The following is a 125871-nucleotide window of genomic DNA, read 5'->3' as shown; positions in this document are numbered from 1 at the left end:
AGACGTAGCACTTGCGAAATTTCCACGCTTTTAACGTTCATTTTAAATTTTCATAGTTGAGGCTTTCACAACCATAGGCGCGTGCATCGTTTTTCTATGCGTTTGACTAGAAATCCTCTATATAGAGATGAGCGGAAGTTTTATATGACGAATCGGCAACGCTGTTTGTTTTATTTACATCTGCTTCCAACACTTACCACAAAGCTAGATGTTCAAACTTTGTGCGTGACTTTGTGTGGTGCAAGTTGTTTTGTTTACGATTGCTAATTGATGGTCGAGCTTTATTTTACAAAGTTTTGGAAAAAAAGCAGCGCAATCGAAAAAATATGAAATGCATTGCAAAGAGCAGCGCTAATCATATCAGTAGAAGTGAATCAAGCAGCAGCAATGGAAATTTACGAGAAGAGAAGACACAAAAGTTTCTACACGAACATGAGTACTTGAAAGCATAATTAATTAGTTATTATCTTTTTTACTGCAATTTAATATGCCATCAATTCATCGATATCAAAAGTAAATAATTATAATTTGTTTAGTTCTGATTCCAATACCGTTCGAACGACGCATTCCTACAAACAATAAACATGTTCGTTTGGCTCAAAGTATCTAAATACCAAGGTAAGAGATTCCCGCAAATGTCAAAATCAAGACTCACCAACACATCTGCGTTAGTTATGAAAAGTTGGCGTTTTTACACTAAAATGTCATTAAGTTTGTGAAGTTTTATTAGTTTGGATGTTTCTAAATGCTGAAAAAATATGATTAGTACCAATAAAAAATATTCTGTCACCGATTTTCAAATGGCGATATTTCCTGTTTTATTGCATGGAGGCCACTTTTAATCCAGTGAGATGCAATTAAATAATTGCTTCTAAGATGGGAGTGCTTAATTTCTTAAGAAAGTTTGCTAAATAGTGATGTGCCCATACAAATCAGCGCAAACTTCATAACTATTTTTTGCTTTTTTCCTTTTCTCACAAATCCATGAATATTAGAGGGAATCTCTTACCTTGGTATTTAGATACTTTGCGTTTGGTTCACACTTTGACATTTCTCTCTGCACGATTGGCTCACAATGGCCGCTTCCGCAGATCTCTATAATGTAGGATTACTACGTTTGACGTTTCACACTAACGCCTTCTGTTGACGATATTGCACAACACAGTGATTCGTGCAACTTTTCCACATTCACTAACGCTGTCATCAAAAGCACGTGTTTGGAATGATGCTGAACACTGGAGCACGTTGTAGACACAGGTTGCTTTAGAACGGTAGAAGCTACTTCACTGCTACCGTTTTCACCTCTGACTTCTCGAACGTTACGCTGGAATTTTGCTTTTTCGCTTCTGGTTAAGTTAATTTCTCAAAATGCAACATCGAGTGGAACCTCTTGGAACGCATTGGGCACGACTACTCCGAAGTACTAGCTCTGATTTGGTGATATTTCCGCAGGCAGTTGAATAACCAAGTTTGTTATTCAATGAGAACATTCGCGATGATACGATTTGCATTCGCCAAAGAATACGTTTTCATCTTATCACTCTCTTTCCTTTCGCCAAACCAACCTCCCGTATGAACTGCACACGAATAGACTCGACGATGAGCAGCCTTATGGGTCATTCCATTTCTCCGTTGAGCAATTGATTTTCAGCTAAGCCTTTCTTTTTATCGCTTTCGATGATGTCGATGAGCTTAAAGCGAAGCATCATCGACTGGAAACTTTAATTGGTACAATAGTGTCGGTATATGTGAAGGTGGCATCTGTGTGCGTGTCGAGCAACCCATTCCGTGTCGAGGCTCGGCTGTTCGGGCGCACGAGTGGTGGTACTGTCAGTTGTGTACAAAATCGTTTGCGAGTTACATCATGCACGCTTTACCTCCTCATTGCATCTGGCCATCGATTAGTTGTGCACAGTTCAATCGCAAGCGATTAAAGTACAATTGATAAGTTGTGATGAGCACTCGTGAGGTGAAAATTTGCAGCATTGGTTGAAACACAGTCCGGATTGCTCCACCTTGGTTACACACTGATCTACACTCAACAAGGAAGGACAATCGTGATTGCTATGCTGACCTGCACAGATCTCTTACTTATTCTCGGTTGAACTGGTTGTTGCTGGGTGAGATACCGTGATTTCGGGTGAAATTGATCAGTGGGGTAAAATTGATCGACGTGAGGGCAATTTTTATTTGTCAAAAATAAAGTTTTGAACTTAAAACAGTTTGTAGAAAATGGCTATCATCTGGCTCAAGGGTTATTGAATGATGAGTATATATGTCTTACAACTAATTAGTCACGAAACTGCCTGTTTGGTGAAGCACTTTTTTGACGAAAATAGAACAGCAGAACTATTTCGGTAGCTTTGGTAATCGATTTTACTGAAGCTCAGTACACCAACTGTCAAAACCTAGTGCAAAAGGTAAACAATGCAGTATAGCTGTATACAGCTGTTCTATTTTCGTCAAAAAATTACCGGACACGGTATTCCAAATTAAGTGTGTGTATAAGTTTTACAAAGCATTTTGCATTCTGGGTGGTTAATTCAGATGGAAAATTTATTTTCAGCACTTACAAAGACATTTCACTGACTGATCAATTTCACCCCGAAACTAAAATTTCTATTTTTTTTATTTTAAATGATATTTATTGCAATAAAATGATTTGTGGTATAAGTTTCAACCTCATTGACTGATGAAACCCGTGGTCGTACTTGTTTTAATGCATTGAGTTTGACCACTCGATGATTCGGGATTCTCGGTGGCATAGATCTGTACGATCGTTGTTACTCGTACGTGTCCGTGTTCACGCTAGTGGATCATCTGCTTCAAGCTCTCCATGGTTCTCACACCAATTACAATTCGCTACACTGGGCTAACGCTAAACTATAGTTCGGCGTTATGGTAAGTGCGGTACAGTGGGAAGTTTTTCATACAGAGATTTTGCCCAAAATACACAAATTCATACAGGAAAGTTGTGGCTCCAAAGTGGTTTATCTTTGGTAATGTAATAAAAAAACTGCATCATCCATAAAATTCCTGAGATTGTTGGTTGCACAGCTTTCTGCTACAGGTGTTAACCTGCTGTTTGAATTTATTGTTAAATAGGAAAAGATATCTTGGAAGAGGGCACTAACGCATAAGAAAAGACGCGGACAAAGTCTTCAGCCAGAGGCTGTAAAGACTGAATGAAACCTAACACTAGACAAGGGACACACGGAGCATGCACCAGTGGATACGGAGAAGAAACCATTCTCACGAAAAGTTTCATCGCCCGGAGCGGGAATCGAACTCTTGCCTCATAACATGGTGCGATCAGAAGCTTGGTGACTAGGCCGTCCCTTATTTTGCAAAAATTGGAAATGTTATAAGTTCGTTAGTGGAAAATGATCGTTTTAGCTAAGAAATGATCGTGTCAAAATTTGAAGTCCATATCTCAAAACTAAGTGGTCCCTCAAGGGGCCTAAAGTTGTCAAAAATGGTATGGGACCAAAAAGACATGATTTTTTTTTGACAAAGAAATACGGTATTCTACTAAAACCGGTTATTTTAGGACCCCATAGGGCCGAAAATGTGCTTAGATTTGCGATATCTCTACTCGTTTCTGAGTTATTGACAAAAAACAACCGAGAAATCAGCATTTTTGGCCATATTTTTTAGATCCCGAAGGAAACCTACCCTATTTTAAAAACGAGTAGAGATATCGCAATTCTAAGCACATTTTCGGTCCTCTAGGGTCCTAAAATCACCGGTTTTAGTAGAATAGCGTATTTTTTTTGTCGAAAAAAAAAATCATGTTTTTTTGGTCCCATACCATTTTTGACAACTTTAGGCCCCTTGAGGGACCACTTAGCCTTGAGATATGGACTTCAAATTTTGACACGATCATTTTTTAGCTAAAACGATCATTTTCCACTAACGAACTTATAACATTTCCAATTTTTCCAAAATAAGGGACGGCCTATTAGTGACCCTTACCGAACGGCTACGAGGCTCAACTAAAGCGTACATAAGGAGAGTTTATAGCTCCTTACCACAGCAAATTAAGAACAACAGAACATCCTGAAAATTCAAGTTTCTGAAATCAGTTTCATTTAATAAATGTTTACCGAGTACTCCGAAGCAACAGCTTTATTGATTCTGAATTCAATGTGGTATGTCCAGGAAAGCGTGGAATCAAGAATAACTCCAACGTACTTTACCTGTTCAGTCACATCGATGTCAAAATCAAAGGGACGCATAGGTCGAATGCCATTAGTTTCCGTGAAAAGAAAAATGGGTGTTTTATTCGGGTTAACAGAACAGACACCATTCCTCAGCGATGATCAGATAAAAATTCTTCATCTGACACATGTCGATCAGTCAGCTCGGGACTAGTTCTACTAGAGCAAAGCGTTATGTCTAACACTTCCTCTATGGCAGATACCGTGAATGTTGGGCGGTTGCCTATGTTATTCAAGATCTGTACTATTTAAGTACTCCATCAAACTAAAGCCTCTCAAGTTAATGTAAGGGCTATCCCAGTTGATATAGTGAGCATTAGCATCACTGCCAACAATCAGCGGAAGGCCTTTTGAAGTACAGTATGCGATGTCTTGCTTGAAAGCATCCGTAGGAGATGGTTAATCATACGGTAAATAAACCGAATAATAGAATAATCGGTTTCTAATAGATACATCAATTGTGACATCACATGTACATTAGGGTGGGTCAAGGGTTATATGGAAAAACGTGAATTTGATCGTATCTAGCCAGATCAAGGTTTTTTCGATTCCATTTGGGGTCCTTAACAACTGGCCAAAATTTGAGAGGAATCGGTTACGCCTACGTTTTGCGCATCGCGATTGAAATTTGTATGGAAATTCGTATGGGAAAACGTGTTTTTTTGTATTTTTCCTAGTTCATCTACTAATTTAACTCAAGTCATAATAATAAACCCGTTAAAGTATAATTCATGATATACCTTACAACTTTGCCGAAGACAGCAGGGTGCTAAAATGCTCACAAAAAAAGTTATTATGCTCCAAAGTGAGGTATGTCGAAATATATGCTGAAAATGACTTTTTCTGCCATCACTGCCCGCTGGGTCAATAATAAATTGCTATAGAACTTTGTGGATGCATTCTATCAATTTGGTGTCTTCAGCAAAGTTGTTTGGATTTACATGCTCTTTGAATTGCATTTGGACATTAGTTCGAAATCTCCCCGCATAGGTGGCGCTGCGATACAAACTTTTTTATTTCGCATCCTAGAGCTTTGGCGTTTTCGGCAATGTTGTAGAACATGAAAAATTATGAAAATTTGTCGAAGACACCAAAGCTCTAGCACTCAACCCAGCGAAGTTATAGCGAAAATAGTAAATCATATCTCAAAGTTTACGTTTTTGTACTACGTGTGACATATGTATGTACTACATTGCAGCTACCTTGAAAGTAGGTAATTGTACATATTAAAATATATATTTGATAAGATTGTACATATTAAAATATATATTTGACTCCCAAGGTTGCAACCATTCATTTGCAAAAATTTACAATCATTTGCTATTATCTCAGTTCAGAAGCATGCTATCGAAAAACAATGTATGGATGAATTTAACCTTGCAGTTTTATCTGAAAGTTTGCCGAATAACATTGGGGTCGCAAACGTATACCAAAGTCGTGAGCGAGCTGTGAAGGCAACTCTCCACGCGGTTAATGTAAATTTCATTCACGCTGTGGAAAGTTGCCTTCACAGCTCGCTCACGATTTTGGAATGCGTGTGCGACCCCAATGTTATTCGGCAAACTTTCAGATAAAACTACAAGGTTAAATTCATCCATACATTGTTTTTCGATAGCATGCTTCTGAACTGAGATAATAGCAAATGAATGTAAATCTTTGCAAATGAATGGTTGCAACCTTGAATACTCCTTCCTTATCTGCCAATATAACTAATATATTACGAATGATATTTTTTTTAATCATTATAGTGCGAGGTAGATGTATGTTCAAGTAGTAAACTCTCAGCGTAACCGAACTACCAACGCTATTGAGGATGTCGCCCCTTTGATTTTTTTTTTGATTCACTTCCTGTATAGTGACATACTAAAACATTTTTATGTGCACTATACTCAATAATAAATCTTTCAATTCCTATTGTACTAGTGATAGGGTGGATGTACCAATTATGGCACTATCTAAGGAAAACTATTTGTACAAAAATAACGAGAAGATCTACGAATGTCATCAATATGTTAAAAGATAACTAAGTTTCCACACTTTACAGGAAAAATATAGAAACGGAGCCAAAACTACTTTTAGAATTTAATACAGCGTGTGCCAATGATAGGAACCCTGTACCAATTATGGTTACATTTTTTTAACTTCGGTTCCTTTTCGCACTATTTGCATGCATTCCTTATGGGATTAACCATAACTGGTACACTATGGCGAAAAAGGGTGCAAGGAAGCCGAAATTTTAAGGAAAATGATTTATTTCTACCATAATTTGAGCAAAATGTGGAATTTAAATGAGTGCAATTGTCTTTTGTGAACGTGATCTGTTGTTCATATTTTTTTCTGCTGGTTTACGCCGTTAAAGGGTGAAAATTAACTATGGCGAATGATTGGTACTATAACCACAATTGGAACGCTTACCCTATCACATTTTCCGAAATAACACTTCGTGAAATGTCATTTCCTGGACTGTTGTCCTTAAAGTCATTTCACGGAAAGAAGGCAATGTTTCGTACTATGTTAATATAAACATCCTATCCATCCTATCCTATTCAAAGAGATCGATCATTCCGGCAAGTGTGTCATTCCAGGAAATGGTATTTTGGGAGATAAAAGAGTTATATTTGGTATAAAATACAAATATCTATGTATCTATGTATATAAACATGAATTTCTGTCTGTCTGTCTGTCTGACCCTTATGCATTCGGAAACTACTGAACCGATCGGTGTGAAATTTTGTATGTGAATTTTTCTGGGGCCGGGGAAGGTTCTCAGCTTGGTGTGAGACGTCTCCGGTCTCTGGAACGGGGGGCTCCCGCACAGATAACTTTGCGGGAAACGTCCCTATGGAGCTGTATGTCAAAAACACAGTAGGCAGGCAGTACGACGTTTACCGGGATAGCTAGTATAAGATAAACGATTCATGGCATTAAAAGAAGTATATAAAAAAGTGCAAAAACGTAAATTTTTGAATATGATTAACTACTTCTGCTATAACTTCACTGTGTTAAGTGCTAGAGCTTTGGTGTCTTCGACAAACTTTCATAATTTTTCGTGTTCTACAACATTGCCGAAAACGCCAAAGCTCTAGGATGCGAAATAAAAAAGTTTGTATCGCAGCGCCACCTATGCGGTGAAATTTCGAACTAATGTCCAAATGCAATTCAAAGAGCATGTAAATCCAAACAACTTTGCTGAAGACACCAAATTGATAGAATGCATCCACAAAGTGCTATAGCAGTTTATAGTTGACCCAGTGGGCAGTGATGGCAGAAAAAGTCATTTTCAGCATATATTTCGATATACCTCACTTTGGAGCATAATAACTTTTTTTGTGAGCATTTTAGCACCCTGGTGTCTTCGGCATATCATGAATTATACTTTAACGGGTTTAGTATTATGACTTGAGTTAAATTAGTAGATGAAATAGGAAAAATACAAAAAAGCACGTTTTCCCATATGAATTTCCATACAAATTTCAATCGCGATGCGCAAAACGTAAGCGTAACCGATCCCTCTCAAATTTTAGCCAGTTGTTAGGGACCCCAAATGGAGTCGAAAAAACCTTGATTCGACAAAAATGTTCCGATAACCCACCCTAATGTACATATCTGGAGCCTAATTACACAGCGGAGCAAAAATTAACTATTGGTCTGTCTCAAGAGCAAACTTATGTGTCTCCGACAGATTTTGAGCTTTACCTCTACTGCTGTTCTACGCAACATTGTCCCATGTTGTATAGGATTCCCATATAACATGGGACAATTATGCGTAGAATGGCAGTCTATTTATAGAGTAAAATATAAGCACACGCTATGTCTGAACCAGCAGATTATAAAAATTGAATGTACATCGGGTTTCTTTCCACCAAACATTAGCATTCAAGCTATATTTTCATTTGCAGAAGGTTTTAAAATATTCTATCGGTGAAAATTTTTCCATACATTTTGTATGGGGGAGAAATTGGCCGAAAATGAGAATTTCATGTAAATTTGTATGAAAAACAGCTAAAAAGATGAAAATATCAAAAATTCCCCGATGAAATATTTTAAAACCTTCTGCAAATGAAAATATAACTTGAATACTGATGTTTAATGGAAAGAAACTCGATGTACATTCAATTTTTATAATCTGCTGGTTCAGACATGGCGTGAAGCAATCAAAAGGTAAATTAGTCAATTACATTAACGACTTATGCACATGTACATTAACGACTTATACAAAATATTTCGTTTTACAAAATCGATTCTGATAGCTTTAAGCGATTTATGTTGGGTACGATATTTCCCATACAAGTTACCTTCCAAAAAATGCATTACTAACATAAAATGCTTAAGTCTATTAAATTTGATTTGGTAAAACGAAATGTTATGCATGAGTAGTTAATTTAGAGGGTAATTGACCAATTTACCCTTTCATTGCTTAAAACAATATTTCCATGCTTAATGGCTTGCAATCAAAAGAGCCAAAAATCGCATATTTTGTCCTATAAATTGAGGTATAGCTCAAAATTTTGACGTGCTTGAGTAAATCTGAGCCAGGATTCGGATTCAGCGGCCCATAATCTGTCAGAGAAACATAAGTTTGCTCTTGAGACAAAATCATGTTGCGAGTGTAGCAATGATTGCGTTGTTGACAAGCACACACTCTCGAGGCATGATACGTGAGTGTGCCATTTCATTTTTACTGAAAGTAGCAAACACCGGGTTCACAAGATAGAAATTGTTCTACAATTATGGATCATACGTCAACACAAAATCCAGATTTATTTTGCGAGCTGTTTCTATTTAGACAAAGCAGATAAAGATTAACAAATGGTGATTACTGAAAACAAGTAATCCGCTCATTCGGCCTTTGCGTGCAGGACACTGATAACGCATAATATTTATGCCACATTTAATTAAAATGTATGACTACAAAATAATCTTACACCAGCACTTGCTTCTTTATAAACCAGATTCAACGTCTTTAGGCATGAAGTTCATCTAGGATATATTGGAAAATATTTTCGTTTTGCTCTAGATGTGTTTTTTAGATAGTATCAAATATAACTACATGTGGGGACGAGCCACATTTCTTATTGGTGTAACGTCTCACGGTCATAGTCAATTACTGCGCGTTTAGCGACTGAACTATCCTCCTCTCCTCTTGTTGGCGTAACGTCCTCACTGGGACAAAGCCTGCTTCTCAGCTTAGTGTTCTATGAGCACTTCCACAGTTATTAACTGAGAGCTTCCTCTGCCAATGACCATTTTGCATGCGTATATCGTGTGGCAGGCACGAAGATACTCTATGCCCAAGGAAGTCAAGGAAATTTCCTTTACGAAAAGATCCTGGACCGACCGGGAATCGAACCCGTCACCCTCAGCATGGTCATGCTGAATACCCGTGCGTTTACCGCCTCGGCTATATGGGCCCAGAGACTGAACTATATGGACTGTATTTCACCGACATTTGCTATGTACAAATGTACCACATTTTTTCAAGAAATGTGCGTAACGAAATATTCTTAAAAAGCTCTTTTTATTTTGTTCAATCACTAATAGATTTATTCAATATATTGATCGTTATCCATCAGTATCAGTTGCATAACTGTTGATATCTTTTGCACTCACTTCCGTTCAACACTACACTCCTGGTGTTTTGTTCTCACTAATTCCTCGTTGTTGATTCACTGTTTCTCAGAATATAACATATATTTTATTATTTTCTTTCAACGTTTGTGATTGATTGGTGTTTTCCTTGCGTACATGTTTTGTATAGCTAATTAAACAGCAATACTGAAGTGTTACTACAGTTCAGTTTATGATCCGCAATCTAATAAAATTCATACTAACCATGTGCCATATCGGTGCTACTGCTTAAATACCCGCCAACGTTCGACACCTTCAAATTTTCGCACGTGTCCGTTGTGTTATCAGTGTTCTGTTCTGTAGAAATCGGTAGCTCTCGGGCCACAACCCGAAGTCGACGTCCGACGTCCGCGGAAAATCGATATTGTATCTAGCTGACGCCTGCTGATTCCGAAACTGACCATCTGATTTTCGTGTGTTGCACGCTTTTAAGATATAGAAAGGGATTAACGATGTATTCATTGAATTGAATAGATATGGAGCTAGACACGGGCACTTTATGTACCGAGTTCGATAAAAAAGCCAGATAATGACTGATCCAAAAACTGGCATCGTAAACATATGACAGCGCGTGTTTGTCCATTTCCACGTCAGAGGCACTCATTAGCAAGGAATTTCTCCAGACGACGACGTCAGTTTGCCCTCAGAAAACAACAAAATTAGTCTGTTTCGACCGTTTTTTTTATTTTGCACCATAAACAAATCGTTCGAAAATAGTGGACGCACTTCCGGATCAGCAGCTCACCGGCGGCGTGTCTCGTCGGATAAATATTTTGCCTCCTGATAGAGTAGCTTATCGCGCAGATTATCGCATGCCGGGCTGGTATCTTGTCTCTCGGTCGGGCAGCTTAGGATCGTTCTGCGCCACATACAGTACCCGAATCGGGCTGACGACGGGTTGCACTTGGCATTGGTCGGGGTCGTTTCGGCGCCGTCGGTTTTCTGTTCCCCCAGACAGGTGTCGACGAATTCCTTGATTTGGTCGTCGCTGAACACTTCCGGTGCGTAGTATTGGGAAACGAATTGAACCAGGACGTCCGACCCGAGCAGGCTTCCGCTGGCGTCGGTGATGTTCTCCTTACGAGCGACGCAATCCGCAGCGCAGATGTATTGCTCTTTGAGTTTGGACAGCCTATCGCAGGAGAACATGTCGACTGGCGTTACGGCTGGAATTAATGGAAAAAGGTATGAGACTTGAATCGATTATACAGTCGTTACTATTAAAATGGAAATTTCCTGTCTACGATTGTAGCTAACAGGAGTTCCATTATCGCAAAGATATGTAATGACAGTCATAGAACTCCAGGACTGACTTCAATTACGTCATCCTGTATACTATTTAGTATACTAGTATTGGCTTCATTAGCTTCTAAAAGTTACCGCCAGTAAAAAACTGTATTTTTTGTCGATCTACGGTTCCCTCTGTAGTCACGACCTGTTTTCAGTTAGAACATCACATATTCTGAAGAATATTTGAGAGTGATTTATTGGCTTTACGTAACTAACAGGAGTTTTTTTTCACAACAAACCCGCAACGTGAGTGATCACCTTAGTGTGGTGTGTTACGGCGTAAGATCTACCATACCATACCAAATTTTGATCTTGTTATTTTCCAGTCTAGTTAACTTAAATGAAAAATTTGGATTACTTTTTTACTGTTTTTTGTTAGTTGATTGTTCTTTACTCTATTTTTGTAATTTATTTTTTATTGCTAAAATAGCGTTTGTTTCAGAGGGATACAGGTAAATTTGTCCTATGTATAACACAATTTACAAAAAAAATATATATAATTGTTGAGAACGTATCACCAGGAATAGAGTAAAGTGGGGCAAAAGTTCGAGTGGGGCAAGAGTTTCTTTTGAAGTTTTTGAGCTCAATTCAAATTATTTCTTTCGGGTGTCAAGGTTGTTCGAAGTCTTTATGAAAAAGAGTCTTTCACTCCAAAAATTTTGAAAATGATCAATATTTCGAAAAGTTATGACAAAATGTTGGTTTTTGATCAAAAAATTGTAATATGCGATGGTCCTTCCAACGCATGGAATGGAATTGTAATGAAATCGAATTCGATATTTTATTTTGGGGCGTAACTAGGTATATTTTGAATATGCTTTAGCATGTATAACTTTTTGCATAAAAGATTTGGAAATCGTATTTTACACATAGTGGGGCAAAAGTTCGAATTGTGGGGCAAGAGTTCGAGTCATGTAGCAACTCTAGGTAAAAATCTAAAATTCTGCAAAATGTACATATTATCCCCAAAGATGATGGAATTAGTGAGAAAATTCGATTAACGTTGAAAAAAAAATGTTGTTTCATCTGAATTTGGCGGAAAAGTACTAATTTTTGGTGTAGTAAATTTAACCCTGAGTTGGGTAAAATCAAGATCGAACTTTAAAGTGTATTTCAGTTACAACATAAAATATTCATTGGTTTCAGGTATTCAGATTACCAAAGTGTCGAAATAGTGTACTACGGTTAGTGAAATCCCACAAACAATAGATTCGAACTTTTGCCCCAGTGGTGGGGCAAGAGTTCGAATTAGACACACACATACAAAAAGTGTTGTAACTCAAAATTGAAAAGACATTTGGCGTAACTTTGTTCAGCAAATTTTTAGCTCATGGATGGTAGAATTACCACACGGTATTCATTTATTTTTATCTGCTTCGATTTCTTGAAAAAAAGTTGAATTTCCAACCAAGGTCAAACTTTTGCCCCACCTTACTCTACTATTTAAAGCAAACACTCCATGCACATCTAAGTCTCTCTAATAAAGACAAATCAATCAAAATCCATGCACATCTTGATCAGTATCCTACGATTCTTTGTCGTTTTTTTTTCGAGTATCGCGACGGAATAAATCACGTTCAGCAAGAGCATTTAATGCGGTTAGAAATCTTTGTCGCGAATGAGTTGGAAACACCGAAGTTCTCTTTGGTCGTTGATCGCGTTCAGTTCATTTCTGTATGGAGTGAGCTGAAGGTTTTTGGTAGTGGAGTGAAAACACGCAATATTTTATTTCTCGCGTAATTGTTGTGCGTCGCGGTTAAGTTCGATTGATCGATCCATTGTCAGATTGCATCACCAACCATAGGTGACTTCTAGACTGACAATGTACCCTGCCGAAGACGGCTAATAACAAACAAGACAGACAACTCCCACCCTGTTGCAGGTGACATGGTTGAAACGCCTTCAACGATTCACAGGAACATTAAAACTGCGTGTACTGTACATGCAAATACGTACACATGCACACTCATTCATGATGTTGTTCACTGAAGTCGTTCATGGCGCTAGTGTGCTTGTAGCTCCCAAGGTATATGGAGCAAGAGGGTAGATGTCTGTCTTGTTATCAGCCGTCTTCGACCCTACCTTACTAACACTGAGATTTTCGGTCTTCATAACAACGGTTGTCTTACTAGCACTCTCTCTCCTCCTTGATGACCGCAAGGACGTGGCCAGCGCCGTTGTTGACCTTAATAAAGTTGGAAGTTCTCGAACTGTGCACATTGAGAATAGTAAGCAAATCCCAAGCCCTATTCATTGGTTCTCTGTGCTATTTCGATTGCTCCGGTCAATCATGAAGTGTGCGGTCATCTATGCTCATGCTAACAGGATTATTTTTCACAACACAACAACCTGTAATAATAGCTCGTCTACTCAGATACTCAGAAAAATTAACCGCAAGCTTACTTCATCTGGTTCAACGTTAATACAGAGTTAGTACAGGACGGACTCGGTTATACGGGGACTTGAAATCATTTTTTAAATTTATTTTTAGCTTTCAACTTCACTGATCAACTTTCTGAAATATCATCCAGAAATTTCATCTGTCGTCAATGTTATCTTGGAATTTCATCAGGAATCACTGCAGTGGATTCTTCCAATAACTCCTGCTAGTGATTTCTTCCAGGAATTCATCCGGGGCATTCAACCAGGAATTTATTCTGTAGATTACTCCAAGAATACCTTTGTGATTTTCTACGGGGAATTTCTCCACGAATTCCTTCAGAAATTCGAATAAGAGTTTGGCCTAGGATTCCTCTGAAAATTTCCTCCGTGCATCAATCCAGGAATTCAACCTAGCAATTTCTCCAGGAACTCCAGGAACCCAGAAGGAAATGCTGGAGGATTTGCTGAAGAAACTCCTAATGAATTCCCGTAGCGAACATCTTATATAGACATATAAGATAAAATTCGTAGAGATTTTTCATAAGGAACTCTAGAAGGAACCTCTGCAGGAATCTCAAATAGAACTTCTGTAGAATTCCTGCAGGGGACTCCAGAAGGAAACATAGAAAGATCCCCTGATAGTTTTCAAAATAATTTAACTGGAGGATTCCCAGAAATAATCCCTGGAAGATTTCCAGAATCAACTCCAGGAGGGCTTCCAGGAAAAACTTCTGGAGAATTTTCAGAAGGATTTTCTGGAGGACTTCCAGAAAGAACTTTTCAAAGGATGGAGGATTTTTAATAGAAAACCTGGAGATTTCCTAAAAGAAGGTTATGAAGGTTTCCCAAAAGGAACTACTGAAGGATCTCCAAGACAAATTCCTAGAGGGGGTTTCCACATGTAATTCGTAAGAAATTCCTAAAATATTAAAAAAAATCCTAGAGGATTTGCAGGAACTATCTCTTGGATGATTCCCTTAAGGCAGTGTTTCTCAAACTATGGGTCGCGACCCACTGGTGGGTCGCGGGCTGATTCTTAGTGGGTCGCAAAAGCTTGGGCGACATTGTAATAAATGTCTTAATTATCTTATGCCAGCTAGCCGATACCGATGCTCCCATGGAAAATCGACAGAGTTATTTGTAGAAGTGCAGTGCCTCCTTAATTTTATTCAATTTTTTGCAATAAGTCTTTGTGTATTACAGGCTGTACTGCCGGTGTTCTGGAATCGATTCAGAAACTATGTGTTTTCAATTTAAAGGAATTTTGTTGTTGTATTTACACACCTTAGAGACGAATGCCCCTTCAGGGTAAAGTCTCTATAAACAAAAAAAAAAAAAAAAAAATTTACACACCAAGTTCAGCAGTTAAAATATATAAAAAATATCAAAAAATCAGTAAAAAAAAAATACAAGTAAACTTACTTCTACCGAATTTAAGTAAAGCTTAACTTTGGTAAAATTCTGCCGAATTTCGATAATCTGAACTTTTACAGATATCAGAACAACTGAAAAGTGATTTAAAAAAAACATATAAATAAAATAAGTGTGTTTGAAGGATATGACTGAAAATTTCAGAAGCAGAAGCAGTACTATACATTCTAAAAATTCTACTTGATATTTACCCACTTGCTGTTAATACTGATTAAGTTCTGCAGAAGTACAAAATTGCTACTACATCTTCACAATATTTTTTTTTGTTTATTTCTAGAAAAGAAAACCTTAAACCTGTTCTGTAGTGCTGCTTGGTGTCAGACTTGATTAGAAATTTGGAAACTTATCTCAAACTCTTGAAACTAAGAGTTTGCCGAAACTGGGCACTTGGATACCTTAACGTTATTTAAACTTAAAAAAAAAGTACATAAATGAAAAAAAACAATATCTTGACACCATCGTAATTTGAAAACTATGCAACGTTAGTTGGAAGTGATAAAATGTATTCATTAGAAAGTCAATCTCTTAGAGAAAAAGTTTGAGAATCCCTGCCTTAAGGAACTCTTAGAGCATACCCAGTAGGAAACTGAACTTGATGATTTCCAGCAGGGAATCCAGCAGAAGATGTTGGTGTGGAAAGAATTAGCAGTAGTTGAAATTCACAAATAAAAATAAAAAAAAAAACAAGGAAGCTGTTGGTACAAATCAAGAACGAATTTATGGATGAATTTCGGAAGGAACTACTACAGAAATCCAGAAATCTTCAGTGCACAATCCAGTAAGAATCTGAGAAGGAACTCTTGATGCAATCCCTTGTTTAGGAATACTAGGAGAAAGCAACTCCTGAAGGAACTTCGGTAGGATTATCTCGGACACAAGAAGCTCCTGGGGAAGTTTCAAAAAGATCTAATAGGTAAAACCCAGAATAAGTTTCTGAAGGAATTACAATTTCTGGTGGATCTCCTGAAGGAATCCTCGCAGTAACTCCAAGAGGAAAAAAGGAACATTTGATTGATTCCTAGAAAAAAGCTCCTGAAGAAATCTCAGGGATCAGCAACTCTTAGGTATCCAAACGAAAGCTTGTCATGCAATTCCAAGAGATAAGAAGAATGCCTGAAATAGTTTTGGAGGATTCCCAAAAGGAGCCCCTGGACTGAGAAAACCTAAAAGTAGTTCTGGAGTAAGTCAAAGAGGTTACATAGAACATCTTATGGGACTAGTTGGAACAGTAGACGGGCTTGGTGGTCTAGTAGCTAATAGCGTTTCTTATTCATATGCAGAAGGTTTTATCCAACTCTAGATCCAACTTCATTCAGTGACCCGCTGGCCACACTACGCATCTGAATTCACTTTGATCTCAGACAGAAAAAAATATGTAATTAAAATTCAGCGAGAAATCATGCACATAAAGGGAATGCACATAAAGGGAATGCTAGAGTTGCACTTTTACATGAGATATAATGTAAAATTACATTAACATCGTGTAAATGTCCGGCAACCATCGCGTAAATCATCATGGACACCAACCACGGCTTCTAGTAGCAACGGTTATCGAACTAACATTCCTTACCCTTTCCCGATGACCGTAAGAACGTGGCCGGCGCCGTTATTGACTTTAAAATATTGAAATCTCGAATTGTGCACATTGAGAGTGTGTAGCTAGTCCCAAGCACCATACATTGGATCTCTGTGAAACTTCGATTGTTCTGGTCAATCACGGAGTAGCAAGTACGATGTGTACGGTTATCTTTGTTTTGCTTTGCTTTGCTAAAAAGAGCATACTGATACCTTGTAAAAATATTGGTATGGGCTTGTCTCAAAATCTTGCTAAAAGAAGAGTTGAATAATTTCTCAAGTCGAGATAAGTAATCCTTGGAAATATTTCAGACTCTATAGCTATGTCACATTTTTTGATCAATTCAATGTAGAATAAAACCATAGGTAAGACATCTCTTATGTAACTCTTAGAGTTAAAGTAGACAGTTGTTGTTGTTGTTGTTTATTATTTATATAGAATGAACAGGGTTGACAATCGTCGTCGTCCGAGAAGGCGACTTGATCGAAAACTACACACTAAGATTAGCTCGGTATGTTTCGCATCTTTTTACTGAGTTCTCAACAGCAGATTTAACTCGGTACGCTCGGTTGTTTATTTTGCGGATATTCTGTAAATGAGTTACCGAGCTCAGCTAATAAACTGTCAAAAGTTGCAATGCACGGTAAATATCGTTACTGGTGAACGGTAAATACGATTACTGAGTGTACCGAGATAAATCTGCTGTTGAAAACTCAGTAAAAAGATGGAAAAAATACTGAACTCTGTGAAAAAATTACTGAGCTGGAACATCTGAATGTTAGTGTGTAGGCAGTTATCGTGGCTCAATTCATATTGGATGATTCACTTCTGTAGCTAATCGTTATGAACGGCTTGCGTCGTTATAACACTCAAAATTAAATTTTATTAAAAAAAAATAGTTGCATATATTGTTAACCAAGCACTCATATCAACAGAGCTAATGCGGCACAACAGTAACACATGGACTGAAACGTCAATAAAAACTAATCCCTGCTGGCGTTGGCTTGACCCGTCGTCGTACGTTCCCAAGGAACAAAGAGGACGACGAATAAGTTGGTGGTCCACCCACACATAGAAGAAAGTTATGAAATTCTCATTTTTTACCCAAACCGTACGCAACGTCAGCGAGCTGTTCCTAACGTGTAGTAATAGCTATTTACCACTACATAAGCAATGGAAGATCTAAAATACCAGAAAACAACGGTCCTTATGCTTAGGTCAAAGTTATTCTTTTGAACGAAGATGATTTTTTTCTTCGCGCAGCGATGACGAGAAAGACGATTGTCAGCTCTGATAAGGACTGTATCGGAAATTAACTATAAACGTTCACAATTGCCTGAAAAATAATCTGTTCAAAATTAACATAACTTTATTTTTGGAGAGACTATAGAAATCTCTTAAATAAAGAATAGCAGTTCTGATTTTAAAAAATAATCATTTAACTTGGACTTTTATCGCAAAGATTGCACATATGTTTTTAAAATTTTGGACACTTCCTAAAAAATTAAAATTGCGAAAACAATTTTTTCTCTTATTTTTGCGAAAATATATTCTTTTTCAGAATGCTCATGATATAGGAATATTATTTTTATCAAGATAAATTCCCTCCGCAGTTTAGGGCAATTCTTAAAAATGAATAAAAGGCCATTTTTCGAGGAACTCTTTTTTTATGCGTCTTCAAAGAACGATTGCGCAAATAAAAAATACAAAAAGTTGAAAATTTGCATTTTGTTCGATTGGGTATGTATTGAAATCTATTGAAGAGGTAGTTTTACCAGAGAACGGAATTTTATAACCTCTAAAGATATTTAAAACAAAGTGTCGAAGTTCGACCAAAAAGTAGGTGTTGTTTTGGGATAGACCATATTCTTAATGTTGGAGGTTTTTTTTATCCAAAATAAGAATTTTAAAAGTCGGTTTTGAGTGATATGCTATGTGTACATAACTGCTTGTAATAATCATTATTTTCTAGATTTTTCTCCGTACAAATTTTTTTCGAAACAAATGTTTAAAACGTTAAAAAAATTCAGTTTGTACAGATTGTTCTTTTGTGTGGTATACTCATAGAACCATATTTCCAATAATACTAAACATTTTCCAAATTTCTTCAAGCTGTTCTAAAATTTACTATATTGTGAAGATTTCACAGAAGAACCGGAATGAAAAGACAAATCGTGCGTCCAGATAGAGCATTTTGAATGTTTATAATTAATTTCCGATACAGTCCTTAGAAACTACAAGAAATTCTTGAAGGATTTGCTACTGGTACTTATTCTCAAAACAGATTTTTGGTGCAATCTCTAGTGGTACTTTTTGAAATGCTTCCAGCACAAAAAAAAAAAATCTGCAAAATAAATTGCTGACTTTCAGCAACATTTTTATTGAATTTCAGCACAACGTTGCTGATCAACTGCTTGTGTTGCGTCTCTTTTGTCTGACAATTCTCTTCTTTGTGCATCTAGTGTACATATTTTACAGTGCATAAGCTCGCTCATAATGTGTTCCTCGTTCTCCCTGCTCACCAAGCATAAGAAAATTCATGCTAGATTGCTCCAGTCATTTGTGCTCGTATTTTTCCAACAATTGCTTGGGGAATATCCCAGAACTTTTTTTCTGGAATTCCTCCAAGAATTTCTCCAGGAATTTTATCTGGAAACCCAATTGAGACTTCTTCAGAAATTTCAACGATTATTTTGGGAATTACTTCAGGAATTCCTTTAGAGATGCCTCTAAGGATTTCTTCGGAGATTGCAAAAAGCATTCCTTGAGAAATTACTCGAGGGATTTACACGGAACTCCTCCAGTGGATTATACAGAAATTACTTATGGAATTCTTTCAGGAATTGAAGTAGGGTTTAGTTTGGTAATTTCTCAAAAAATCTTCTGGGGGATTCCTCCAGAAATTTTACCTGGAATTTCACCAAGGATTTTTTTTGTTGGTTCATTCTTGTTTTTGAATGCAGATCAGAAAAAAGATGGTCCTTCTTCTTTGCTTCTCAAATTAGTTTTTATATCGTCAGTTTTAAGTTATAACCTGACAGCTTTCATTGTGAATTGACCATTTTCAAATTTATACATCGTATGACTGGCTCGAAATAACCTAAGGAAATATCCGAAATATTACGAAAAGTGCCTAGACCGACCGGGAATCGGACCCTGATGCTCAGCCGGATCTTAATTCTTGATCAATACGCGCGTTTTTTTCCGCTCTGCTATGAGGGTCTCCAATCTATGAACGTGGTTAGATTTGGTTTCACTATCACAGTATAACTTTTAGAAAATATTAAAATCTTGTCACACTCACTAAACTCAATAAAAGCTGATTCGATTAAATCATATTAAGAATCCTCGGAGGCGAATGACTTTTTGTTAAAACCTCTTTAATAAATAAAAAAAAATAAGAATCCTCTTTCTCATTAATAACTCACCTCGGCCGGACTTCGTTTTGGTGGCACTGAGCAGCGTATGCTCCACATAGCACACGATCTGTGTTTGTTGCAATTTGCTGAAATTTTCCTCGTTCAAGTAATTGCAGCAGGTGTACTGTAACTGACTTTCTTCCGAATCCGATGCCCTGGTGGTCAATGCAGGACGGCCCTGCAAAACCATTAGGTCTTCCAGCAGGAGGTCATCTGTAAGAGAAGATAAATGCACATAATTAGAACTGAAGAATATCAAATTATTTCAAATTAATTAATCGTACTGAAGTATGGATCTTGGAAATCGTAAGAAACTGCATTTCCAACAAACAACGCCAACAGCAAAAAAACTAGAATCATGATTCCTTCCAGAGTGGTGTTCTTGAGGGGAATACCCGTTGGAACGGGATTGCATTGCAATATATAGCCGCAGCATTTGCAAGATGCAACATAAGCTTCCAGTCAGTGGGAAAGAAAGTTCTGTTCTGTACGTTTCTGAATAGAACCGGTTCTGCGGATTGTGCGGAATATTTTCCGATTTGTGCAATTGAAAAAAGGCAAACTTTATGGCGTCGTTAGAGTTGGAGTCATCTCCTTCAATCGAATCTAATTTTGATAATAATTGCATAAATAACGAAATCTTAGTTAAATACGCGGGAAAAGAAATAGTCACCTTACGGTTTACCTAGGCAATTTTGGGGTTTGTAATTATAAGCATGAGCCTTTACTTATTCTTCTTCTTGGGGTGTCGTCCCAACTGGGACAATGCCTGCTTCTTAGCTTGTGTACTATGAGCACAGCACCATTTTGCATGTGTATTTATATCGTGTGGCAGACACAATGAAACTTTATACCCAAGGAAGTCCAGGAGATTTCTTTTATAAAAGGATCCGGGAATCAAACTCGCCACCCTCAGCATAGTCTTGCTGATCATAGTGCGCTTACCACATCGGATATATGGCGGCCTTTAGCAGTTCAAATGAGGTCATAAGCCTCTAGAAAAATACTCTATATAATGGTGTATTGGTAGCAAGTTCAAAAAATACAGCCGCTCTCCGGTGAAATAAACATAACATTTTGCATATCGCTACACGGCTCCATTCCCACGCAAAACGCTTAATTGGAGATAAAAAATACTACAGTCACAGTCACATATTAGTTGAGGTAAATGGTCGATGAATGAACAACAGTGACTTCTATTTTTGGCAAATTATCGTCCATCACTTTCAGTGGCTATTATTTGCTTACTATTTATTTGGGGAACCCCTTTCGCGTTTTGCTTTCAATATTCATCGTGTTATATAATTTGAATGATTCATTTCAATATTTCATAATTTTCCTTACATAGTAGAGTGATATATGGCTATGGCAAGCAAAGTAGGGAATATATGGCTTTTCTTCAGCAAGATGTTAGTTTCTCACAAACAAAGAAATACTGCTCCGTGCACCTGACATCGTACCAATTGTAGATCCTATTTGCCGCCGGTTCATGGTGAATTGCCGCGCAGTGCTCGACGCCTAGTCCATCCGGTTCGCCGGGATACCAGTTGCTGTAGCCGTCAGCCAACGCTTTTCCGGTGCCATGCCAAGTAAATCGGCCCTCTTGGGCCAAATCGCTAGCTCCCAGCCAGAGTAGCGTTCTGACCGGGTTGAAGACCAAATAGGATACCTGCAGCAGAGCGAGGACTTCATTTTTCTTTGCCAGCGTATCGATTACTGCCAGCCGCATGCCTCTGCCTTCACAATACTCGACGGCGCCGAACCAGTTGAGCTGAATTTTAGAAAATGTCCTGAATTTTAGTACAGGAAACTCAAAGTTTTCGGTGATGTTACAATACCTTTTCGTTGGTCACGAAGAAGTTTTCCGACTCGTATATTCGTTTGACTTTTTGTGCGTCCACGAATATCCCAAACGCCACTAAAAGGAAGCAAATTAGCCTCAATGATCGTCCCATTTTAGTTACCGGTAGAAGATACTTTGAAAGTATTTCATCGCTACCGTTTCACTTTTATAATTGGAATCAGCACAACGCACAACCATAAAAGCGTATTGATAAGAGATAAATAATCACCAACTTTTTTTTGAATGGTCATCATCAATAAATTGTATCATTAGCCATTGGCAACACTCTAAGCAAAGTCTCTTTGGTAGAAGATAATAAACTTCTAGTATCGAGCTGCGTAGTATACACTCCAGATTATAAGTTTGAGGTCACCCCCTCAAAAACATGTAATATGTTATCCCTATATGTCCGCCATGTTACGTCCGATTTCAAAAACCTAGGTCTCATTCAAAAGATAATAAGTCAAAAAAAAATGTACACCTATGATTTAGGTGAAAGTTTTTCAAAAATATTTGTATGTAAACCTCACATAAAGCTGCCAAATTTTCAAAAAAAAAAAAAAATTAAACTAACGGCAATGTCGCTGGAACTGGGTCAACCAAATTTTAAAATGAGACCGGTAATATGACATATTTTCTTTTTTGTTTTCAACTGCTTTTTGAAGAACTAAGCAAAATTGAAACGATCGTTACCAGTGCTGTGAAATTCAAACAAAAATATTAAAAAAAAATTCAAAAACAACAGACAAGAAAAGGCAGGCCAAACACAAATGGTCAGGCAACAATCTACACGGGAGACGATAGACACTATGATCCTTGAGAAAGGTCAAAATCCTTTAACCGAAACGTCGGGAGAGTAGAAAACAATTTGTTCTCGACTTGAATACTGAGAAAGCCACCCGAAACATCGATGTAAATATGGCGTTTCCCAGGATTCTTCCTGGGATCCCTTCAAGTATTTTTTTTACAGATTCCTTTCTCTCTAAATACTTTCTGAGGCTCCTCCAAACAATTCTAAAACTACTCCTCTCCTCTCGAGATGCTTTCAAGGATTTCTCCAGAATTCTTTTAGTAATTTCTTTCGAGATCCCTATCGGTTTCTTTGATTTATCCTCGCAGCAGATTTTCAAAGAATCCTCCTAAGATTTCTTCAATTGTTTCCTCCGGGATTTTTTCAACATTTTTTTTCCGATATTTTTCCCGGAATTTCGTCAGCGATTTCCCCTGGATTCCCTTAGGGATTCTCTCCAATGGTTTATCCAGGATTTTTTTTCCCGGAATTGCACTAGGCATCCCTCCGGGATTTTTTTCATTGATTGCTCCCGGGATTTCGTTAGGGATTTTTTCCGAGCTTCCTTCCGGGATATTTCACGGATTCTTTCATTGATTCTTCCCGGGATTCCTCTAGGATTTTTTATTGCTGTTCGGGTCTGTCACTGCCACCAGTTATTAGATCTATTGTGACATTACCCGTATCCTTAATGTAGTGCATGTCGCATTACTCAATTGCCATTAAAGGGCATTAAAGTATCGATTTTGATACAGTTTTTGTTTTGTTTTCTTAAAAATTTCTTTCTTTTAGAAAACATAACAAGAGCACTGATAATTGGTCATGCATCGGAAACCTAGGATGACCCATGTTTACCGCTAAATTCTCCCCAGTAAGAAATTTAGAACCCGGGTTTAACATTAGCAGCAATACCATTCCAATAATGGAACGTGTGTTCAGTAATAAGGATTCTAGTATGTTCCTTACGTACTAGCACTTTCCAGTCTTCGAAGAGTTAGTACATACATGGATCCCCAACCCAATTTGATTTCCTTTGCATTTGAGTTTAGCCTTAGATGGTAAGGTTATTGACTATATGCAAAGTAAAGTTGATAAACTTAGTTTTATTCATAAGTGGAAGTGATCAAAACACCAGTATCAAGGACTAAATATTATAATATCTTGAATTACCAGAACACATATTCCAAAATTGATAAATAAGACGACACTTGATTTCGGTTTGGTAGATCTTTCAAGGCAACCCAAAAAGATGATCTACCCACGCTACGGGCTCCTTTTAAACTCCCTCAACCATTCATCCCTCTGCACGGGTCGCCTGACACCTCCATGGATTGGGGTTACCTGTTTGGTGGGCTTTTACCCCCGGAACAGGTTGTCCGTAATGCTATTCTAAGCCGGAAGCTACACGGGCATTTCTTGTTACATATTGGTTTTGTAATATTCTTCACCTAACTTTGAAATGGTCGAAGATGTTTGAGTAAGTATATTAGAAGGATCGTTGAAAAATACACTAAGAGTAATATTCATTGCGGTTCTATGTTAGATGTCATATAATATCATTTTTTTAAAGCCCCATCCGTAGATTTTTTTAAAATTATTTTTCTATAGAAAGCTGACTTCTAGCCTCAAAATTTGAAAGTAGCCCAAGATAGTCAAATGCTTCATCTTTTTTTCTTGAATTTGTTTTTTATCGATTTTTAAAACAATCGAAAATATAAAGGATCGATTTTTCATTCAAAAGTAGATTCTTCGTATAAGTTTCAATGAAAAAGCTATGTATATTTTTTGCCTACATCCAACTATATTTAGGTTACAGCAAATTTAATTCATGTTTTAATAAGAAAATAAGAAAAAAATTGACCTTGTAAAATGTTATCCGAGACGGTCTGAAAATTCACATATGTATCTGAGAAATTATTAATCTTTATTTTTTTACCGTACGACAGTAAAAAAAATCTCAAATAACGATTGTATTTATTTTTCTTAGGTTTTGTTTTTGGATTTTTTGGTTTCGCTTCAACTTAAGTATGGTTAAAAAACATTATGTACTTAAAGTTTTTTCATTGAAATTTGTGCACTCATTGCACAATTTTTGGTCACACACAAATATTATTTTCATGTATAAGCTAATTTGTTTTTTGTCCTTTTAAGTAGTTTTATACGTAAAAATACGAATTTTCAATTATTTTTTGGTCGGCGCATAACTATCTGTTACAGTAGCTCTTGAATTGTGAACATTGGGAAGTACGTGCGCTGCTTTCGTAATCTCTGTAACGGCGAACAGTGGTATCGCCAACAAAACCAAGGTATAAAAATTATTTACGTTCTACATGTAGAAAATCATGTGACTCCATCAATTGAAGCTATCATTTCCCGAGCAGAAGGGAATAGCAACAGCATAATAAAATGTGTTATTTTGGAAAAATAACTGAGTAGCGGAAAGAGTTATTTTCATGTTATTTACATAACACATCCTGTTATAAACTTGTATGTCATAAGCGGCAAAATAACAAAAATTATAACAAAAAAATGTTCCTGGAAGACCTGTGTAATAACATGTTATGTTAGTTTCAATAACAACTTAATAAGAGCGAATTTTTAAAATATTTCAATAACAAATTTTGATATGAATGCGTTATTGATAACAATCCGAAAACAAAATTTGCTTTTTTTCTGATTCTGATAGGAACTCCTCCAAAGTCCCATATGTATTCAATGGGATACGCAACAATAGGATCTATTGTTAATTTTTTCATTCATAATTGGGACGAAAACAGAGAGAAACAATAGTTTTCGTTTATTTTCCAAACAACTTACGATGAAAAACTACCGTCGTTTTGAAACCCTTTATTAGGTGGTTCATTGTTTATAAGATTTATTTACATTATTACCTCATTTATTGACACATTTATCCAAGTGAATCTAAGTGGGCTCGATGCAGTGAAATCAATAAAAATAAAATGTCTAAAAATAATCAATGGAGTTCTTGATGACTTATTTTTTTACATTTTTGTCGAAAATGTGTTGTTCGTCGTTGAATTCCACCAGTTGATCCAAAATGTTTCATAAAATGCCTAACACTCTATTACACTTTCTATTTTCGTATTCATATCTTACTGAAACTGGGACAAAAAAACAGGTATACTTTTCAAAGTGCTTATAAAACAAAAAGGCTGAAAAGTTGGCACTGTCACAGTTAAAACGTAATGTCAATAAGAAGAGGAACTGATGACAAAATAATATTTTCTCTTACAGTTCCTCACGGAATTCTGTGTACAACGAAAATCTCGAATGGTGTAGTCAGGCCCGGATTAAGGATTGTGGGGGCCCGGGGCCCGAGCGGATGTGGAGGCCCCTCGGAGAGATAACCAAAAATATTCTTCCTTTTTTTCGAACAGTACTTGAGCAATATGAAAAATAAAGCTAGTGTTAGCAACCAAAAAATGTTTTTGTGGGGGCCCCTAAAATGTGGGGGCCCGGGGCCCGGGCCCCCCCGGCCCCCCCTTAGATCCGGCCCTGGGTGTAGTTTTGATTGCAAAGCTAGTTATGTTGTAATATTAATGATCAAATATTTGTACAGTCTCAATGACACAATAATAACTGAACTTGTGCTACAACAAAACATGTTATTGAAATGTAATTTAAAGAAAATATACCAAGAGCACGATCATAACAAAATAAGATTGCCCAACAGAACATGTTATGGAACGGTGATGACTTAATAAGTTAATAATAACAAACCGAGATATAAAAACAGGCTTTGTGATTCCGTTGTTATTATTTTGATATTTTCCTCTGCTCGGGTTCAGTCAAAACATAAGCGGCTCATTTTTGTACCAAGGAACGCAGAAAATCAGCTAAAGTACCGTAATCCGGGGTCAAATTGATCACTTCAAAACAACTTTTGCAGATAAATTTAACAGGGTGATGTTAAAATATTTCTGCGTATTTTAGAAATTGCGTTCTACGTCATAACGATCAAAGTAGGGTCAAGTTTTGCCCAATGTTGGACCACTGTTCGACCTTGTGTTGGACCCACATCAGATAACTGTTAGGTCTTAGTATGGTTGATTCGGTGGTTAATTATGGCTAATGTCTGAAATATGAGAGGTAGTCCATATCGATTAACGCTTCAAATGTTAGTTGATATTGAGACCCTGCAATACTGCTGTTAAGGATGTTTTCAGATGCATCTCAAATGGATTACGGGGATTTCAAGGGTGTTTCAAAGGGATTATGAAGGTCCCAGGAACCTTTCAAGCGGTTTAACGGGGGTTTCCGGAGGGGGTAAAAGGCTCTCGAGATCCTTTTAAACTCTCTGAAATGTACCTGAGACTCCTTAACATGCCCCTGAGATCACCTGGAAGGCTCTTCAACCTCATTGAAGCTCCACTGAGACCGCATGGAACCCTCTGTGACCCATGATAAACCCCAGAAAACCCCGTTAAAGCCTCTGAGACGTCCTGAAGCGTCCCTGAGCCCTTCTGGTACCCCCCTGAAACGATCTTAAATGCCTCTGAGACCCCATGTAGCGCTCGTGAGAACCCTTGAATCCTCTGAGACTCTCTGAAACGCCTCTGAGACGTCTGAAACGCACCTGATACCTGCGGGCCTGGCCTCTTGGAACCTCCCTAAGACCCGTGAACCCATTTGACACTTACTAGTGACAAACACAATCCCAAGCACTGTGCATTACTCTCTGCCCTCTCTGCGTCGTAGAGTAGAGCCAGTCCTACGATTTGTTTCTCGCACAGGCACTCATAGCCTCCAACTCTCGACAAAAAAGCACTTGAGATTGCTTGCTCATGCACTAGCTTTTTTCGAAACCGCAATGTACATGCCGACAATCCCTGCCTGGAGCCCCTTGGAACTCACTGAGACTCCCTTAAACGCACATGAGACCTCTCAGTACCCTCAGTACGCCGCTTGGACCCCTTGAAATGCTTCTGACATCTTCTGGTACTTCCTACAACCCCTTGAAACGCCCTTAAGACTCTCTGGAATTTCCCTGGAACCGCCTGAGATCCCTTGAAGCACTCCTGAGGCCAAGTGTGAACCCCCTGAGACCCCGTGAAACGTCCCTAAGACCTTCTGAAGCGCTCTGAATCCCTTGGAGCACCATGAAAAAAAAAATCCCTAAGGCGACCCTGAGACCCATTTGAACGCATACGGGACTGCTTGGTAGCCCTTAAAATGCCTCTGGGATCCCCTTTACTCTCCCCTATAACGCCCCTTGGCCACCGTTTCCGTAATTATTACATTTTCTTATTCTTATTTTTTTTCTTCTTTTCATTGCCCAATATTGGCTCTAAGTAGCTGCCCTAAAAAGGTGCAGCTGGGCATAAAAAAGTGCAGAAATTAAAAGTACACAAAAAAACTGCACAAAAAAAGGTTTAGCATCGAGAATTGATGCTTTTAGTTACCCTTGAGTGTGTTTTCTTAGTATAATTCATAGAAAAAGCTTGCAACTCTGAGATTAATTTTCTGCTCAGAGTGTAATGGAGTAGAGATCGAAGCGGATTAAGAAATGACCTCCCTTTGATTGAATGGGCGTATTAATCCTTCAAGAAAATTCTCATGACTGCTCAGACAATTTTCCGGAGATAACTCAAACAATTTCTGAAAAAGTTTTGTTCAAAACATATCTGGAATCAGCAAATGTAAATTTTGCCAGGATTACTATACAAACTTTCTGTACAAACATATGATTTTTTGCAAAAAAATCTAAATTTGTGTAGAAGCTCTACGAAAAATTTCTTTTTCTTCATACTTGTTATTGTGAAGAACTCCCATTTGAGTAAAAAATCACAAAATCAAAAATATTAAAAAAATCTTGATTTTTGTCAAATTTCAAATTTTTGAAAAAAAAACTATCGGTTCTATTAAAAAAGATTTCAAATCCTTTAAAAATTCATCTGGTAAACTATCTTTGGATAGTTTTTTTTTATTGAAAACCTCTTCAGGCCTCAAGTATGCTCACACAAATTTATTCTGAAACTGTGTACAGAAAAATGAGACAAAAACTCCTTGAGCTCTGATACATTTTTCTATCTTTGCCAAAAAGCCTTTTTTAATTTCAGGTAGTTTGTCGAAGAATAACCTTAACGTTGTTTTCAAAGTTTTCCAATGAATTCTGTTGAAAAAAAAATCGCCAATTATTTTCTCACTAACTCAGGGAATTTTGTCAATAGAGTTTGTGCAACAGTGTCACATTGCTTTGGCAATGGATAGTTCTTAATAAATTCTTTCAGAATTTCCCCAGGCCTTTTGCTAAAACTATCATTTTTTTTCGTAAAAATATTCAAGCGATCGGATAAACATTCTCATCTGGGATCCTTCAAATACTCTTTCTTTCGAGAAGTCAAAGAGTTCATTCGAAGATATCTTCCTCTCTCCTTATTCTTGGTGTAGCACAGTCTTTGACAACTTCCACAGTTTTCACCTGAGAGCTTTCAATGACAGTTTTTGCATATATCTTGTGGCAGATACGATGATACTCTATGCACTAGGTTTCCATAACGAAACTTTGGGCGGAGAATCTCATCAATAACAATAATAATAATAATAATAATAATAATCTACTACGAAAAGTTTCTGGACCGACTGGGAAATGAATTCAGTAACCTTAGCATAGTTCTATAAAGCCTTCGCGCGCTTACCGCTTCAACATATAATGACACTGCAGATCTGTCAGCTATTTTGTTCTTATTTTTTTAATTATGGAAAAACAGGAAAAATGTTTAGTTGGACAGTTTTGTTTGCAGCTTTCTGTTGTGTTGTGAATATAACTAGGGTATTGGATCCCTTATTAAGCATTTGGTCTCATGTTCATTTTTTACGAAAATAAAGAATTGAAGCGCTGTTTGTTTTATTCAGGGATCCGCAAGCGGCAAGGCAGGCGTAATGCTCATCTTTTGCGAGTGTGTTAGTGCTGATTGGCAACGCGAACTGGGGCCTGGTCGAATCCTGCTTGGAAATCGGTTTGTGTAGCCGATGGGGATGGCCCGCGAAATCGCATCGCCGATGGGGAAGGTCCGCTCGATCCATGTTAGGTAGGCGTAGTTTGTTCGAGTTTGACGTGCCTACACCCTCCCTGGTTTTATTTCGTTTTTTTTTGTATTTTTGTTAGAAGTGAGCACGCATGAAAACAGAAAGAACGGAACTAATCGGTGCCGTAATCGCTTGTTTTTGAATAGGATGAATTTGGGCGAATGCGATTACCCCTCGTAGCATACTTTCCCATACCTAATACAGGGGATAGACAAAATGATCGGGACAGGCAAAGTTTTCGCTTCTCAAAAAAATTTCAAATAGCTGTAACTTTTTGAAAAGTGCATCAAATATTCTCAATTTTTTACTGTAAGTTGATCAACTAGTTGTGCATCAGTGGACAAAATTTGGAAAATATCGGACTATTCTGCATGAAGTTATAAAGATTCTAGAAAAAGGTATATTTATTCGATAGCCAACTTTGAGCTGTTATATCTCGGGATTCAATAAACCGAATGTAATGAAATTTTGACCATTTATAACTTATATAATGAGCTTTGAAAATTTTTTGACTTAACTTGAAATTCTTAACGTGGAAGAAAATTATAACGATTACATTATTTTTCTAATAAAACACCAATTTTTTTTAAATTTCAACATCGTTTTTAAATTCAAGATGTTTATTGTAGTTCATTCAAATTCCCTCTAATTGTCTTGAATACAGATATGTTTTGTAAGAAAGTATCAATATGGCCGGCAATTCATTGAAAAAGTAATGGAATGCATACTAAAAGTATACCAATTTACTCAAAAACCATAATAACGATTTATTTACGTTATAACTTTGTCTCTTGTTAATAATTTTAAGTTGCGTCAAACGTTTTTCAGAGCTCATTATATAAGTCATAAATGGACAAAATTTCATTGCATTCGGTTCATTGAATCCGGAGATATAACAGCTCAAAGTTGGCTATCGGATAAATATACCTTTTTCTCGAATCTTTATAACTTCGTGCAGAATAGTCCGATATTTCCCAAATTTTGTCCACTGATGCACAACTAGTTAATCAACTTACAGTAATATTTGATATTTGATGCACTTTTCAAAAAGTTACAGCTATTTGAAATTTTTTGAGAAGCGAAAATTGTGCCTGTCCCGATCATTTTGTCTATCCCCTGTACATGGCTCGTTACATAATTCCCCTCCCCCCTAATAAACATGTCATTTATGAACGCTCCCTTATGGGACACATACCCTATGTGATATAAAAATGGACTGTCATCTGTAACGTTTAATTACTTCTTAGAAAATTCACTCAATCACTTTGTTTTCCAATTTCAAATTGTTTTCACTCATAAAATATCAAGTCATCAATCTAATCGTAATCTCCTAATCATCGAAATCGTGCTTGTGGTCCATGGAGAAAGGCTCGTTGTTGGCAAACCGTTCACGCATCCTCTCACACTTTTTGGACGTATCCTGTTTGTCCTTCGGGCAGGCCAAAGTCATCTGACGCCACATGCAGTATCCAAAGTTGGACGAGGACGGATTGCATGTCGTATGATCTCCGGTAGCCTTCATCTTCTCGTTCTTCTCGGCGACCTCCTTCAGACAGGATGCAACCAATTCATCAACCACGGCGTCCTGCCATGGATCGGCAGCGAAGTTGTCCTTGGTGAACTTGACCAGTTTGTCCGCGCTCATCAGGTTGCCCTCCTTGTCGATGATGTCGAACTTGCGTCCGACGCATTCCACGGCACAGATGTACTCCTGCTTGGTTTTGTTCATCTTCTCGCAATCGAACATGTCGACCGGGTTCATCATACCACGGGCCGAACGTTCCTTGGAGCGGACCTCCGTGAAGCACTGCTTCTTCGTTTCACGGTACTTGTCCATGTTGTCACCGTTGGCATCGTTGCAGCACTTGTGCCTGTGGTGGCGCTTGCATTTGTCGTCCATCTCCGGGTTGGATCGCTTGAAACGGTCCATCAGCGTCGGGGTGTCCTCGCTGTCCAGAATATCCTCCAGGACCAGTTCATCTGTAATGGGAAATATCGAATCACATTATGCTTAAACATATCAACTCATTAAAAGTATCAATCAAACTCACTGTAGAACGAGTCTTTGAAGTCGTAACAGGCCACCAGGCCCAACACCGAGAGGCACACCACCAATTTGAACATTCTGCACAACAGTTTTTCACTTTCGCCGTGGGTGTGATGCTCTTCCGACAATTACCACCACCGGAATGAATGATTAGCGAGTTTCGCTTGTCATTTTTATAGGTGCCCAATTTCACCTGGACCTCCCGATCCGGTCAACTGGTTTGCAAACAGCTGATCAGCATCGTCATCGTCGTCGTTGGGTTGAGTTGGGAGTCGTTAGCGTCCAAACCGTTCGCGTGCTGAAGGTGTGATTGGTTCTCGGAACTGGTCGGGGGTTTACATTTTGTAGCTTTTTTTTTTGCTCTTGGATTTTCACTCCATAAACCCAATTACCTACAGGGGATCTTTTGGGATGCTCTGGAGTGGCTTGCGGCGGGATGTCGTTCGAATATATTATTGCACCATCCATCAGTCAGTGGGCGGTTTCGAGATGGGCTCCGTAGAGTGAAATGTGCGTATTATGGCATGTGTGTATCGTGATCGTTAAGATTCGATCTGAACCGGTGTAGAAAGAATCGCCTGTTGGGTCATTTCAGAAGTATGAGAGCAAAACAGAAGATCAGAAGAGGCTTGAAGAACCAATCAACAGTTAGACGTTTCGCTGATTGCTGGAGCCGAGATTAGTGCTAGTTAAATGGTCACCTTGATGGTCACTGAAAAGTTACGTTTCGTTTATATGTTCAATGGCAACAGTCATACTCTCTATCCTAATTATGATGACTGTGACATGTATTTTATGTTTCTTCATTTGATAAGACAATAAGATCTAAAAGTCATCAAGATTTAGCACTTACCTTTTGTCTAGTATAAGAAATTAGAAAAGCGAAGACAGCTTTCAAATTCAAACGATATTTTTGCATAACCCCCACGAGCTGCGCTTTTTCTTCCAGAAGAATGATTTCTCACCTCTCAAGCGGTACCGACTGCACGCTGTTTGTCGAGAGATGCTAAAGAGAGAAGTGCGTTTCCAGCGAATCGTTTGACTTGTTGAACACGCGGATAAGTGCGCCCCAGCAGGTGGTACTGACTTGGTGAAGTATTCTTGGTTGGCGTTTTAAGTTTCGCGTATCTACAGCTAATGGCGCTGAAAGGGAATGCAGTCAGCTCAGGACCGTTGCTTGTAACCAGAAAGCCGTAGGATCTTTTAAATTAACTTATATGCGCCCAGCTTCCAATTTATAGGACAGTACTTTTGAAGTGCACATCTTGAGAATTTCATTGTCTTCGGAGAAGTTGTTCAGAAGATCCATAGATCCAAGAACGAGGGAGGCTCTTGTTGAAAACTTAACTTCAGGATCAGCTCACCAGGTACCGCAACCGTTGCTGCAAAGTTTATAGCTGTGGTTTATAATTCTAATTTCAAGTGTAAAGAATTTCTTACTAGATGGTGCTGTAGTACAATTTATTTGATATGATAATATCTCAAAACGATACAATTTTGATGTTTCTAAAAACATGTTTATCTAGTAGGGTGGGTCAACGGTGTATGGGACAATTAAAAATTGATCAGATTTAATCAGATCAAAGTTTTTAAGATGGTCTTTGAGGTCCCAAACAATTGTGCAAAATTTGAGCATGATTGGTTTAGCCTACATTTTGCGCATCACGATTGAAATTCGTGTGAAATTTACATGGGGAAACATACTTTTTTCGTATTTTTCATGAAAGTTGCTCAAAATTGTTATATATCATATAACCGTCGTTCGGGGTGACATTGGGCCTAGAGGGTAACATTGGTCCTTCGATCCCACGGATTCAATACCCGACCAGAAGCTCCTAACAAGATTATAACAAAATTATTACAACTGTTGTTAGAAATAACACAATTTGATATAATTTTGTTGGAAGGATTCGTATATGTAAATAACCATAACAAAATTGTAACAAAATTTGTTATTATTTTAAAAACAAAACTTGTATCGTTTATTAAAACAAATATAAAACAGCATTTGTTACATTATACATATCAAAGTAATCGCCTAAAACAAAATATCGTTACACATTTATTGTAGTATTTGCTACATTTTTTGTAACAAAATAATTTCAAAATGTGTTAGGTTTTTTATATTGACGCGAAAAAGTTTTATCATTTTTGTAATACTGGTCACTCGAGTCAAAAGCCATAAAATAAAACTTATAGCATTCATTTAAAACGCAACGCTAGAATCATGTTTTAACAACTCCCCCTCTTCCGTTACGCTTTTTTGTATGAAAGTCCTAAAATTTTTGTATGGACCGTAACGTTCGGTTGTACTTTTCCCTCTCCCTTGAGCAACGCGTAATTTGGGGACTGCGTCATATTTGTTTAAAAAATCTGCAACAGAGTTATCATTTAGTTATAATCTGCCAAATTCTTCCCAAACCAGCAGTGTTTTGAAGCGTTTTAAAGAACACACTTTCTGCTGGAAGCTGTGGCGAAGAACCTGTTGGCGCAACAGCACAGTGTTTTCTAGAATCTAGATGATGTTAGGTTAGTGTTGTAGCATGATTGTTAAGTCTTGTCTGGTGTGAAACAAAACAAGTAAACATTGACAATCTTCCCCTTCATCAGATCATTAGCTTTTCTTTCTTCTCTGTTAACCTTAGTTTTGTATTCTTACGCGATAGGTAGTCGGGCAAACAACGTGAAAAAAGGTTTGGAACTTTTTATCAGACCGTTTTCAAATTTCAGTAGGATATCAAAGATACAGTAGACGTTCGATAACTGCAACAGGTTTACGTTTCATTTAGAGAACAAAAATCCGATAACTGGAACGCCTGACAGTATCAACAAACCATCAACTGACATTAAATGAACGTGAACTTCATCCATCTGTTCATTTGGGCTAACATGGCGCACCATTTTGACACTTGGAGGTGCTTGCAGTTAAAAAGCATTGCAGTTAAACCGCTTGCACTGACCGAACGTCTATTGTGATAACCTTTCTGAAAGTAACCGTTTCCGAGATATTCGGAATTTAACTTCATGAGTCTCTCAATATGTAAGAAGATGCGCTATTTTCATAAGTTATTCGATGCTTCATCAACAACATTGTGTTATTTCCAACACATTTGTATACCCCAAAAACAACCACTCACTTGATTGGACAAACAGTTCGAAAGTTATATTAAGGCGAAACTGGAAGCATTTCCTCACTTTTTGGTTTTTGATTTTTTATAAATTAACTAAGCAATATTTTCAAAATCGGCTTTCGTACACATGTAGAGTATGGATCAAGGTATCTCCTGATTTTTTTTCGTGGTGGAAAATGTTTTTCGTTTTTGCTGAAACCATTTTTGAATAAAATTTTACAAAAAAAATTGTTTCTGCAAAAAATGGAAAACTTTTTCCACCACAAAAAAAATCAGAAAATACCTTGATCCATGCTCTACATTTGCACGAAAACCGATTTTGAAAATATTGCTTCGTTATTTAATGAAAAATCAAAAACCAAAAAATGAGAAAAAGCTTCCAGTTTCGCCTTAAGATTGTGAACTTCATTTTGTAGAAACGACTGAAGTTTCTAACGTGAAATGATGATAATGCGTTGTTTTTATTGATAAACTCTAAGTAAGAACAAACATATACAGTTTTAGAATAAGTGAATTCTCAGTTTGTAAATCAATCATGCGTTTTATTGTTTTGTCATTTCTGCGTGAGCATCCCTATCAACCAGATTCGAATTTCCTTTATAGTGCTTTATCTGACGATAGTGTTCGCCATCGATTCAATACAAATCGATATCCATCGATATCGAAAATCTCTCACTGGTTGACCGGGATGTTTCAGGCAATTTGGCCGATAAAACCCTCAAGACGAATAGAACAATCCTGTAAAATCATCCTATCTAAAACGACGGATATTGCATGTGCTGCAATTTGCGACCGGACGAACAATGTTTCCGGTACATGGAACTACGTTTTGTATGCCTTCGAATACTTTTGAGTTGAATTTTACACAAATGACGTATCTTGACACTCGAAAACATTGGTTCGATTACAATAAATACCAAAACAGTACTGCTGTTCTAATTTCGCCAAAAAGTATACCAAGTATTATTGAACATGGAGAAATCAAAAGTGGAACTAAATAATTATAACATGGAATTTGTTTATTCTACATATTTTGCTTCGACCTTGGGGAGCATTTGTTAAGTACGTCGCGCTAAACTTGGAAATTTTCAACCCTCCCTGCCTCCTCCAAACGTGACGATAAAGTTAATGGATGACCCCTTATGTGATAGATTCCATTTCATTGCTTAAAATGAAAAAAGTGGAATATAACTAATTTATATTTACAGCTGGTATCATATCTGCATATGATATAATTGTGATAGATTAAAACAAAATCACTAACGACAAATCAAGTCTATTATACTTCAACGATCTCAATGTGACGGCATACTACCCCGCTCGTGTGCGTCTGACAAACAAGGATTTGAATGAAGAAACTGTAGAAACGTATAACCAGTATAGCATCTATCACCGCCCTCTTCAAGTGTTGTGATGGCCTCATTGGCAAAGGCGTCAGATTGCTACCGTAGTAGGTGTCTTGGTTCAAATCCCGTTCGGATCGGGAAATTTTATAACGTGCTGCAAACTATTTTTTTATGTTACCTATTTTTTCTAAAAATAGAATAACACACTTAAAAATATTTACCCAAAAAATGAGTATAAAAATTTAGTTTTTACCCTAAAAGGTTGTCAAGGAATTATAACACAATTTGTTATAATTTTGTTAAATTCTATCATATTTCATGGAACAAGTTTTGTAATATTTTTGTTATGATCATAACAAAAGTTATAACATTTTTGTTCTTTTCTTGTGGGATCTTTGTTAGAATTTTTGTTATTTTAACTACTAACGGTACATGTTTTATAACAACCTTTGTTATAAAAAAATATTGTAACAAAATAACACAGCTTGTTATAATTTTGTAATGTCCATCTAGTCGGGTATAAGTCATAGATTCCGACGGTGGATGCAAACTGTCTTAGAATTATGTATTCTAGTAGTCTAGCACACAATATGCATTCGCGTCGTATTCTAAACGTGCGGAATTGTGGCCCAATGTCACCCCACTTTGGCCCAATGACAGCCCGCACGACGGTATCTTTAATGTTAAAATATAGCTCAGGATGTGTCGAAAAACTTTGGCGAAGACCGCAAAGCGATCCGCCCAACTATCAATCGCAAGCCGCAAGCAAGCGTGCATACTTAATTGTTGCTTTATAATAGTAATGATAGTTGAACTAAAATTATGCTGAACACTTTACTGTACAAATGCTTTTTCAATTGAAAACATAGCCAATGTTCAACCTTTCATATCGGCATTAACAATGATAATTTAAAACACTTTTCAAGCGTTTAATTTTATTATTCAATTTGCAGTAATTCCTTTACAAAATAGTTTAACAAGACTTTTTATTGCTTCTTGTTAAGTTCATGTAAACATTAGCACATGTATCTATGTAATGTGTTTTTCACAAGTCAAATAAGCGCTTTCGTTTCATCATACTTCGACTCAGAGCACAGGATGATAAACACGTTTTTTACTGAACAGCAACTGAGTTAATATGTTGGTCAGTTGTTAACCATAATGCTCTGTGCTAATTCACTACTGCTGAATAGTAGTCAAAGTGTGATCATTATTAAACCACGAGAAGTTTATGTTGATTTAGTTTAATTTATGTGTAGTTATTATTTTACAATAGTTGTTCACAGCGTAAGTGCCAATCATAAACTAATGTGGAAATTGAAAAAAATTGCATCTTATTTATTTTTGATCATTTTTGCTTAAACTGAATAACAGTTTTACTATATAGTTGTTTAACGCTTTTACAACAAACAGTTCAGTTGATACACAACCATATGCTTTAAAATTTCTCCAAATTTGTGTGAACAAAACCCGAACAAAGGTTGTACCTGAAAATTATCCAAATGCTATTCAGCATCATGCTGAATTAATTCGTCGTAAAGGTGCTTATAAAATGAGTGATTGTTAGTTGGACGATGCATGTGGAAAAAGATGTAGGGTATGTGTGCCATCAGTAATCTCATGCTCCCATTTTCATCCTATTCGAAAACAAGCGATTACGGCACCGATTGACTCCGTTCTTTTTGCTTTCATGGGTGCTCACTTCTAACAAAAAATACAAAAATAAGAAACAAAACAAACAGCGCTTCAATCCTTTGTTTTTCGTGGGATGAAAATGGGAGCCACATGCTTAATAAGGGAACCAATACCCTACTTTTGGCAATTCTGGCTAAAAAATGAGATTTTATTATTGATGTTATTTCTTCACATGTTAAATTAAGCACACTCAGACAGTCAACAGGTTATAACTTTTGTCACAAGACTGCGGTCTTCGGCAAAGTTTTACAGGACATCTGAGGTTATATTTTTACATACACAGCGTAACAAAAATTAACTTTTGGTCTGTCTCAAGAGCAAACTTATGTGTCTCTGACAGATTTTGGGGCACTGAATCCGAATCCGGGCTCAGATTTGCTCTAACACGTCACAATTTTGAGCTATACCTCAATTTATAGGGCAAAATATGCGATTTTGAGATTTATTGACCGCAAGCCATTAAGCATGGAAATATTTTTTTTAAGCAATCAAAAGGTTAATTGGTCAATATACATCCAAATTAACGACTCATGCAAAATATTTTGTTTTACCAAATCGAATTTGATACTTTTAAGCGATTTATGTTAGGTACGATATTTCCCATACAAGTCACCCTTCAAAAGTTGCATGCGAGTTTTCATACTAACATAAAATGCTTAAATCTATCTAATTTGATTAAGTAAAACGAAATATTTTGCATGAGTCGTTAATTTTGGATGTTTATTGACCAATTGATCTTTTGATTGCTTAAAAAAAATATTTCCATGCTTAATGGCTTGCGGTCAAAAAAGCCCAAAATCACTTATTTTGCCCTATAAATTGAGGTATAGCTTCAAGTTGTGACGTGTTGGAGCAAATCTGAGCCCAGATTCGGATTTAGCGGCCCAAAATCTGTCAGAGACACATAAGTTTGCTCTTGAGACAAAAAAATGTTGCACTGTGTAATCGGTTACATACTTTCAGAATAATTTCATTCTTTTATAAGGAAAATGCAAAAAAGTAAGTTTTTCCCCATAAAATCCCATACAATTTTCAATCGCGATAACTGATAACTGATCGCGCTCAGTACAGTCACTTAGAACCCGAAATGGAATTAACCGTTATGTGGCCGGCAAACTTTTTGCCTTTTTCTACACCGTGTATTTTAAATGGGTGCTGGGTACCCGGGTACCCTGCCGGCCACATAAGGGTTAAAAAAATCTTGATCTGCAAAAACGACCTCTATGACCCACGCTATTATCTAGCCATACTTAGACTAAGCCCACTCATGGGCTTCATACTACACACGCAACAGCACGTCGTTAACGATTTTTAATTTCGTTATCCACCCATTTTCGCACCGGTCGTTCGTTTCCATGTGAGTAAAATAATGAACGGTCGCCTTTGAGCACCAGTGGTCTCTATTCTAGCCGTACCATAAGATTGGATAAGATTGAAAACTGTTAGAAAAAATTGAACTCAAATAAATAATTTCCTTGGAGATTTATACCAGTTTTGGTGCGTTTAAAGATATTTTCTCAAGCATGTGTAATTATATTTCATCCTGGAATTCAAGCATTTTTTTATCTCATTGGAATTTTATCTAAAATAATGTCCATCTTTTCGATATCCATGTTGCCATTATCACAAGAAATTTATCTGAATTTAAGATTTTGAGCATCTTTTTTAATAATTAGTTTTATTGAATAATTACATCCCTTGCATTTTCCTTATAATATTCTAGATATGTGTGTAAAATACATTTATAACGTAGTTGTCTCCTTTACAACTTCGCGTAGGTCAACATTCTTGAATCCTGGTCATAGTAGAAGCTGTCTTCCAAAAGTCTGCGATAAGTTTGATGCAACCTTTTTTCATTAACGTGTATTTTAACATCAGCTAATTCTAAACTCAATCGCAACCTTTTGGTTACAAACCACCGATCGGAAATCTTAATAGATATTGCAATCTTTTGGATGCTGGTATATGAATATTTTGTTGGAAGCAGATTAGGGTAAACAGGTATACTATGCCCCCCCTAAGCAGAAATGGCAATATATCTGAAATTGGCGCCTTATTGCATCTATTGTCCACTGCAAATCGTTGTTTCTAAAGTCAGTGAAGTGTTGCATGAGAACTTTACCTCTGGAGGGGCGGCTATGGAAGCTTTGAAACGTATTCCGGAAACGTTCCAAAATTTACCTTATCAAAACAAACGGGGCAATACGCCCCATCAAAAGAAAAACGTCCAGCCCCGTGATAAAACTGTACCAGGGGATAATTCTACCACATGCTTATCCTAGGAGGGGCTTTTAACAAGTGTTTAACTGCATAAAAGTTGCAAAATAACATAAGCGAACAGAACTGGCTTCGTTTACAATAAAGCGAGCTTGCAAGAGGTAACATATTACGCCAAAAGCCTCGATTTCAGACTTTTTGATATTGTTGACACATTCTACCGTGACGTTACAACGTTTTGACGCATTCGTAGACAGATTTTTCACTATAACTCATGAAAACGATTGTAAACCTCAAAATATTTTTTCATATTCGGATTTATTGTAAAATTTCTGATATTTTTGACCTATGGAACATTTAGTTTGCATTAGAAAAACGTGTTTAAAATGCGTATTTGTAGCGTGACGTTACAACACGCTAGAATCCGACCCTCTCTACCGCGAAACCAACATCTTAAAAAATCTGCTCGGATTTTTATGATATTCTATTTTTTTTTCTACCATTGAAATTTATTGGTTGGTTCTTCAATTCAATGAAATAAAACATATAAATTTTGGATTTGTTTTTGGATAATCGACTTTTACATTTCGTGACGTTACAACGCCCGTTCAGCTTCAAACAGGGTTCTGCTCGCGTTGTAACGTCACGAAAATGCCCATCATGTTAGAACCAGAATAATCAGCCAAATTTGCCCGAATTTGTAATTATATTATTGCATTATCTTCACTGCTTCACGGAGAACTTTATTCTATTGAAAATCCGGTTTGTGATAAATGGCTCGGAGGGCCAAGTTATTGCTATCAGTAGTATGAATATTCCTACATGAAGGTTAATGACACCGGCACCCATCTTCGGTTTAGTACCACCCATATTCTTCTAGTTTTGTCCCAAAGACTAGCGCACTGAGATCCATTACTTCACACCGCCAGATATTTAGATTTTTCAGCATATAACTCATCACGCCGACGAGATAAACATTTTTTCAATAATCTATGCAATGTCGTCTATTCAAGTGAAAATGCTATAATTTGTTTGAGAGAATTTATTGAATCAAAAGCATACCAGAGTGTTGCTTTTTTGGAAGTTTGAAATGGATTTAGTGAAAGAAAGACGTACCTACTTGAATTGTTCGGGAAGTGTAAAAAAAAATGAAAAATACAATAATCAATAATGAAAATTATTTGTGTCGTGTGTGCATTTATTGTTTTATTAAGAATCCTACACAGAGGATCTGCATACCACTTAGGACCCTAAGAACAACTTCTGTGATCTCAGAGACAAATAGACCTAACAGTGATAAAAAATCTTAATTAAGGTACACCGGGGCAAGATGAAACAGCTGGTTAACATGATGTTATCCAATGATGATGAACAGCTTGAATGCCATAACACATAGTTTTTGATTCAAACAATCTTATGGCGAAAAAAAAGTTTCTAAAATGTATTGAAAACTATTTCAAAACTTCGCGTTTCATTTTGCCCCACCTATTTCAACTTGCCCCGGTGTACCTTACTTAGAGAGTTGGTGTCTTCGGAAAAGTTGTTTGATAAATCAAAGACTTACAGCTAATTTACCATATGACGTGAGATTTCGCCACTGGTTGATGCTAAATAAAAGTTTGTAATAGTTTGCAAATCATTTCTCAAAAAGTTTCCTATAAGTTTTGACTAATTGAGAAACTAGCAGTCAAAATTTGTAAATTTTTGGGCACTTTTTAAAAAGTTTCAACTTTTCTTTTATAAATAAATATAATGTGCATGGTTTTCCAAAATTTCAACTACCACTAGGCAAGTATAACCTTAAACCAAACGACTTTTAAACTGAAGATACTTAAAAATAACTCTCTAAGTAATCAGGGTCCTGAGATATATGAGTCGGTGATTCTTGTGATATCAAAGACAGACGTAACCTTATTATTTAGACAGTTGGTGTCCTCGACAAAGTTGTTTGGCTGGTCAAGAACTTTAAATTGATGGGCCGTATGATTTCAAATCCTTCCACTAGGAGGCGGTAGAAGGTATACACATTTTTAGTTTCGTTTATCTCAGGATCCTGAATAATTAGAAATATTGTTGCTTCGGTAGAGTTGTTTGGTAGATCAAGAACTTTCAGTTTAATATTACATTTACATTTACAAAAGCATACCAATTTTATTATTTATCTTGAAACAATCAACTAGCCGTAACTCTTAAAATTTTCAAATTTTGACTGATAGTTCCTGATCTTGTTATCTGTAAATGCAACAAATTTAGACTTCATTGGCTAGCTCTACACGAAGATGCAGTACTTCAAGCAGAATACATCTTTTTGACTGTCGTTTTATTGACTTTTGTATCTTGGGACCAAGTGAAACAAATCAAATCAATTTTTGAACATTTATGAAAAATATGTTGGTCTTTAATTACCGTTTGATTCGAATACAATATGTACAAAGTGAAAAAAATTCCAGCTTGTAAAACACTTTTTGAGAAATTCTAATAGTTTGCCAGCTTTTGCAAAATGGAAACTAGCGTCTTCTAGTGGCGAAATCTCGCATCAAATGGTAAATCCACTGCAAGTCCTTGACTCACTAAATTTTGCTGAAGAAACCATCTTTCCAAGTAATGGGGGCCTGAGATGCATGAAATTTGAAATTTGTAAGTTGTCTAGCGCACTTTTTTGTGGAACTTTAAACCATACTATTCATCAACTGTAAGTCTTTGACCAACCTAACAACTTTGCTGAAAACACCAACTCTCGAAGTTATCAATACCCTGAGATATACGAGATGGTAATTTTGTCAGTGTTTCGTCTGTTTGGCTCTGATATCATATAAATGATCCGTTTGAGTGTCATTTTTACAAGATCGCAGTACAATTACAATTTAAACCATTTTTGGAATTTATATAGAGCGTAGATGTTGGCCAAACATCAAATCCCTCGGGTCTCAAGAGTCTTCGTAGTTTATGAAAGGGACTTAGTGGTACGAAATTTATTAATGATACCTTGAAAAAGGGCTCATACACAACGAGAAAGAAATTGGTTTGGAACTACCTTTGTCCACTGCAGGAGTCGTCCAAGCCAGAGAAATTTGTTTTTTTCCACAGAACTTTTTTCGTGACGTTACAACGCAAACTTCATCCAGGTGAAACTAAGGCGTCAGTGAACCGATTTCCTTTGTTTTAATCTCATTTGAAAGATATTCTGGAGTACAAAGACCATACAAAATTTCAAATTTGAAACTTGTTCCGGATTTGAATAAATTTCATAAAGGTTGATTTTCCGTGACGTTACAACGCTTTAAAAACCCATACTTTGACCAACCATACCTCATAGTTGTAAAGTATTACAATTAAAATTCTTTGTATGCTGAACAATCTACATACATTTATCTGTTAATCATGGGAGATTTTTGAAAAATCAGTGCGTTGGTGTTTAAAATACGGCAGCTTTGATGAATAGTGTGTCTTAATGCCTTAGAATCACGATTTTATTGTTAATCTTAACCGTCGTTCAATAAATATGTTTTGTCACATTAATATCATGTAGAATACATTTTTGGACGACAAGAGTAGTGTAGAGTATTATAAAAATGTGAAATATGCCAAATTTAAACTTTGAAAATTGAGTATTGATGATACGGGGCCCGTAGAATGTGTCTGTTATTGCTTTTCTATACCAATCAACTAACGGATCAGCTTGATGGCAATTAATCATCAATATTTAAGATTTCCAATCGATCCCGCATGCAAAAAGCGCTTAAATCGCTAGAAAATGAAGGGGGGTGTTTTGCCCCGGTGGGGCGTATTATACCCTTTTACCCTATATGCGCTTGAAGTAGACTGCGTATTTGTCAAAGTACATAATGAGCCCGCTCTCCTTTTTGGCACTTTATCCAACAACTGTTGTATTTTAACATCCAACACCTTGCTTTTTCTATTACGGAGAACCGTACAATATGGCAGTCCTGCACTTGTGGAGGCTTTAAATCACATAACATCACACCACCTAAGTATTTTGATTGATAAAACTGCATGATTAAGGTTTTTTTACAAAAAAAAAAAATATCAGTAGTGTTTCTGTGATTTCTGAATTGAGTGACATGTCAAAGCATCTTTGAAAAAGTGTAACTACTCTTATCTACTCTCATATAGACGCAGCCAGTACGAGGAATCACCCTGAAAAGCTATCGTGTTACTTTTCTTGTAAATATTGATGCTTGCAGCATATCAGAGATATGACACATGCATCAAAGCGGCCAGGTCTACTGCGTTGTATTTACAAAGAATGAAATACTTGGAGTACAAAATATATTTTTTCAGCAAGATACTTCTCGAATTTACAGGGGAGGAAGGATGCGTGGACATATTGTACCAAACGATCCAGATTACATGTTGATATATATGTTTGAAATTTATGAAAATGTGTATGATATAGCTATGATTAAATGTGTAATGTTAGAAAGATGTTGGGTTGTTTTTATAGATCTAATGTCGGTCCTTCTATTATGGACGATCGGTGTTATTCACATGGGGTCTTCGCAGATTTTTTTTCTGTTTTGCCTTATTGTTTCTACGAGGGTGAAGTTACCCCTGTCGCACATTTTCATCCTAATGTCTCGGATATTTAATTTAAGTAGACCCACAGGTGACTTAAGTAGCTTGGTTGTTTAAACCACCCACTGACGACTACCATTTTCGAAAACAGCAATCAAACCAAAACTCCTTTGCCTTTTTTCGCAATATAACACGACAAAACGAAACGCGAGGCACAGCTCTTTCGAAGCGGGGGATCTCAGCCCGGAAAGTGAAGAAAAAAAAAACCTTGTGGTCACTTATTATCGTCAAATGGTATTTTTTCGGGTTTGAAATATGCACATCTTCCCACCTAAATCCACGACGGATGACGATAATTTTGACACTTGTCGGAACGAACTTCGCGAGTTATTTATTTGGAAATTTTTCTGAATGTCTGGAATCAAACTTTACTTGCTGTGCAGAAATTGAGGGGTTTTTGCACGTGTTAAAATAGCTAAACTCACTGAATCACTATGCATTTCTTCAAATATTTGTTTCAAAACGATCGGCGGGATCAAAAACTGAAGGTGCGATTATGAACAATCGTAACTACTTTTAAAAGAGAATCAATACATTTTCGATATGCTTGATCCTAAAATCGGCGAAGAAAGGAAAACTTTATTCATAACATACTAAAGCAAAACTTGTCAATCCCAATCTATTATTTTTCTGCGTTTGTACTGTTACTCTATCACAATTGTATTTCTGACACTTTGTTGTGTTATTCATGTAACGATCTATGATATTATTTGGTTGAAAATTTCAAAACAATTACAAATATCAATTTTAAATATTCGATACAAACTTACTCATTCCCACCTATACTAAACAAGAAAACCATTCTCTAGAAACTAGGCTTCATAGGGAATCGCGACACTTGGGCGGTGGCTTCTATATTCGTCTGTTTTCCACTATAACTCTGTCAAATTTTAACCAATTGACACAATTTTTGGAATGTGGTGAGATAGGTATAGTATCTACCCGTGTACAACATTTCAAGTCAATTGGTTCAAAATTGACTGAGTTATAGTGGAAAACAGACGAATATAGAAGCCACCGCCCAAGTGGCGCGATACCCTATCTACCTATAACAAAGTGAAACGATTGGCAACAGATCCATGTTCACGTACTTTCGTCTCCCTTTTACGCTACCCAGAGAGCTAAACGCGAGAGAGCGCACGAGCCTACGGATAGAGATCGTAGTTTCCGTGTCTCTGTATTCTAAGCCCTGCTACGAACCGTACGTAAACTTTTCGCTTTCAAGCCCTACTTAGCAGCGACCGGTGCGGTTCGTTTCTTTGTTCGGGGCTCTACTTAACGTTAAAATGCTTGATGGAGCCTATGCGTGGGCTTGGTCTTAGATCGGTAATGTAATCATTAGTCAGAAATCATTCGAATAGAGTGACTTTATGCTAAGAAGGTAAATGTCACTCCTTGGTCCTCAGATTCCATGCCTATGCCTTATCCTGAGCTCATTTGGTAAAAAATTGATACTGCACAAGCCTTTTATGGAAATTTGTATGGAAATAACTATGGACAAACGTTGTTTTTTCATTCAATCGACTGTATCACTTCCCCTAGTCCCCTACAGGGTTAGTTGACCTTCGATCAACGGTCAGCTACTCCTGCAGCTACAACTTTGCCGAAGATCGCATTCAGATCGCATGCCGAATACATTAGCTACCTATTTTTACCCATAATGAAAATCGTCATGATGGTTAAAATGCTGCGGTCGATTGAATGAAAAACATTATCGAGAATAATAAACTAGCACCAATTTATGATCAATTAAGGGTGACTTTGAAAAAATCGGATGAAAATTGATGAAATGCCAGTATTTTGAAAATAAGTGGTCGGGGGGAGGATACTTGAAGGTTAATGCAATGCACTACCGTCCCAAAGTCTGTGATTTAAGAATGTTAGTCGTTTAGTCTTCAAAAGTTCTAGTTCAAAGTGCGTCGTTGTAACCGGGAACTCATAATCCCATGCTTTGTTCAACCCTTTTCTTCCCACGATTTTGGACGACTGTTTCCTTGTTGAAAAAGCTATACCGAAAAGAGCGCTCAAAATCCATGACAAATATTTAATTGTGGTTTCAAATCTCGTTAATACAGATAGAAAAAAAATGTGGATCAATAGTTTATTTCAAGAGTACTCAAGTTTATTCGAAACACAGTTTAAGTGGAAAAAATTACATGGTTTTGTGTGAAGAATTATAGGAATGGTAATATTTGGGTGACTTAGTCTGGTACTGTAATTTTAGTGTGATAATTTTTGATAATTCTGAAATATGTATTCCTGTAATAGTGGGAGAGAATAGTATTTTCTTTTCGTTTCAGAGAGCGAGTAAAGGCGTCCCATCCCAGAATTCCAAGGACCAATGAGTGACATTAACTTTATTAGCAACGTCACTCCCCCGTAATATTTCATATTCATGCTTCGTATACGGAACGGTTGGTACGAGATGTTCCTGTTCTTGGATTTCAATAACAATAACTACGCTGTAATGCTGTGCTGAGCTGTGCTGCAAGGATTAATATTGACGAGAAAAATGGAATTGGTAGATTCTATAATTTTCCAGGATTCTTTGAATGAATGGCTGTGTATGTGTAGACTAGACTAGACTATACTAGAACTTGCGTTTTACCAAACAGCGTTCAAGAATCTTGAAATTTTGTTACAGAATTTTCAATAAATAGGGTATTGGTTCCTTTATTAAGCATGTGGCTTCCATTTTCGTCCTCTGAAAAGGAAAGTTTGGAAGCACTGTTTGTTTCGATTCTTATTTTCGTATTTTTGTTAGAAATGAGCACGCGTGAAAACAAGAAGTACAGAATCAATCGGTGCCGTAATCGCTGGTTTACAGGAATAGAATGAATTTGGGAGCATGAGATTACTTATGGCATGGCACTCATACCCTATCACTCTCTGGAAGAGGCAGAACGGAGAGCATCGGTATTTCGGTTTTGTGATTCTGGTCGATATCAATTATAAAGTATCATATTTAGAGCTGAGTAGAACAGAAGTTGATTTGTAGCGTGTTGCCAGAAATCTCAACACTCTACTAAGGTAGATTACTCAAGAGGTTTGTTTGTTCGCAAACCCACGGGAAAGGGTCGGGTGGCGCAGCGCGAAGACCTGCGCGGAGCTGATCTTCTCACAATAATTACAATGATGGGACTTCGTTCGGAACATCGGATCGGATTCGGAAGCAGCATGATGCCTCCAACTTTGTGCTTATTCTCGGTGCGTTGCGTTGCGCGTGTACCTATGCCTAATGAATGGTGTTCTTTCAGGGGTCCTGCTGTTTGCCTTCATCCAACCAACCGGTTCCGTCCGTGTCATGTAGATATCTGCGGGTCGAGTTTTTAAGCCGGAGAAAGGTTATCGAACGAAGCGTGATGGATCTTTCTTTCGCCGATTTGTTGCGGTGAAGCTCAAATTACAATATCAAATAAACAAAATTTTATTTTTATGGCCTGCGATAGTACGAAGCGAATGGTTTCGCAAGGATGAAACTGTGATCTGCGATGGCTAGATAGACTAACGGTTTGTGCGATTTTTTTTGGTGGATGGTGTGGGGATTTTTATTTTTTAGTATGAGGAAACTTGAAATGTTGACCATGGTTAAGGTTTCTCTTTCGAAGTTAATTTATACTAAAGGGAACCAAAAACAGATTTAAAATTAAGTTTTTTGTTTAAGATTTGGAAGCGATGCCCGAGAGATTGGGCTTTGCACAGAGAGCAATACTAGGGTATTGATTCCCTTTATAAGCATGTGTTTCGTATTTTCATCCTACTGAAAACAAAAGATTGAAGCGCTGTTTGTTTCGTTTATTTTTGTATTTTTTATTAGAAGTGAGCACTAATGAACACAAAAAGAACGGAATTAATGGGTGCCGTAATCGCTTGCTTTAGAATAGGATGAATTTGGGAGTGTAGATTATTATTTATTATATATTTATATATTATATATTTATTACATAGGGAATCGCGCCACTTGGGCGGTGGCTTCTATATTCGTCTGTTTTCCACTAGAACTCAGTCAAATTTGAACCAATCGACACAACTTTTGAAATGTGGTGAGATAGGTATAGTATCTACCCGTGTACAATATTTCAAGCCAATTGGTTCAAAATTGGCTGAGTTATAGTGAAAAACAGACGAATATAGAAGCCACCGCCCAAGTGGCGCGATACCCTATATGAATCTGAATGAGAAACTGCACTTACAACAAGCGGGGAACTTCCGCTATACTGCTGATTCATGCAAACTTTAAGATGATTTAAGTTACTAATTAATGAATTAATTTTGGGTTTCCTTCTCGCGTACCCTCCGTCCTCACTTGGGGAAAGCCTGCTTATAAGCTTTAGTTTTCTATGAGCATTTCCACAGTTTTTAACTGAGAGCTTCCTTGGCCGATGACCATTTTACATGCATATATTGTGGGGCAGGCATAAAGATACTCTACGCCTAAAGAAGTCAGGGAAATTTCCATTGCAAACAAACCTTGGACCGATTGGGAATTTTATGGTTGACTTTTGACACTCCCTCCCCCCCTCATAGCCATACATGATGCGTTAAATGCTATTTCATTTATGGATGGTCCCTTGCGACTAGTCAATTGCGAAAAATTGACTATGATTTGATTTGGGTGAAGATAATGCTTTTGAAGAATTCTTCAACGAAATATAAATCTAATTGCTCTGTATAACTACATCAATCCAGCCAAAAGTCCGTCATAAGACTAAAGAGACCCAATCAACGATAGTCTTAGAGAGTTGATTTCCAAATTCTCTTAAAACCTGTTGTATTCCACAAGATATCTTTAAGGCAAAGTAGTCTCTGCGTGCAAAGCTCTACAAGGGCAGGATAAAATGAGAATTAAATTGTCTGTTTCTACTGCTATAGCTTTTTTGTTGGAGGATAAGTTTAATTGGCTTAAGCGGTGTTGAGATCAGTCTTGTAAACATTCGACACTTTTCACTACCTTCATTTCGTTGCCGCAGTCGGGTGTCAGTTTGCTTTGTTACGTTCGTGCGCTACCGTTACCTCTTACACAAAACACGAGCGGTAAAACGAAGTTCAATAAACATATTGTCTATCCGGTTGGAATCAGGACAGACATTCAATCAAAAATTGCCATTTACTTGGACCACAAGTGTCACATCTGTTTCGCATCTAGTGCGCTGTGTTGCTGACAACAACGGGAAGGATGCGCACTACTTTTAACATGATTCAAAAACGTCGCGAGTTGGGTCGCGTCGCGACTTGATTGTGCGAAGTCCGGTTTGGTGGCGGCCCGACAATAAGAAAGCGTCAAATCAATATCGTCTGACACGATGACATTCGTCTAATTCTAGCTTTTCGCATAGATTTACAGCCAATTCCGATTATGAATGATTGTATAAGTTTATTCTTGCATGTTGCATTGAATACGTCACATATTTGGTAAACACAGCTCTGATTATGGAAGAAGACAGGAATAATAAAAGCCGAACCGTCTCCCGAAGACGCTATCGTGGTGAAGTGCATTCGTTTGACATTTTTGTTTCGTACAGTAGTTTGATTGCTTGTGTGGCGAATGTCGGAGACAAAGGAGGCCGATTATCGACGAAAAAATTCAAATGACTGTGATCTATAACAAGACTGGTTGAGATAACTCCATATTCTAAATCTGCACGCTAAACTGGGCCGAAATACAAGTTTTAATGAATTTTGATGACCGAGAACCTATTCAAAATCAATATAATGTTTATATGGGAGCAATTTGATGAATTACTCCTCGTCGGATTTTATACTGGGCGGAGCTTTCAATGAGGCTATTTATAATTGAAAACGATGAAAGTTTGAAAAAATCGTATCGATACCATGGATATGTGAAAATTTGTATAAAAATCACCAATTTGAAATTGGGGTAATGTACATCCGTGATCCACATTAATAGATCGCCAATAAATAGGGGAACTTACGTCATGGGGTTTTTCTTCTCTTCGTCATGGGACTTTTTGAAACCTGTTAAAATCAAAGTTGGCCTCAAATCTTCCTCAATAAAGTTGAATTATAGGGAACTGCACTTCTTTGATTTTGTATGGGATTATAACGTGTCGTGGCCTTGTTTCTGTAAGAGTAAAAATGAAGGAGAGAAGATGACTGCGCGTTGGCACCCCTCCAGAAGGTCTTTCTGGGATTCCTCAGGAGTTCAAACCGAGATTTCTTCAATAAATCCTTTGAGGTCTTTCTACAAATTTATTCCAACATTTTTTTTGTGGGACTCCCAGGGAGCTCTTGATGAGATTCTGCCGGAGGTTTATTGAGGATTCCTTGAGAAGTTCCCTGTGGGGTTCTTCCAGAAGTTTCACCCAAGATTCCCAAAGAGGTTCTGTCTGGGATTCCTTCAAGAGCTCTTGCCAGGATTCCTCCAGGATGTACTCTCGAGATTCTTCCAGAGATTTTTTTTTCTGGGATTTTTCAAGAAATACCTACTGAGATTACTTCGGGAGTACCTAAATACCTTTAAAATTCTTCCGGAATATCTCTAGAAATTAATTCTGAGATTTACGTAGAAATTACTTCTAGCTAGATTACCTAGGACTACCCCAGCAATTTTTCCTGAGATTCATCCGGAAATGGCTTCCGGTGTTTCTTCAAAAATTTATTCTAGGATTCCTCTAGATTTTCCTTCTGTGATTCCTCGGGGAGCTCCATCTGAGATCGTTTTTGTGGTTCCTGCAGAAGTTTCCTCTGGGATCCTTTCTGAGATTCCTAAAAGGTTACTCCAGGAACACATTTCAGGATTACTTCAGACATTCCTTCTGGGACTTCAAGGGATTTTTTCCGGGATTTCTACAGAAGTTCCGGGAATACTTCAGGAATTCCATTTAAGATTCTCAATATTTTTTTTCTTTGGAATGTCTTCAGTAGTTTATTTATGACTTCCAGAAGGTATTCCTGGGAGTTCCAGCAATTTCACCCGAGAATTCTTCCAGGATTCCTCCAGGAGTTCTCTCGAGGATTTCGTCAGAAATTCCTTTCAAGATTCCTACAGAAACTCCTTCTAAAACTCCATCTGGGATTCCTTCCAGGAGAATGCGAGATTCCTCCTGGAGCTCCTTCTAGGATTTCTTCATGATTTATTTCTATTATTCTCTTCAGGAATTCTAGTAGATATTCTTTCAGCATTCCTCTAACTTCTCCGCCATTCTTCCAAAGAGCTCCATTATTTCAGTAATTACTTCTGGAACTGCTTCAAGAATTCTGAGGATTTTTTTTTCTGGAATTTCTTCAGGATTTTTTTGGGAAATTCTTCATGGATTTTTCGGGAGCTTCTTCCGGGATTCCTTTGCAAACTCTTGTCGGGATTTTTCCGGGAAGTTATTTTGAAATTATTTCAGAAACTGCTTGGGGCGGACCTGGTGTGTTGGTTAGAACACTTGACTATCACGCCGAGGACCTGGGATCGAATCACACTCCCGACAAACTCGCAAAAACGTGAGTTCTTCCTTCGGAAAGGAAGTAAAGCTTGGGTCCCGAGATGAACTAGCCTAGGGCTAAAAATCTCGTTAATACAGATAAAAAAGCTGCTTCCGGAATTTCTTCATGAACTCTTTCCACGATTCATCTGAGAACTCTTTCTTGGTTTACTCCAAGAGTTTCGTTTGGAGTTCCTGCAGATTCTTTTGGAATTCCTCCAGAAGTTCATTCTTTTTTTTTACGAATGTTTCTAATGGACATCTTCCAAGAGTTGATTAGAGAATATTTTGAGAAATTCTTCCAGCAGTTTTTATTTATGGCAGTCCACATTAAGTTAACCGCGAAGAATTTTTTAGAGGAAACCGGGATGGTATTACCGTGGAATCTCAGAAGGACCTCCTGAGAAGGTTCCACCGTGCCGTCATCAAGTCATAAATAAGCATACTTTCCCAAGCACGCGAAAACCATATGTTGAATTAAATCAAACCACCCATGAAAAGCTGACCAATTTTTTCTCCGAATCGTAAACAACAAAGCCACGAAACGTCAAACTAAGAAAAAAATATCTTACACGCTAGTTTGCAAATACCCATTAAATGGGTCCTTAGCACCCATTTTTTGCATCAGTACTGAGCTGTCAAATAATGTGTGTTTTACAAGCTTCAAATAATGGGTATTTTTTCCACATTTTGAAGTAAGGACTGTATCGTCAATTATGAGTACACCTGAAAATTGCTTAATTGAAAATGATTTTTTTTATTGCTGACTTCACCCCAAATTGGACTGACACAATAGTGTGCACATACCTTCAAAGTGTGATTCCGGCGCAGGACCACGTCGGATCGAGTTGAAGTCTTTGGTGCACTTATTCCTTGTAAATTAATGAATAAGTGCACCGAAGACGTCGAGACGATCCGATGTAACTGTGTACTTTTATCACACTTTTAAGGGGTACCAAAAATAGAGTGATGGTCCAATTTGGGGCGAAATCTGCAATATTTTGTAAATTAAATTCAATTACATTGTTTATTGACCATCAGAAAAGCCCATGACATCATTATAAATTTTAATTTTTCATGGATCTTGCCACCTCTCGCACTTTCTTCTTGGTGTTCTTCATAAGGTTTTGGACAACCGTTCCGACGATGGTTTTGCTTGGGTTGACCCAGTTTTCATTGAATTTGGTGACGTCCTCTGCTCCTCTATCCTTTTTCCGTTATGTCCCTTTCATCCAAGTTACTATTTCTCAACGGGCCTTATTTGCGGGCAATTTAGAGGATTCATTGCCTTTTCCACAAATTGAACATTGTTTTCTTCATACCAGTCAAAGGTATCACGCGCATTGGGACAAGATGCAAAATCCGGCCAAAATAATGTAGGACCTTTGTGCTTTCAGATTGCCCAAAATAAGTCTACACAGTTTATGGACAACGCCATACGGTGACGAGTGTAGAGATGTTTCCATTATTCCTTAAGGGGGCATATTATACCTGTTTACCCTAACACTAGGGCACAAAATATTCAGTCATTGACTGAAAACAGCACGAATTTGATTATTTCTGCACTCAATATTCAAAACAAACATTTTCATTTTCGCTCTTTCTCTTCACACAGTCAGTCATTTCGCAATAATTACCTACATTTATGGCTACGATTCCCACCAAAAACACTCTACGACAATCAAATGGGACAAGTTCTGTGTAAAGCACCATCAAATGTAATCGAACCGTTAATATTTTATCAGCAATTTAACACTTTGTAACTTGTTTATAAATATTCATTGACTTTCATTCAGTTGACAAACGAGTATCGAGCAGCTGACTATGAATATGCAGGCAGGTGAATGAAAATTGCCGCTCGGTGAACTTCAGCGTGTCTGCTTGAAAATTTTGCGCACTGATTAACACTGTCCAATTTTATTGAGAACCGCAGCAGTTTCATAGTCAAAATAGTGCAAAAGACCTTAAAATTGTCAAGAAGTGCCAGAAATTCATTCTGAAGCAGTTTGAGTTTTGAATTATATAAAAATAAGAACCCAACCGATTTCGATGAGAATTTTACCACTTGATATTTATTATGTTGAAAACTTATAGTCAAATTTTCAGACGTTTTGATACACTAAAAGTAAAGTTATAGCATAACCATTTTCAGAACGAGTGTACATGATTCCAAGAATCTAATATTCTTGCGTCAGAGATATTTCCATCAATACTAAACCGATTCTGATGAAATTTTGATGGCATCATATACACATAATAAACTGTTGTTGGTTAAAAAAATCAGTTATTTTGATGCATGCAATCAAAAGTTGTGCACTGTTTTCCGTAGGGCAATTTGCTCCGGGACACCCTTTACCCTATTCAGCCGACAAAAACTCTTCATGACGAAGAGAACAAATCTGTCGATAAAACCTACCCAAAGTCACCCTTTAACAATTTCCCGTAAAAGGTTTTGTTTCTAATTTTTGAGGTTATAAGTTGACTAAGACAATCATAAACATATAGTACTGAAAGTTTTTCTAAGGTATATGCAGCATGTAGGGAATTGCATACGATTTCCGTGTGCAAAGATGTCGCACGCTTTCCCCAAGCGTTGCGCCCTAATCAACGCTTTGAGTACGCGGTTAGGTATAATTGCACCGTAAACGATGCATTGTGACAAACAATTGCTCACCGATTATCTGCCGTAGTGTAATTTAAGAATTTCCTCCGATTGATATCTCTGTTACCTGAGGGAAATCTTACGAGTGCTACTCCCCGTATAAAAGCTTCCAGAGGAACATCTCATGGGATTAGTTGTCTAGCAAATATCTCAAAATGAACAAACTTTTTCTGGTGGCCGTAGTGGCTGCGGTTGCCATCGGTACCAGCCAGGCATTCGTCCCGGTTTTCCATCGCTTCCGACGTAGTCCTTCGGTTCGGTGTTGCAACGACGGATTCGAGGATTCCATCAACCACGAGAAGGTGGTCGCCGTGAGACGCACCTGCGCCGAAGAGCTGGGACTGAACGAGATGTCCGGTAGGTTTTGGTGTTGATCTGTGTTCGATGTTTCGTGATTTCAAATAATTTCAAATTACGTACAGAAGAGGAGCTGGTGAAGAACCGTGAAAATCTGGTTTGCCTGGTGGAGTGCATTGCCAAAAAGCACGAACTGGCAGACGAAACCGGTGATCTGTTGCACGAAGATCTGGCGAAGGCAGTGAAGGACCATTTCAGTGTTGCCGAGTGGAAGGTACCGCTGTTAGATGACTTCATAAAGCAATGCTTCGATCATGCCGAAGAGGAACACGAGAAGCACCCCACCGAGGAGGGCAAATGCAACCCGGAGGGATTCGAATTTTCCTACTGCCTGTGGAGACACTTTACGCTGGCATGTCCGGAGGAGCTGCAAGATGATTCGGAACGGTGCGAGGCGATTCGGGGAAAGCTAAAAAGCGACGAAGATGTGGGCTTTTGGAATAACGACCTCGATGAAACCAAGTGATGCGATATGACGGGGGGAGAGCTTTTTAGCGGTTGAGCTGCTCTGGATGTGCTTGTGTAACGGACCATAACGCTGATGTACTTTATAGCTAGACGGCATTATAAAATGTGATTGATTGCTGCTTTATCAATATAAAGATATGTTTTGATCAACACATGTTTTAGATCAGAACTTATTTATGAAAAGACAACAACTGGGAGGTTTTATTAGTACCATTGAAGATTTTCGTGTGTCTTGAAATTAAGTTCTGTGGACTCAAACATATAATTTAACCCTTTGGAGCCTTACCTTACCTTACCGGTCAGGCTAAGGCCGGGGTGGCCTCTGCTGTACATAGTAGCCGCCTCCATTCCACTCGATCCATGACTGTTTGTCTCCAGTTCCGCACTCTGCGTAGGGTCCGCTGATCGTCCTCCACTTGGTCGATCCACCTAGCTCGCTGCGCTCCACGTCTTCTTGTACCGGTCGGATGACTCTCGAGAACCATTTTAGTCGGGTTGCTATCCGACATCCTGATGACGTGACCCGCCCACCGTAGCCTCCCGATTTTCGCGGTATGGACGATCGATGGTTCTCTCAGCAGCTGATGCAGCTCGTGGTTCATTCGCCTTCTCCAAGTCCCGTCTTCCATCTGCATTCCGCCGTAGATGGTACGCAACACCTTCCGTTCGAAAACTCCAAGGGCGCGTTGGTCCTCTGCACGTAGGGTCCATGTTTCGTGCCCATAGAGGACGACCGGTCTAATCAACGTTTTGTAGATGGTTAACTTCGTGTTACGGCGAACTTTATTCGATCGTAGAGTTCTGCGGAGTCCAAAGTAGGCACGATTTCCTGCCACAATGCGCCTGAATTTCTCTGCTGGTGTCGTTGTCGTCGGTCACCAGTGAGCCCAAGTACACGAATTCTTCAACCGCCTCGATTTCATCACCGTCGATATGAATTCGGGGTGGCGGGCGCGCTGATTCCTTCCTGGAGCCCTTTGCCATCATGTACTTTGTCTTCGACACATTAATGACTAATCCGATTCGCCTGGCTTCACTCTTTAGTCGGATGTACGTTTCCGCCATCGTCTCAAATTTACGAGCAATAATATCAATATCATCGGCGAAACCAAGCAGCTGAACGGACTTCGTGAAAATCGTCCCACTCGTGTTCATCCCCGCTCTTCTTATTACACCCTCCAAAGCAATGTTGAACAGCAAACACGAAAGACCATCACCTTGCCGTAACCCTCTGCGAGATTCGAAGGGACTCGAGAGTGTCCCTGATACTCGAACTACGCACATCACTCGATCCATGGTCGCCTTGATCAACCGTATCAGTTTTTCCGGGAATCCGTATTCGTGCATAATCTGCCATAGCTGTTCTGGAGCCGGAGGGGTCATATATGACTCCGGCGATGAAACCGAGCATAACAAACGTGTTCGACACCAGCGAGGTTGTGTCGACAGTGGCGAAAAAAATCGGCTCCAAAAGGTTAAATAATGATCGTCCTAACTACTAGTTCTATTTCGTTGTGCTTATTGCCCTACAATTCGTTACGTTGAATCTATCTTCCTTCATGTCGCCACGAATTCGCTGGCCTGGCCTAAAGCTGGCAATGTAGGAAAACTATTAGTGGTATCAATGCCGATCCTACGAGGAATCTATGGTAAATCACCTTAAGGTGAAGATATTCCGAAGCCACAACTCGATTTTTCAAGAGCACAAATCTGATGAACCATATGTCAGATTGTGCTGCAAATTTGAACCATTAGTCATCACCAGCGGGTTACTAATCGATCAACTTTTAAGCGCAAACCGACATTCGGTTCTTCAGATATGTGCTCTTGAAAGTTCGGAGCGTGGCTTCGTCATATCTTCACCATTCTTGCAAAACAATACCTGGTAAAATTTACAGTAGAACTTGTTTAGAGGTATATGATGAAAATTCCAACGAATTACCAGGACAATTTTAGGAATCATTCAAACAATCAGAATAAAATAGTCACGTCCAAGGAACTATCAATTGAAAACCTTATAAAAACTTATCGTGGAAAATCTAGCTATCAGGGCGTCAAATCAAATGTCACGGTAGAATGTGTATAACATTTTTAAGGTGTCTACACAGAGCCTGATTGACAGAAGATTGCCAAAATGTTTGGGAGATAGACAACTTTTTTTTCTCTCTCGAAAAGTTCAACAAGCTGTAATTTTTCAAAGAGTGTATAAAAAAAATCTCAAATTTTAACTGATTGTCTACCTATTATATGTGCATCATTGATACAAATTTGGGCTCGATTAATTAATCTTTCGCGAAGCTAGAACCGTTCTCGTAAAACGCCATTTTTTGGAAAACTAATTTTCGAACTGTCATATCTCCGAAACCAATGAATCGAACTTGATGAAATTTTGAGAATTAATCAACAATGTGTTGATACTTGATTCGACGTTATTAAATATAATATTTTCTCACAACGAATAAACTTATATCGGTTTGACATTTTTGTACATATAGAAGAAAATAATATAATAGCTTGACAAACAGCCAAAACTTGAGAATTGTTGATGCATTCAATGAAAAGTTACAGTTTGTTGAACTTTGTTGTGAGAGAAAAAAAAGTTGCCTATTTCATACGATTGGATCACTCCCTGTACATATGTGGGCGCCCAGGGCCACAGCACAGACAAACAGACGTCTCGCTCTACCCCAAGCGGCTGTCACCTGAACACTACCCAACAGGAAAAAAGTGAGCCAACATCTCTGAACCCCACTGCGTGCTGAATCTCACTGACAGCTAAAAGTTGGTAAACAAATAATTGTTTCAGGACCAACAATTGAAAAAGGCAAAATATTTTTTCCCACAAAAACTATCATTTTTCAAAATACTAGGACAATTGTAACAAAAAGTTATTTTGTTAGTTGATATACGTTACTCTAAATGAATACGTGTGTGAATTCGCTCGTAATTGGGGTCCTGAAGAAGAGGTAAAAAATGTTATTCGTAAATCACGCCTAAGTCAAATGTTTGCCCTGAAACTGTTGATGACTTCAAAACCATGGACGAATCGCCACCGGCTGCTCTACCCACTTTCCATCGTTTCCCTTTTTAACGGGCTATTCAAATATTATGTAGTTCTAATATGGCTGTGGAATAAATTGAGTCTTGGAAAATTAGAGTAGCTAGAAAAAAAATTGGTGCCCGCTAAAATTTATTCATAACAGAGATTCAGGTTCGAAATTTTAATGTGAAAACAATGATAAAACGAATGGCAAAAAAAAAAACGCTTAGCGCTGTTAATAAATTACGTCGACTCAGTTTTGGTCATCTCAGACCACTCCCCCGAATGACTTGCTCATACAATCTTTTGAAATTTTGTGTGGAGCATAGACTTTGGTCAGGCTCCACAATCATTCCTAGGAGTCTACGTAGTTTAAGGACAGGCCCTATTCACAAGTGAGCTCCTGGATTCCATTGGTTTAGTTGGAATCCATGACAGAGTCTCTGAGAAATTTTATAAAGCTTTTTAATCGAAAAAAAAATGAATGCGAAATTTAAAAAAAGCACTATTCCAAAAGAATATACGACAAAATTTTGAAATCAACTTCTGCCGAAACATATGGTAATGGGATTCCTAAAAAAACTATTGTCTGCGGAAGTTCCAATAGAAACTATTGAAGTAGTATTCTTTGACATGTTTTATGTCGAGTGTTATGCCAAACTTTTTTTGATGCTCTCAATATATTTGGAGATTTTTCACAAATTACTTCTGCCAAATTAAAACTATTTTGCTTACTTGATTATCGAAGTTAAGGAATTGGAGTGCAACTAAATTGTGTTATGCTTAGAAAAGTGTACCATTTCGATTCTGTTACAGAAAACAGCAACATTTAATAAAATCATTTGGAGGTTCCGCCTGGGCGATTTTTGAAAAATAATTTTGAAAATTTTGGAAAAAGTTTATTTATCGCAATATGTATGTATTTTCGTATTTTCTATGGGCCACTGGGGATATTGCGTTTATATTGAGCTATGCTGATAAATTGATATTTTTTGAGCCTTTTCATCGAAAATCATTTTTTTTTTGCATTTTTTTTATGAAATTATGCCAAAAAATACTAAACAAATTTATCATCACAAAAAAGGTTTTGCGTTCAATATAAGCGCAATATTTTAAAAACCAATATCCTTCAAGAATGCCCAGTCGGCTTAGTGGTCCATATCAAAAAAATAATTAAGAAATTCAGAAGATGGAAAACAATTTCGAAAAATTGTTTTTTTTGAGAATTTTCATGAAAAATGGTAACTTTTCAAAAATTGCCCTCGTGGAAGTCTTTTGGAACAGATTGAGGACCTTTTTTAGATTTTTAGATATTTCTCCAGGAATTCTCTTCAGATTCCTCAAAAGTTAAGTAGTTAGGTTCTACGGGAATCAATCGTGAACAGGACCTTTTTTTTCATTCATGTAAGAGTCTTTTTTAAGATTCGTTTAGGTTATTTCATAGAATTATTTTATGTAATCTATAATAATTCCTCTAGAATTCTTCCTGGGATTCCTCCAAAAGTATTTATTTTTATTCTTGAACTAGTTTTTTCTGGTATTCTTCCTGGAAATCTTTCTGGGATTTGTCCAAGAATTTCTCCTGAAGCTCTTTTTGGGAGTCCTACAGAAATTTATTCTAGGATACCATCTGGGACTTCTGCTGGATTCCCTCCAGAATCTACTGTGGAATTTCTACCCGGGTAGAGGAGAATACAAAAATAATAACTACAAAATAACATAACCTATTTTTATATCTTGTTTTGTTATTATTTACTTATCAAGGAATTACTTTTCCATAACATGTTTTGTTGGACAATCTTATTTTGTTATTATTCAGCTATTGATATGCGCACCCATCAAACAACATTTTAATAACATGTTTTGTTATGAAACAAACTAAGTTATTATTGTGATATTGAGAGTGTACAAATATTTGATAAACAATATCACAACAATAAAAAGTTTTTAAATTGTAGTTATGTAACTTACAACATTGGAGATTTACGTTCTTTACAGCATTCCGTACATATTATCTAATTATTCTAATTATTATTCTTGACAGCTTATATTTTATAAACACTTCGACAATTATGTTTTATCATTTTTGGTATCCAGTTACATATTTTTTTTTTGTCGGTATGTTATCGCTGCGACCATATTTGATCTTTTGTGATACATTTAGTCGCATCCATTCCATAGAATGTTGTAATACTTGGTGGATTAGTAGTTCCTCGAAAATAGATAGACTCATATTTTATAAATCGCAATTAGGATCCTAGAAAAACTTGTAATTAGAAGGCACGAAATGTTGCTTATTGACAAATTATAACGGATTTTTGACTGGGATTTCTTAACAGGGATCCTTTAGGAGTTCCTTCCGAAAATCTTCTAATCTATTCAAAACCCTCCAGAAAAATCTTCCAGAAATAAGAAAAACTTCTTCCTTTTCCTTCTGGAGCCTTCCTGGAGCTCCATGTGGAAATCCTTCAGGAACTGTTTCTGAAAATCCTCTAGTAATAACTTGTGAGATAAGTTCAGAACTTCTTCTGGAAGTTTTCCAGTATATCTTCCTAGGAACACTTCAGGAGTTTCTTTTGTGATTTTTTCAGGAGTTCTTCATGGGAGTGTACAATCAGCTTGCTAGCTAAATCCCATATTAATAAATATAAAATAAAAATCCTTATGGGGATCTTTCGGGAGTTTTTCTTCTTCTAAGAATCCTTTCGGAGTTTTCTGGTATTCTTAAAGAAAATCCTTCTGAGATTTGTCAAAAAATGTCTTCTGAAATTCTTCCTGGGATTCCTACAAGAATTTCTTATAGGATTCTATGTGGGAATTATCCACGAGCTTCTAGTGGAATCCATTCTGAATAGTCTTATATATCCCAAGCAACACACATGTTTTATTAAAGTTACGGCAGCGCAAGTTTTGGTTGTATAGAAGTTTTTTTTACGTTATTTAAACACAATGTTAAAATTACGTCCAATAAACTTCTATACAACCAAAACTTGCGCTGTCGTAACTTTATTATAACATGTGTGTTGCTTGGGATGTTTCCCGGATTTTTTACTCGGGTTCCTCCGAGAGTTCTGGAAATCCGCCAAGAGCTTCTTCTGGGAATCTTCTAAAAGTGTCTTCAGAAAAACCTCCAGAAGTTCCTTCTGAAAGTTTCTGAGGGAGTCTCCCGCTGCATTGTCTGAAGGAATCCACTGCAGATATTTCTAAAGGTATCTCCTGATGGCATTCCTAGATGAACTCACAGATGAAGTTCCTGGAAGACATCATCAAAAGAAATTTCTGACACACTCTTCACATAGAATTTAAGGCGGAATCTCTACAAGAAGTTTCTGGGAGAAACTCCAAGAGGAACATCTAGAGGCAACCTTATAAAAAATCGTCAATAAGGAATACCTGGAGGCATCCGTAAATGGAGCTCGTGTGGGAGTTCTCAGACAAATATCCTAAAGGATTTTATTTCTATTTTTTTGTCTTGCTCTGCTATGTATAATTCAAATTGAGTTGAAATTCTTATTAAATTATAAGGCCAGGGAAAAGTAAAATTATTTTTTGTTAATTATTCAAGAGCTTCGGATGATTTAAAAACATTCACGACTTGTTACGATGATTTTTATTGATCATAAATATGTATATAGTCAATATTTAAGTACACGCATATTTAAGTACGTATAAAGATTGTGCGTATTCAAAATCACGCCTTTGTTCATATATTACTCTTTTGGTTGATTTTGGTCCAGTACCTGTTGCCGAATACTCTCGTATGATGGTTGTGACTGTGGAAAAGTATATGGATGGAATGTGTTACTATTATGGTCATGGGTCTCTAGCATTCAAAATACTCATCACGTGCACATTTATCGGAAATTGCGCTATAGATTAGAACTACGTTAAGCAGGATCAGATTAAGTAATAAACGTGTAGTGGCATAGATAGAAGGCAGCGAACAAATCCGAAACGGGTTAGTCATGGCAAACCAAACAAACGTTAGCAAGTGCAAACCAAATTTTACCCAATTCTACAAACAGACGAGCTACAATCGAAACAATCCAACGTCACGAGAGCTGAACAGACAAGTGGTAAGGGGTTTCTTAAGGGAGAAATTATATAAATTAAACTAGTTCAACAAAGGAAATCGGGGTTTTTAGTGACGAACCTCCCAGTGCCCATCGTCCCAGGCCGGGAACAGCCGCTTGAAGCTGCGTGGCTCTTCGCCTTGTTTCAGAATTACGATTGGCACGGTGTCCTCGTTACGTTCCGATGGATCCGTTCGGATGTACTGCTTGGCCATGTCGATCGATTTGGCACGTTCTTCGTCGGTTGCACCGTTTCCGATCCAGACGTAGATCTCGTCACCTCCGTCCAGCACCATCACGTCATCCACGTTGAGATCCTGTGGAGTGAGTTGATTGATGTTACAGTCTACTAATACAAAGAAATAGTATTGAATGCTACTTACTTCCTGTTCGAAGTGTGGAACTTCCTCGACGCGAAGCCGTTTGTTGAACAGAATTCTGCAGTGGAACAGACGCGGAGTCAGGAACGGAGCTCCGGTTGGATCCAGTTCACGATCGTAGTCACCTTCTCCGCCAAGTGCTGCCCAGAATTCAGCGGGTTCAGAGCCTTCATCGATAATCTGCGGGCTTGCGTCAGGAGAGATCATTGCTACAATGTTTGCTGCCATGTCTTTCTCTAAATCGGAAGCTCCCACACCATGCCAGATGTAGGTGGCCGAAGGTGTTTCCAGGATGAAAACATCGTCGGAAGCCAGGGAGCTAGCTGTCTCCGGCATCTGTTCAGCTCGTACGTCATCCGAGCAAGTACCACGGATTCGGAACAGGCGAGTTCCATCAACATCGTAAGTGTCATGATCGTGGATGTTTTTGAAACCGGAAGCGTGACCACCGGTGAAGATGATCAATTTACCCTTGAAGATCTTCAAGAAATGACGCGGCTCGTTTCCTTGAGTCACCCGAACCTGAACGGCCTTACCGTTCAACTCGTCATCCAAACGAACGGCATGCATAGCAGCAGTAGCCTTTTCATCAATTGATGATTGCTTACCTTGCCAGTAGTAGATGATGAACCCATGACCACCCCGTTTGTTTTGGTATTCGTACTTGATCACGTACGAATCACCTCCGAAGAACATTCCATAAGTGTGCGGTTCTACAGGAACCAGGTCAAAGTTTTCCACTCGCCAAACTTCCGCTTCACCTTGGCCATTGTCCGGCATGAACCCAAGGGCTCGACCGCCATTCTTCTTGAACATGTGCAGAATCTCCGGGTCGAATTCCCGCTCTTCGCCGCCGTCCACGGAACTGTCCTCGTCCATGGCGGCCTTGATCAGGTGGCTGTGGTTGATTCCTTTGTCTTGCCAGCTGGCAAAGTACTGCTTGAAGTCAGTCGTTTCTCCGTTCTCTATGACGCGGTGAACCTGCGTGTGCATGGGGTAGCCCTTGGTCGTGATGAACTCCTGTGCCTTGATCATGGATTGCGACCGTTCCTGGGATGTGGCACCCTTGCCGACCCAAACGAAGATTCCCGATGCTCCCGTGTCCAGAATGAAGCAGTCCTGCTGAAAAGTGGCAGTTAAATATATGGGTATTGTTTTTGTAAATGTTCCGTTACCAACTAGCACGAAGTGAATACGATCTTAAATTTATGGCTGTAACATTCTGTTTTCAGAATTTTTCAATCTTATTTTAATATAAGAAGCGGACTCACTTCAGCGGAACCCTATGGTAGTTTACATTAGGAACTTTAAGCAGGTTACCGAAGGAAGTTCTGGAAACATTACTGAAGAAATCGTTCAAAAATGAGAAAGTAAGACCTGATTGTATTTTTAGCTAAAAGAATCATTGAGAAATGCTGAACTTTTGAAATTTCCAATTTTTTGCCAAAATAAAGGATGGCGTAGTGCGATTCTAGTACGGTAGCTACATGTATCCCCAAGGGTTCATTCAGATATTCATCCATAGTATCTTCCACAAATTATCTCAGGATTCTTTCAAACATTCCTCCTGAGATTCTTGCAAAAGCACTTCCAGCTATTCCTTCAGTAATTCCTCCAGAGATACCTCGACGAATTTCTTCGCAGATCCATCTAAGAATTTCTCAATAGAACCCCCAAACATTAATTAAAGCATTCCTCTAACATTTTCTCCCAACAATCTTTCAATAATCTTGTTTAGGAATTCTGTCATTCTTAGAAATTCCTTCAGAGACTCCACCACAGAGGTGTTGAAAAGTTCTTCTAAAGATTCCTCTAGAATTAGTTACAGAGATTCAATCAGGAATTATTAAAGGAATAAGGGATTCTTCTATGAATCTCTCCGAAGATAACCCCAGGAATTAACCTAGAGAGTTCGTCATAGATTCCGGGAATTTAGGATTCCAGGACTCTTCTAGGAACTCTTCCAAGGGTCTCTCAGTATTTTTTTCAGAGATTCTTCCAGGAATTTCTCCAGAGATTTTTTCCAGAAACTCCTCTAGTGATTCGTCAACGAAGTCCTTCTAGAGTTTCTCCAAAAATTCCACGAATTACTCCAGATATTCTTATAGATATCTCTTAAGGAATTCTCCTAGAGATATATTCGTGGTGTCCTCCCAAGATTCTTACAGGCGTTTTCTCTGAGTTCCGTGAGACATGCTTCCAAGAATAGTTCCAACCGCTTTTCCTTTTGAAATTTCTAGAGTTTGCTGTACGGAATGCTTCAGAAATTTTCCCAGGATTTAGTTAAGAGACTCATGTATCCGTTCAAGAGTTCCGCTAGAGATTTCTCCAATTATTTCAGGAGCTCGTCAAAATATTGCTATTGGTAATCTTCCAAGAATTCCTCCTCAGACTTCTCATGTGCTCCCGCCGAATATAGTTGGAAAGTCTAAAGGAATTTCTCCAGGAACTCTATCAGAAATAAGTCTAAAAGAACATAAATGTTTTCTGAATTGTGAACGATTATGGGAAGATTCCTAAAACTCTTTTGTGAATCAAAGATATTTCCAAAAATCTTCAAAGATTTTTTTTTCAAGGCATCCCTTCTGCAGTTCCTTCAGGATTTTCTCCGGCAATTGTTGAAGATATTTTAGAGGATTTTGACGAGTTTTGAATAGAAATTATGATTTCAATCAATGAATTTCCTGTGAACTCTGTAAAAGATTTTTGACGAGAGTATCAGATAATATTTCAAGTCGTTGAAATTGATGATGATTTTGCAAGAAACAAAAGTCCAAGGAAAAGGTGTGAATTGTTTTTGAATTCTAGGTCTGTAGAAACATAAATAGCAATAAAGCGGTGTTGTAAAGCTGAGAGGTTTCCAATCTGGGGTCACGGATCGTTCTAATTTCTCAAGAATCTAAAGTGCAATGAGAAAGTAAAAATGGTTTTCAGATTCTGCATCTCAAGAAGTATCATTACAATATAGTGGCGTTGCAAAACTAAGTGTTTCTCAAGCTGTTACGGGCCATGCTAATTTCCCAAAAGCTGAAAGTCCCAAGAGTCCTTAAGAATCACTTCTTACGATAAAGGGGTAAGAAAAGTCCTTCCCAATCTGAGGTGACGGTCTATCTGGCGTATCGGATCCCTCTTAGACTCCCTGAGAACCCCTCAAACCACCTGAGATCTCCTAAATCCTCCTTATACCCCTAAGACTCCTAAGAGCCTTTGCAACCCTTCTTGAAACCCCCTGAGACTCCCTGAAATCCCTTCTGAAACCGCCTGAAACACCCTGAAAAGCCCCGGGGATCTCCTGAGAGTCCCTAAAACACTCCTGAGCCCTCCAGGGATTTCTATGGGACCACATGGAACTCCTCCAGGACAAATTTAAATTGTAATCAGTGTTCCGTGTGGCGTAAATCGGAAAAAATAAAATAAATTATTTCTAAAAGAAAAATGCTTTTCTATTTTCGAAAAGTGAGGATGGATGCTTGAATCTTAAGCATAAACTATTCTAACGCAATTAATCAAACTTCGGGTAATTTTCTAAATGCATTTTCAACAAAACTTCAGGCGAAACTTCACGTAAAATTTCACATATTATAGTGTTCAGTGGAATATCTAATAGAAAATCTATGCTATCTATTTATGCGGTAATCTATGCTGAATTCTTGATGGAATTTCAGATTCATTTTTTCAAAGAACTTTCTGTGAAATTTCTAAAAAATCTTTGGATGAAATCTTGAACAAACTTTTAGTCGTTTGGTTTTGTAATCATGTCCTGCAAAACATGTTCACAAAACTATTTTAATTCTCCAAAGATATAAAAGTATTTTTCCACAAATTTATTCAACAATTTCTTCAATAAGTTAAGTATAATTTTCTAATAACACAATCATATTTTTGATATTCGGTACGTAACTTTTCAAAAAAATCCACTTTAAATTATTGCTTGAGAAGAATGTTTCAACAGTTCTGGTATTCGATTGAAATTCTCAAAAATATCTGCAAAAATATCAGATGGAAACAAATAAGCATATTCCTGCAATTTTTCCAGCAACTCCGGAGAGAATTTTACAAAATATGTTCAATAAGTTTTGGCAGGAATTATCGTGTATTCAGCCGAAACGTTTTGGCTCTCCATGTGAGAGGGTTTTAGAGAATTTCAAGATTTCGGCCGAAGATTTTCTCCTGGATTTCCGGTAAAATATATTATGTAATTGCACATGATTGACTAATAACATAAAACATTGCATAACTAGTTTTGAGGGAAGAGTAACATGCTGAATAGATAGCTTATTTATAAATTTATAAATTATTTATAAATAATGCATAAATAAATCCAGAACATATCACACACATTTCGTCATTAGATAATAATTGGAAATAGTTACAATAAAAATCCAATCAAGAAATTTGTCTTGCCCTATTGTTTTTTTGCTTTATATTCTTTCGGTGAAGTTTACTTTATTTTTTTACATTTTTTCATGAAGCCCCTCAGATGTGGGAGCCCGGATCATGGCCCTACTTGCTCCCTCCTAAATCAGGCCCTGAACAAATTCTCCCTTCCCTTAGGGCTTGTTCACAAATGTCTTATGACAGGGGGTGGGTGGGTGTCCTTCATGGTGTTACAGCTCGAACAAAATAAAATTTTCCCCATATAAACAGTGTTACGAAGGGGTGGGTGGGTGTTGAAAACGACCAATTTTAGCGTTATGACATTTGTTAATGAACCCTTACAAGATTGCGTATTAAATTTACTTGTGTTAGTGCTACCTAAATAAAGTTTGAAAATATTTCATCTTCAATTCTTTGACATAGAGTTTTAACAGAGATGAACCAGCCAAAGGCTGAAAGTTTCTATGATAAAAATAAATCAATCAATCAATTAGAGTATTGACATTTTGTTCAATAAACGGACAAGTTTACCAAAAGTTCCATAACTTTTAGAAAACTTCTTCGATCTCGCTCAAAATTTAGCCAATAATGGAGCTTTAGTATATCAGTCAATCCATGAAAAAGAAATAAAGCCTGTATCCGCAATAATCGGGACATTGAAATATGGCTGTAACTCTGCAATAGATACATTAAAATTGCTCAAATTTTGCCTGATAATATCTTAAGATGTGTTTATTTCACCTGCAAAATTTCATGTGAATCGGTGAAGTACCTTTTGTTGTAGCAATGAAACAGTAGAACGCGAGCATTTGAATTTTGTACAGCCCCTGGTTTAGCTTGTCAGCGCTGTATCTTTTGAATTTGATAAAGGAAATAACTGAAATTTTGAACACAAACCTCTCAATCTACTTTACTTACATAGGCAAAATTTCAAAAAAAAATCGATGCACTATCAACAATTTTATAGTCAAAACATATATTGGGGCTGACCGTGATTTTAGCCCTTCAGACAACAATTAGTGAGCACCCCTTATTGTTTCGATTGTATTGTTGGAAGTACTACACCAATAATCATCAAATTTTGCATGCATAATATACACATAATCAACTACCTTCTGTGAAAATTTCATGAAAATTGACAGAGATATTCAAAAGTTATGAATGGGCAAACATTGCACATAAAAAACATGAAACATTTTCACTAACACTATCCCCTATCAACACCAGTAATTTTCAATCCAATTGATAAAAGTTGATGAAATTTTGCAAGAAAGTGTCTCTATAAGTATCACAACTGCTCACGAAGTTTCATAATTATCCTCACAGAACTTTGAATTGTAGCGGAAAAGAACCATCTAGTATGCGAATGAAAATTGGTGATGATTGTACAAAATCTTAAAAACGTCGTCTGTGTGTTTCTCATCCACAGTTAAAAGTAATGCATCGATTTTTATGAAATTTTGCACAAATAATAAACATACACCAAAGAGTTCTCAGTTAGTTTTTGGCCAATTTTTATTGATTCAGTACAGAGTTACTGCCGTACTTTTGTGTCCCGATTATTGCGGATACAGGCTTTAGACTCAAAAATAAAAATAAAAGTTGCTCAAATTCTGTAGAAAAAACGACATTTCTCATATGATTATGACGGTTTGAAAATAAAAATATCATAACTTTTGAACCAATCAATTCAGATTTTCAATCTTTTTTCACGGATGAAAAGACTGTTAGTCCTAGATTTAAGAAAAATACATCGTGAAATAAAATTAGTTAACTTTAATATGCAAAAAATGGTCAAAATATCAGTTTTTTTTTTATGATTTTCACAATGTTGGACCACAACGACTATACTTTTTTAATTTTTTTAACGAAAGTTCATCTATTTTTACATAACATATCAAAAAATTGGAAATGCTCTTCAAGTGGTTTTGGAGCTGCATTTTTTTATTGAAAAATTCTGAGTATAGATAGTAGAGTAAACGAACTGTCAAAATCTGTATCCAAACGAGCATGACGTCACGATTTGAATAACATCAATGGAGCGCATGACGTCATTTTCAATCGTCGTACTCTTGAACATTACTACTTACACGCTTGAAACATTTTAGTCAGCGGTGTCCGTGGATCTTTGTTTACTATCTATAGTTCTGAGCGTATGGCAGGTATGAAAGGACCATGCGTCTCCATCACTTAAAAATGCCGTTTGTATTATTTTATTTTTTTAAATTTTATTCAAAATCACGATTGAAGGATGAATCTTTGAAGGAACTCTTGGATAAATCAATTTTGGAGGAATCTCAGAAGGAACTTCAAGGGGTTTTGCGAAGAAACTTCTGAGGAAATCCTCGAATGAGCTTCTGGAAGAATCCAAGAAAGACTATGAGAAACTCCTTTAGGAATTCCAAAGCTCTTTGAAAAATCACAGAAGAAACTTTTGAAGCAGTGCCAGAACGAACTGCTGGAAGAATTCTTAAAAAAAAGGAAATCCCAAGGAATTTCTTAACGAATCCAAAAAGAAACTTCTTGTAGATTCTCGGATTTAATTTCTGGGGGAACACGAAACTGTTGGAGTAATTTCAGCAACTTCTGTAACTTCTGGGGGTCCCTCGAAAGAACCTCTGGAGAAATCTTAGAAAGAACTTTTAGATACATCTCTGAAGGCACTCTTGGAGGAATTTCAGAAGGAGCTCCTGAATGAATCTTAGAAAGAACTCTAGGAGGAATCTGGGAAGAAACTTTCCGTAGTAAAATCAGAAGGAATTTATGGAGGAATCCAGAAGAAACTTCTGAAGGAATGCCTGAAGCAAATCTTTGAGGATTATCACTCTGCTGCAGGCGAATTCGCTGGTATTTTTTCACTAACTGAAATTCACACAGTAGCAGTTTATAGGGGAAATTATCTATTCTCGGCCGTTTTGTTCTCTTCGTCTTTGGGGTTTTGAACTCAGAGTTGGTCTCAAATCCTTCCCAACTAAGCTGAGTTATATGGCCAACTTTCAGGCACTTTGGCTGACAAAAAAACCCATGACGAAGAGAACAAACCTGCCGATAATACCCATTGTCACCCTATATAAAATAAAAATAAACGGCATTTTTTTAAGTGATGGAGACGCAAAGTTATTTCCTACCGTCTATACGCGTATGAGCACAAAACATGAAATTTAAAAAAAAAAATGCAGCTCAAAAACGACTTGATGAACATTTCTGTTTTTTTTTGTATATTATGTGAAAATAGTTGAACTTTCGTTAAAAAAATATTAAAAAATATTGTTGTTGTGGCCCAACATTGTGAAAACTATAAAAAACTGATATTTTGATCATTTTTGCATATTAAAATAAACTAATTTTGTTTCACGATATTTTTTACTAAATCTAGAACTAACCATCTTTTCATTCGTGAAAAAAAAAATGGAAATCGGTCAATTGGTTCAAAAGTTATGACAGCGAAACAAAAAAAAAAATACGGTTCTAATTATTTTCGGTAACGATCATTCCTACCAAATTTGAGCAATATCGGAGAACTTTTATTTTCGAGTCTATTCTTTTGTCTTTCTGATATAGTTTAAGATTGGCCAACATTGCAGAGTTTTTGGTTGACGTATGAAAAAGTTCTGCACATTTGAGTGAAAAATGATTTTGACGGAAAAAAAGTGCTGTACGGACAATTATTTGATACACTGTAGTCAGGCCCGGATTAAGGATTGTGGGGGCCCGGGGCCCGAACGGATATGGGGGCACCTCGGGAGAGGAGCAAAAATTTTTTTTCTTTATTTTCGAACAGTACTTGAGCAATATGAAAAATTAAGTTAATGTAAGCAACCAAAAAAGGGTTTTGTGGGGGCCCTTAAAATGTGGGGGCCCGGGGCCCGGGCCTCCCCGAGACCCCCTTAGATCCGGCCCTGACTGTAGTTTCAATTTTCCAAAAACAGTGCCCATCGTTTTTTTTCTTAATTTTTCTGTTGAAAACTGACTTCCAAGCCAAGGGTGATCAAATGCAACTATTTTTCTCGAATTTCATTTTTTATCGATTTTTAAAACAAGCACAACGATAAAAAATATATACATATTTTTAATTCCAGAAATAGATTCTCCGTAACACTTACGATAAATTGTTTTTTTTTTCATAATTCCTATACTGAGTCGTACTTAAGTTATGGCGGATAAAAAAAACAAGAAAATTGTACGGGATGTTTGGAAATGTTATTCAAAATTTCATTTAGTTAAAAATGATCAATTCTTTTTCACATATGTTTTTTTTATCTGTTTTAACGAGATTTTTAGCCCTAGGCTAGTTCATCTCGGGTCTTACTTCCCTTCCGAAGGAAGAACTCACATTTTGTGAGTTTGTCGGGAGTGGGATTCGATCCCAGGTCCTCGGCGTGATAATCAAGTGTTCTAACCATCACAGCAGATCCGCTTCACATATGTGAATTTTGAAATAGTTTTGAATACAAGGTCCAGTTTTTTTTTTTAATTTCTTTATTTATTGAGTTTTCTGTTTCTTGAGAACGGTTCAAAGTAGACGAACAATTATATGTTTTTTTTATTGGAATTTGTGTGTAGAATCTATTTTTGATGTCGAAATCTGTTGAAACATTGTTTTTTGCTTGATTTGGAAATCGAAAAATCAAGAAATTCTATAATTTGATGTTTGATATAAAATATTGTTTAAAAAATGATTTTTTGCTTGTTTTGGAAATCGAAATAATATACCTATGAAATCGATAAAAAATAGTTTAACCATTCTAGGTTGAGGTTGGAAGGCAGCATTTTGCAGAAAAATAATATGTATAAAAATCGAAAGGTAAGGTTTTTGGAAAATTGAAATCATATGACCTTCATTAACTTTCGTGAATGCATTTGTGAAAGTCATACAAACACTTTGAAACATCTTCGAAGATATCATTTCAATATAACAAACACTTTTAGCACAGACAAACAGACGTAATACCTTGAACGGTTTTCATGGAAATCCATCGCCCAGTTCACACTACCATCACCGGGTGGAAAAGTTGCACGAATCACTGTGTTGGGCAATATCGTCAACAGAAGGCGCTAGTGTGAAACGTCAAACGCATAGAAAAACGATATGTTCGCCTCTGGTTGTGAAAGCCACAACTATGAAAATTTAAAATGATCGTTAAAAGCGTGGTCGATGGAAATTTTGCAAGTGTTACGTCTGTTACGTCTGTTTACGAAGCTTAACCATGATTAAATATTAAATAAAAAAAAATAAAATAAAGTGTACATGCGTTTGTGTGTTATTAACACGAATAACATTCTTCAAGGTCTAATACATTTTTTAAATATTTTTTTTTCATTTTGAATTTGCTGTAGCTTGAGAACGATTATATGTAGGAAAAAATATGCATATTTTTTCATTGGATACTATACCAAAAAACTGCTTCCTTTTGCTTGTTTTGTAAATCGTTGAAAAATTAAAAAAAAAGAAAAAAAAGTAAGCAATATTTGAACATCCTAGGCGAACAGCTTTGAAAAAAAAAATAAAAAAAATAGAAGGGTAAGGATTTTAGAATATTGGAAAATTGGAATCATATGGCATCTAACATGTGCGATGATTTTTTCTTTCTATTTTTTTCGATAAGTCTTTAAAATATTCAAAAGTTTATGACTCACGACAATGCAATGTGCGCATTAACAAATGAAATATTTTTCAAGTTTTGGGGCTGGATATGCTCATTAGTTACTGAGAATCCTGAGGATGCAATAATTTAAATATTCAGGGCCCCGTGCTTTTGAGGGACACAGTTGGAAACAGTTCTGAACGAATCGATGAAGGAATTCTAGTACAGTATGACCCATAAAAAAGCGACATTCCATTTTTTTGCGGTATTTGATGATTTTTAATGAAATAATACTAATGGATTAAACTTTTTTGGATTAGGATACAATAAGGAGGTCATTGTCATACAGGATCTCTAAAATTTTTGTCAAAATATTCATTGGTTACGTGTATGGGATACCTTATAATTGTTAGAAATTTCTAAATATAATCAAGTTTTCCTCTAATTTTCAGAGCAAAATGAACTAAGATAAAAACATTTAAACACATGGAAACCTTGAAAAAATATGTACTCTTTAATACGCCCATGTTTGAAAAATATTTTAAAAATTATTTCAAATGTTTAAGAAACAAAAACTAAAAAAGGTGCTACATATTAAAACCCGTATTTAAGATAAATAATTAAAAAACTTAACACTGTTTGAACATTTTTCAAAACATTTTTTTGCCGATGAAGGCATATAAACCTACCGTTATGATAGGTACAAATACTAAGCTGCCGGTGGAAGCATAATTATCCCATGTGCATTTTTGGCAATATTGAGATTTTGCAGCCCATGACCATGTATCATGGGGTACTATCATATGGGGAAATAAAAATTGGTAGTTTGTTCCGAAAATTGTTGAAAAAATGCAAGGCCGATTTGTAACATTCTTAAAAGTGGACGCATAAGCGTCACGTTCCATTGGAAATCCTATGGAACTATCAAACAAAAATTAGTGCTCAAATTCAAAATTGGTTGATGTTAGAACACGATTCAGCATTTATACTTCATAGTTGAGACAATTTATTTTTTTCGAACTTTGGACGCGATTTTCTCGATTGTCTGTTTTTGCACATGGGACATTTATGCGTCCACCGGCAGTAAGGGTCTGTTCTAATTGGTGAATTAAAATTGATTTTTACTAAAATTTGACAGTTCGACACTTAAACTTGACAGTTCTCCTAAGGAAATAATTATGGAACTGTCAAGTTTAAGTGAAAATTAATTTTAATTCTCCAATTGGAACAGACCCTAAGTACTTAAAAACAATTTCTTGCTTAAAACATAATATTTCCTAAAAATTATCATTTGTCAAATAATTCAATTTTCAGAAAATATCTCTTAATTTATAAGTTAATAGGGGTACTCACTAAACAGACTAAATTGCTGCATAAGCCATGATTTTCTGCTTATTTGAAAAGTTTCATGATTTTGCGAATGAAATAATCAAAGATTGCCTTGGTGATCGCGACGTTTAATCAGTTTACGCAGTTAAGTGAATCCCCCTAATATTTTTTTTCGTTCTTGTCCGACGAACCAACGAACTCCTGAATACCTTATCCAGCCATAAAAGTACTGTTTTGAAAAAGAATTATTGAATGTGATTGAAAGCAATTGCAAGAAAATTATATCCTTAAAAAACGGCCTCTGGCGCGTGGACGATTTCAACATCCATATGTTCAACGTTATATTTCCAAAGGTATGTGCATGAAATCAGTCTATGTTCCTTTGCTATTATCCAGATTAGTGGCTCTACTATACTATCCAAAAGATACATGCAAGGTTAATCAGTAGAAGTGGAAGAACGATTCCTTTGAAAACTGTCGCATTTTTTATGGGTCATACTGTACAGAACATGTGAAAACGTTCTTGAAGATTTTTTTTTAATAAGTCCTGAATCATTCCAAATAGTTGATGAAAGCATTTTTAAAGTTTTTTTTTTCTTTTATTGAGTGGAAATCCTGAAGGATGCCGAAAGTATTTCCCTAAGAATTTACGATGGAATTTCCCAGAAATTGCTTTAAAGATTTCCTTTATTTAAAATTACCTAAGGAATTTCTACATCAATTGCCAAAGGAATGCCCATAGGCACTAACATTTTTGTATGCAACGGGCATACTCACTCCAGGGTAGGCTGCGGCTTATTTATCAGAAGTTGTTGAAACCTGCAATTCGTAAGCTCTTTTGGATTCTAATCACAGAAAATAGAGAAACGTTTAAGTTTGAGCCAAAAATAATGAGATATAAAGGTGGCGCAATCGCCTCAAAGTTGAATTTTCATGTAATAAAGAGGTATTCTCACTCCGAGGCCATAACTTTTCCAATTTTCATTTTTATGAAACTCTCACAAAGTGATTTTCGAATAAACTTGAAGAATACTATTTTTTTTTTCCAAAGTCACACAAAATATGTTTTTCTAAGATTTCATTAATTTTTTTCCTCATTTAACGAAAAAAAAAACTTAAGGGCCCAATATCTTTTAAACCGCTTGACCAATTTCAAATCTTTAAACGTGATTTTGTAGATATTTTGGTTGCCTAAGAATGCTGTAAATAAACTGTACCTTTTTAAATGGTTTCAACATGGATAAATATAAAAAACACGTATTTTACATGAAAAAATGAGACTTTTGCCAAAATTTTAATTGTTTCCATGCTTAATTTCGCGCTTTAAAAAAAATCTATTCTAAATATCACATGGAAGCGTTGAACTTCAATGTTTGGAGTGTTCTGAATTAAATAATATTTTCATGTTCTTTTTCCTCTACTGTGTTCCATATCCCTAAATATGATGCTTTGTATATGATTTGGAGTAAAATCTTGCAAAAAATCGTTCTAAACTCTAATTTTACATGAAAAAATCAAGTTTTAAGGCATAATTATAATTTGCGTGTCTTGGGAAAAAATAGCGTTTTTTAAGTTTATTCGAAATTTGAGAGAAATTTATAAAAGAATATTGAAAATCGATTAAAAATTGTAAAAAGTTATGGCATTTGAAGTGAGAACACTTTTACTTGGAAATTCATCTTTGAGGCGGTTGCGCTACCTTTAAATCTCAATATTTTTTGGCTCAAACTCAGAGGTTTCTCTTTTTTGAATCCAGAAGAGCTGACGAATTTCAGGTATCAACAACTTTTCAAAAATCGGCCGCAGCCTACTCCAGAGCGGTACATGACTTGTGGATGGAACCCAAAAATATATAGGAAAACACAGTTACAGACAGCCATAAATGTTTCTTAGGTGATCGACTGTATGTTGGATGTCTTTAGTTATGTTCTGGCTTTTCAGTCTTCTGGGAGAATCAAAACAATTACACCCGATTCTTTTTTTTTTTTTGCACGGGTCTTATTTTGTGTCATAACTCAGTCAATTTTAAACCAATTCACATAAAAATTTGTACACAGGTAGACATGGTTAGTACTTTACGTGGACAAAAACAGTGTTGGGAATACTCACTTGCAAGAGTGATACTCACTTGCTTATCTATTTCAGTTCAGAAGCATGCTATCAAAAAATGATGTAAAATTAGATTGTAGTTTAATTTAAAAGTTTGCCGAATAAAGTAAAGGTCGCAGACGTATATCAAAGTTGTGAGAGAACTGTGAGCAGAGTACCTGTACGTAAAAATCTCAATACGAGATTGAGAAAAGTTGCAGCCTGTGATTACGAGGTGAGTACAATTTGTGTAATTTATGCTCACCTTGTGCTCACAGTTCTCTCATGGTTTTGATATGCGTCTGCGACCTTTACTTTATTCGGCAAACTTTTAGATTAAACTACATTTTTTGATTGCATGCTTCTGGACTGAGATAGAAGCAAGTGAGTATTCCCGACACTGGACAAAAAATCAAATGGATAGGATTAACCCTAATCGTGCATTATGACCCCTAAACGTGCACTAGGTCAGCGAGGTGCGCGCAAGCTAATGCACGAAAAAGGTTAAAAAAACGACCAGTGTAAAAAAAAAAGAACCGGGTGTATGTTTTCCTGATCCGACGTTTCGGTCTTTATTGGACTTTTTTCAAGGATTCGAAAGAGTGGTTGTTTTTGCGTTATCTTGTTTTTTTTTGTTTTGTTAACTGTCATTTGTGTTTAGTTTTCTTGAAATGTTTTTACTTTAGGAAAACTAGTTTAAAAATATAATACCGTTCCGCTGTGTGTCGCACTGGTGCGATTTTTACAAATGACTTTGCGCCAGTGCGACACACAGTAGAATTAATTCCTTTTATTTTTAAAATAGTTTAACTAAAGTAATAATATTTCTAGAAACTAAACACAAAACACAAATGACGATTCACAGTTCAAACAAGCAAGATTACGAAACAACAACTACTCTTTCGAATCCTTGAAAAAGGTCCAATAAGGACCGGAACGTCGGATCAAGAAAACATATGTATAGTTGTTTTGATTCTCCCAGAAGACTGAAAAGCCAACAACATTATTAAGGGCATACAGTCATACACTTTATGAAACCCTGCTTAGAGCCATGTTGATAACAGAAGGGTGATATAATACGATCTTACGTCGGAATCAAGCATGCTCTGCTTGAGGGGCCGCTCCCCTACGGGAGTGATACTCAGACTGCCATCAGCATCGGAAACCTTGTACAAGGTAACGGTTTTGCTATCAGTTTGCTCGTACGTGTCATCACACTCCGACTGCTCGGGAACTTCATCGGCGGATCCCTCGCCAAGAACATCGAAGAACTCCTGTTGATCAGCCGCACTGGCAAACTCATCTAGAAACGATGAAATAAATTACACTATTTACAAGCTTCCTCACTAGTAGGAAACAACCTACCCAGAATGTGCACATTAGCGCGACCCGCATGATCTTGGTCGCGAATTTGCGAGGCGGCGCTAATGGCCTTGATCTTCTCCACCCGCTTGGCACTGGGTCCGACGTACACGTAGATGTCGTACCCTCCGTCCAAAATGTAACAATCACCCTTGTTCATCGAGGCGAGCCCCAGCGCTACCTGCCGTACGCGCACATTTTTCGAACCCTTGACCTGGAAGAGACGCTTCTCGCCGGCGGCGTTCGTTTCGACCTCGTTGAAACCGCTCTTTACGCCGCCCGCAGCATAGCGCACGCCACCGGGGAAGTAGCTGAGGAATAGACTCGACTCGTGATCCTGCACTTCGCGGTGCTGCACCGGTGCTCCATTGTGCCGATCGTCCAGCTGAACACTTAGGATGGCGGCCGATCCAGCTTCGTCCTGGCTGGTCTCCAGGCCGAGCCAGAAGTGGATGTCCCAGGAGAGGACGCCACTCTTGGATTGTTTGGTCTGGAATAGAAGGCGCTTTGGTAGAGCTGTTTCCTAACGTTTATCGACCTTTTTAAAGTTTTAAGATCAATGATATATGTAACTGAATTACATATATCATCAGTCTAAATATTGAAAAGAATAGCCCATAAAACAGAAAAGTTCCCTACATTCAAGACAATGTACGAATCACCGGTGTGGAATTTCCCATAGGAGGTTTTCGCCACTGGAACGGGTTCGAAGTTCTGAAACGAGAAGATCGGACAGAGATCGGTTGGTTAGTGACGCGTAACGACTAGGTATATATGATTGTTGTTGTCGCAGTTTTGTTAGATATAATAAAAGATACAGTCAACTTCAATCTATTTACGATTGCAGGGTTTTCACTAGCCTGAACTGAATGGAAGACGGGAATAAACCGAAAGTGAATGGTCTCGTTGGGTTATTCATTTATTGCGGTTGGTCCAGGAGGGGAAGCTCGCCCGCAACGCGGAAGACTTGAGTCCGCTGCGCGCGTTTGTGATCATTTGAGCGTGAAGGCTTTTGTTAGCCTTTTGATGAGTGGGCCTCGTTTGCGATTTGAAGGTTGTACTCGTAGATTTAATTAGGATTCAGTTGAATATAGGAGTACGCTTTTGGGTATTATGACCTATTACGACTACACTTGACTAAGCTTTGCGTAGAATTACGAAATAAACAAAAACAGGCTATCCCAGCCAATTGTCTAGCAGTGCACTCCAGTGTATACCGTTTTCAGTTAGTATCTTATCTTGCCATCAATGTTCAGATGGCTACTAATGTGTTAGATAGCAAAACGTTGTGCCTCGAGCTACATGCCTTTCTAGTGATAAACATATCAGTACTGAAAGCTTATTGCTGATTGTGAGTGGGTTCGAAATCCATTAGGGCTGAGAAAGCTGTTCAATGACCAAATTTAGTATTATGACGTTATGTTTATACGTTCTAGGGTTTCAAGCTTGTTTGAAAGCACAAAAATGTAAAAGAGATGTTGTCAAGGATTGTAAGCAATATTTAAAGCGGTTCGCCAAAGCCAATTGAGCAGTGGCCGGCATTTTTGGCACTTTTTGTTATAGCTCAGTTAATTCCAAACCAATTGACTTGAAATTTTGTACATGACTAGATATTACACGTTCCAAAAATAGCGACAATTGGTTCAAAATTAGCTGAGTTATTGTCGAAAAGTGCCTGTGACGTCATTTGGACGGTGCGCACCTACCATACCATACCCTGGTCAAGTCAATTTCAGTACAGTGGACGGTTGCTGATGACTGATGCCACTGACGTTTGGTTTGATAGAGCAATAGGTAGATGAAAGTTAAATGTGCTGATTCATCGTTGCTATGAGAAGATAAACATTCGGATAGTTTATTACAAAAGTTTCTTTAGTGAAGAACTATTTTCTTAAAGTCCATAGATACTGCCACACTGAACTATGTGAAGTAATTATGCTCAAAGTGTTTCCTTAGCTTATCAATTAAATAACTACTCTTATCGTTGATTAGGTGCATTTGCTGGTCTTATTTCTATAGCTGTTCACTTGAATTCATGCAACTTTTTCCCTAATCGAAACTGCTAAATCTAAAAGGTAAAGTGAGCATAAATGTATTTGTTGAATTCTATAAAAACCTATCCTAAACGATTTAATAATAGTTACGTGCCTCAACCGGAAGGAGCTCGCATCAGAGCCAGAGTGGTACACGATAAAATAGGAGCACTAAACGTAAGCAATATCCTTATTGTTGTCTTTAATCCACTAATGAATCGTTTATTAAAGGAAATTTTAACCAACCAAAAATTCCTGTGGTGGTTTAACGTTTCGGAAATCCCCTCCAGTTGGCGCGGCCAACAGTGCCCAAAATAGGAGCCCTGCCAATGTTCTACTTCCCTACCAAAATAAACGGACAAAACACACCCAAGTAATCGCACTTCAAAAGAGAAATCACTGGCAAACAGATGTAAAACTGATGAAATTTTTCATTTTAAATATCTCAGGTTTATGATTACTTATAGAGTGGCTTAAATGTCACAAATGGAGAATAACGTACTACTGGAGCCGGCCTTGGCACGGTAAAGGCTGGGTATGCTGCACAATGCAGATCCCATTTTGATCCACTAGCCTCTGCCCAGCAACTCCTATCCCTACCTCCTCGTGGTACCGGCCGGAAACTATGATCAACCTTAGGGAAGATCGGGTAACCAACCCCGGTGGGAACTTTGGTCGTAGGCTGACAGGGAAGGGGGGGTTTGCTTCGGCAAACCTGAGCGTCTGTTCTCCAAGAGGAGCGGCTCACAACAGCGTCTGATCCCCATGTTAGGGGCGGCTGATCTACGTCCGAGTGCCAGGGAAGGACTCAAAGCTCAACTGTGCACTATGGTCCTCCGGAAAGTAGGGGGTTGGTGTCAGGTCCTACGAGCCAGCCGTAAAAAACCACTGTAACGGAAAATCAGCAACAGTATAATACGAACCGAGACCAACGGCAACGACCCCAGCGAACAAAAAGGACTTGCGATTGGAAACTCGGTACGTGTAACTGCCGATCTCTCAACTTCATTGGGAGCACCCGCATACTCGCCGATCTACTGAAGGACCGCGGGTTCGCCATCGTAGCGCTGCACAGGATCCATGGTGAGAACGTTTAGAGGTAATCATACCATCTACCAGAGCTGCGGCAACACACGCGAGCTGGGAACAGCTTTCATCGTGATAGGTGATATGCAGAGGCGCGTGATCGGTTGGTGGCCGATCGACGAAAGAATGTGCAGGTTGAGGATCAAGGGCCGATTCTTCAACTTCAGCCTAAGAAACGTGCACAGCCCACACTCCGGAAGTACTGACGCATTTTACGCGCAGCTCGAACGCGAGTACGATCGCTGCCCAAGCCACGACGTCAAGATCATCATAGGAGTTTTAAACGCTCATGTTGGCCAGGAGGAGGAATTCAGACCGACGATTGGTAAGTTCAGCGCACACCAGCAAATCGACCACGTTCTGATTGATGGACGGCACTTCTCCGACATTATCGACGTCAGGACCTATCGTGGCGCTAATATCGACTCTGATCACTACCTGGTAATGGTTAAACTGCGCCCAAAACTCTCCGTTACTAACAATGTACAGTACCGGCGGCCGCCCCGGTACGATCTAGAGCGACTGAAGTAACCGGATGTCGCCACCGCATACGCGCAGAATCTCGAGGCAGCGTTGCCGGACGAGGGTGTGCTCGATGTGGCCCTTTTAGAGGACTGCTGGAGTACAGTCAAAGCAGCCATCAACAACGTAGCCGAGAGCACTATCGGGTACGTAAAACGGAGTCGACGAAACGATTGGTTCGACGAGGAGTGCAGAGCGGTTCTGGAGGAGAAGGATGCAGCGCGGGCGGTAATGCTGCAACATGGAACCCGACAGAATGTGGAGCGATACAGACAGAAGCGGAAGCAGCAGACCCGTCTCTTCCGGGAGTAAAAGCGCCGCCCGGAAGAAGCGGAGTGCAAGGAAATGGAACTGCTGTGTCGTTCACAAGAAACACGTAAGTTCTACCAGAAGCTCAACGCATCCCGCAAAGGCTACGTGCCGCAAGCCGAAATCTGCAGGGATAAGGACGGGAGCCTCCTGACGGACAAACGTGAGGTGATCGAAAGGTGGAAGCAGTACTTCGACGAGCACCTCAATGGCGAAGAGAATGTAGGCACAGAGGACCAAGGTAGCGGAGGAAATGACTGTGTTGGTGCAGCAGAGGACGGGAACGAACCAACTCCCACGCTGAGGGAAGTTAAGGATGCTATCCACCAGCTCAAAAACAACAAAGCGGCTGGTAAGGACAGTATCGCAGCAGAACTCATCAAGATGGGCCCGGAAAAGTTGGCCACCTGTCTGCACCAGTTAGTAGTCAAGATCTGGGAAACCGAACAGCTACCGGAGGAGTGGAAGGAAGGGATAATCTGTCCCATCCACAAGAAAGGCGACAAGTTAATGTGTGAGAACTTTCGAGCGATCACCATTTTGAATGCCGCCTACAAAGTGCTCTCCCAGATCATTTTCCGTCGTCTTTCACCTAAAGTAAATGAGTTCGTGGGAAGTTACCAAGCCGGTTTCATCGACGGCCGGTCGACAACGGACCAGATCTTCACTGTACGGCAAATCCTCCAGAAATGCCGTGAATACCAGGTCCCAACGCACCACCTGTTCATCGATTTCAAAGCGGCATACGACAGTATCGACCGCACAGAGCTATGGAAAATCATGGACGAGAACAGCTTTCCCGGGAAGCTTACCAGACTGATAAGAGCAACGATGGACGGTGTGCAGAACAGCGTAAGGATTTCGGGTGAACTATCCAGTTCATTCGAATCTCGACGGGGACTACGACAAGGTGATGGACTTTCCTGCCTACTATTCAGCATCGCACTGGAAGGTGTTATGCGACGAGCCGGGCTCAACAGCCGGGGTACGATCTTCACGAAATCCGGCCAATTTGTCTGTTTTGCGGATGACATGGATAAATATTATTGCTAGAACATTTGGAACGATGGCAGAACTGTACACCAGCCTGAAACGCGAAGCAGCAAAGGTCGGACTCAGTGTCGAAAAAAATCAGCACAAAGATGTTCAATTTGTGCGAAAACGAACACAAATAAACAAACACAGTTACCCATAGACACGAGGCCGAGAATGAACATGACAATGAAAAGACGAGACAGTGAAAGCGGAGTCTTGTGGTGTCATGCACAGCAGTTGAAGTTCAGTTCAGCTGAACTTCAGCTCGACGAATTCGAATATGAATATTTCAATTTGCAATTGATTTATTATAGTTTTAGGCATGCAAATACCGATATGTTACCTTAATTCAATGCATTATAGTTACTTTTGGTGAGTGATGCAAAACAACTGCATTTTTTGCTTCTGCATCGTGCTTAATTAAAACGAATCAGTTGAAATTGAAAATACTGATTTTGAGTATCAGTAGGTGGTTGAAGTTCAGCAGACAGCGGTCAATAGAATTTCGAAAGCATACATTTCTGAGAATTCCGCTCGGGTTGTCAATACGACTATCAAAACAGAAACAAATCAACGACGCTGGCGCCGCTGGGCGTCGGTGCAGACGACCTTAATTTGACAATTGCCGTCACTGCGACTGGTGGTGAATGCGGCTAAGACAAAGTACATGCTGGTAGGTGGGACTGAGCGAGACAGGACAAGCCTTGGCAGCAATGTTACGATAGACGGGGATACTTTCGAGGTGGTAGAAGAATTCGTCTACCTCGGTTCCTTGCTAACGGCTGACAATAACGTGAGCCGTGAAATACGAAGGCGCATCATCAGTGGAAGTCGTGCCTACTATGGGCTCCAGAAGAAACTGCGGTCAAAAAAGATTCACCCCCGCACCAAATGTACCATGCTGCCCATAATCGCATAGTTGACGTAACCACCATTGACAATGACAGCTCTCACAATTTAATATCTATCAAATGTGCATAATTGTGACTAGTTATATTCAATAGAACACAAGATCTAATCACTAGCTAGTTATCAACGTCAAAAAACATAAACTTTTCATTAACCTTCATCCAGCCAACGTACATTTTCCACCTTCGGAAAAGCACAAAAATGGTCATAACTTTTTTGTTTTTCGATGGATTTTGGTGAAGTTATTCCGGATTGTCTTGGGGTACCAAAATTGGCCACATACTTTGCGCAAAGTATATCTCAAGATCCCGATGAGATAGAAGTATAGTGTCTTTGGCGAATTTGTTCAGCAGGTTAAGAACTAACTGGCAACGGCGACTTTGGTTCGTGATTCGGGCGCTAGGCGGCGCCAGTGTTAAAAATGTTCAAACCCTCATATATCAGAAACCTGATAAGATAGAATGATGCTGTCTTCGGCAAAATTCTTCAGCAAGCTCAGAACTATCTGATAGTAAAGTCTTTGGTTTGGAATTTATCCGCTAGGTGGCGCCTTGTGTCTGAAAATTCAAACACGTATATCTCGATACCCTAATGAGGTACAAGCATGCCGTTTTCAGCAAAGTTGATCAGCAGACTAAGAACTATCTGGCAATGGCGTCTTTGGTTCGAGAATCGTCCGCTAGGTGGCGACAGGGTAAAAAATGTTCAAACTTCTATATCTCAGAATCCTGATAAGATAGAATGATGCCGTCTTCAACAAAGTTCTTCAGCAAGCTAAAAACTGTCTGATAGTTGAGTCTTTGATTCGTGATTTATTCGTTAGGTTATTCGCTACACCATCTTTGACCCCCTGTAGACAAATTTTGTCACCCAACAATATTGCTCCGTTTAGTTCCGGGAATGTTTCCGGGAACTTCTACAGGAACTCTTCCGGATTTTTTTCCAACAATTTCTCCGGGAATTTCTCTAGGAATTCCTCTGGAAATTTCTCCGGGAATTCTTCAAGAAAATTTTTCAGGATGTCCTCTAGAACCCACTTCCGAAACTCCTTCTGGGAATTTCTCCAGGAGTTTTCCAGGAATGCCTCCGGATTTCCTCCGAGATTTTCCACAGGAATACCTCGATGAGTACCTCCGGAAATTACACCATGAATTCGGGATTTTCCTCAGAAATTCCTTCAAGAATTTCTCCAGACTGGATTTCTCCGAGAATTTTTCTAGGAGTTCCTCTAGGAATATCTCCGAAAATGTTTCCGGGAATTGCTTCGGAAATTTCTTCAAGAAATTGTCCGGGAAATCTTCCTAAAATTCTTCCAGGAATTCCTGCGGGAATTCCCCCAGAAATTCCTTCGGGAATTTCTTCAGGAACACTTCCGTTTTTTTTAAATCCACTGAAAATTTTCTCCAGGAAGTCTTTCTTCAGTAAGTCTTCCGTGACTTTTTTCAGAAAACGCTCTGAGAACTTCTCCAGGAATTCCTCTGGGAATTTCTCCAGGAATTCCTTCTCTGTTTTCTCCAGGAATTCTGCCGGGAATTTCTCTGGAAATTCCTCCGCGGATGTCTCTAGAAATATTCCCTGGAATTTCTCCAGAAATTCCACTAGGAATTTCTCCAGAAATTCCACTAGGAATTTCTTCAGGAAATCCTTCCAAAATTTTTCCTGGAATTCCACTAGGAATTTCTTTACGACTCCCGCTTGGAATTTCTCCGGGCATTCTTCAATGACTCCCATCAGCAATTTCTCCGGTGATTTCCAAGGTGATTCCTTCAGTTATTTCTCCGGGATTATTTCCAGGAATTCTTTTGGATATTTCTCCATGATTTCTCCCGGCGATTCCTCCAGAGATTCGTCCAGGAATTTCCGTCGGGGAATCCACCAGGAAGGAGGATTCCCTGAAGAGTTTTCCAGAGGAATTGCTGGAGAAATTACCGGAGGAATTCCTAGAGAAATTTCCTGAGGAATTCCTGGACGAAATCCTAGAGGCATTCTCTGTGGAATACTTTGAGAAATTCCCAGAGGATTTTCTGAGAAAATCCCGAAAATTTCATTTAAAAATTCCCGGAGGTATTTCAGAAGAGTCCCCGGAGGAATTCCTGGAGGATTTTCGGGAAGATTTGCAGAAGAAATTCCCAAAAGAATTCCTGGAGGATTTCCTGGAGAAATTGCCGGAAGAATTACAGGATGATTTCTCGGAGGTATTCGTAAAGGAAGTTCTAGAGGAATTCTGGGAAAAATTCTCAGAGGGATTTGTGAGAAAATAAAATCACGGAAGAGATTCCTGGAGAAATTCCCAGAGAATTTTCTTGAAAACAAAAACGAAAGTTTTCCTTAGAAAATTCCCGGATATATTCCTGGAAAAATTCCTAGAGAAATTCTTGGAGAAATTCCTAAATAACATTCTGGAGGAATTCCTGAAAAAATTCCCGGAGGAGTTCGTGGAGGAATTCCCGGAGGATTTCCTAGAGGATTTCCCGGAGGAACTTCTGGAGGATGTCCTAGAGGAATTCCCGAAAGATTTCCAGAATAAATTGCTGGAGGAAGTTCTTGGGGAATTCCCAGTGGAATTCTTGGATAAATTTCTGGAGGAATTTCCGGAGAAATTCCTGGAAAAATTCCCGGATGAGTTCCTGTAGAAATTCCCGGAGACATTCCCGGAAGAAAAAACGGAGCAAAAGAAGCATTATTGTAGGGTGACAAAACGTGTCTGCAAGGGGTCAAAGACGGTTTTAGAGTATTGCCTCTTGTACCACCGTACTCGACCGTCTACTATCCTGCCAAATGGTTCTTAGCTTGCTGAGCAACTATGCTGGAAATGGAATATTTCTTGTTCATTAGGGTGTTCATACAAGTATTTTCTTAATATTAGACGGAACCTATCGAATAATATCAGAACCAAGGACGCCAGATACGTCTTACTTCCTCTTAGCTTTCGGAACGTTTGGACGTTTTCCGATTTTTGAGATAAAATTGTTCGAATGTTTTGATTGCTAGTGTCCCCTAGCTTCACCTTTCTCGGATAGTTCTCAACCTGCTGAACAATCTTACAGAATACGCCATGTTTTTAGCATATAACAGTGTTTAAATATTATACACACGGTGCCACCTAACGAATAAATCACAAATCAAAGACTCAACTATCAGACAGTTTTTAGCTTGCTGAAGAACTTTGTTGAAGACGGCATCATCCTATCTTATCAGGATTCTGAGATATAGAAGTTTGAACATTTTTTACCCTGGCGCCACCTAGCGGACGATTCTCGAACCAAAGACGCCATTGCCAGATAGTTCTTAGTCTGCTGATCAACTTTGCTGAAAACGGCATGCTTGTACCTCATTAGGGTATCGAGATATACGTGTTTGAATTTTCAGACACAAGGCGCCACCAGTACAAGAAGGCGTGGAGCGCAGAGAGCACCATGGGCGGACCAGGTGGAGCGTGATCTGGCGAGTGTTGGGCGCGACCGAGGTTGGAGAGCTGTACCTGCAAATCGAGTATTATGGCGGCAAATTGTTGATTCAGTGTTATCATGAATTTGATGTTAACTAAATAAATGAAAATGAATAGTTGGATTATTAGGCGCCATGGGGAAGTAGTATTTCTTCTGACTGACAAAGGTCCTTTCAGATCATGGTTGCTTCCGACAGTATCTACACCGTTTCGGGCATGCGGGTTCTCCCAAATGTCCGGTTTGTGCTGGTTTAGAGGAAACGTGTTCGTGTGCCCCCGTTTTCGCACAATGTGAGACCGCATGCTTGCCACATGCGGGGAGGGCAAAACTCCAGACAATCTTGTCTAGAGGATGTGTAGGGATGAGTTTGGCTGGAATGCCGTTTCAACGGCTATCACCCATATCGTCTGGGAGCTACAGAGGAGTTGGCGCGTGGACTCGGAGAATGGCAATTAGCTTAGGCACACAACGCTGGTGCAGTACACGCTCAGTGTGCCTGTCTGGGTCACAATGACCCCAACATCTTACTAGGGTTATTTAGTAGCCACAAAGAGGAACGAAATCAGCCAAAATTTCTAATATATTAGTCATCTGTATCAGTTATTGCTCGATAAAATTTGTTTTCGATTTTTTTATTCAACATATTTTTAACTAGTATACAAACTAAAGTAAAAATTTTGAGAAATATCGCAGTAACTTGACGAATAAATTCTGCATACAGGATCGTAGGAACATTGCAGCCAATATTGATTCCCAATGGCTTCCTTATTACATGTATCATCTTTCGTCTAATTGCTATTGTTATCAATCCTATCACTGAACATTTGGTACCGTATACTATCGATCCGGGAGGCAGTGCGCACATGATTTCTGTTGAGTAATACAGAGATAATAATGAACGCCAAAATCAGGGCAATAAATTCACTCCCTTCATATCAATGATGAGATAATAGCACGATAGGCTTCCCATAGTGACTTTTGGCTTTTTTCTACTAATTGACTGAATTGATAATTTTGAAAAAGAATAAAAATAAAAATAGCTGTTAATGTTCGCATGTCGCCAATATGTTAATCGATGGCTAGACCATCCCCTCGGGTAAATCACCCCTGCTGCGGCGCGCCGTTGTCGGCTATAAACATCATGCCAACCTTGGAAACTGTCTGTGCTAAAGAAATCGATTTTCCCGGCTCCCAAAAAATGTGCACAGATAGTGTTTACATGCCACGCGTCAACTCGTTCGTACATCTGCTCTGTTTGCAGGAAAACCGCCGTAAAAGATTTATATTACTCACCTCATCGCAGAAAATAAAACTGATTTTTTCCCAGTAAACTGGTTTAAATTGAAAACTGTTTAGCAGGTACACATGTTACGCAGTCGGCGGCTCGGACCGTCGGAGCTAACCGTTTCGCGACTCTATTACTCACCTCGATTCTCCACACCTCCAGACCCTTGCTGGTGCCGGCATTCTCGAACGCTGGATGCATCACGGTCTTCCGATGTTTTTTTATGACACGTTGCTAATGACTAGAACCCGACGCAGCAGGACAGAAATGATTTTTCAAATTATCTACCACTGCTAGAACCGAAGTGACAATAAGCAGTTATAAATTGTTTTTTTTTCACTGGAATTCACTTTTTACGACCTAAACCCCACCGTTCGTACCGGGAGCCGAGAGTTGCGATTATACCGAATACTGAATTGGCACTGAATGGAGCGAGTCTACTAATCCAACATTTGTACGCTGACTGCTATAGCAGTAGTGCCAAGCTCTAGATAGCGTCGTTGTACCTATACCTACTACAGAATGATGAACCAGTTCGGTGCCGGTGTGGGGGTTTCTCCCATATCATCATGATGGGAGATCGTAAACAGAGAGAAGATGGTTCGTTCGATATACCTATAGTTTGTTTCCTCGGGAATCAGCCAGCGTGACGGCTCACGACTACGCGAGAATCTGCTCTCTGTTTTGATTGGGATCATGCCGGTATCTTTGGTATATAAGACTAGCTTTATGAATTACCACTTAAATTAGAAAAAAAAATCTTGATAAAGATGTTTTATTGAAATTTGAAACAAAAAAAGTGGAAGAAATGTTAAAGAAAGGTAAGGTAATTGTACGAATAGACAATGTCAAAATATATAAAGGTAGTGGCATACGTGGGACCATGGGCCGTATTTGTTTTGTTCTGACTTATGTGAACCACTGAGATTCCTTAAACGCCCCTGCTGAGAGCTAATCAAAAACCTACAGCAACTCCCTTGAACACCCCTGAGACTCCTGATTCCCACTAAGACTGTTTGAGACCCCATGAAATTTATCTGAATCCTCATCAGACCCCCTGAGACTTTCCTGAAAACTTTTGAAGTCCCTTGAGCTCTTTGGAGCTCCCGAACCCTTTTGAGACGTTCTGAATTGCCCATGAAATACCCCGAATCCTTCTTAAACTCCCTGAATCGCTCCTTAGATCCCTTGAAGCTGTCTGAAATTCTCCTCTCCTCCTAATAATTTCCTGATACTCACACTTAAAAAATATTCGCGGGCTCGGCTTTCCGCGCACAGCCGACAAGTCAGCAAACTCAAAAACTGTTATCTCAGTCAAAACTGCATTTGTTAGCTGATTCTCAGCAAAACAATTGCCAAACTTCAGCAATGAACTGTAAAAGTTGCTGAGATCTCGGTTATGTTGTTGTTTACCGAGCGCCTGGCTGTGCCGATCTCTGCGAAAGTTTAAGAAAATGCTGAGATCCCGGCAATTCAAATTAAGTGTGTTCCTTTAAACAACCCTGAAGCGTGGGGAAATCACCTAGGGCGAAAACCATTTCAATAAAGACAAAACAAAGCCCCCGAAACCCGCTTAAACCATCTCAATCTCTGTGCGAACCTTTGACACGTCTCTGAGACCCACGTAAATGATCCTAAATTCTCTTAGCTCACCTGAAACGCCCCTCCCTACGGAAACCTTCGGGTCCCTTTTTAAACTTTTCTAAATGTCTCTGAACTTCCTGAAACGTCTCCGAAAATCCCTTTGAACCATATAAAACATTTCTAGAATGCCCTTGAAACTCTTTCTACTCCCTTGAAACCCTCTGATTTTTTTAAACGATCGAAGCCCCTGAAGCTCCCGACACTTCTGTAAAAGAAATTTCGAAAGTTCAGAAATAAGCCCAAATTTTATAAAAAAAAAACGTTCCAAAAATCATACAAAAATAACCTTAAAATCGGTAAAAAAATTTAAGGGAAAATGTTCAAGCATTATCTATATATATAAAAATGAGTTTGAAGTCCCTTTGAGGCAACAAAACTCACGAACGGCTGAACCGATCAGGATGACTCTTGCATGGTTCGATTCGTATTCATGGTGGCTGTGTTTATAAGTAGTAAAAAATGTGAAAATCATCTGAAACAGTAAGAAAATTGATAAAAACCTGTTTTTTTATGAACTGGGAAGAAAATCAACACGATCGAAATGAAACCAATCTAGAGTGCGGTGATGTTTTACGCTCAACAGTTGTCAAACCACCACAGCTTGGCAAGACAACGTTTGCCAGGACAGCTAGTTATCTAATAAATTCCACCAAAACACAATAGAGTCTTCCAAGATTTATTTTCCGAAAACTTTCTCGGCAAAATAAATTGGTTAAGGATTATTTCTAGATTTTTCCCAGACGAACACGAATCGAACGCGTAACCCTCAGCATGGGTATTAGTGTCGAAACTGAGCTTAGTGAAGAGGCTCTAGTGGTGCATACCAACGAACACAAAAAGGAACTGATAATACTCATATAGTTAATTTTTCCTTCTTTAGACATAAGCTATTCTTTCGAGTTATGTTGTTTTGAAGATTGTTGTCATTAAGGCTACTAACAATATCATCAGAGATTTTTCCTTCTTTGAAATATATGCTATTCGTTTGGAAAATACTAACTTAGTAATGTAGGCGTTCAATAATCCATAGCATTATGGCTAGTCGTAAAACTTTCAACTTTGTTCTGATTCAGAACATCGTAACTAAAGCATGTTCCCTCAAAATGACTTAGTTTGGCCAACCATGAACGAAGGGACGGTCAATCGTTAAGCTCAAGCAAAACCAATGCGAGTGCCGCGGCTGGATAATCGACCAACAAGCAAATGCGTTTGAAAACTAGTCAAACCACTATTTCAACCTCATGTTATTTCAGCCTTTTGATGCATTCAGTCTTTTGTAATTTCAGCCTGCATTGTTTCAGCCTTTTGTTATTTCAGCCTTTCGTAATGCAGCCTTTTGTACGTAACCCCTTTTTTATGAGTCGATTGAAATTTCCACCGATAATTTATTTTAAAATAATGGTATACAAACACTCTCAAAATCAGGAGAAATATTTTTAGAGGTCCAATAAGTAACCTTACAGACGTTTATGACCTTCAGATTCCTTTACGAACCTATACTACGATGTCAGATATCTGTGCTGGTGGTGTATTAATTTTAAGATTTCGGAATTCTACCCATGATTCTTTCTTGAATTTCTTTCGAGACTCCTTGGAAACTGTCTTAGATTTCTACCGTAATTCTTCCTTCAAATTTATTCGCAGTCTCTCACTCCTTGAATTTATCACTAGAGGTTGCTAGCTAGAGTATTTTTCTGGCTTTCTCAAGTTTTCCATCCAGATGATTTCATATATTTGCTCGGGGTTTTTACAATGTTCTTTCTGGATCTCAGAGACTTGTTCCTGGGATTCCTACTGGAGATCCTCCCAGGGTATTCTGCAAGAGTTTTTAATGCGGTCTCTTTTGGAGACCCCGGTATTTCTTCTTAAGGTTATCCCGATATGCTTCCAGAGTTTCTCGCTGGATTACTCCCGGAGATTCTTCCAAAATGTATGTTAAATTCCTTCAGAAATTTCTCTTTCCGCGATTGCTTTTCATCCATTTATTACCCATTTATCCAGAGAGTTTTCCGACATTTTTATTGTATTTCCTCGCGGACTTTCGCCCGTAGTTCCTTCCGGGATTTATCTTGGAGGTTTTCGTGTTTCTTCTTAAATTTTCTTTATATTTCATTCTGGGATACTATCAGAACTTTTTTCCGACGTGTCCCAGTTTTACTCAGGATTTCTTCTGAAACTCCTCTCGAGACTTCTCCAGAAATTCAGAAGAAAGTCTCCTGAAAAACTTCCGACAAGAACTTCAGGAATAACGATTAAAGTAATCCCAGTAGGAGTATCTAGAATTTCGGGACAATTTCTGGTAGCGATTCCGCAAACAGCTTTTGGAATAATACCGAGAAAATGTGTAAAAATAATCTCAGGTTGAAAGAAATATGATAAAGAAAATACGAGAAAAAGCCTGGAAAACGCTCCTGCAGAAATTCCAGATAGCGCTCCAGAAAAAAAAATGGAAAGTCCAGGGTATATTCAGAAAATAAACTCAAAAAGACATCTCGGAAGGAACTCCTGCAGAAAATTCTTGAAAAAGTCTTTGAGAATTCCTTGGAGGAGATTCATTAGAAAGCCTAAGAATGACTCCTGTAGCAACTCTGGAAAAATCCTTGTTTATTTATTTATTTCATAATTCAACGGACCTATTCATGGTCTAATTGAATGACTTAAAATTAAATATTAACAAATCGCTCCATTCATAATTACATCAACAAATAAATCATACTAGATCCACAGCTACCAAAGTCAATACAATCCAAAACATATCGAAACATCTGATTACATAAAGGAAATAACAAATAATGACAGTTACAGCTTCCAGCTAGGTTTCCATGCACGGTTTACAAATTCGCGGAATTTGACTCCACAAGGCCATGTCGAGGCATTTAATGCTTATTCTCTCCACTTTTCGTTTAAATCTATCCTAAATGACACGTTATCGAACATGCCATATTTAAAATACCTTGAAACTAATTTAACTACTCTCAAGCAATCATTGTATGGAGCACCAATGCATTGACACACCATCGTTTTTACATCAGCCTCGGTTACACAGCTGTCAATATTAGTTATAAACAGAGACAATTCCTGCCTTGTATTCGGTTGCGCGATAGTTTCGTTTTCACCTATACTACAATACATGTTTGGCGAACTAGTACCCTCGGTCGATTCCTCTTTATTATCATTGTAGTTCTGATTTGTTCCATTAATCAGCGTTGAAGACATGACAGGAGTGGAATGATGAACTGGCGAGTGGGATGAACTTTCGGTTGGTGAGAAGGACGATAAAATTTGCAGTATTCCCGCGACTTGTAATTTCAGATCTGCAATTTCGTTATGCACATATCAGTCTTCGGGAATAATTTCGGGGATAATTTCGGGGGCACTATCGGCTTTGGAAAAACATTCCTTCCACTTGCGAAACGGTGGTAAACATTTCTCACACATCCAAACAACTCCTCTTGTAAGGGATAGCAGCTGCACTTTGCTTATATCCACACACTTCAAATGAAACAAAGCCGCACAGGGACCGTCACAAGTGATGAAAGGTCGGCTCGATGTATCGATATGGTTCGAACATTTTCTGCAAAGTGATGCTGCTTCACGACTATTTTCCATTTTTTGCTTATTCTTAACGTATATCTGACAAACGTAAATCTTAGCAAAACACTTCTTCTAACGTTCGCAAAAAAGTCTAATAATAGTATCAAACGGCAAAACGGAAAAAACGGCTTCAAAGCAGACCGCGAAATCGACAACGTTCAGAGCGAACGGACACGAAAGACAACAACTTGTTGCAGAGTTACTGGGTAAATGAATTTTAGCTTCCAGATTCATCCACGTCCACATGGAATTTGCAACTTCTTATCTGAAGTCGGCTTGTCGCAATTACCTGCTAGATCTATTAATCCACTTCTGAGAAGAAGCAATGTTCGTTATTCAAGTATTCCCTTTATATTCTAGGTTTTCCCCTGTAAAATAAAATTCCCTGAGGCTTCCCGGTTTTTCAGGTTTTTCTAGGTAATACACACCCTGATTATAGATCGTCTCAAAACCCTTTTAAGAAAGAGCATATTTTAAACCATCTAAACCATTCACGCCTCAGCATGGGTCGCATGACACTTTGAATTAGGGCTTCCTGTTTTGTAGACTTCAACCCCCGGAACATGTTCTCCGTAGTGCTATTCTAAGTCAGCAGATATATAGTAATAGTTGGATAACGTGAAGCGAATGTTTCACATCTAGATGAAATGGTATCATTTTTGTAAGCCTGGGAGCCCCAGAGTGCAGAGTGCACATGGTTATCTAGGTCACTCTCCTCCCGGACTTTCTCGACGAAATTCCACCAGGAATTCCTCCTAGGATTCATTTAGCAATTCATCAGGGGATTCCTTCGGGAATTCCTGCAAGGGTTCTTCCCTGAATTCCTTCAAAGTTTCCTCCAGGAATTCCTCCAGGGTTTCCGCTTTGAGTTTTTCATGGAGCTCCTTCAGGAATTTCTCAACTAATTCTGCTAAAGATTTCTCCATATTTTTTTTGTCTATATTAAAGAGACTTTCAGGCAGACGCTGGTTTGCCTCTCCTTACCTCCATAAATTATTCCCGTAACAGCTCCAAGAAATCCTCTAAAGATTTTTCCAAGGATTCATCCAGAATCTTAATCATCTGAACTTAATAAATTCCCCCACGAAATCCTCCAGGAATTCTTCCAGGGATTTTCTCAGGAATTTCTCCAGGGATTCCTTCATGAATCCCTCCAGAAATTTCTCCAGGAATTATTATAGGAATTTCTTTAAAAATTGTTCCGGGAAATATTACAGGAATTCCTACAAAAAATATTTAAAGATTCCTCCATGAATTCCTAGAGGAATACTCCAGGAATTACTTCAGAAGTTCCTCGATGAATTGCTACAGGAATTCCTCCAAGAATTATTCCAGGAAATCCTCCAGGAATTACTCTAGGCAATCCTACAGGAATTCAAGGAGATTCTTCAAGGAATTCCTGGAGCAATTCCTAGAGAGATCTTGAAAAAAGTCTTGGAGGTATTCTTGAAGAAATTTTTGGATGGGGATTTTGGCGGATGTCTTGGAGGAATTCGTGGAGTAATTCTTGGAAGATTCAACGAAGGAATTCTTGGAGGAATTCCTGGGGCGATTCTTGAAGGTATTTCTGGAAGAATTTCTGAAGATATTCATTGAAAAATCCTTGGAAGTATTCCTAGTGGAGTTTGTAAACGAATCGCTGGCTAAATTCCTGGAAGAACTTCTTGGATGAATTTTTGACAGAAGTATTGGAGCAGGTCCTGGAGAAATTCTTATTAGAGATCCTGTACGAATACTTGAAATAATTTCTGGATATATGTATTCTTGGATGGGTTCTTGGAGGAATTTCTAGCAGAAGTCCTGGAAGAATATCTGGAGAAATTCTTGGAAAACTCCTAGAGGATTTTTTACGAACTTTTGGAGGCATTCTTGGAGAAATTATTGGTAAGATTTTTGGACAAATTCTTAACAGTATTATTGGAGTAATTCCTGGCAAAATTCGTCGAGGAATTCTGGGATGAATTCTTGGAAGAAGTCTCGGAGCAGATAGTGCAGAAATCCATAAAGGAGTTCTCGGAGACATCCCTACAGTTGTTCCAGGAGCATTTTCTTGTAGAATATCTGAACGTTTCCTGAAGAATCTTGGAAGAATTCATGAAGCAATTTCTGGAGAACTTTTGGATGCATTCTTGAAGAAATGTCTTGAAAAAAAAAAAATCCGTGGAGATATTTTTGGCGAAATGTCAGAAGGGATTCTTGGAGAAATTCTTGACAGAAGTCTTAGTGGGACTCCTGGTGAAATTCTTGGGAAAATTTCTGTAGGATTTTTTAGAGGAATGTGGGCTTCGTGGCCGAGCGGTTAGCGCCGTCAGTCGTTTAGGTGTCTCGTAAGCCTCGGAGTGTGGATTCGATTCCCGCTCCAGTCGGGGAAAACTTTTCGTCAAACGGTAAATTCTCCACTGAGCCACTGGGTGTAATATGTGTTGTCCGTTGTCAAATGTTAGTAATATTCAGTCTGTACAGGCCACAAGGTCTAAGACGGTGTAATTGTCTCTTTTTAAAGATAGTTTTGGAGGCGTTCGTGGAGGATTCATGAAGGTATTTCCGGAGTAATTTCAGGGGGAATTTCTGGAGGATTTCCTAGTCTAATTCCGAAAAGGATTTATTAAGAAATTCCTGGAGGAAGTCCTGAAAGAGTTTCGGGAGAAATTCACGGAGTAATTCCTGAAGGAGTTTCTGGAGTGATTTCGGCATGAGTTTTTGGCGTTATTCCTTAAGACATTTTTGAAGGATTTTCTGAGGAAATCCCTGAAGTAATCCAAGGAGTATTTTCTAAAGGTACCCTGAAGGATCCTGGAGGTATTCATGGAGGAATTTCTGGATGATTTCTTGAAAAAACATCTTTGAAAATCCGTTGGGGAATTCTTTGAAGAATTCCTCGAAGATTTCCGGAAGAAGTTCCTGGAGAAATTCCTATAATATATTTTGTTGGAATTTCTTGAAAAATTTCTTAATGAATTCCTGGAAGAATTCCTGGAGATATGCCTGAAAGAAATCTCTGGAATATTTTTTGGAAAAATTTCTGGAGGATTTCCTGCAGATTTCTGGAGAAATTCTTCGAGGAATTTCTGGAAAAAAAATTCTAGAGGGATTTACGGAGGCATTCCTTGAGGAATTCTTGGAAGAATACTTGGAGAAATTCATGGAACAATTTCTGGAAAATTCCTTGGAGGACTTCCTACAGGGATTCTTTGAGGAATTCTTGGCAGATGTTTTTGATATCTTGTGAAATTCTTGGAGAAATTCCTGGTGGAATACTTGAAGATATTCCTGGAGAAATTCCTGGGGGATTAGGATTGGATTGTCTTTATTAGGCTCTACAGCCCTTGGACTATTGTAGGAATTTTTGGTAGAATTCTTGAAGGAATTCCTGGAAGATATTTTCGAGGAATTTCTTGAAAAATTCTTGGAGTAACTATTGGCAGAAATTCTTGGAGGAATATCTGGAGGGATTCTTTGAGGAATTATTGACGAAAGTCTTGAAGGATGATTCCTGATGGATTTTTTAAGGAACTTTTGGAGGAATTCTTGAAGGAATTCCTGAAGAAATTCTTGGAGGAATTCCTTGATAAATTCTTCGAGTAATTCCAGGAGGAATTATTGTAAGAATTTCTGGAAGAATTGCAAAATGAATTCCAGTAAGCATTTTCTGGAGCGGTTTAAGAAGGTTTTCTTGGTATTTTTTTTATGAAAAATATCCGAAAGAATCCGTGGAGAAATTCTCGGAGCAATCCCGAGGTAAATTCTTGGAGTAATTGTTGAAGTAATCGCTGATGTAACTCCTGAAGTATTGTTTGAGGATTTCTTAAATAAATTTTTAAAGGAATCCCTGGAGGAACTTCAGAAGAATTCTCGGAGGAATTTTTGAAGTATTGCCTGGAATAATTTCTGAAAGATTTCACGGTGGATCCTGGAAGAATTTTTGTAGGTGTTCCTGGAGAAATACCTGAAGGGAATCTTGGAGAAAATTCTTGGCGGAAGTCTTGGAGTACAACAGAATCATGAATGAATTTTACTGAAAAACAAAAGTAGAGTCTGCGGACCTTGAATTCCAGAATAGTTTGGATGACCTAGATCACCAAGTAAATTTAGCAGAGTAAATATAAAGTAAAGAGATACAAGATTAGAGCTTGTATAGCTTGAAGATCTAAATATCAGAATAGTTTGGATGACCTAGATCATCAAGTGAATGTTGGTAAGTTATCAGAATTGCACTCGTTTCACCAAATCGAATTTGATAGTTTTAAGTGATTTATGTTAGGTACGATATTTCCCATACAAGTCACCCACCAAAAGTTGCATGCAAGTTTATGTACTGACATAAAATGCTTAAATCTATTGATTTTGATTTGGTAAAAAGAAATATTTAGATGTTAATTGACCAATTTATCCTTTGATTGTCTAAAAAAATATTTCCATGCTTAATGGCTTGCAGTAAAAAAAAAAACAAAATCGCATATTTTACCCTATAAATTGAGGTATAGCAAAAAATTGTGACGTGCTGGAGCAAATCTGAGCCCAGATTCAGGTTCAGCGGCCCAAAATCTGCCAGAGACACATAAGTTTGCTCTGGAGACAAAAAAATGTTGCGCTGTGTTATTACTCGTTTTGAGTAATTTTGCTCTTTATTCAAAGAGTTTTAATGCATGGATATATTTTTCCTCGTACATAAGGGGTCATCGTATATCGACTCTCGGGTTTTACATTCAACTTAGCAGAGAACTCTAGTAGCACCATCTATGACTGCAAAAACCGGCATCAAATTCATTCACAAAGTATGGGTGTAACCTGAAACCCACTATAGTGGAAGTGCAACAACTTCTGCCCCAAAGCTGCGTAACCAACATTTGGATGTTCGATCGAAGCCCGTGCGTGAATGGCGTAAATTCTCTACCTATACTAGCCAACGCAAAGCGTGTAGGTATGATGTCATTCCAATGACTTTCGGTAAGAACGAATGAAGCTTCGCATGACCCTACATTTCAACAATGATCGGTGGTGGTTGTTGTTGCCGAATGATGCGTTGAATTTGGCGTTGAAGTCTTATCAGCTGCCTACCTCACCTGGCAGCGCTCTCTCAGCAACGTAACCGAAACGACGTCGCCGAAAAGTGGTTGCATTTGCGATTGTGATGACTGTGTAGTCGTCGTCGTCGTCGTCGTTTATCTATCTACAGTTTACACAGATCTATTGGGCGAGATATCTTGACCGGTAGTGAGTCACCTGGTAATTAAAATACTCTCATCTGCCTATATTGCTCAGTATTGCAAACTGGGAGCAACTAGACAAACTGGACTAGACAAACAGATGATACTGTGTGTCTTGTTCATTCACTTCAATTTTTTTGAATGTTTTATCGAACATTATACTGCCGTGTGCAAAAATCTTCCATTTAATTGTTGACCATGCAAAATAGCACTTTTTTGCGCTGGCTGTCTCGGTTTCTTTAGATTTTTATTCGGGAGTTCCTTCTTAAATTCCCATGAATTTCTTTTGTGATTTCTCCAGAAGATTTTTCTGATCTTCCGCAAGAAGTTCTGGTGTCCTCTGTTATGTTTTCTTGTTTTTTTTTTTTCAGAAATACCTCAAGTAGTTATTTTTGGGATTTTTACTTGACTTTCTTCTGATATTCTTCGTAGAATTACCTCTGTGTTTTTTTAGTTATTCCTTCTGGGACTCCTGCAGAAGGCCCTCTCCGATTCTCCATAGCGTACCTACTGGGATCCCTCAAGGAGTTTCTTCAGGTAGTTCCTTCTACTTTCGGAGATCGGTCTGGAAATCTCAAAGATTTTCTTCTGGGGATCCTAAGGATGTTTCCGCAAAATACATCTTCTAAGATTTATCTATTAGTTATCTCCGGGATTTTGAAAGGAGATACTTCTGCAATTCCTCAATTTGTCTGTTATTTCGAGAGAAAGACCTTTGCTCTAGGGAATTCTATTTCTCATACAGATCGTTTTAGGTTTGGTTCTAGATTTTTTTCGAGAATTTTCCCTGGGATTCTTCCCGTATGTTTTTCTAAGATTACAAAAGTTACTTCTTGATAAAAATCAGAAGGAACTACTGAAGGAATACAAAAAAAATCTTGAGGGATACCAGTATAAATTCCTTGGTAAATCTGAGGAGGAATTTCTTGAAGAATCCTAAAAGAAATTCTTGAAATAAAAAAGACAATTACACCGTCTTCGGCCAGAGGCCACACAGACTGAACATTCACTAACATTAGGCAACGGACAACACATATAACACTCAGTGGCACAGTGGAGAATTCTCCGTTTGACGAAAAGTTTTCCCCGACTGGAGCGAGAATCGAACCCACACTCCGAGGCTTACGAGACACCTAAACGACTGACGCCGCTAACCGCTCGGCCACGAAGCCCACGTAATCCCAGATGCAATTGAGAATGTTCAGAAGGGCCTTCTAGCAGAATCTCAGAATAAATATTCGAAGAAAAATCAGATGAAATATCTGAAATAAAAATCCACCCTTCTGAAGGTGGATCTTTCTGAGGAATTCCTTCTCGAATCCTTCCAGAAATTTCTTCTGTGATCGAGAAAATCCTGCCGAAATTTTCTTGAGCATTCTATCTAGCTCTAAACGTATCTTCATTTTACAAGATCCTTTTCGGATTCCTCGAAGATTTTCTTCTGAGATTTCTGCTGGTCTTTCTTTATTTTCTCGTAATATAGCTCCTTCTTTCCATGATTCCAGAAGGAACTTCTTGAAGAATATGAAAACGTACCTCTTGAGGAATCCGTAAAGAAATGTTCTCTGAAATTCATGTAAAAAAATCAGAGGAATCTCCAGCAGGTTTAGCAAAAGTACCATTTAAAAACATTGAAGATTCATATTTTTGAATTTGTAATTTGTTATTTAATTAATTATATCAGTTTTTGTCAAATCATGGGAAAAACAATAGCTCTAAAGTTGGGAAACATTAGGAAACTCAGAAGGGTCTTCTTCATACATGTCCCTAATTAAAAACTGTGGAAGTGTTCTATAAACTAAGTTTCAGAAAAGCATGCGTAATTCCAGCGAAACGAAAAGGCGATCAGAAAAAAAAGATAAAGAGAAAAATGAAGAAGAGGAAGAGAAGTAGAGGTAGTAGTAATAAAAGAAAAGAAGAATTGAAGAAGAAAACAAAAAGACTTGAAGAATCGTCTGAAATAACACATGCAAGTCTTCTAATAACTCTGCGATTATTACTGACGAACCTCCAGTTAGAATGCTGCCGGAATTTTATTGTATGTAGAATTCCATAATCACACAAAGAACATTTATGAAACTTTTACTTTGGTGTAATGTCTGTGTCATTCTGCCTTAGAAATTTATTCAGAACTTAACCAATGGGGTAGAACTTGCTACAAGAATATCAAATGAAAAATGTCATTTTTAGAAGGAATTTCGGAACATTATTTTACTTGTACAAAAGGTGAAGTCTAAAAAACACTCAATATCAAAAATTTTCGAAAATAAAACTAAGAAGGAGTGATTGGTAAAATTTCCGCAGATAATTCTGTTAAATCATCAACCATCAAATCAAAGTCGTTTCTGTGGAGTGTAGGGGATTTTTTTATTACCCTATGGGTTTGGGCCGAAGGGTCTCAGATTTTCATGAAACTTTTTCCATAGGCAGGGCTCATGGATAGATCTATGACAAAAGGTCGATGGTCAAAAGGTCGAAAGCCATAAAGTCGAAAGGTCGAAAGGACAAAAAATCGAAGGGTCAAAAGGTCGAAAGGTCGAAATAAAAAAATAACTAGGGCAAAAGGTCGAAAGTTCGAAATCACAAGCGGTCAAAAGGTCGAAAGGTCGAAATAACAAAAAAAATAACTAGGACAAAAGGTCGAAAGGTCGAAGGGTCAAAAGGTCGAAAGGTCGAAAAGTCAAAATAAAAAAATAACAAGGCCAAATGTCGAGAGGAAGAAGGTTGGAAGGTCAAAGGCTCGAAGGCTGTAGTTAGTAATAAAACTGACAGGCCTGGATTCGTTACGAAAAGCGGATTTCAAATTTATTCAAGTACCTGCAGCGCGATGATTTACGCCATAAATATTTTTCGCGTTGCGTCATTCCTAATCAATATGTGGTTTTGGATGGAATAAAAAGAAATCGTCAAAACGAATAGAAAAAGTACGTATAAAGTATCAAAAATGCAATGTCTCATAAGTACATTGAACTAGAGGTTATTAAAAAAATAAAACGTAACGTTGATCTTCACATCTTTAATATTTAAGTTGATCTTTGTAGGAGATCTCTTTGGACATATTTGAAACCAAATTTAAAATAATCGCTGTGATAGTATAACTAGAAAGAACGACCTATTTTTAAAAGAAGAAAAAATATTATACACAATTGTATTATTAGTAAGCACGCCAAAAATTATCAAAAAACATTTCTAGAAAGAACAGCCTATGTTCAAAAGAAGGTAACATTATATAGGAAAAAATAATGGTAGTCACGCCAGTAGCTATAAATATGTTACTACAAAAAAAAAATAAATAAAAAAAAACAACATAAAAACATGGTTTGAAATAGTTTATTTATTTATTTATTGAATTAATTGCTTCATATAGTAATATCTATGCTAATTTAAAAACTCTCAAGGACTAATGCGATTCCTGTTACATGATCTGAAATGTTGCTGGGTGAGTACTTGGACACCAAATTGAAAATCTCCTTGTCACTTTGAAGAAAATATTGCGAGTTTTTTTTTTAAATGCTTCCTGTGACAGTATTACTCAAAGAAACGACCAATTTTTCAAAAAAGGCAAAATTTTAGAAACGAATATATTATTAGTAAGTAGACAAAAAAATGTCAAGAAGCACTACTAGAGGAAACGGCCTATGTTTAAAAGAAGGCAAAGTTCTATTAAAAAAAATATAGTAATAATGTCAACAACTGCCAAAAAGCATTACTAGAAAGAACAGATTATCTTTGAAAAAAGGCTAAATTCTATAAAAGAAATTAATAGTAGTAACGCCAATAATTGTTCAAATGAATCATGCATTCTACAACAAACTAGTACTACGAAAACGGCAACTATTATAAAAACCCACTGTAATTAAAGGTTGGATTCCCGTTCCGGTCAGGAAATATTGTTGACTTATTAGGAATAGTGTATGCTTGTCATATAATATAAAAATTCAAACAATGACAGGCAAAGAAAGCCCTTCAATTAATAACTGCGAAAGTGCTAAAAGAACACTAAGTTGAAAAGATGCAGGCCTAGCTGCAGTGAGAATGTAAAGTTAGAAGGAAGAGGAAAGAAGAGATTTATGGTTATTTTGGTCTTCTGTATCATCGTCATTGTTCCACTTCATCCATTTTTCAATTCGACCTTTTGTCCTAGTTTATTTTTTTTCAATTTCGACCTTTCGACCTTTTGAGCCTTCGACCTTTTGTCCTATCGACCTTTTGTCCTAGGTATTTTTATATTTCGACCTTTCGACCTTTTGACCCTTCGACCTTTTGACCCTTCGACCTTTTGAGTGTCGACCTTTTGATCTTCGACTTTTTGACCTTCGACCTTTTGTCCTACAACCCTCATGGATATATGAACAAAAAAAAATGAGAAAAATTCAGGGTCGCCTATTTTCCCGGAAAATTCAGGTGGATTTTTTTTGTTTTCCCTTGATACTACTTACTTTGAAAAATCATAACTCAAGAACGAAGCATCGTAGAAACAAAGTTTTTATTTAAAAATGACAGCAAATTTTCTCAGAAATAAAAAAAAAATGAACTAGAAAAAGTTTTCCACAAAATTTTCCACAGTTGAGAAAATTCGTAATGAAAAGCCGGAAAAACTATGCCCGAACTAGTGGAAAATTTTCGAAAAAATATTTTTGAGAAGTTTATTTTATAAGCTTCAATCGCTGAAATTTTTGGAATGCACTTTTTTTCGTTTTTGAGTTATGACCAATTTTGTTGAAAAATGTCCAAATGTGCCATAAAAGCCTTTTCTTTGAAAAATCATAACTCAAGAACGAAGCATCGTAGAAACAAAGTTTTTTAATGAAAATGAAAGAAAATTTTCTCAGGAATTCAAAAAATAAATATGAAATGTAAAAAGTTTTCCAAAAAATTTTCCACCGTTGAGAAAATTCATACAGAAAAGCCGGAAAAACTATGTCCGAGCTCGTGGAAAATTTTCAAAAAAAATATTTTTGAGACGGTAATTTCATAAGCTTTGATCGCTGAAATTTTTGGACTGCACTTAATTTTCGTTCCTGAGTTATTGGAAATCGACCAGCCAAGGGCTGAAAGCCTCTGAAATAAAGACAAATCAATTAAATCAAATATGGGAAATTTAGTGAAAAATGACCACATAATATAGGCTTACATGATCATTTTCACAAAATTGGTCATAACTCAGTAACGAAAAAAAAAGTACATTCCAAAAATTTCAGCGATCAAAGCTTATAAAATTACCTTCTCAAAAATTTTTTTTTGAAAATTTTCCGCGAGTCCGGACATAGTTTTTCCGGCTTTTCTTTATGAATTTTCTCGACGGTGGGAAATTTTGTGGAAATCTTTTTCCACTTCATATTTTTTTGGAATTCCTGAGAAAATTTGCTTTCGTTTTTATTACAAAACTTTGCTTCTACGATGCTTCGTTCTTCAGTTATGATTTTTCGAAGAAAAGGCTTTTATGGCACATTTGAACATTTTTCAACAAAATTGGCCATAACTCAAAAACGAAAAAAAAGTGCATTCCAAAAATTTCAGCCTTTTAAAAATATTTTTTTGAAAATTTTTCACGAGTTCGGGCATAGTTTTTCCGGCTTTTCTTTACGAATTTTCTCAACTGTGGAAAATTTTGTGGAAAACTTTTTCCAGTTCATATTTTTATTTTATTTCTGAGAAAATTTGCTTTCATTTTGTAAAAAAAAACTTTGTTTCTACGATGCTTCGCTCTTGAGTTATAATTTTTCAAGGTAAGTAGTGTCAGGGGAAAACCAAAAATTTCCACTTGAGTTTTCCGGGAAATAGGCGACCCTGAATTTTTCTCATTTTTATTTGTTCATATATCCATGAGCCCTGCCTGTGGAAAATGTTTCATGAAAATCTGAGACCCTTCGGTCCAATTTGTACGATAATAAAAAAATGCCCTGTAGAATGATTTTGGCAATAGGCTGAGTGTATCAGTTTTCGCCATAGTAGTTCCTTATTTGGCCATCGTGAGCATATGAGATAATTCCCAAATTTAGCAATATTTTAAGAGTTTTAATGACATGTTACATCTAAATTCTTACATTTTAAACTTTCATAATAGGTCATAGCTTGAAAAGTTTTTAAATTTCCAATATGGCTAAATAGGAAACCACTACGTCCATAACTGATACACTAACCCTATTCTTGGTTTTTTTATATGGGAAATTCTTCAGGATTTTTTAAACCCTTTTATTTATTTATTTATTTATTATAATAGAGTAACAGCACAAGTAACCTCCTTTTATGGATTTTTTTCTTAAGTATTTTTTTGTGATAAGCCCAAATTCTCTACCGACCTCGAAATAATTGGTAACACAAAGAAAATCAGATACAGCTCAGAAACAATGCAAAGTTAGACTGAAATAGCTTGAGCTTGAGCTTCATTGACCGCCTCCAGTTGCTACTCCAGTATCACCAGATCAGCTACACTCACACAAAGGGATAGCTGCTTGGGACCAACAGGCACCCTTCAGTGTGTGAGGGTTGGTGGTCTTCTATTTTAAGGCGAGAATGGCGCCTGCTACTCAATCTGGGGGAGGGGAGGGAATTGATATTGCAATCGCTTGTTACCAACAGGCCGTTGAGTGCTCTTCGCCTGCACTAGGTCATTCGGATGTGCGAGTGTTGGTGGGAAATGTTTATTTTTGGCACAGGTTTCACACATTGGTGCATGGATACCAAGTAAAGTGATAGATTGTGTGAAGATTACTGTGAAGTGACACAGTTCGCATGGTTGCATGTAGGCGTTAGATTGACACTGTTGTGTGATGAAAATTTGATGGAAGAGAAATGGCTTTCAACTCAATCTACCCCTAGTTCTAGCAATGGCTACGATCATACAAATACACATGAGATGTATATATATAGAAGAGAGAGAAAAGTTGAGATAAAAATATAGAAAGTAAGAGGAAAGGGACGAGCCAGGGATTGAACCCAAGTTCTCCAGCTTATGAATCAGAAGCGGTAAACATTACACCACCAAGCCCGTGAGCTGAAATAGAGGGACACAAACAGGAGTTTTTTTTTCGAGAATCCATAAAATAGCAAGAGATAACTGTGGCCCTGCATATAATCGATTAGACCATTTTTTTACTTTTATCTGCTTTATTCACAGCACTTTAGTTTTAACAATTTCATATTTTTCTATCGTCCAAAGGCAACGTGCACCACATTTCCCATGAAAATATAAAGTCTTACACCAGTCTGGATCCCGTGGATCCGGCCTCGCGCCAGGTCTGGAAGAAGTGCTTGAACGGCGCCGATTCAGCATTCTGCACAATCCGTTCCACCGGTGTCCAAGCGGGGTACTTCTTGTTCTTGATGAACTCCTGAGCCTTCGCCAGGGATTGGGTCTTTTCCTGCTGCGTAGCGGTCTTTCCGATCCAGACGTACAATCCGGATCCCGTGTCCAGAATGAAAGCATCCTCGGGCTTCAGCATCTCCTGCTTCAGCGGCTTCTGCGTAATCTGCTCAACGGCCAGCTTTCCTCCCTTGGAGTCGGTGACCTTGTAGAGTTCCACCCGAGCGGCATCCGCCTTCTCGAACGCCGCATCTTCCTTGGCCGTCGACTGATCCGGCACGGTCGATGGCGATCCGGAGCCCAGCGACTTGAAGAAGCTCTCCTGATCCGTCAGTGAGGAGAATTCATCAACGATATGAACCGTGGCACGTCCATTGTGATCCCGATCGCGGATATCGTTTCCGACGTTGATGGCCTTCAGCTTCTCGACGCGGTTGGCTTTCGGTCCAACCCAGACGAACACGTCCCGATCTGAATCCAGAATGAAGCAGTCGCCCTTGTTCATGGCGGATACGGCCAGTTCAACCTGTCGCAGACGGATGTTCTTGGCTCCCTTGACTTGGAAGAGTCGTTTCGGATGGGCTGCGTTGGTTTGAACGTGCTTGAACCCGGATGCGACTCCGCCTTCCAGGTAACGGACTCCTCCCTTGAAATAGCTTAAGAAAAGATCCGATTCGGATCCTTCGACTTCTCGGTGTTGGACGGGGACTCCTCCAAGGAGGTCATCCAGCTGTACGGTAAGGATGGCCGCAGATCCGGCCTCGTCCTGAGTGGTTTTCAGACCCAGCCAGAAGTGCGCATCGTGAGATTTTTTCTTGTTCTTGTCTTCGAGGGTCTACAGAAGAAAAAAGTTAGATTAATTAGCGTCGCAACGTTCACCAGGAATCTACCCACATTCAGAACAATATACGAATCCCCGGAGTAGAACTTTCCGTACTCGGCCTTCGGAACGGCAACGGGTTGGAAGTTCTCGATGCGCCAAATTTCAAGGCCCTTGGTTTTGCCGGCATTGTTGAAGGCCGGAATGTTGAGCTTACGGCCGGGAGTGCTTGGCACATTGGCTGCCACTGCCAGACCAACGATGGCGGCCAACACCGTCAAGTGTACGATGCGAGGTTGCATGGTTAGCTGGAAAAACCAAAACATTTAATCAATTCGAATGCACTTTATAACACTTTTTGGACCTATTTTTCATGGAATTGTTTTACATTGTTTTACATGTAATATTTTAAATTTTTCTTCGATTCTACAACATGTTTACTAAATTCTCTGTAATTTGCTTAGCAGTATGTATGTCCATTCATTGTGCTGTTAATAAATGGGAAGCAGTGTTGACAAATAGTTTTTCTCATGATTTTCTACTGGGGGTATAAAATATATTGTGATGTGCCTGGGTGTTCCGTTGAGATTGAATCGCTCAAAAATTTGAAAGGTATCCTGGTTCATTTGTGAATATCATGATGATACAGGGGATACTCAAAATAACTGGGACAGGTAAAATTTTCACTTTTCAAAAAATGTTCAACTCGCTGTAACTTTTCAAAAAGTGCATCAAATATTCTCAATTTTTTACTGTAAGTTCAGCAACTAGTTGTGTATCAGTAGTCCAATTTTGGAAAAGATCGGACCATTGTCCACGGAGTTATAAAGATTCTAGAAAAAGGTAAAATTATCCGATAGCCAGCTTTGAGCTGTTATATCTCCGGATTCAATGAACCGAATGCAATGAAATTTTAACCATTAATGACTTGTATAATGAGCTATGAAAAACCTTTGACTTAACTTAAAATTCTTAACACGGAAGAAAATTATAACGATTAGATTATTTTTCTAATAAAACACCAAATTATCCAAAACTTCAACATCGTTTCAAAATTTAAGATGCAAATTATAGTTCAATTAATTTCCCTCTAAATGACTTACATATAAATGTGTTTTGAAGAAAAGGTACAACATAGCCGCTAATAAATTGAGAAAGTAATGGGATGCATATTAGAAATTGATGAATTTACTAAAAAATCGTGAAATAAATGAAATCGTAATATTTTTTTCCCTTGTTAAAAATTTCAAGTTAAGTTAAACGTTTTTAAGAGTTCATCATATAAGTCATGAATGGTCAAAATTTCATTGGAATCAGTTCATTGAATCCGGAGATATAACAGCTCAAAGTTGGCTATCGAATAATTATACCCTTTTCAAGAATCTTTATATCTTCGTGAAGAATAGCCCGATCTTTTCCAAATTTGGACCACTGATACACAACTAGTTGATGAACTTACAGTAAAAATTTGAGAATTGGTGTCCTTTTCAAAAAGTTACAGCGAGTTGAACATTTTTAGAAAAGTGAAAATTTTACCTGTTCCAGTTATTTTGAGTATCCCCTGTATCGTGTTTTAACATGAATTTACAAAGACGATTAGCTTGCTATAATTATAAAACGATATTTGCTGTTTTTTTTGACACATCGGCTCTCATTTGCATAAGTTTCTAATTGATTTCTGAGTATGCATTCATAACAGCAGTGATGTGAAGTCTTGTCGTTAGTGGGCACAAACAGGAGTGTGTTGTGGATTGGCATCCAGCCGAAAAGAGAGATGAGTTTGTGAAATAGGAGTGTTCACGGTGCGGCTTCGGAGTCAGTTTGGCTTTCTATTCCGCAGAACCATTACCAGTTCTGTGGCTTAGTTGGTTAAAGCGCCGGTCTAGCGAATACGGAGTCGTGGGTTCGAATCCCACCAGAACGCGATTTTTTTCACAAATTTCATCTCTCAATTTGCCAATTAGCAACATTTCGTGCCTTCTAATTACAAGTTTTTCCAGTACTCCTGCAGGAATTTCTCCGAGAATTCTTTGTGGGAATTTCCTAAACCTCCATGAGGTATTTGAGCATGAGCATGAGCATGATTGACCGCCCGCGGTTGCTCCTCTGTTATTGCAAGGACAACTGCATTTACATAATGAACCAACAGATAGTGCTTGGGATTAGCTTTCTCTTCATTGTGTAAATGCTGGAATCCCAATACTTTTCAATAAGCAATACCAGCGCCGGCCGCGTCCGAATGCAGGTCAATTGAGAATAGGGAAGGAAGTGATGACGTGATTCTCGCTTAGGCCAATAACCGAGGAATTCTCTGCGTTACTACGAGAAATCACTAGGAGTTTGGACAGGGGAAATGGAGATATGTTGAGGATTTCATCGTGGTAAACGAATGTCATGTTTTGATTCGCGATTAATAATGCGCTCAAGAAGAAATACCCTTCTAAACCGTGGACGACGAACGCGATCTATTGTGCCTCAAAACTCACCCTATATAAGTTATTCATTCGCAACTAAGGAGAATACAATGCTAAATACCGACGCATCTGTAGTTTGCGTTTCCGCGCGAGACAATGCTAAACGCGATCAATTCACAAGTATTAACAAAATAACACGTTAAAAATAAATCAGAAACATCTTACCGCATGGTTCACGATAAAAGATAGACCCCTCTCTTTTTTCCAGAAATTCATGCAACCTTTATTTGAGTCAAAACATTTATTCATTTAGACTAAAATATTACAAATGTCGACACCGAAGATGACGAACCATTCAAATTTTTGTGTACATGCAAAAAATGAAAGAAAAATATTTATTATCTACTAAATGTGCATTTGGAACTAGCGCCGACACATGACGTGACGAACTTTTCAATATTTGTTAGATAAATACACAAAAACCAGAGCAGAATTTTATACATCCTTTAGCATTAATTATTATGATAAAATGGAACGAGCTCACCAATAAACATCCTTCGAAGTGTCCAGTGCATATGTGCTGCAGCATCTTCCACTAACTGGCCTCGAAATCACACTGAACCGCTACAACAACACACGGGTACGACGATGTGCACATTCAAATTGTCGACGACGACGCGGCCGATTCGAATGAAAAAAGCGGCACTTTCACTTTGCCTCCAAAAACAAACTAAACCGCCCTGTACGAAGATAAGCACGCACACAGGACGACGACGCGATGCAACGACGAACCAAGACGGACTCATATGAGAAATATACACAAATAGATACATGATAGACAAAGTGAAAGAGATAATTTTCAAGATGCAACTTTCGACATTGACAACAAGAAACAAGTCGACACTCATGGTGACGAACTATACAAATTTGATCAAAATGTTCAAAAGATACATATACACATAATGAATAAATAAAATAATGAAAAGAGAGACATCCAGAAAGAAATTAACAAAGGAGCAGCAATCTCACAAGATAAAAAAGCCCACCACGACCACACGATGACGCGCGATCCGACGAACCCGAGCTATCACTTTTCACTCTGGAAGAAAAGATTTATTATCAACTAAAAGTGTATTGAAAACTAGCGCCGATGGGAAGCGAAAAATTCGGAACCGACTCGAACCACGGCGCGCGCACACTCGTCCCGTCGTCGGAGCCCCGCAGAGAGAAGAAAAAAAAAATCGCAAAAATCTAGCAAAGCCAGCGCGCGAAGCTTTGCTGCTGCCGAACTACCGCACACTACTCCCTAAACCTCCATGAGGTATTTCTCTATAAACTCCATAAACCTCCAGGAACACCTTCTGTGATTTCTCCAGGGATTCTTCGGGGAAGAAACTCCTTCAGGAATTGCGTCTAGATTTTTTTGTGAGATTTTTCCGGTAATTCCTTGAAAGATTTCTTCATAAACTCTGTCAGGGACTCCTTCAGGAGTTCCTTCGGTGTTTATTTTTTTTTGTTTTTAAATAGACCATTACACCGTCTTCGGCCAGAGGCCGCACAGACTGAACATTACTAACACTAACTACTAACTTCTTCAGGAAATCCTTCATGGATTTCTCCAGGAACTCTTCAGGGATTCCTCCAGAAACTCCTTTAGGAATTGCTCCTAGAAATCTTTATGAGATTTTTCCAGAAGTGCCTTGAAAGATTTCCACATAAGCTCCTTCAGAAACTTCCTCACGGATTTTTCCTGAAATTCTTTGGAAAATTTCTCCAGGAATTGTTGAAGTGTTTTTTCAGGAACTTTTTTAGGGGGTTTCTTCTCAAATATATCAGCGAATTTCTCCAAGAACTCCTTCAGGGATTTCTCCAGGAGCTCTTTCATGAGCTGCTTCTGGGATACCTTCAGGGATAACTTGAGTGGTTTTTTTATGGGATTCCTTCTGAAATTCCCTTGTGATGGTCGTTGAGGGATTTCTCCTGGATTTCCATGTTGATTTTTTTCCTGGAATTTCTTGAAAGACTTTCCAGGAACTCCTTCCGGAATTTCCCCACGAGTTACGAGTGGGAATTTCTCCATGAGTCGCTGGGAAGTACTGCAGGGGTTTCTACAGGATTATTTTTTAAAATAATTCTTAAGGAATTTCTTCTTGGATTCCGTCAGATATTTAGCCTGGAGTTTTTTGAGAGATATCTCCTGTAGATGCTGGAGAATTTTATCCTGTAATTGCTTTTAAGAGATTTCCTAAGGTATTCCTTTAACCGTTTGGAGCCGAAGGGGTCAATATGACCCCGGCGATGAAACCGAGCATAACAAACATGTTCCACACCAGCGCGGTTACGGCGGGACCGGTAAAAAAAATCCGGCTCCAAAGGGTTAAAACTTGCTCCAGGAACTCCGTTAGGTATTTCTCTAGGGATTCTTTCAGGAATTTTTCCTGGGATTTCTCCAGATGCTCCTTCAGGGATTTTTCCAGAAACTATTGCAGGGATTTCTCCAGGAAATCCTTCAGGAATGTTTCCGGGAACTGCTACAGGGATTTCTGCAGAATTGCGTTGATTGATTCCTCCAGGGATTCGTACTGGAATTCCTCATGATGATCATCCAGCGATTCCACCTGCCATATATTTATTATGTGATTTCTCTAGCAGTTCCATCAAGTCTTTCTCCAGGAGACCCTTCTGTGATTCCTCCAGGAGTTCCTCAAGATCCTTCAGTGATTCTCAAGGAGTTTTTTTTTTTCAGACATTACACAGGGATTCTTTCAGGAGTTACACAGGGATTCTTTCAGAAGTTCCTACAAGTGTTTATCCAGGAGCATTTTTTAGAGATTGCTGTGTTGTAATTCTTGGATGAAATTTAGCCTCAAAGAGATGAAATACTGAAAAAGTTTCTAGATAGAAAAAATTGGTAAATTTTCAAGATTTGAATAAATTGTTTCTGCTTACTTTTTATATATCACTTATTTTGAAACGCAGAGTAGAAGTGTCTATAGCAATATAAAATGATAAAAAAAAATCAAAAAAGTTTCTAAGTTACATTATCTAAAACTTTGCATGCTATGCATGCAAGCTGACCATTAGGGTGGGTCAACGTTATATGGGAGAATTTAAAATTGATCAGATTCAATCAGATCAAAGTTTTAAAGATGGCCTTTGAGGTCCCAAATAACTGTGCCATAAAGTATAGTCCAGGATGTGTCGAAAAACTTTGTCGAAGACCGCAAAGCGATCCGATGCATGTGGAAAAAGATACACTCTTCGAAAGTCAGGCCAAAAAATGAGATTTTATTATTGATGTTATTCCTTTACATGTTGAAAGATAATCACATTCAGGCGATCAGTAGGTTATGACTTTTGTTACATGACTCGGATCGCTTTGCGGTTTTCGGAAAAGTTTTTCAGGACATCTGGCTATACTTTTAAATAATCGGTTGAATGCTTTCAGCATGACTTTCAGAATAATTTTATTTTTTTATAAAGAAAATGCAAAAAAGTAAGTTTCCCATATAAAATCCCGCCCAAATTTCAATCGCTATGCGCAAAGTGTAGGCATGACTAATCGCGCTCAAATTTTGTACAGTCGTTCAGTATACGAAATTGAGTCAAAAAAACTTTGATCTGTAAAAACGACCTCTATGACCCATGCTACTGACCATTTGCCACACTTTTCCTCAGAGCTTTGTAACAAACTTCTTTCAACAAATCCTAACCAAGAATTGTTATATATTCCTGATATTTTTGGAAGATGGCTTGCTCTATCTTGACTTACCCGGGTAGAGGACAAGTACTGACGATCTAAATATGATATTGGTTTGATTTTCAGTACTTTTAAATAATAGCAAAAAAATTGTTCTTGAACCATCTAACCATTAGCAAAATTTGATATTTGAAGATCAATGAAATAGCTCACTGCTGTTGGTTACATCTTATCAAGAGCTAAATGTGCTATGATAACGATGTTCCAGGAGTAAATTTGAGATATTTTTTCAGTACTTTTACCTATGATCTCAAACAAACAAATATCACTTTTTGATCTCCGTATCAAAATATGCTATTATTGAGCTTTTTTCCTCTGCTCTGAATTCCAAAATGTGTAGTAAATTCCATAAAAAGGACATTATAATGCTTCGGCAGATTACTGACAAGGTGACAAGATGTGTGATAAAATATTTCCAAAGCCATCATAGTAAATTCAGAGCAAGTTAGTCAAGTTTCCCCGTTTTCAGCACCTCTTCACTCATTCCCTGGAGGAATCTCAGAAGGAACCGCGCGAGTCATTCCCGAAGGAACTGCTGGAACAACTTCTGAAAGAATACATGGAACAAATTTTGGAGAAATTTTCTTGCTGAAATTCTCAAGTAATTCTAGGAATATTGAAGAAGCCTCTAAATATATTTCCGAAGGTATCGGTTTTTTTTCTGAAGAAATTCCAGAAGGAATACCTAAAGAGACACTTGGAAACCCCTGGTGGAATACCCACCAAAACCTCTTGAGATATTTTTGAAAAAAAAAAGAAAAATCCTGGAGCAGACCCAATAAAATCCTAAACATTTTTTTAAAAGAATTCCTGGAGGAAATCCTGGTAGAATTTTCGAGAAAACACCTGGAGAAATACCCGGTGGAGTTACTGATGAAATGTCTGTGTGAATTTCTGCAGAAGTCTCTGCATGAATGTCTTCTAGCCTTCGATCAGAAACTTTCTAAGAATCTCTAAAAGAAACTGTGAGAAAATTTCTGAGAGAAACCTTCGAGGATTTTCTAAGACGTTCATATGAAATTTTCGGAACAATTTCTGGAAGAAGAATGTCTTGAAGAAATATCTAAAGGAATGTAAAGAAATCTTGAGAATTTCCTTGATAACCTCTTGTAGACTTTCTAAAGCAATCCTTGAAGAAAACTCTAAAGAAAGCTTCTGTGAAAAGTTTGAATGAGTTCTGAATTTCTGAGTCTCAATGTATCCGTGAGTCATTTTCTAAGAAAAAACATGGAGTATTTTACAGAAGATATTCAGATGTTTGCTTTGAAAGATTTCTGGAGGAATCTCTGTGTAAGATTTTTTGAAAGGAATTATTATTTGTAAAGGAATCCATGCAACATTTTTGGGAGCTATCCGTGCAAGACTTTCTTAAGGAGCTCTTGGAGAAATTTCGAGAGGACGTGCTTAAGTCTAAAGGAATCCCTAGAAGATTTTGTGAAACAAATTCTGACTGAATTTCTTAAGGATCTGCTGGATTACTTTTTTTAATGAATTTTCAAAGTAATCCTTGGAGAAATTTGTAAAGAAATCTGGAGATATTATTGAAAAAAATATTAGTGGAAGCCATGGGAGGATTTTCAAAAAAAAAAAAAAAAAAGACAAGCCTCAAAAGATTTGTGATAGAACCCCTAGGACAGTTTCTATAAAAACAGTTTCGCTGTAAAAATTTCCCGAATGGATCTCTCAAGTATTTTTCAAAAGAGTTCCTGAAGGAATTTATAAAGATATCCCAGGAAGATTTGTTTTTTTTTGCAAAAAATAGAGGAATTTCATGGAATTGTATACAGTAGATACAAACCTACACTACTCGTACAGAAAGATCGTTCGGCAAATGCAGCACAGCCAGTAACCACGCTCTATCAAATGCTTGTCACGAATTTCTAAATTTCCGAAGGACCCTTGAAGAATCTCAGAAGGGATTTCTGAAGTCATTCTTAAAGGTTTTTTTTAGCAATCTTAAAGTTACATGTTCATAGGAGTCCCTCAATGACTTTCTGAACTTTTTTAACGTTAATTATTTAATAACGTTATTATGTACGCCCTCTATTGCTCACAATATTGATTTTTGAATCAACCATACATATATATGTATATTTATATTTATATACTTATTTATTTGGAGACAGAAGAATTCGATCGTAACATGCTAGAGAGACAGTGGTTTATTCGTTATTAGTATTACTATATATTCCAAAAACTCCGTGCCGTGTATCAAAAACTCACTTTTCATGCAGTTTTTATATGGTTTGGTACATTTTGGTCTACAATTTATATACAGGCATACCTCGATAGTATAGTACGTACACCACCGCTTCGTTTAGTGTACGTACTATCGAAACGTACATATTATCGAATCACAAATTTTTATTTTAAATTTCATTTTCAAATCAAAGAATGTTATTTCTAGAACGTCAGGATTGCCAAAAAATTACATGTGGCCTAAGGGTCCGTTTATTAATTACGTATTTTGCTTGTTTAGGATGCTATCTTTATTGGAAAAATCTTCTTGTGCTCTTGGGATGCTTCGTAGGAGCATCTCGTCTCTGGGAACTTATATTGATTTTATTTGAGTTATCTTTTAGAACAATCCAATCTGGTCTAGATATAATAAAATCAATATAGATCAGTTATATCTTGTTATAGAAGCATTCTAGATGTATTTTCTCCTGCAATATTTATTGCCGTGATATTTTCAAAATCTTCTGAACATTGCTCCTTCTAGCACTCCTCCAAGAGTTTATTTTTTTGCGAAAAGGGATTTCTAGAGGTATGTCGGAGCTTTTGGGGAAATTCAAGGAAAAATTACTTGATGAATCTTAGAAAGAATTCTTGTAGGAATCTCGGAATGAATTTCTGGAGGAATCTTGGAATGAATTCATGGAGAAATCCCGGAACGAAATTCCTGGAGGTATTCAGGAAGAAATCCCTGAAAAAATCCTGGAAGTCCCGAAAGTATTACAGAAGCAATTCTTGGTGAAGTTTCGAAAGAATCTCTGGAGAAATCTCTGAAAGAGACCCTGGATTCTCATTAGGAATCGCAGAAGAAACTCCTGGAACAATCCCTAAGGAATCCCGGAAAGAATTCCTGGAGCAATCTCGGAACCAACACATACAGGAATTTCGGAACTGAAAGAAACTTGAAGAAATCCCTAAAGCAAGCGAGAAAGCGAAACAATTTAATTGGTACAGCCTATATGGCAATGCAAGCCGCGGTTGCCTTAGATTTTTTTTCTAAGTTTTTGACGTTTTGTGACCTTCTTGTTTACGTTTCGGACTTCAAGAGATTTCTTCCAGAATTTCTCAAGGAGTCCCTGAAATCCTCCAGGAATGTCATCCGGGATTCTAAGAATAGCTTATTTTGGAATATCTCTGGATTTTTTTTTGGGCTTCCAGATGCTCTGGGAGATTTCACTGGGAGTTCTTTCGGAAATGGTATCAGAAATTCTTACCTTGATTTCTTCAAAAACTCCTTGCAACAATCCGTAAGGATTTATTCCTGGAATTTCATGCGAGATTCTTCCCGGAGTATCTTCTGGAAATTCTTCAGGAATTCCTTCTGAAACCCTTCCAGAAATCCCACAAGATCCTTGACAAGAACTTCATTCAGTGTTCCTCTAACTAAATGTTTCCCCGAGATCCCTCCAGGAACTGCTTCCGTTTTTTTCGAGATTTGAATCAAGTATTCCTTCTGAGATTCCTACAATAATTTCACCAGGTATTCTTTCTTGGATTTTCCAGGATTCTTTCGGAAATTCCTTCCGGGATTTTTCCGGGAATTTCTTCTGGGGAATTACTTTTCAGGAACTTCTTCCGGGATTCCTCTTAGAGCTTCTTCAAGGAATTCGTTCAGAAACTGATTCCGTGATATCTTCGAGAACTTTTTCTAGGAATCATCTAGAGACTCTTTTTTGGTTTCTACCAAGAGCTCCGTCAGGAATTCCTGCAGACCTTTCTGGAATTCTTTCAGATGTTTGTAATGGAAATCCTCCTGGAGCTTATTATGAACTTTTTGGAGTATTTTTTTATGGAATTCCTCATGTAGTTCCTGTAGGATTTCCTTGAATAAACACAGGAAAAAGCAACATAGTTATAGCTCCCTGAAGAGTCACATAAATCCTAGAGGGATTCCCAGAGGGATCCTAGAGGGTAGAATAAGTTTGTAGAGAAACCACGGAAGGAATACCTGGAAGAGTTACAGGAAAAATTACTACTCCTAGAAGGAGTAATGCTGAAGGAATCTCGGAATTAATTTCTACAGAAATCCAGGAATCTCTGGAAGAATCTCGGGGAACTTCCTGGAACAATCCTGGCAAGAGCTTTTGACGGAACTCCAGACGGAACCTCTTAAGGAGTCTCAGAAAAAAAAACTCCTGGGAAACCCCAGAGGGAACTTCTGAAGGAATCCTAAATAAACTTCCGGAAGAATCTCATTAAGAGCTTACGGAATCCCAGAAGAAAGCTCTGGAACAAATTTGTGGACAAATCACGAGGGGAGTCCCGTATGGAATTCTTGTGGAATCCCAGAAGAAACTTCATGAGGTGAGCCACCATGCCATCATCAAGTTATAAAACAGCACACGCACGCATACCCCTTTTTTGAATTAAATCCAACCACTCATGATAAGCTGGCGATTTGTTTTTTAATCAGAGAGATGACGATTTTTTAAAAGTCCGAATCGTAAACAACAAAGTCACGAAACGTCAAAAACTCAGCACGAAACTCCTCAGCAACCGCGGCTTGCAGTGCCCTACGGCACTCAAAGTTGTTTAAATTTCCATACTCATGGAGAACTGTCAAATATTTTATACGTATCGTTTTTTGTTGGAAAATGAAAAAAAAAAATAACAAGTAAGTGAACTGAAATCAATGGTTTGAATAAGTAACTTGATGGGTTTGATTTATGTTTTGGAGAGCATTCTTCGCCGAGAAATTTAGTTTTTTTTTATTACCACGCAAAAGAGAACCATCATGTGCTTTTTTATTTTATTACAACGTTCTATTGGTAAAGAAAACGTTAAGTTAATAACTGTGCAAGTGCTTATCAAGAACTAAGCTGAAAAGCAGTCCTCCCCAGTTGGGATGTTACGCCAGAATAATGATGCCAGATATTATGACTGGCCGAACATATCTCTGTACAGCTAAGAATACTGCAATTATTACATCAAACCAGTGAGTCAAAATTCAGCCATCGCGCAACAATAATGACAATGTCGCAACTTGTATTTGTTGCGACAATCCACCCAATGCGTACACCACGAGTTTAGGGATTTTTAAGCCTTGCATTGCGATTTTCGATCGGTAACTTCGAGTCGGTAAACATTGCAACTCTGCTGAAGATCTATCATCAATCAGTTTTAACTTTGGGTTTGTAATAATTGATAATTCACGAGTTGAAAAGTACGCAACAAATTCAGCTTCCGTTTTGTCTGCAACAAAAAAATCGAAATCATGTCATTATCTGTTACCAGTAGTGATAAAGAATAATTGTCGCACCTTCTTTGTTGCTTGTTTTGTGCCACTTTTGTCTGACAATTCTCTTCACTGCATCAAACGTATTCGTTCATGCCTTTCATTTCGTTATATTTTAAAACTGATTAATGAAAGTCCGTGTTATAGGAGTCTGCATAACACAAATTCTTAGTATCGGAGTCTCTGCTATACGTCGATTAATGATTCTAACTCATTTTTGTAGATTAAAAATTAACTAAATTTTGGTGTACACTGTGTACATACTATCGTGGCAAAATGTACGTACTATCGAGGTACGCCTGTACAAATAAAATAAAATAAAAATTGCTTCGATGTTATATAAAATTCAATTTTATAGACAATTCGAAAATTGAAATATCCACTAAAATTTAGTGACTAAATCAAGGTATTCCTGAATAGAGAACAGCGGTCACAAACGGAATTTGGCCAAATTTCACTCAGCCAAATGATATTCGGCCAGATGACCCGGTACCACAAATATCAATATTTACATTATTGTCGTTTCGTAAAATGGCTAATACTGTTTGTGGTACTCTCGATATCCTATGATCTGGAATGGAATCATCCCGATGATATCGAAACCTTGGCGTTCGAAATCCGCACGCCATATGAACAACAAAACAGTTTCTTTTTATTTCATATTCATTACACTCTAAATCACTACTCCTCGTTTGAAGCAAACATTGTCGCGATTATTTCACGTCGATTATTATATAACAATTTGCCACACTGTTTAAAGAACCAAAGGTACGAAGTTTCTATTAAACTTTTTGTAAATAGATTCACAAACGTTTAGGAACTCTCGAAAAATTATGAAATTATCTCTTTGACTCAAGATTCCTGTAGATGTTTGTAAAAAAATCCTACAAAAGTTCTACAAAATCTTTATCCAGAAATCCTCGGGCATATAGCATTGGTTTTCGAAACATAATAGTTGGCTACGTTCTTGGGTTTCCTGTAAGAATAAAACTCTACACTATCAGAAAATTTACACACAAATGTGTTAACTGTTGACCCGATCGTTAAACAACACATTAGGAGGGTTGTTAGCGCTTAATTTGGTGTAAGTGTTTTAAGCGTCTAATTTACAAATTTTATGAAAGCTCCCCAACAAATTTCTGTTATTTTTTTTTTGTGATTTTTGTAATTTTTTTTCAAACTTTTAATTTCAAAGTAAAGTGTTTCTGCGACAAGCTTATTATTCAAGAACAAATTGCACCACAGTTTCCACGGTGCATAAAGAATCTTGCACGTCACTGAGAAGTTATTATTTTGTATTTTTTCACTTTTTGCTTAGAATCACGTCAATCATTGCATTTGCCGCACAGTTCCATTCGTATAACTTCCAAGAAATCCGTTGAATGTAAAATTTTGTCTTTGAACTTATCGGTTGTTTATATTGTGGGTTTATAAACGAATACGGCCGACCATCTGCGCGTGACATCAAAGGTCAGTCAAGCGATAATACTGTCTTCGAACGGTTTCAAGGCTCCTTTGAGGTTTGTCTCTTCCTAGTTGTACGGTCACGCGGATCACCACTTTAGGTATTTCTTCTTTGTGCATTTCTCACTTAACTCCATATCACTTTAAATTCTCACCCAATCTTTTCGACATGATCAGGTAAACATCCATGACAGGTTTGATACCTATCTTCACTTATCGCCTAAATCTTTTCGGCACGTCCACCGAACCCGGCTCAATTTCAAACAAGTTTGTAAGACTACACCGACTCACCGTTATTCCGCGTGTCTCGCTCTCTGTCCTACCAATATTTTTCGAACCGCTTCGATCGGTTGCCTCGTTCGAACTGAGACTAGACGAAGACAATTTATAGCAATTAGCCTCTCTCAACGCGATGAGTAGGTTACTGTGGTCGTTGTTGTTTTGAAGCAACACCCAGCCGGAACGATCGCGGATCAACTGGCATACTCAAACGATCCCGGCAAGGAAGGAATAATAAACGTTGAAGACTGGGAAAAAAAACTGTATGTAAACTTTAGCTGGGGTTACAGTGTGACTGTGCTATGGTGTTTGGGTCATCGCCTTGCCTAGGTATAAATTTGAAGTCCGGTTATGGCGTACTCGTCTGTACGGGAGCATGAGATGTCGGTATAGTGACTGATTACTCAACAGCGGTGTTCTAGCAGCCGGCAGCATCAATAGGGTCGTCTACTCAGGAGACGTCTTTGTTCTAGTAAGAAATTCTCACCTCTGAAGCACTGCAGGAGATAGCCTATTCTTGCTAATTGATAATAATGTCAAACTTTGCATGCGTATGTGTGCCTAGCCGTAGACCTTTAAATGACGCAGAATAATAATTGGATCGAAATGCATCATTCATGACGACGGCCGTTTAGCAGTGTGCATCTATTAAATGGCAGAAATTTAAAATCCCATTCATAATTGCCCATTGCGCAGAGAAACTGGACCATAGGTATAGAACATTTTGTTTTGACACCGAGTTCTTTGTTGTTGCCTGTCAGTCTGCCGATTATTGATAAGTTATGTTCTTGGAAATGTTTTTGAAGTTACTACATTGGGATCGTTTGAATCACTTTGGAATTTAATAAACTGACTGCTTTATTATCTATGCTGATTCGTTGGGCAGAGCAATAAGTGTACAATGTTAAGGCTTTTTCAAATCCAAGTAGTTAATACTTATCTATCGTAGTTTTTTGCAACAATTCTAAAGAAAGGCGACCATCTGAAATAAGTATAAGAACTTCTGAGAGATCATCATTCGAAATGCAACCTACAAAGTCCTACCCGTGATCTTCTTCTGTTGTATCACTTGAAGCAAATGAACTCGTGGGAAGTGATCAAGTTAGCTCCTTCGACGGCCGGTCGACAACGGTCAGATCTTACACATATGGCAAACCCTCCATAACGCCAGAGAATGTTAGAGTTCTTCATCGATTTCGAGGCGTCATCGACTTCTCGATGCTATGCAACATCATGAAGAACGGTTTTCCTGGGCATTTTCCAAAACGAAACTAAATTCCCGTTAAAGTTTGGTGAAAACTTGTTTGTAAAACGTTTTTGTGCGAATTGGTACTATTTGCTTATATTTCTTCTTCCAATCATTGCTTGCAAAATTCTTTATTGATCCTCTCTAAAACTTGACTGCTTACGGAAAAGGAGCAATATGGGGTTCATGGAGCAAATTGTACTCAGCTTTTTGTTATAAGCACATTTTGTTTGCGTATACATAGTGTTCGAAAACCACTCAAGTCCGGGAACGCTTATTGTTAAACGAAAAACTCTGAACTTGTTCACTGGGTGTTCAATTTTCCCATATAACGTTAACACACTCTAATAGCTATCCCACAAGACCTTGCTTTGGAAAGGTAGGTTTAAGACATAGGTTCCCAAACTTACCAGTGCGTGACCCCCTTTTACCAATAGACGTACTTTTCGCGACCTACCGTAGAATTTCCCCCATTTGTTGTCTGTTACAATAAAATTCGCACGGTAAAAGCTGGGTATGCTGCACAATTCAGATCCTATTGTGATCCACTAGCCTCTGCCCAACAACTCCTATCCCTACCTCCTCGCGGTACCGGCCGGAAACTATGAGCAACCTTAGGGAAGATCGGGTAACCAATCCCGGTGGGAACTTTGGTCGTAGGCTGACAGGGAAGGGGGAGGGGGGGTTTGCTTCGGTAAACCTGAGCGTCTGTTCTCCAGGTGGAGCGGCTCACAACAGCGTCTGATTCCCATGTTAGGGGCAGCTGATCTACGTCCGAGTGCCAGGAAAGGACTCTAAGCTCAACTGTGCACTATGGTCCTCCGGAAAGTAGGGGGTTGGTGTCAGGCCCTACGAGCCAGCCGTAAAAAAAACATTGTAACGGAAAATCAGCAACCGAATAATACGAACCGAGACCAACGGCAACGACCCCAGTGAACAAAAAGGACTTGCGATTGGAAACTCGGCCGATCTCTCAACTTCATTGGGAGCACCCGCATACTCGCCGATCTACTGAAGGACCGCGGGTTCGGCATCGCAGCGCTGCAGGAGGTGTGTTGGACAGGATCCATGGTGCGAACGTTTAGAGGTAATCATACCATCTACCAGAGCTGCGGCAACACACGCGAGCTGGGAACAGCTTTCATCGTGATGGGTGATATGCAGAGGCGCGTGATCGGTTGGTGGCCGATCGACGAAAGAATGTGCAGGTAGAGGATCAAGGGCCGATTCTTCAACTTCAGCATAATAAACGTGCACGCACAGCCCACACTCCGGAAGCACTGATGATGACAAGGACGCATTTTACGCGCAGCTCGAACGCGAGTACGATCGCTGCAAAAGCCACGACGTCAAGATCATCATAGGAGATTTGAACGCTCAGGTAGGCCAGGAGGAGGAATTCAAACCGACGATTGGTAAGTTCAGCGCCCACCAGCAGACGAACAAAAACGGCCTACGACTCATTGATTTCGCCGCCTCCAAAAATATGGCCATATGTAGCACCTTTTTCCAACACAGCCTCCCTTATCGTTACACCTGGAGATCATCAAAGCAGACGGAATCCCAAATCGACCACGTTCTGATTGGCGGAATGCACTTCTCCGACATTATCGACGTCAGGACCTATCGTGGCGCCAACATCGACTCCGACCACTATCTGGTGATGATCAAACTGCGCCCAAAACTCTCCGTCATCAACAATGTACGGTACCGGCGACCGCCACTGTACAACCTAGAGCGACTAAAACAACCGGATGTCGCCTCAGCATACGCGCAGAATCTCGAAGCCGTGTTGCCAGACGAGGGCGAGCTCGATGAGGCCCCTCTACAGGACTGCTGGAGTACAGTGAAAGCCATCAACGACGCAGCCGAGAGCACCATCGGGTACGTGGGACGGAATCGACGGAATGAATGGTTCGACGAAGAGTGCAGAACGGTTTTGGAGGAGAAGAACGCAACGAGGGCGGTAATGCTGCAGCAAGGAACCCGACAGAACGTGGAACGTTACAAACAGAAGCGGAAACAGCAGACCTGCCTCTTTCGGCAGAAAAAGCGCCGCCTGGAAGAAGCGGAGTGTGAAGAAATGGAACTGCTGTGCCGTTCCCAAGAAACACGGAAGTTCTATCAGAAGCTCAACGCATCCCGCAACGGCTTGGTGCCGCGAGCCGAAATATGCAGGGATAAAGACGGAGGCCTCTTGACGGACGGACGTGAGGTGATCGAAAGGAGGAAGCAGCACTTTGATCAGCACCTGAACGGCGTGGAGAACGTAGGCACGGGAGAACCACGGCAACGGAAGAAACGACGACGCCAGTGCAGCGGAGGACGGACATGAACCAACTCCCACGCTGAGGGAAGTTAAGGATGCCGTTCACCAGCTCAAAACCAACAAAGCAGCTGGTAAGGATGGTATCGCAGCTGAACTCATCAAGATGGGCCTAGAAAAGTTGGCCACCTGTCTGCATCGGCTGATAGTCAGGATCTGGGAAACCGAACAGCTACCGAAGGAGTGGAAGGAAGGGGTAGTCAATCACATTCACAAGAAAGGCGACCATTTGGAATGTGAGAACTTCATTGCGATCACTATTTTGAATGCTGCCTACAAAGTGCTATCCCAGATCATCTTCTGTCGTCTGTCACCTAAAACGAATGAGTTCGTGGGAAGTTATCAAGCCGGCTTCATCGACGGCCGGTTGACAACGGACCAGATCTTTACCGTACGGCAAATCTTCCAGAATTACCAGGTCCCAACGCATCACCTGTTCATCGACTTCAAAGCGGCATACGACAGTATCGACCACGCAGAGCTATGGAGAATCATGGACGAAAACGGCTTTACTGGGAAGATGACTAGACTGATTAAAGCAACGATGGACGGTGTGCAAAACTGCGTTCGGGTTTCGGGTGAACTATCCAGTTCATTCGAATCTCGCCGGGGACTGAGACAAAGTGATGGACTCTCATGCCTTCTCTTCAACATCGCTCTGGAAGGTGTGATGCGACGAGCCGGGCTCAACAGCCGGGGAACGATTTTCACAAAATCCGGTCAATTTGTGTGCTTTGCGGACGACATGGACATTGTTGCTAGAACATTTGGAACGGTGGCAGAGCTGTAAACCCGCCTGAAACGCGAAGCAGCAAAGGTCAGACTGGTGGTGCATGCTTCGAAAACAAAGTACATGCTGGTAGGCGGAATCGAACACGACCGGATCCATCTGGGTAGTAATGTTACGATAGACGGGGATACTTTAGAGGAGGTGGAGGAATCCGTCTACCTCGGATCCTTACTGACGGCTGACAACAACGTGAGCCGTGAAATTCGAAGGCGCATCATCAGCGGAAGTCGTGCCGACTACGGGCTCCAGAAGAAACTGCGGTCGGAAAAGATTCAACCCACGCACCATATGCACCATGTACAAAACGCTCATAAGACCGGTGGTTCTCAACGGGCACGAGACATGGACCATGCTCGAGGAGGACCTGCAAGCACTCGGAGTTTTCGAGCGATGCGTGCTAAGGCCGATCTTCGGCGGTGTGCAGGAGAATGGTGTGTGGCGGAGAAGGATGAACCACGAGCTCGCTGCACTTTACGGTGACCCCAGCATCCAGAAGGTGGCCAATGGCGGAAGGATACGGTGGGCAGGGCATGTTGCAAGAATGCCGGACAACAACCCTGCAAAGCTGATATTTGCAACTGATCCGGTTGGCACAAGAAGGCGTGGAGCGCAGAGAGCACGATAGGCGGACCAGGTGGAGCGTGACCTGGCGAGCATTGGGCGCGACCGAGGATGGAGAGCGGCAGTCACAAACCGAGTATTGTGGCGTACTATTGTTGATTATGTCTTATCTTAAGGAGAAACTTCAGAGAATACAAACATGGCTGCCACAATGGCCGACTTGGTCCCCTACTAACGTTTTCCAGAGCACCAATCTTGAAAATTCGTAAAAAAAAAACTCTCTCGATTTGTAAAAGCTGCCTCTTTTTGCAAGTGAGCAAAGCCAGGAAAAACAAGTGCGGCTTGGTTCGATGCTTTGTTCGTCAGATTTGTGCCTCTAAAGTTTGTATGAAAAATCGCAATGGGATTTCTTGATGTTTCACCTTAAATGGGATGTTGAACAAATAAATGTATGTATGTACAGTAAAATATTCGACTGTCCCTCGCGATCTTCTGGATGAAGGCCGGTGACCCCCCTGTGGAGTCGGTACCTACAGTTGGGGAAACC

At 38.4% G+C, this 125871-nt stretch overlaps 5 protein-coding genes across 5 annotated transcripts; 1 reads left to right on the top strand and 4 right to left on the bottom strand.

Annotated features, from left to right (window-relative positions):
• Positions 1-10503: 10503 nt before the first annotated feature.
• On the bottom strand, positions 10504-20345 carry LOC109397425 (uncharacterized). Its single transcript, XM_062859571.1, has 3 exons — positions 20231-20345; positions 19956-20159; positions 10504-11014 (listed from the first exon to the last, which is right to left on the bottom strand). Exons 1-3 carry the CDS (start codon positions 20304-20306, stop codon positions 10590-10592), a joined length of 705 nt encoding a protein of 234 aa, XP_062715555.1. The 5' UTR covers positions 20307-20345; the 3' UTR covers positions 10504-10589.
• Positions 20346-21279: 934 nt separating this feature from the next.
• LOC109401604 (perlucin) lies at positions 21280-21913 on the bottom strand. Its single transcript, XM_062859570.1, has 2 exons — positions 21785-21913; positions 21280-21717 (listed from the first exon to the last, which is right to left on the bottom strand). The coding sequence occupies exons 1-2, from the start codon at positions 21899-21901 to the stop codon at positions 21346-21348; spliced, it is 489 nt and encodes a 162-aa protein (XP_062715554.1). The 5' UTR covers positions 21902-21913; the 3' UTR covers positions 21280-21345.
• An 8974-nt stretch (positions 21914-30887) lies between these two features.
• On the bottom strand, positions 30888-31839 carry LOC134291603 (uncharacterized). Its single transcript, XM_062859569.1, has 2 exons — positions 31681-31839; positions 30888-31609 (listed from the first exon to the last, which is right to left on the bottom strand). Exons 1-2 carry the CDS (start codon positions 31751-31753, stop codon positions 30960-30962), a joined length of 723 nt encoding a protein of 240 aa, XP_062715553.1. The 5' UTR covers positions 31754-31839; the 3' UTR covers positions 30888-30959.
• A 22963-nt stretch (positions 31840-54802) lies between these two features.
• LOC109401575 (uncharacterized) lies at positions 54803-55733 on the top strand. The gene is made up of 2 exons (XM_019674148.3): positions 54803-55113; positions 55179-55733. The coding sequence occupies exons 1-2, from the start codon at positions 54912-54914 to the stop codon at positions 55577-55579; spliced, it is 603 nt and encodes a 200-aa protein (XP_019529693.3). The 5' UTR covers positions 54803-54911; the 3' UTR covers positions 55580-55733.
• A 6481-nt stretch (positions 55734-62214) lies between these two features.
• On the bottom strand, positions 62215-120573 carry LOC109401602 (gelsolin). The gene is made up of 10 exons (XM_062858065.1): positions 120414-120573; positions 107089-107322; positions 106091-107029; positions 88585-88650; positions 78455-78529; positions 77819-78305; positions 77542-77756; positions 63078-64196; positions 62775-63011; positions 62215-62394 (listed from the first exon to the last, which is right to left on the bottom strand). Exons 2-10 carry the CDS (start codon positions 107314-107316, stop codon positions 62332-62334), a joined length of 3429 nt encoding a protein of 1142 aa, XP_062714049.1. The 5' UTR covers positions 107317-107322; positions 120414-120573; the 3' UTR covers positions 62215-62331.
• Between the last annotated feature and the right edge of the window lie 5298 nt (positions 120574-125871).

Source organism: Aedes albopictus, chromosome 3, assembly GCF_035046485.1.
Source record: "Aedes albopictus strain Foshan chromosome 3, AalbF5, whole genome shotgun sequence".
NCBI lineage: Eukaryota > Metazoa > Arthropoda > Insecta > Diptera > Culicidae > Aedes > Aedes albopictus.
This window is presented reverse-complemented; position numbering and strand designations above follow the sequence as displayed.

Coding starts and splice junctions, on each gene's coding strand:
- LOC109397425 (XM_062859571.1), bottom strand. CDS start 20,306: ATGATTCTAGTTTTTTTGCTGTTGGCGTTGTTTGTTGGAAATGCAGTT. Junction 20,160..20,230: donor TTTCCAAGATCCATACTTCA/GTACGATTAATT, acceptor CTTCTCTTACAG/ATGACCTCCTGCTGGAAGAC. Junction 11,015..19,955: donor CAAAACGAAGTCCGGCCGAG/GTGAGTTATTAA, acceptor CATTAATTCCAG/CCGTAACGCCAGTCGACATG.
- LOC109401604 (XM_062859570.1), bottom strand. CDS start 21,901: ATGGGACGATCATTGAGGCTAATTTGCTTCCTTTTAGTGGCGTTTGGG. Junction 21,718..21,784: donor TCTTCGTGACCAACGAAAAG/GTATTGTAACAT, acceptor TCTAAAATTCAG/CTCAACTGGTTCGGCGCCGT.
- LOC109401575 (XM_019674148.3), top strand. CDS start 54,912: ATGAACAAACTTTTTCTGGTGGCCGTAGTGGCTGCGGTTGCCATCGGT. Junction 55,114..55,178: donor GGGACTGAACGAGATGTCCG/GTAGGTTTTGGT, acceptor AATTACGTACAG/AAGAGGAGCTGGTGAAGAAC.
- LOC109401602 (XM_062858065.1), bottom strand. CDS start 107,316: ATGCAACCTCGCATCGTACACTTGACGGTGTTGGCCGCCATCGTTGGT. Junction 78,306..78,454: donor ATTCGTACATTGTCTTGAAT/GTAGGGAACTTT, acceptor CTTCTATTCCAG/ACCAAACAATCCAAGAGTGG. Junction 64,197..77,541: donor AGAGCATGCTTGATTCCGAC/GTAAGATCGTAT, acceptor GCCACTTTTCAG/CAGGACTGCTTCATTCTGGA.
- LOC134291603 (XM_062859569.1), bottom strand. CDS start 31,753: ATGTTCAAATTGGTGGTGTGCCTCTCGGTGTTGGGCCTGGTGGCCTGT. Junction 31,610..31,680: donor CTTCAAAGACTCGTTCTACA/GTGAGTTTGATT, acceptor TTCCCATTACAG/ATGAACTGGTCCTGGAGGAT.